General features: G+C 35.7%; 2 long non-coding RNA genes across 2 annotated transcripts; one reads left to right on the forward strand and one right to left on the reverse strand.

Annotated features, from left to right (window-relative positions):
- The first annotated feature begins 6,434 nt into the window (after positions 1 to 6,434).
- LOC116216817 lies at positions 6,435 to 118,807 on the forward strand. The gene is made up of 5 exons (XR_004160325.1): positions 6,435 to 6,582; positions 9,457 to 9,628; positions 12,709 to 12,814; positions 78,921 to 78,973; positions 117,244 to 118,807. It is a non-coding gene; the product is annotated as an uncharacterized LOC116216817 (long non-coding RNA).
- On the reverse strand, positions 19,697 to 77,537 carry LOC104911713. The gene is made up of 3 exons (XR_794131.3): positions 77,373 to 77,537; positions 28,345 to 28,449; positions 19,697 to 26,051 (listed from the first exon to the last, which is right to left on the reverse strand). It is a non-coding gene; the product is annotated as an uncharacterized LOC104911713 (long non-coding RNA).
- Positions 118,808 to 144,179: the final 25,372 nt, after the last annotated feature.

The raw sequence follows: 144,179 nt of genomic DNA on the forward strand, positions 1-144,179 counted from the left end.
GGCATTTCAATAGAAGCAAAATTGAGCTTTTCAGAGCAGACTATGCAATCACCCCACATAGCAAGCAAATCACTCTGCTGAATGATTTTATAATGTGGAATGGTTTTGGAGTGCTATTGCAAACTTCGTGTCATCCTCAAGTACAAACTATCATACATTTACTATAGAAATGACCCTATTAGGGACAGCTGTACAGGCGACAAATCTGCACATAGATTGCCAAATAAAGCAGTACAAATTAAATGCAGTAGCTATGCTTTCTAAACCTTTCAATTTCATGAAATACACTTCTCTAATGATGCTCATGTTGTTATTCCAATAATAGATTACATCCGATCACTTGAGGATTTTAAAGCTAGTCTGGAAAAACATCGGGAAATATAATTTATTGTGGATTTGCAGTCTATTGTACTAAGTGAGTTGATAAGCTTTCCTTCCCTCTACAGTCTTTTGTGTCACTTTTGCCATTTAGCCATGAATTTGGGAAAAGTGATGCCCGGCCATTTTGTGCTCTTCTCACAAATGTGTAAGTGATGACTGCTGTAACTACCACCCTCCAATTCAGGGCCACACAGGTTTGTAGGGTAGGGAGAAGGGAGGCTTATGGGTATGTAGTTAACTGAAGGTTGAAGAGCTTGGAGAGTTAAGGGAGATTTATTGGGTATTTGCTTGGTGTTCCTCAGTCAGACCTGGACTTCCTTTGCTCCCTCCTCAAGGGCAACAACAGCCATGTGGCTCCAGCCCAGAATGGGTGAGGGGAAAGCTTTCGACTGCCAACAACATCCACTTCTGCCTTAACCAGCTGATGTTAACGTCCCAGTTATTGCACCCTGACTATGAGGAAAATGGAGTTAAATTCTTCCAGCATTATCTAAAGCACCTCAAATGTTTGTTTCCCATTATTTTTGGAGACTTACTTAGCAGCTCTTTATAATTTTCACAAACATGGTTTAATAAAAAGCATAGGGAAGAGATCAAAGTAATCTAAATCTCCTTGTGGCTTTGCACTGGTATACAGTATAAAGGACAAATCCCCCAAAGCTGTGGATCCCCAATTATGGGGCTTGCCCATGCACGCTGAAGCAGCAGGAGCTCTCATTCCCAATGCTGTCCTGTGTCACTGCCTGTGGCTCACAGAGCAGAAACAACTGTGGCTTTGGGCTCTTCCTAAGGGCTGGCTTCCAAGGGATCTCTGGCCTGTGCTGACAGAGTTGGGAAGGTAAGCATCTCCATCCCTTCTCCCTGGCCACATCCCTGCTCAAACAGCTCTGGCTGAACAGGTGTCCATGTGGGGAAGGGAAAGGGATGCTTTCTGTCAGTGGTTGCTTCATATTTCCCATCACTGAAGCCTGACAGAGACTTCATTATTTGTAATTATGGTAATTTTGTGTTGCCAAATCGTGCTGCAAAATGCCTATGCAGATCTATTTATGTGTGTGCTGTGTTTCTGAACTGCTGGAGGCTTTCTCAAGACAGAATGTGCAAATTTGGGCTGGTCTTATGCAACTGGTGTGTCCTGAGTGCTGATATGGATATGATGCTCGATGTACTGCCAAGCAGCCTTGTGTGTTTCTCAGGGCAGGACTGAGGGCTGGGCGAGGAAGGGACAAAATGGCCGCGCCTGTTGTACACCCTGCAGAGCAGGGATGGTGGCATTTGCTTCACACCAGTGCATGCAGCATGGGCAACAAACAGAGTACCAAGAAGCCATTGTGCAACAGGAAAACTATGGCTTAGTTGCCAGCACTGAAGTGTAATGGGATCACTCACATGACTGGAGTGCTGTGGTGGAGGACTATAGGATCTTTAGAAAGGATAGGCAAAGAAGATTTGGTGGGGTGGCTCTCTGTGTTAGGGAGTGTTCTGATGTGGATAATAGGACAAAATTCTTCTCAAAAAGAGTGCATGGACTGAAAGCAGCTGGCAGCCTGCTGTGGCTGTTGGAAGTGGTGTGGCACGCTGCAGCTTCTGTTGCACCAGCACAAGCCCCTGTCCCACTGCCCTTTGTGCTTGGCTGAAGCAGTTTTAAAATTATTTTTATGGCAAATGGACATGAGGGGTAACTGTCTATGAGCAGGTCTCACTCCTGGAGCTGCTGAAGGGGAAGTGAGAATGTGAAAATTTAACCCTAAAGATTCTCTGAAGAGTTTGAAGCAGTTTTATCCTTTTCCTGGAGTTAGAGCAAGCCTAATTTTCTCTCATTGGTTAGTATACTAGCATTTGCTTTGAAATGCTGCTTTATTGGTTCATTAAATAGCATGCTTCTATGTGTTTGCTCTCCATAAAAAGTGTTTCCAAAAAGGTCCTAAAATTTCCTTTTACATCACCTGATTTAAAATAAACAGCAGAACCATAATGTGCTGTAACTATCCTCTAACCTAAAGCATAGCAGTAGGGTAGTTTATTATTATATTTCATTAACTTGATAGTTTGGAGGACCAAATGGAAATGTTTACAAATGAAATATAGTAAAGCAAAACTCAGTTACAAGCAATGTATTTTTCCTGGTCCTTTCAATAAATTTATCCTTATGCTCTAATGTAACAGGATCAGCCTTCCAACTTCAGAATGTTTTCATGGTATCATAAGTGGTGAAAGCAGTGTTCTATATACATAGCATAATTGATGTTATACTTGACTTGTTCTCATGCTGCCTTGTTTCACTGAAGTCAATAAGGTTACATGGTTAAGTGAGAGCAAGATGTACTCCTTCCATTTAGACAAAAATGGCAAATTACAGCTCTCATTGCTTTTGGGAACACAGTGAAAGTCACAATAAAATTAAATTATAATTTATGCCTTGACCTGAGACAGGAAACTTAAGAGTGCTTGGGAATTTTACAGAAAAATGCAGCTAGCAGTGTTGAAATTTTGGGCCTGTTTCTTCATTGCATCTTCATCATCTCATACAGCTTGTTACTGAACTTGAGATCTGACCCCCTGTGGGTCTCAGGCAAAGGGAAAGCAGATTTTTTGTCAAATGACCTTGACCTAAGTAAAAGTGTGCCAGACTTTTTTCCCAAAGAGAGTTAAAAAATGTAGTTGAAGAGTAAAATTATTTTTGTAAGATTTTATCTTTTTCTAACTGGAACTAACAACATTTCATAATAACGTACCAGAATGATGACATTATCACCATAACCATTGTTATCTTAACACTGAATGATGTTTGCAAGTCGGTATGTCACACACAAGTCACCTGAATAAGAGACTAGTTTCTTAACACCAACAGACCTGTATGTCCTTGGTCAGAGTTGGATCCCAAATTACCCCTGAAGTTTTAATTTAATTGGGTAAATGCTGCACCCTGCACCAGGACAGTGGGATATCATCCACATGATAAAGAGAAGCATCCAGTCTCTAAGAAGTGGTGCTTGGCAATAGTATAGATCTGTGCAGCCTCCAAGGGACAGGCGATACTCTGGGCATGTGTGGGGTGTAGGGAATGGGGGATGTGTTGAGAGGAATTTGTGCAGATATCAGAAACTCAGAGAAACTTAGGGTAAGGAGACTGTGAGAAGAAGATGGACTGGTGTTGTGTGGAAAGTCACTGGCATAAACGTTGATTTTCAGTAGAGATTATCTCCATATGTTCAGGTTTATATAGTAAAAAAATAATTGAGTTTCTAGTATCAGTGTAATATTTCTGCAGAAATAGATATTATGCATAGAAAAATCTTGGAAAGATAATCTGCACTGACTCACCCTTCCATGATCAGCTATTGCTAATATCACACTGATGGACATGGTAGCAAGTAGGAAGGCGTATGGCATTGCCCAAGTTTTGCAATCACAAAAAAAGGAGCATGATACCTTTTGGCTCTGATCACTTTCTACTGTGCGCACAAGCTGTATGAGCCTTTCTGAGTGTATGCTAATGTATGCACATTCTTATACTGGTAACTTATTTGCTTTCAGAGATTTATAGAACAATCAAATTTCCCAGCTACTTCTCTGCTTCCCACCTTGCAGGGAACAAATGTAGCCTGGTTAAATGGATTAAAGAAAAAATGGAACTTGGCCACAAAAAAAATAAGTTCTATAATTGATTGGGTCAAGAGGAGCTCAGGGACATCTCTTGGATGAAAACAAAATGACATTCATAGCAGAGACAGGAAATTTGATCTAACATTGCTAAAACAACTCAGGAACCTAAGAGATACAAGTAGAAGGTAAGGTTAGAGGCAAGTGAAGCTGAAGCTGTGAAGGGCCTTGTGTATTTAAAGCTATGTTTGTTCACAACCAGGTAGATGGGCTGCATCACTACAGTTACATTAACCTGTAAAACACACTTGATACAACCAAGATCTGTCTTCCCCTTACTGGCTTTCTCAGGTGACCCCTTCACCCATCTGGAAGACTCATACATCAGATCAGGCTCCTGGGCTGATCTGTTGGCTAGTTGAAATACATACGAATTTGCATGAATATGTAAAGCAACAACAATAAAACCAGCCTAATCTTTCAGAACATTAGAAATGCAAGAAATCATGGCTTAAAGTTACAATTTTCAGGAATACTCTTACACTCAACCAGCTGCATCTGCAAGGGTAACTGAATAATATATTTCTTACACAGTAAGAGCAACTCAGAGTGCTACTGATGCTATAAGGAAAAAATCTAAAACTGGTTGCCATGTCTCTAATAACAAGTATGCCCTTTACATCCCTATTCCCCATAATAACAGTTATGTCTTTTAGTACAAGTGCTCAGATTCAAGCCCCCAGTAGGATTCTCCTGACAAACAGAAATTGATGCAGCTGCCTCTTGCAGCTGGGAAACAAGTTATAATGGTCATGGGACACTGGCAGGTGAGCAGAGGAGCTGTGTGAATTCTGAGTTCTATTCTCTATTTACTAACTCTTAGGAGGATGACAGCCACATGGAAAAAATCAGAGCAAATGGCTTTAATAAGGTCACGAGATGGAGCAGAAAGTCAGTGCCCACCATATACTAGCATAGCTCCTGCAAAACCTCAGGGATGCCAGTTCCCAAGGTGCCAATCTAACAGATAGCTGCTTTGCATAGCAGTAAGTTAGTAGTGCAGGGGAGGGGAGAACCAACCATACCAATCCCAGCTTGCAAATTGTGTAGGTATAAGAGAGAGTAAAGGATTAGCCCATGCCTGTTAATTAGTCATACACATGTGGGAAAGAAACGTGACTCACTGAACCTACGGCAAATAATTTGTGTAACATATTTTTGTGTGAAAGTTTATGTATGTCCCCATATAAAGAACTATATATAAATGCATATATAAATATATGTGATTGGTGTTCAATGTTACACTTCATTTTGAATTTTGAAACTGATTTTTTTGTTGTTGTTCTAACGAAAATTTTAGTGAGCAAGCAGAAAATGCTCCCTTGTGTGAGATTATACAACCAATCCTGACCTCATTTTTCAGACTGGTCAAAATGAAACTAAAGCAATTGACAGCTACAACTTTGCACAATAATTCCTTATTATGAATTTTACCTAATTGGCTATGACTATCCATGTACTTTCAGGTTGCTTGTGTTCTTCTGTTATCTGCACTTTCCATTTAAGTAGTATAACAAGTAGTAGTTTTATACATTGCTTTCGTCATACAAAATTTGTAGTTTGTTTTCGTGAAAGTGTTAATTCTCTTTCTGTCTGGGTTTTCAGTGGGCCTGAAGAAAGGAATGGCTCAGGTTTTGATTTATTTCAAAATGAGCTTGCTGAGGGCTGGATTCAATAATACAATCCATTTGTCTTAAGCACTGCAAAGCTCATGCCAAAGCCCCGAAAATCAATTTTTGAGAGACAGAGAGAAGTTGCATAGCTGTGCAGAGGTTTGAGCTGTTCAGAACAGCTTTTTTAAAAAAGCTTATTTTTTCCTTGAACCATTCTCTAAATGGTTATAGATTTTGTTTGCTTGTCTTAATGGGATGCTATCGAGTATTTAAGGCTTTAATATGAATCCTGTAGGCAGAAAAAGTGGAAAATGTTTATAAGCACAAATAGGAATGTATTTCAGAATTTAAAGTAAAATCTGATCAAAGCAGATTGATTGGAATTTAAGATCTCTTGGACAGACATGGAAATTAAACTAGAACTGGGATGTGACATTACCTAGAAATAGTTCAATGCCGTGCTTCTGTGTTGACTGAATGCAAAATACGAGCGGTGTTGCTGTCAAAAAGCAAGTCTGGAACTAACTTTAGGGATGATCTGAGAGGCTGATAGCACAGCAGGCACACAAAGATGAATAAAACGACAAAGATATTTTTGTCTGTCAGCACTGCCCTGACCTCCGCCAGCACCAGCTCCTGCCCAGCAGAGCGGCCCCTGATGGCTGAGGCCTCGCCACCCAGTGGGAGCTGTGCGCCTACCTGCCAGTTGGATGGATGGCCAATCAGAGTGCAGCAATTGCCTCTCTATAGGTCCGCGTGCACCTGTTGGCCAGCGAGGAGGAATGCGCGCTCTGAGGGCTGCTGGCAGTGGCAGCCATTTTGTGACTCCAGTGTGGCTTTGGTGCCATGAAGTGTTTAGCTGAGGTAGCTTGGTCACCACCGCGGCCATCTTGCAGGATTTAGTCAAATTACAGAAGTTTTAAAGGTATTCATGTGTGAAATTGTTTCAGATTTGTGATGAAGTTTAAGAATGAAAATGAGAGTTGGGGTCCTTTGAGTTATTCAGCCCTTTCTTCAGCCAGGGAAACTGGTGTCCCGTGAGACAGGATGATCCTATATTTGGGTAAAGCCTGACTGTGATAATCATGAAAAGTAAACACGAAGTCTTACAGATATTATGCAAAGTACAATGAAAAGGAACTAAAGTACATTTCTAATTTGCAATACAACAGGAAATTTCTCAAAGGTTCCTGTTTCCTTTTGCTTCTGTGGAGCAAAGTCTGGACATTAAATATGTGTATAGTTTATCTGCTCAATAAGTCCTTAAAATGTTAACATTCGAGTGGGTTTGTTTGAACAGAACAGAGACACATTCTGTTCATTGGAAGATTTCACAGTACCTGGTGTTAATAAAACCGAAAAATAATTTAAATAGACTTTCATTAAGTGTGAGAGAACTAATCCGTGTTTCAAGAAATATTTGCATGGGAAGCTTTTGTGTCTGCAAGGTGAAAAAGGAGCTTAAAAGTAAAGAATTATACAGCAGTGAGACTGTAGAAAGCCAATAGGAATTTAGTTCTATAAATTCTGTAGGAGTTAGGGGGCAAGATTTCAGGTGATAGAAAGTTTTTGTTGACCACTGAAGTCAAACCCCTGAATTCACAATGGAAGTCTGAAGAGTTGCATTTTCCTTTTGCATTCCTATATCAAAAAATCTCCGAATGGAAGTCTTGGTTTGCATGAATGCAGATTAGATTATGCTGCTGACTTCCCCACAACCTGCCAAGCTGCCTAGCGTAATGCTCAAGGTCTGTACAGTGACACCGCTTGAGAGCAGGTGAGATAATGAGACCCCAAGGCCTAATTTTAAGGCAATGAATGCTCAAACTATTCAGAAGAAATAGTGCAACATTTTCAAATCATGAATTTATATGAATTTATTTTCACCACCTAGCACAGCAAATCTGTCATAAGGAAAGAGAGCATATGGACATGTGCAGAGTGGCACAGCTCATTTACAAGGTTTGCCTGATACGTAGAAAGTCTTTTGTTGCCCTGCATGCGCAATGATTATACATTAATACACATTAATACATACGCATGTTGCATGCATTTGCCAAATGCCTCCAAAAATCTATGACAACCCTTACATTGTTGAAAAAAATTAATATTGCTGTGTACTGTTATTTGAAATGGATCTGTGTTTGTTTCTTCTATGATCCTGCAGGCTGGTAGGTATGAAACTAATGAATCTTTTTTAGATCAAAACTAAACCAATGTTTGTACAGGCTAAGACTCTCTCACTACAAGGATTTTACATCTAAAGTGAGACACCTTTTCATCCCATGTCCCTTGCAGAAGGGAGATGTATACCATGTTAAATGTGAAATTTATCAAATTCCTGGTCTTTTTGTTCCCTGTTCTCTTCATAATTTCTCAGTGATAACTGGTAATACACACACATTTTTAGTAGCAGTGGCTGTACTTGTAAAGTTTTAAGGGGCGTGATTTGTAGCACTGGAATTACATATAAATAATGAAAGTTGACATAATAGTTTTCCTAAAAAGCAGCTAAATGGGGAACTCATCAATGTACATCATCCTAGTTATGCCTACAACTTGTGAAATGAATAATTTATCATTAATGATTAATGAATAATTTGTCATGAATGTAGTCTCTTTCTGTTTGTTCAATATCAATAATTAGGTCTTGATTTCTCAACAGTGTTTGTGTTTATTTGACAAAATTTCTTCTGTGCTTTTATCTCAAAGAAGAACCACAGATTTTCAAATACTAGGCTATGCTACTTAGCTGAGCCTGATTATAGAAGCAAAATCATAGTACTTTATTGTTTCTAGAACAGATTTGTGTATATAAATTTACCATTCTATTTCTGTGAATACTCATACATTGTTTTGAAATTTGTCTTCTATTTGTGCCAACAAAACTTGGGTATGTGAATATTCTAAGGATATGCTAAAGAGTCTGAAGAAAGTCAAGTAGGCGATTTAAAATCTGAAACAAAAGCTGGTACTTCTTTGTGAAATTAATAAGAAAATGGTGGACTAAGCATTTGGTTAGTCATTTCCTAATTAGTAATTGAAAAAATACTGGAGATATAATACAGAAAACATTTGAAAAAGGATGAATTACTGTAAGCTTTCTGAATTATACAGAGGGTACTGAATACATATTTGGAATAGATTATACATTCTCTGTTGAGTACAAGTGTGATTCTGCTGCTCTATCTCCCTTGTGTAAGTAATTTTCCTTCTTTTTAGAAGAGGCTGTTTCTGTATTATTTTCCTCTTCTTCTCTGTGATTTAGCAGCTGTATCTCTGACACAACCTTGATAAACTTGAACAACTTTGTAATATGGTACCAATAATAGAATATTTAACAGTTGCAGAAGTAGAATAAGTTGTTTGTTGTTGTTTGATTGTTTTAAAAGTAGGAATTCTTAACTAAATTATAGATTAATGGGAAAATAAGCTGATTATAACCCAGATCTGGCAACATCTGTTTTTACAGATAATAAGTTTTATTATTTTGCAGAGGGTCCACTTTACAGTGCATCTTGACAGCAATGAGCTTTGACAACAGCTCAAAAATTAACCTGCTGGGATGTTTTTGTTCTTGAAATGTGCTGAAATCACTGCAGTGAACTGATTTATGTAGACTTACAGGTGGCTTTATTTTTGGGATTTAACCCTATGGCAAAATTGATTTTTTAAACCAAAATTCTTCTATTGATTTCAGAACATTTTTGATGCTTCTTGAATAAATATTTCATTAAATTGATGTGTGAAATGGAGATATTCAAGTTGGCTAATATTTTATTTTTCATAATTCACTCAGGTGTTATACGTACCAACAATTCTACACATGAAGTCATGAGACACAATGATCACTGTCTTCCTACTTTTCCTGTGAACCTCATCTAAAGGACACAATGAGAAGTGTAGCTCACAGCCAGGATGCCTTTGACTTCCTCAGCCACCACTTCATATCAGAAAATCTTAAGAATCAGGTTGGTTTGATTTACTATTACGTATCAGAGAAATATATCACAATTAGGAAGCCCAGAAACAAATGCAACTGTTTCCTGGTCAATGAAGCATGAGATTAAAAGGCTGATGCCCGAATGTGAGAATTTAATTAACAAGATGATTTATGTCTATGGTACAAAAGTATAATACTGCTATTTATGTAACGTATTCTAGCACAGCATGGTTCCCATACATGTAAATTATAAAATAGTTTCTTATGAGTAATTAAATACTTATCTAGAATAACAATGCACAGTGCTATAAAGAAGTGGCAAATGAGAAATGCAGTGCAGAAGTGCTGCTTATTCTTCAATTTCTGTCGTTTTCCACTCTGAACAATATATATCACGAACTCTAGTGATGTAAGATACTCTGGGTATTACAGTTTCATAATTTGGAATAGTTTGGGGATAAGCTGACTCAGGAGTTATATGGCAATTATATCAGCAGTTATAAGGGCAGAGAAAAAATCTAATGTATGTAATGAATATAAGGTAGGAAGAGCCTTGTCTTATGTAGATGTTTGCAGCTGCATTGTGCGTGGGACATTACTACCATCTATCTCCTAGAATTAAAACAAATAAAGAGCAAATTTATTTTCTTTGTGATATATTCCTAATAGAAACATGGGACATATATTGATTGGTAGGCATATGTGTAAAAAGAGAGGAAAGTTGAAGATATATCCTGGCCTTTCAAATAGGGTAGGGAATGTGCATTTATATGTACTTACATGTAAATTTGTGTAGTTGGCCTAGACACAAAAAATACCAGATGTGACCCAGAAGCTCTTAGTTCATGGTAAGCTCTATTGAGTAGCTGTTCAATTGAATTTGAACACAAGATATTAAATACGATTAAATACCTTATAAAAGTGATTACAGAGATTGTGAAACTGTATTGGTTCAGGATAATGAGGTAAAAAAAGTATGTTTAGAGCAGCAAGTAAATACATTTCATGTTAGCAGACTATCTTATTTAAGCCTGGCCTTGTGATTTCTTTTTCTGTTTCCTCATCTTACAGTCATATAATTAAGTGTTCCTAGTTATCAGCTTATAAGGAGGGGCTTTGAATGAAGCTGTTTGGAAATGTGGATGAGGAAATAGCATAATTGTGTGCTTTCATTGTTCTTTGTTCTCACCAGTGCTTGTTTCATCCTCACAATATATCACTGCCTGGTCACTTTCTTTCTTTGCAAGATGCTGTTCTCCTCTTGACATGACATCTGCTTACAGTCTTTGTTATGGATTTCACTGCAGTGTCATTCTTTCAGATGCTGCCAAAGGCTGTTATTTTTGGGGAAAAGTCTATTTTAAAAAAATCCAATTCAGAAGGTGTATACATGAAAGTGAGCATTAGTAATCATAATCAGTTTTGAGTTCTGCTAGAATCTCTGATTTTATGGCATGAGACAAAACATCCTTATAGAGCGTGTGATTATTGTGACATCTCCTGACACTTTGCTATTTTCCAGTATTATGACAGAATTTTGCAAGAACAAGAATCTGGAAGTATCTGTAGCATCAGTACCAGTTGCTGCAGTACTGCTTTTTCTACAATGTTGACAGAAACTTAAGCCCATTTTTTTTCTCTTCTGTTACTTTCCTACTTACAGAAAAAAAAATGCAGTGAAAAATTTAGATTCTGTGATAAGTTTTTATACCTCTTCAACTCTTCCTGTCATAATTTAGGAATGTGTGTTTCTACTCGTGGGAAACAATGCTCCAAGCAAGGAGTCACATGGGAAACAATGATTTGCACATTGAGCAGTCTCTACCCTACAGAAGGCCTCTTTTCAGTTGCTGGTACTACTTGTACTATTCACTATGGCTTATAAAGAAAAGCACAATAAAGAAAATGACCTGTTTCTTTTCTAATTCTATCTTTCTTTTGCTTCTTTACCCCTGGTTCTTCATGATTTCAAAAACCTCCTACTTACACTTCATCTTTTAAAATTCCTTCTAGAAAATTTATTCCATTTATTAATTAACCAAAAGCAGGTTATTCTATGTCTGTATATAATCTACATGGCTATATAGACAATTTTGTAAACTCCTATTTAAGGTGAAGACAAATAAAAAGATATTTGTGAGGGAGAATAAAACCACAGAGGACACTAAGAACAGACTTTCTTGTTTTAACCAGCTAAAATGTAAAAGTCTTTGTGATAGATAGATAGATAGATAGATAGATAGATAGATAGATAGATAGATAGTCTTTGCAATATATATTTCCCCAGAGATTCCTTTAGTTCTTATAAAATATTGCATGAGGTAATAACTATTTTGGATTCTATAATATAATTTTCAAGGATCTTTGCTATTTCTTAAGTTGCAGAACAAATCAGCATTTTAAAATTTATATTCTTTTTCTTTTTTTTTATTGAATAAATGATTCTGACAGGTGAGGAAATAGATATTTCCCTGCTGTGGATATAAAAAATGCATCCATCTTTGTACTGAACCTGTAGATTTCATGCATGTTCTCATACTAGACTTCTGCAACTGAAAGACAGAATAAAGATTTCAGTAAAGGTTTATTTTAAATGCATTGGTTTTTGAAACCTAAAGTGAGTGTTAAGCTAACAAAATGTTTTATATTCAGCTTTAACACTGGGCATTAATGATGAAAAGGAAATATTGCTGCATTTGTCAAGGTATTTCAGATAGAGTATTATTTATGCTAGATAGGAAGAATAAGAGCTTAAGAGGTTGCTCAGAAATATTTATGATTTTACTAGGTTGTTTATAGAATTTAATCTGACTAAGGTCTTGGTGTTTTTTTTTTTTTTTTTTTTAGGAAATATTTTACAGAGCAATGATAATTTGCAGTATTAATTGTGAAATTCCAAATTGTTCCAGCACCACTATAACTTCAATGCCAGACCCCAAACTCTGTAAAGTGTGCATCCTTCTATAAGACCACGTGGTCTTTGAAAAGTGTTTAACATCTCAAAATATTTTCTGTAAATAGCAGCATGAGTAGTTTGAGCTGCTATTTCCTGGAACTTCACAGTAGTTTTTATTTATTGAGCTGTTTTACCACTTTTCTTTCCTCCAGGAAAAGTTTGCTCACTACTCAGTCTGCTTGACATCTAAAGGATGTGATATGGGACAGTTACAAATGAACCTTTGGCTTAAGCAGAGACATCAGGCAGAGTGAGAAGGTCAGTACCACTGGGTCTGGAGGGATTGGTACCCAGTAAAGGTTGCAGATGCAAAACATCCATTGTTTGTGTAACTTAGATTTTATTAAAATTCACAGACATTTTGCCACTCATATCCAATGCACTAACATTCACTGCATGGTAAAAGACGTAAGGCAGGTACAGAACACTTCTGAAAGTCTCACCCTAAATCATAATTTTTTATGACTCTGTGAGAGAACACTTTCAGAATTTCAGACATCCATAGCAAACCAAAATTTTATCAGATTAGTTGTCAACTGAATATGCAATGCTGCACAAAGCATGCATTTTAGATCCCAGATTGTTAGATTATTTAGGTTTACATGGACTAATATGAAACTAAGCTCTTTCACATCTGTCCAGAAACAACCGTCATTTTAAACTGACATTTTGGCATTCCTGTACACTTTTTCCCTAAGAACACGTGCTAGCAATGCCTTTCCTTCTGTTGCAGATATTCATAATGCATTGCTTAGATGACTTAGTAGCCACTGATTACTGGAAAATATCGTGAGTTAGAAAACAAATGTGTAAAATAAATTGAAATGTTCAGCTATAGTGAAAAACAGCACAGGTTAGAATATTAGAAATGTTGAATATAAGAAAATACAAGTTTGAAATATCACATGCCCTTTTTGCTAAAATGTTGCATTGTAGTCATCAATTTCAAAGAATAAAAGGTCAAAAGTCCATAAGAAAGCTGAGGAAGAATCCTACATCCTTCTTTGAGAGGCAAGTTGATTTTTTTATGTCGTGGACTACTCCAAAATATATTTTAAAATTCTTTCATAAACTTTGCTTTTATAAGAAGCATGGCTGCATCTTCAGTCTTAGCTTGTAGCCCTTGCACTGAGTAACAGGTAGATTCTATAAAAGGCTGGAGGCAGCTACAAGTGAAGAACATCACTATCCATCACTGGACAGTGTGGCACTCCAAATTGCCATAACTTTCAGGCACAACTGAAATTACACAATTAATGCTTCACAGTGGTGGATGGGAGTTTGTCTCAAGCTGGTAAAGTGGGACATAATACACAAAAGGAAGATTGCAAATCTTCCAGAAGGAGTTAATCTGATCCTCACTATACTCAATACACACAAAAAACAAAAAAGTTAAAAAGGAAAGAAACAGTCTTGGAAGTAAAAGCTAATGCTTTCCATTCTCAGATGAGAGAGCAATAAAGACTACGAAATTCTTTCTGGCCACTTCCAGATCCACAAATTTCTCTGAAGAGTGCAAGTGCTTTAACTGGCCAGATAGAGGCCACACAGGATGCAGAGTACTGGATTTAGGGTCTCTCAAACATATTTCAATTTGGAAAAGCACCCCTCCTGACAAAGATCAGTTCCCAGATTAATGGACCGGACTGAATGCTGGGGCCAGGGCAGAGTACTGATTGAGGAGGGCAGGTCCAGCAGCATGTTTACTGAGCTCAATGTGAAATTCTGCATTATGTGATAAAATGAGCTCTGAAACCAGAGTTGCCAGTGTCTGAAGAAATGAGGCTCACTTAAATTATTTGAAAAAAAAAGAGGTAGTTGGTACTCCAATAAATACTCTCCTCCTGTGAAACATTTCCCAGAAGTTAAAACAGCAGTATTTTTAAGATCTATTAATTGTGCTGGAGGATTTTTTGCTGATTTGGTCTATGGCCTCCACAGTTTTCTATCTACAAAACTTAGGCTGTCTTTCAATACTCAGTGATTCAGGGATGCTTAGGTCATTCATTAATCCCAGATGCTCTTCTGGGAAGTTAGATGGTAGGATGTATCTTGAATGTGTACAGTTTGTCAATAGTAGAGAATTTCAGGCTGTTTTTTAAAAGTATTTCTCTATTAAATCGTAGATTTAATCCATGCTGTGTTAAGAATACTGATTTTATGATGATGGATGCTGAATGAAAGGTCTTAGAAGAGACAAAGAAGTGTATAAGTTCAGGTTTATTACCAGTTTTCTCTTGATTTTTTCCTCCTAATAATTTGTGGATGAGTATCTTAATTTGGCAAGTTCCCAGAACAGCAAGTAACCATAGCAGGCTTTTGGACATATGCTATTAAAACTGATTGTCTGTGGCAGCGTTCAGACAATTTATATGTTCTTTTAAACTTATTTTTGTTCCTTCTCTGTCTTGAAAGCCGGTTTTAACAAGCAAAACTGAGAGGTTTTGATTTACTGTTATGAGTAATGGTTTTAAATGGGCTGGCACTTTCACAGGAAAATGAAAAACACATTCATGTCATGTTTTCTCAACACTGCCTGGGATTTCAGGTACAGAAAGCAGGTTGTCCTTTTGCTGTTCAAAGCTTCCTCTGATGTTCTTCAATGACATTTAGACATGGCTTACTATTTTGTTGATAATTTTTAGGCTAAGCTACTAAATACAAAGTCTGCGTATGTGGCAAATCTCTTAATAAGACTGAATAATTCTCTGAACATTTATAAAAAGATCTGTTGTTCAGTGATTTCACCACAGTCAAACAATTAGGAATTATATACTTTACTGGGAATATAAAATACTAAGAACCTGTGAGTTTCTGTTAGTAGTGGTTTCACTAAGATTTTGAGGATGCTGTCCACCTGTTGTCCTACAGAAAAAAAAACAAAACAGAGATGATAAATCTGGAGAATGCCAAAGCAGTGCTGAAATAATTGCCCAAGGATCACATCAGACTAATTTGATGGACATTTTGTATTTAAGACTGGGGAGATGCGGGTATGTGTTAGTAATGGGTATGTAGAAAGATAATACCATCAACCTATCGCCTACGGAAAACTATTCTTTCTTCCTTCAATTCAGAAAGGAGTGTGTAACAATCACAAATTTAATCACTTGTATCTCACTGAAAAAATACTATAATCTGAAATAGACTTTTTTTTTTTTACTAGGTAAAGAATTCATTTAAAGAATTTCTGTTTTATTCGTACGTGCAACACACATTTTTCTTAGAATGAATTGGTTTTGATCTAAGAATCTTCACACGTGATTTCCATATCCAAAATAGGAGCTTTTCACTTGAAAATGAGCTTTTTTGTTAACGTTTAAAATTCATTCCTTAGCATGATAAGTCCTCAAACTAAGCATCTGGACTAATTTTAACTTTGACATTATTGTTGGTAGAAATATTCTAAGCTGACTTTTATTTGGAGCAGTATTTTTTCAATTGCTCAAAAATAAGCAATAGTTTTCAGCCCAGCTCTACAGATACCCTATTTTACACAGAACTGCTCCCAGCTATACACAAGCACTAATGAAGGAGAGTTTTAGAAATTCAAGTCTGTCTTTTGAATGATCTAAAACGTGAAAAACTTCAGAACAGCTTAATTGTAGACACTGTGATTGCTACTGTCTACTCTAGACATGTAAAAATGAGACCTCCAATTTTACTTTTTATTAACATCAGTGGCTTTTTAAAATCTTGGTTTAATTGTGCAATGAGCTCTCTGGTTGCACTAAAACTGGGATGTTTCAGAGGACATTTTTTCTGGTTCAGCGATCTCAATGTTCTTTACCTCTTCTTTTATGCAACTTGAAGTGAAGTGAAACGACCCTGGAGGTGTTCAAGGAAAGTTTGGATTTTGTGTTGAGGGATATGGTTTAGTGAGTACTATTCGATGGTTGGACTAGATGATCTTGTAGGTCTTTTCCAACCTTGGTGTTTCTGTGTGATTCTTTGAAAGATGCATTTCTTTTGGGTTAAACCTTAATAATGCTCTCATGTTTAAACACATTGTGACCCTGTAGTTCTGGTTACAGAAATATCTGCTTACCAAATTCTACTTTGTGTGTAGTTCATGCAAGTTTGACTGACATAAGCTGCCTTTCCTTCCATTCTTCTACATACATATGATTGTCACAGCAGAATTTCCCCATTCTCCTTTAACAATATAGTGATTATTTCAGATTACTGTCATAGGTAGGTAGTGAGGTTTGAGGTCTTATAGGGCGAATTCTCTTTGGGAAGTAAAAGTATTTTTTCATATGTTTTCCAAAGTTTTTTTATCTTTAGCAAGATTAAATGAATGTTAGCTTTTGAGTTTTGTGATTAAAAAGAGGGTCACAATTACTTAAAAGTAAAACAACAATTCACTTGGAACTACTCCAGTATCTATCAGAGCTATTTATTAGAAGTTTTTCTGAGGTAATCTGCAAAATCTCACAGCTCACATACATAATGGTGATGTCCAGAAAACACCGTGTTTATCACTTCAGAATGAATATTTAACATCCAGGGCATCTCTTATGTGAGCATGCATAATTCTGTATGGTGTGCTCTTCAGGCCAGTGAGAAAAATCATTGCAGATAGAAGAGTACGATTCTACAAAAGTCATTTTATTCCATGCATGTTGTTAAAATTGTCACTTCTTCTGTGTGAAAATTAAAGTTTATATTTACAAGGACCAGAGAAAAGTCTAGCCATGCATTGGAAGTAGCAGAAAATATGTCGTTTTTACTATTTTTTAATTCCAAGTAAATAAACAATTGAGTTTCCATTGATAGCAATAATAATGCTGTTAGTATGTTAAGAATTGTGTCATAAACACCAATTTAAATGCTTTTATTACCCTTTTGAATATGGCTTTAATTAAATAAAAAGCTAGAAGAGGAACAGTAAAGGTAAATACACATCTCACAGTGGACTTTAAAATGCTACAAAACTGCAGAAAGAATGTGGCCAGAACTGGATCCCACTGAAATCAGAATGAATGGTAGTTTTTGTAGATTACTTCTTGAAGGATGTTAGAACAGAGTGTTACTTCACGTTTCAATCAGTCCTTTTGCATTGAGGTGAACAGTTTTGACTAGTTATCATGTAACTTCACTACATTTTTACCCTGTTTGCTAAGTCAACTCAGAAAGTCTTTTTCAAATGCTTTTTGCATTCTTTGACAGTGAAGCAAATGGCTATGTGGTGTGCTATATATGCAATAAAAGGAAGAACATTTCTCTAACAACATGTACAGAGACTTTTATGGATATTTAGGTTTTTTTTCTGTGAAGTAAATGAAGGCTTGCCATCAAAAGTAATGGCAAATGTGTTTAAGTAACTTATGGATTCCATTGCTAGTTAGTTTATGTTCCTTTAGATTTACAAGAATTTTTCCCTCATCTCCTTTCCTCATCTTTGTGTAAAATACATTGAAAACATATCTAAATATAAAAAAAAAACAAACAAAAACACAAGCAGACCATGTATGTGCCAGAAACTACTTGCCCCAAGGTGGGATTCATAAATTATGTTCGAGCACAATGGTATCAAACCATTTTTAACCAATACTTTTATTTGGAGTCACTTTTCCATTACTGACCAGTGCAATACTAACCCAACTGTTTGGGTCAAGGAGCCTGTGTAGCCATAGGGCTCAAATACCCTTCTGGAAAATAAATGTGTGTAAGAAATTAATATTGGCTTTATGGAGATATATGAAGCAGCACTGCAAGTTTGAAGTTACTAGAAAATACTAAGTAAAATCATAATCATAATCATATCATAATGAAGAAATTAGGCAGCTTGTAGTCAATTCTTGCTGAAGTACTACATTAAGATATTTTTAATTCTTCCACTTACATTCTAGTTCCAGTCATCTTCTATGGGCTGGTGATTACTTTTTCTGTATGAAAGCCCATACTGAGCTTAGTTTATATCTGGACTGCCAATTGTGAATAAATTACAACAAAACACATAAAACAAAATTTAAAATTTCCTTTTCAACAGAAATTTGGCACCTTTAACAACACCCCATCATATGTGCAGTGTGCTCTCCCTTTCAATGACTGGCTTATTCTGGGGAACAAAGGGGAGACTTGTCATGCCTCCTCTCCATAGCTGCTGTCCTCACAGAGGGCAGTATCTCAGAAGCACCCTCAGAAATGTTCAGCCACTGCTGTGAGAAACGTTACCCTTTCTTGCCTGTCATGTTTTGATCAGGAATGTTTCTGTGCTGGTAGCCAAAAACCAAAAAATCTGCCATAGAATTATTACTTTTCAGCATCAGTAATTCCAACAAAATGGAACAGTACCGTTGAACAGCTTATACATGAATAGAAAGGAATAATCATGGATGACATATTGCTAGACTATGTTTTTTTTAATTTCTAATTTCATCTGCTTCCTTAAAAATGTCTAAATGTCTAAAAATTCCTTAAAAATGTCCAAATGTGGAACTTTTTGAAAGCCACACATGAGCAGCATATACACTAATCCTATTATTCACTGACAGGATTAATGAGCGTGCCTCCTGTATAAAGTTGAAAATGTACCCTCGAGGTCCCAAACTTCCCTTTTCTTGTGAGTTGAGTGTCAAGATAACCCACACATATGCAATAGCATTCTATCATGAATTATATATCATTTTATGGTCCTGAATTTTGCTCCGCATTTATCACTGCTAAGCTTTGCTTCCATACTTGACGTTGTCCTAGCAATCAACTGATAGTGAGTGATGCTATTCCATTTGGAAAAGACATTCTGGATAAAAGACTTGAAGTTTTCTTTCTTAAAAAATCATGTATTTACCCACCTACAATTTCAAAAACAAATGGACCAAATATTGTTACAAAACTAAATAGGTATTAACTATATTATAAATGTTCGAACATTACTAAAACTGCATTAAAATGTTCTTAGTTCATAACGTCCTGGCTGAAGAAAGTCCTTAAATTCATTCTCATTCATCTTTTATTATATCAGAGGAAAGAAGTTTTTGGTAAAAAAAAATTTGTCATACAGTTTTAGTTTCTATAAATATATATATATATTTTTCCCTATAGAGAGAATGTAGTAAATTTGAATTCATCATAGTAGAATTGATCACAGTAGAATTCTATTCAAGGTGAAAATGGAAATATAGATGGCACAAATATTGTCATTCCTGAGATCTTCTCCAGGCTTTGCTACCCTTGGATGCTAAAGCCTAAATTTGTTTGTATTGCTTAGAGCTGGAGCTGCAAACTTTTTGCTCAGGAGCACAATGCTCTAAGTTTTTCTTCATGAAAACTCATCAAATTCCTTGGGCTCTGGGTAGCTCAGTCCTAGGCCTTTGTTCAGACTAGCGTTTGGAACAGAGAGCAAATTCGTATGCCACAAAAGACCTTTATTATGTTTTATTTTGTGTCTTCTAGCTCTCATAAGAGTATGCTTTAGCTTGCTATTTCTGAAACTAAGATCGGTGTAATCAGTGTTCTTCAGTAGAGTTTCCAAATGGAGAAAGCAGTAAAATGTGTGTTTGAAGATACGAGACAGGATTCAAGGTACTGTGATTATTCCACAGCCTCTGGAATCTATGCTTAAATATGATTAAGGGCAAGATCCCAAAATAACCTCTTCTATTTCTGGTTGATATGTAGAATGCTATGCTAGCCATATCCTGCAGCGCCCCGTGTTGTCATTTAGTTGTGTACAAGTCCAAAGCATTTCTCAGAGAAGTCTCTGATGAAGAAAGTGGAGCTTTCAAGGGGAGATTTAAAATCTAGAAGCTTATCACCACTTGTCTTGTTAAGAAGAATATATTAATTAGATTTTTAAAAAAAAAGAGCCATTAAAAGTGGTGGCAAAATTTATTTTATTTTATTCATTGTACTTATCAGCATGATATGGAAGTAAAAGGTTAACATTTCAGTTACTGGCTGCTGCTTTTTGAAGTACTTTGTGGAAAAAGAATTATGCTTATCTGACTAAAGATTATAGGTTAAGATAATGGCTATTCAATGGCTGAAAATATTTAGAATTTAGTATTAATTGCCATGTCAGGTAATAACAAGGTAACTAAAGGTTAACAAGATTTGGAAGGATTTATTGGTTTATAAACAAAGTTAAGTTCAGAATATCATGTTGAAGCAAATGATGAGGTTATGAATGTGTATTAGCAGAAGAAAAATATGGTGAAAGAAAGATTACTGGTATGATAAATCCCATTTTGAAGTTTACAAATCTTTAAACTGTTATTAGGGAAAGTGGCAATTTGTGTGTACATCCATATCTCCTCATGTCATTGTTACCAAATTAAATTCATGTTGCAAAACCCCCTACTGCTTGCAATGTAGAACCTGCTGAAAGAGAAACTCCGGATGTGTCTTCACATCTGGAGCAAGGCCAGAGGAGGGCCATGAAGATGATCTGAGGGCTGGAGCACCTCCCCTGTAAGGACAGGCTGAGAGCTCGGGTTTGAACCAGATGATCTTAGAGGTCCCTTCCAACCCAAACCATTCTATGATTCTGTGATCTTGATGGCAATCCCTGGAGTTTCCCAGAAAAAGATAAGAGGAGCATGAAAGAATGGTCATTTGGCCCATAATGTTATCTGTGTAAGAATGTCCATGTAACTTGTCTTTTAAATCTGTATGAGTGCCAGAAAAAAAAAAAAAAAAGTTGAACACAGGCTTATACATAGTGCACACATTTATTTCCTAGATCAATTCTGAAGGAGGATCAAGTGCTGTTTTTGGTTGATTAATTGGGATTAACGTTTGAGAGGCACTAGTATCAAGTGGAAAGTTCTATTTTTTTCCTGTGACAGTGAAATAGTTTCAAAATGCAATTTTCTCTTACTCCCTACCCTCCCCTTGACAACCTCACTCTGATATTGTGCGGGGTGTCTTGCCTAGTCATTTATCTCCTTTGACTCAGTCTGATACTATTTTACCTGGAACATAGGGGAGATAATTTTTAGTAGCATATTTTAGTATTCAAAGCTTGAAATTCCTTTTTGTTCCTGGAGGAACAATAAATTCACAAAATACAAAGTATTTGCTACCTCTTTCTCAACTTCTTTTCATGTCAATATTTTAATAACTTGTCAAATAATTTTTCTCTGCAAAATTATGTCATTATTGCAGATAGCTGGACGATTTGAAGACACATTCCAAAGGTCTTACATGGGCTTAATGAAAATTTCAGAGGCAGAGATGCCTGTTACTTATTTTTTATTTACTTTGAAAACAATAACAAATTACTGATCTTTCCCTGAGCTTAACTTCTGACAGCTAGTAAGACCTATGCTTACATCTTTAATGCATTTCTATCAGAACACTGGTTTTCAACCTACCTGAATGTTTATTATTCACTACCATAGCGGTTATTATTAATGGAGTATATGCAAGTACAGAACATATTTATTTTTGTGCATACTATCCTGATGTTCTAGAACAGTCTTTTAAACAGCAAAGTACAGCTAGGGAATAGGTAAATGTTTTTGCATGGTATTTTATTTCATGTAGATTTGTACTCTCAAATGGAAGACAGTAGGAGTTTGATCTCATTAGGCATATGCAATTTTAACCATTGTATTTCTGTGTCGAGCTATGTAATATAATTTATTTTTTGATTTGGCTTTTGGCTGGATATGAAGAATTATTTTAGAGGATTTTTATTGTATATATGAATCTAAATCAATCTTTCTTTATCAGTGTAGTGGATTAGCTTATGTCTCTTAGGATGGGATTTGAAAAGTCATCTGCTCTTGTGAATGCCTTTTTATTTTGTTAGTCACAGATAAAACAAATGACTAATATTCCTGGCTACATTTTCAATTACCTTGTAAACAAAAAATTAATAAGCTGAAGGGGTCTGTAGGAGTGAAGTAGAAGCAGAAGTGTGAATGAAATATTAATAAAATTAGGCAGATGATGCAGTTCAGACCACTTGTATTCAGGGTACTTTTTCTCTACACTAAGTTGACAGATTTAGAGACAAATATTTTGTGATCTTGTAAGCCTGACATTTGTATTCTTTCTTTAGTAGCTAGTAGTAGTTAATGCATTCAGATTTCTAGTAATAACTGGGAAAAAAAAGAGAGGTGAAAGAGGAAAATAAAGATATAAATTGCTATTTTTGCTACTAATCAAAATAACTGGGTATTTTAAATATTGGCTGTGGGTTAACCCCAGAAGACAGACATTTAGCCATATCCAGGAAAGCTTACCATAATGTTTTCTGTTTGTTTGGGAAGGCAAGGACTGCAACTCCAAATGTTTTACCTTTCATCCTTTTCCTGAGATTTTCATTGCTGATCCTGATGTCATAAGTTATGGGACATCCCCATGGCCAGTTTGGGTCAGTGTCCTGGCTGTGTCCCCTCCCAGCTCCTTGTGCACCCAAGGCCTAGCTGCTGGGAGGGATAGCATGCAAGAGAGAAGGCCTTGGTACTGTGTAAGCACTGCAATAGCAGTAGCTACAATATGAAGTACTGGTTTGGACACAGATCCAAAACAGCACCGTGCAAGCAACAGCGTAGAAAACAGACTGAGCCCAAACCAGTAGGAAGGGACAGAGTGAACAGGTAAATGTTTAATGCAAGAAATAGACATTAGATGGCTTTGATAGCCTGGCTAGAAAAGCTCCTGACTGTGTGATTCTCGGTCCAACACGACCACTTGGGTACTCCTAGAAATTTTTAGAATTCTTCCTTACTGTCTTGAATTAATTAGGTCTTTTAATTTATTTCCTTTTAAAAAAGTTGTCATGTTGCGTCTAAAAATACTTTTCAGAGTGAAGTTCATTAACATCACTGATTGAAAAGAGTGTGTTTTGTTCAATATACCTCCCCATAGTTTTTCAGTCACATTTTTTGTTTTACATTTTGAAAGAGGTTGTGTGGGTTTTGTATGTGGTTTTTGTATTTTTCCTCCCTTAAAATGGCTGAGTTGTCTCTGAAGAGCTGACTGCTATTAGGATGAGATAGATGCTAATCTGTGCACATCATTTGATTGTTTGTTTTCTGTCCTGCAAAGAACTTCAGAAGAATAGCACAGTGTTTTCTCAGCATTTGTGTACAGACATTTCTGCTGAGTGAGGAGAAACGTTGTTTTGGCCTATGTTTATTTACTCTTTCCCCTTCAAACAGTCTGCAGCAGAAAGAGTACAAGGAGGAGGATGAGCTTCTCTATAAATGCTTTGGCACAATAAAGCAAGCAATAGGTTGACTACTATAATGGTATGTTTTGGGGTGCCTTCAGTGACACATCACAGAGTTATGTAACCTTCACTGGGGACTGGGCCTACACACAGTTCCTTTTCACCCTTTTCATATGGTGTTCTGTTGGAGAATAAAACAGAACTGCATTCAATGCTTCTTTTGTATAGAAATCAGTCTCCTCTACACTTGTATAAATAAAACAAGCAAATGCTATTTCTTTAAACAAGATGTGATGTTTGAGTAAAGGGGAATTTCACCTCCCTGCTTCGCAATGTCATCGTTATGGAAAGCCAAACATCAGTGCAGTTTACTGTTGCTGCCTATCAAACTGAAGAAATACTTCATGCCAAGACTGGGATTCTCTACAGAGGCCTAAATCCAGTATATAGATGCATCATTAACCATTGCCATCAAGAATACTCTACTGCCACAACTGTCAGTGAGTTTATTCTTGCTATCACCCATTTTTGAGGTTGCAGGAATCACACCGAACCAAATTTAAAAGGGAACTGTTGTACATCTCAAGATGCATCATTAAAATGTGAAATCTTCCACTACACTGATTACAATATTTTATTCAGCAGCAGGGAGAACCAGGCATAGCTGAGCACTTATGTCATGTTCATGGCATCAGGACTGTTACTCATAACTTTATTTGAGAAGGATAAAAATATTCTACTGACAATGCTTAACTTGATGCTTATATTGAGAGAGGTGGAAAGAGGCATATTCCTACACTGATTGATAATCCCTATTTCATCCTTCCAGTTTATTTTCATCTCTTTGAAAATGCTATATGGACACTTTGCATTTTTACTTTTTTCTTTAAATTACTGTTGATAGCTGCTCTCTATTTCCTGCCTTTAGTGTTCTCTTCTTCTGCTGTTCCAGACTCCACCAGTCATTGTTCCCACCACTGGCTTTACATAATCCCCATTCCTTTCTCACCTCCAAGACCATATTCAACTTGAATTTGTACAGGAAGTTTTGCTTGGAGGGAAGCAGACCAAAGTTGTTTTGTGCATTTATTTCTTGCTACCCTCTCTCTCCAAAGTCTGTAGGTTTTTAAACTCAGTCTTCTGGAAGGATGTGAGACACCACAGGCAATCATAATTTTATTTTAATAAAGTTATTTGTCAGTGAATTAAAATTCAGAACTGTAAGTTTTCAGTTAATTAAATAAGAAAAATGACCAAAAAGTGCAACAGGCCATGTTTTTCATTATTAAGTTCAATTTATTTCACACTGCATTTTCAGCTTTCAGTATTAAGCAGATTTTCTTCACTAACAATAAAATCTAAAAACGAGTGAAAGCAAATGTGATCAATTAACCATGGAAAGCTAAAATCTTGCAGTTTGGTTCTCTATAAACCAAACGTTATTGAATTTTCAAGTAATGGTTTCATAGTCTCAAGTAGCTGGAAATTAAACAATTGGTGCTTTAAGAGTTTAAGCACATTACTTGTGATCTAATTGCTTTTACTATAAATGATTATACCTATTCCTTATTTAGCATGCCCAATGCATCCATTTAGACGTGCATGATTCATTTTGTTCTTACTTCAGGATAGATGAAAACACTGTACTGAAGCAGGAAGTTAGGACTAAGAATGTGTAATTTATTTGAACTTGTGTAAATGCTACTTAGACTAATGTCCATCTGGTTCAAAACAATCTGTGAAAGCAGAGTGTAGAAGCAGACTAAACTACAAGTGCTGCCTCCTGCTGCCACTGAGTATGCCTTATAATTGTGCAGATATTCTGCACTTCAGGATAGCAGCAAACAGCAAGCCTGTGCACTGAGCTGTGTATTCCAACCCAGAGCATGCTTTCTTGCATGCTGATGCATGCCCAATTGCTTTGGCTTATTTTCTTTACAGAAAATGCATATGCCACTATTGAACTGATAGAAAATAGTCTCTTTTTTAAAGTAAAGGGTGGGGGAAAGGAATAATACTTAATGGCTGCAATTGGGCAGCAAAACATTGTATGTAAATTTACACATTTTGACTTTTTGTGTAGACAGATGGTTGGTTAAGTCAAACCTAGATATTTCCTCCCATGACGATTTTGTAAAGCAGTGTAGCAGATTGTCAGAAAGTACACTGTTCTAATGGGACAGATTTATTGACCTCTGGGTTGTTGTAGTGGTGCTAAAACTGCGAATCGTAGCTCAGTGCTGGATCCTGGTAGATGAACGTACGCAAGTAGCTGCAGTCACACAGATTGGATTCCTGGGTGACTCTGCCTGTGAAGAATAGTAATTTCTGGCTTCTTAATCTCCCTTGTCTTAGACCAGATGTCTGAAAATAATGAAGATAAACCCACGGCTGTATTTAGTTCTCTGAATTATAGGGTGCAACTTTTAAAGTCCTATGTACTCACTGGCTCCATCCAGCTGCCTCCTCCCCTTCTTCCCCAGGAAGATAACTTTTCTGCACTTGGTTCCATTTCTGTCTCACTAATAGTGCTCATCAGCTCTGTGGCCAAACTACCTTCTATTTCTTCTTTGGCAGCCTCCTTTCTCCAATATATAATCAGGTTGCTATTTGCTCTAAGAAACAAGTTGATATGCAATTCTGCAGTGAGGCTGGGAAAACAGTGCTTTCCAAAGTCTGTCAGTCAGATAACAGAAGCAAAGGTACTTTTTGAAACTGAGAAGCTGTAACATCTACCTTGACAAGACTGACTCAGTGTATTGAAATTTCAATCTCACTCCGGACCAGTGTCAGCTTCAGGCTTTGAAATTCAGCTTCGGAACATACTTGTTTCTGAACCTACATTTAAACTAAAGTTATTTTAAAAGAAAGCTTAGACTAAATTCCTAGGAAGGAACAGGTTATGTTCCTAAGCACTCTCCAAGCCATTGGTATTTTAGTAAGAAAGCAGCGTGAACAAAAGCTGACTTACTGATCTCTGTCTTTACTTAAAAGTCAGTGCTCAGGCATTCATTTAGAAGACTGAATACATTTTTCACTAAAACTGTACAGGTTTTGACATTCACAGTTAATAGTGATGCTCTATGGGCCAGAAAATATAACTAGCGAAAGTGTCAGGTCCTGATCCTGCTTTCAATGAAGCTAGAGGAATTTTAACCATCACTTTTTTATAGAAGACTAGAAGCAAAAACAATTGATGTTCAAATGCATTTAGTGGTTGTATATTTGCATGGTGCAGATTTACTCATAATATTTTGAATATATTTTAAAAAGTCTCTCATTTTCTAGGGCATTGTTGTATTTTAGGCTCTCCATAATTAATTTCTATTTATATAGCAGATCAAAAAAACTAGCTTGCAGGTATCAAAAAGATGCACGTTTTCTCACATACAAGAGTTTTCTCACTTTAGTTTTATGCAAATAGTTTATTATTAATGCTTTTTAAAAGACCACAGGAAGTACATAGACTTTTTTTCTTTTATTCTTTCTTTTTTTTTCTCTATGGTTAATAGACTTTTTTTTTTCTGTATGGTTAATTTCAGACATTCTTTTTTTTTTTTTTTTTTTTTTGCTTTCATTTGTAAATACTTTAAACTCACTCTACAGAATGGAGAAAAGGACTGTAATTACTTAAATGTACACATGAAGATAATAAGAATTGGGATCCTCATTTTTAGTCACCTACATCACTCTAATGGATCTCTAACATGAAAATTCTATTTTCCAAAATAACACTACCAGCACTTGTTGCCATTTGTCTTCTTGGAAAAACATTTAACTTCTAACTTCTCACTTCATATTTTTAAATTACTTTATCTTTAAAAAGGCTCCTTCTATGTTTCAGCAGATTTAGGTAATGTAATGCTTTTGACTCAATCATATTCTTATAGGCAGTTATACTACTGATGTTTTGGTAAAATCACATATGGGATTCTAAAAAAAATGACGAGTTGAGTTAGTATCACCCTGGGCACAAAGTTGTGCCGAAATGCATGTTTCTGTGAAATGTATTCTGTGGTAATGTTTTTGCATTCTGCATAAATTCAGTGCTAGTCAAACGTCTTTTGTAGTTGAAAATAAACCATGACTACACTCTTTTAATATGATGGTGATGATAATCAAAATTGAAATGCACTAAACAAAGTACTTAGGACACTGAGATACTCCAGAAAATAAAGGCATGATGAACAGAGAGCCTTATATTTGAAGTGTGAGATTATTTATTAAAAAAAAAGAAAAAGCCTGACCTTTGAACGATGTCATCACACTGCCATAATGATATAAGAATGGAAGTGTCTTTTGTTTACAGTATTCAGTAGAAAAGATGGTTTTACCAGCGACTTTTGTGTTGGTGAAATACGCTGTGCAAAATTCCCCCTGAAATTAGCCTTTATGTTATATCTTCCATCTTAGATTGCAATAGGGGGACTTTCTTTTGTTTTCTTTTTCTTTTAAACACATTTAGTTTAAAGAGACAAAAATCTTTAATTACCGTCAGGCCAAGAATGGTTAAACTTAATTGAAGAATAAGTTTAATAAAGTTTAATAAAAGCTATACTACCCAATCAAATAATTTAGTATTGTGCATTTGTACTGTTGTACTAGCTATAAAAATCTGAAACAGCTTATAACATCATATGGTTATATAGGTACTTACCATTTTAAAAGTAGCATTGAGTGGAATCTGTAGAATGTCCCCACGGTGTAATCAATAACTGATTAAAGTGATGAGCCTTTATGGTATTATTCTGAAGTGCACAATCTGAAATTAGAGGAAATTTACTGACAGTGATATATTTTGTTGAAAGAGGGATTGCTCAGACATATTAACAACAAAATCGATGCCTGTTGCCTTCTACAGAGTACAAGGACAATGATTTATCCTGAAAACATCCTTCAGCTGAGTAACTAGGTAACTTACACTGCCCTGCATGTACATGTTAGGCTCCATTTCATGAAACAGGATTCCACTGCAATGAGTGAAGGAAACAGATGGAGTAAGAGGAGGACAGATGGATACAAAAAATTACTGCCACTTTTTTTTGGTACCTGTGCATTAACTGCAATAAATTGATTTATTTTCATTTAGTGAAATAGGAAAATTATAGATTATGAAGCCAAAGCACTACAGAGCCCAAAACCATTCAATTTTGAAAGCATGTGTTTGTAGTGATTAGTAAGAGATCCAGATAGGTTTCATCGGAGAGTCAAATTTTCTGCAGACAAGATTCTTACTGCTTACTCCAGTCCTTTTTTTTCTGTTAGGAAGATATTAACATCTTTCTTATTCAATAGGGGAAAGATTAATTGATTATTCTGCCATACTGGAAAGCTGTGAAGTATTTTTTGTAAACCAGAAACAGGCTGCTGAAGTGAGTTTGCAAACGCAAGGGAGATGCATTGCACCATGCGGCTTTGTATAGCCTGGGATGGAACTGAACCTAGAGAGACAAAAGTGAAAGGCTAAGAGTCAAGGAAGCCCCTTTTCTTCCTGCAGCAGCTCTAGATTTCACAATTAGAAAATCAAAACAGATTTACTATATATATACTAGGAGTCCTTATCTGCTGTGTGGCACAGCTGCTCTGTCTCATACTTGACCTTGACTTAATTTGATCTTCCCTGTGGTTAAATGGGAAGTTCAGCTGTGAGCCAAATCATTTCTCAACACCTCTCATTCTACCAGTAACTGCCAGCTTGTTGCTGATACTGTTGGATTTTTATATGAGCATCAGTCCATTAGAAATTGGATGGTGACCATCCAGGCAATTTGCATTTGTTTCAGAATGTCTTGCAATTAGTACACTTTCAAAATTGTAGAATGCAAGTAGAAATCACCCCTGAATTCACAATGGTTGAGGTGTGTTTCTTCACAATGAAGAAATATAGTCAGAGAACATAATTATTCTCATGCTTGTAAAAATTTTTATCAGGTTTTCTTGCATAAAAGCAATCCAAGTGTAGCTTAGTAGCTATATAGTATTATTTATATATGTAGTATATATTTATATATGTAGTAGTATTTTAAGCAGATAGGAGATAAACTACATATCTTTCTTAAATCATCTATCTAAAAGAGATAATTTAAAATCTAAACTGGGGTTAAAAGTGATGAATTCTTTCTCTTTTTTTCATAGTTTAGAGATGGAAAGGAATAATAGCTTAATCATTTTGAAAGCATAGAATTACTTTGGAAATTAAATTTGGACTAGAATTTAGTATTAACTCCAGCAATACTTATGAAAACAAACTTGCAACAGACGAACAGACACTCTCTTAAATCCTTCCTATCAGTAATGGCCTTAATATATAACCCTTCAGCTTACTGAGACCTGCTAGAGCATTCTCATACTAGTGCAGAACTGTAATTATTTTGAAGATGACCAAGGAAAGGGAAAAGGCCATACATACTGCTGTCAGCAGAAGTGTAAGTGATGTGCAGCTTGGTTTATATATTTGATTTGTATTCAGCCTAGACTTACACTGCCCTTTCTCAAACAGCTTGATCACTTCTAATTCTACAGAGGAAAGGAAGTGCAATCTTGTACAAGGTTCTCAACAATCATGCTTCTTGCCCTGATGTGGAGAGAGAAAGGCTATGTATCTACTGCAGAAAAGAGGGCTTTGTTAAAATCTCCTGGCAGTCCTCAGCTATTATGTGCTAAAGGCTGTTACCCAAGTGCTAAAACTTGTCTGAGCTACAAGAAAGAACAAATCTCTAAAAAGTGGTCAAAACTCAAGTGCTTGATCTTATTTCTACCCAAAACAAACAACGGCACGCTAGTTTAAATGCTTTCTTGAGCTATCCTCCCTGTATATTTGGTTCCACTGTTCTGCTCTGAGATAGAGTCCATACACATTAACTCATTAATGTAATATGAGATCATTGTGAAACAGCTGTGGGACATGCTTGTCAAAAGAAAGGTCAGCATCTTCTGTACAAATGGGAATAAATGTTCAGTATATTCACTGCTTTTGGAGCATCTGTCAGGAGCTGAGCATCCAGCAATCTTCCTCTTTATGAAATTACTCTTGCCAAGGAATTGTTTCTTTTTGTATTTTTGTCAGCCAGCTGATAGTTTACAAATGAGCTGAGCATCATTATCTGAGCTGCAAGTTAAAACAGATACATTCTCCATATATATGTAATACGTATGAATTATTCCAGCGTGTTAGTTCGGGCACAAAGATCAACTAAACAGCAGTCTCTACTCTGTATATGAACATAGAATATTAAGCTTAAGCTATAGGTATTATTTTGGATAATAAAAATAACTTTAAAAATAGTTACTTCAGTTTGTTTTCATCTCAACAGTATAACAGCTACAAACGATACAGCAGATTATGAAGGCAATATAATAATTTATACAATTGGTAAGAGAATACACCAGGAACAGTTTTGTGGGCTTGGGAGTTCAGAATCCCCACCTCAACTTTGTGTGCCTTTGCCCAGGTGTGGCTGGCTGCAGACAAGGTGCTCTGTGTGTTGCAGCCATCCTTCCTTCTGGAGCCATGCTGTCAGCACAGTCAGAAATCCCTAATACTTTTAGTTGGAGAAAATAATTATATAATAAAGATATTGTAGGTGATGTGTTTTCTTTTTTGAAGTTATTCTCCTTCCCGACCCAGATGAATGTAAGTAATATCTTCTTTTCTCCTCATGTGTCTGTTCTTGTAGAAAAGTGCTACTGAATTGTTCTGAATAGATCTTTGCTTAATTTCAAAGCTTAAATTATTGCTTAATAAGAAAGTTGGGCTCGACTTTACTGATGCACTGCTAAATAGTAGATTAAAAAAGAGAAGCACAATGCTCAGTTTTACTGGTGATTGTTAGTGCCACTTCTGCTCATATCTTTGAGATTCTCATCTTCTTTTCTCAGTTACTTATTCCAAAATCTTTCAAAAAAATAAAATGGAAAGTCAGGCAAGAACTTTTTCACCTGACATTAATTGTACTTATTGAAATGGTATGCTTTTTTGGGAGGGTGTGGGGGGGCAAAAAGGAACTGGAAAGGCCTGAGGCAGGTTTTAACATTTTCAAGCCATGACTAAAACCAGTTTATATCAGTTGGCAAGTGCTGAATGAATGCAGAGACAAGCTAAAAGAGATGGCTAGGGTCATATGGTGGAACATAAGCATTCAAACATAGAAAATTATATATAGCAAGGTTTGTGATAAAGAGGAGAGTGAATGAATATATGAAGGAACTTAAAAGTTAACAAAACAAAGATTATTAGATATAAAACTTGAGGAAGTAGACTAACAACAAAAAAAAAAAGTAGAATTAACAAACTTTAAAATGCCATAAGAGATGCAGAAGATTTTGATCCATATATATGTGCAGGAAGAATGTAGCACATCTGTTGCTGCTAGCTAGGCCTGAACACTGTGGATATGAGGTGCTCCATACCAGCTGCAGTAGGAGTTGATGCCTGTCTCTTGCAGAGTCCAGAGGAACAGTATACATGTGGCTTTAGTTCATCTACCAATGAACTCATGTTATTGCAAGTGAGAAATCTTGTCTCCTCTATAGAAAATGGAAGCTTTCAGATTTTTTTTCTGCACTGGTGAATAAGTTTAAAAAAAAATAAAAAACATTGTTTAAAAATGTGTACAAAAATGCTGTGATTAATAAGTTATGTAATGTGAATTCTGGGGAGGGTTTAGGGTGGGAAGAGAAGGGGATAAGACAAAAAAAGGGCGGCAGGATCCAAATTGATTTTCAGAACAGTGAAAAGTAAATAGGATGGTAAGACTGCTGACATTCTTTGGAATATTTACCTCTAATAATTGAGTATTAATTTCCTGTAAGAGAAAGGAATCAAATAAGCTTGTTGTCTTTATATGGTTAGCATAGGTTCACTTGTTAATGAGATTGTATGGGGCTGCTGAATCACGGCCTGAACCTCTGATTTATCACCTGAGACAAGCAATGAGTCAGCCACGGGAGCACAGGTGAAGGCAATTCACCTGTGTTGCAGGAAGGGGTGGAGCCTGGCTCCACCTCTCCTAGACCCATTTAAGAGCTGACTGCCAGTGGGGAAGGATCTCTCTGGAGATCTGCTCCATTGGAGTTCATCTCATGAGCCTAGGACAGGGTGAGTGACTTTCTCTCATTTCTCCAATAGAAATTATATTAGCCAAGCTCCTGGATACGTACATATGTTCATATGTACATACATACCATCTGTATATCCATTGATTATACAGAGATCATTTTAAAAATACTCAATTCTGAATTTCTGATAATACTTCCTTCTGACTTGTAGCAGGCTTTTTACTATTAAAATAAATTATATTGTTTTCCCTTGGATACTTCTGAATTTGCTTAGAAATTACAAAATGTTGGGTACTTGCACAGATAAGAAGGGATTGAGCAGAAGCCATTTTGTAAGTAATCAGATTTTGTGATAATGTTCTGCAGAATGACTAATGATATATTCACCGACTTAGCAGTAGGGGTGGTATGTATAACTAAAGAACTTATTAGAATGATGAAGATCATGTTCAAGGCATGTTAATTTCCCTCAGTCCTTTTTTGTTACCCCCAGGCATTCAGCTTGCTAAAGAACTTATCTCTGCAGATGATGATGATGATGTCTGCTGTAGGATTTATTTCATGTCAGCTATCTCTCACATACATCTGTGCTATCCCTTTGCCTCCATCCAAAAGGACAAGCGTAGGATCACATCTCATTGCATGTCCTTGCATATGATGACAGGCATTTTGATGTGTTCAGCTTCTGCCAAACATTTAATCAGGCCAGAGCAGTTCAGTAACATTCACTACCTAGGTTTTTAAACAAACCAAAATCAGTTATGGCCATTATAATTCTCACTGTACTTCAAACTAAAGACTGGTAAGCTGTTGTTTAAGAACAATAAATCACTGAATATGCTTAAACCTTTCCATTTTTAGAACAAAATGCTTTGTGGTTATTTTCTTTATCTGTTGCCATAAATTTACAACTGAATCTTAAGCACTGATTGTCCTTATGATACTTTCATTTGGAGATGTCAGGTATTTCAGGAGGTTTTACTGATAGAAAATCTTCAATTGCACCTCTATTGTGCAAATATTTATCCTTGCAAAGCTGAATGGACTTTACCTGATTTTAAACCTTAAACCCTTTGCAAAATGCCTCTGATATATAATGCCTCAGCGTTAGGAACAAATAAATACAAGAATCAGATATTCTTTAGAACATTTTGTGTGCCTGCATGTATGAAAACACAAGGATGACAATGACCTGTAGCAGAAATGCTCAGTCATGGCTTGAAACAGTGATTGAGCACCTGGTGGGAAGGCAGGGCCAACCCAGGGGGGCTCAGGTGCATGCAGTGTACCTGAGTGACTAGAAGGGGTCACTCTTCTCAGACCTCATTTAAGGGTTGGCAGTGGAAGTAAGGCTGTTTTGCTGGAGATTCCTGCCTACCTGAGACCTTCCAAAGGTAAGCAGACTTTTTCCTTTGTTTCTGTATCTATGGTTGCTGCACTTGGGCTTGTCCATGTTTGCTGTAGCCAAGGAATTTGCCACTGAGCTGTTATTGCTGTACTTTCCATTGTGTAATGGCATTACATGATTGCTATAAGTAGTAAGTAAGATACCTGAGATTAAGTGGTTGCTTCTTTAGTCAGTAGCAGACTTTTGATCTCTGTTAAATAGCAGTTCATCACAAAGTTCACACTGTCCTTACTAAAATGAAGCTCTATTTTGTTTCAATAAAATATTGACCAAGGTCCAGTCCTACAGCTCACAATTCCCTGAGTTATTCTTTGCTTGTTTTAAAATCAGCAGAACTTCTCGTCACCAGCAAAAGGCTGGGAACTGGGCTCCTTGTGCTCACTGAGTGCTGTAAGAAATTCTATTCCAGACTCTGTTCCCCCATTTCTCACTGTGTTTTTGTCTGTTTCACGCTACAGTGATAAAGGCTGGTTATATTTTAAACAGAGGCTTATCATAATATTTTACATTCTTAAACTTCTGGTCAGTCTAGTCTACAGTTTCATTTCTTAAAATGTATTTCTATTTTCTCTGTATTGCTTGCGCATACTGAATATAGAAGAAACTTTGGTTCACAAAGTGCCTGCTTTAGTTTGTCATTTTACACTGATTTCATCATCACTGTGTGAGATTTGCATTGAGTATGTAACTTAGCTTGGTGCTTGTTCCATGTTCAACCAGAACATGGATTCTATAATAGCACTTTCATTAAAAGGCAAAAAGAAAGTATTTAAGTGTAAGAAAAAAGATAAGTAAAAATAAATCCTTATCATTTAGGAAAATGCATTTTCTTCTTATTCTTTGCTGAAATCGTTCACATTAGAAATATCCTTAAGTTATCTGTTTTCCAGAAAGCTCTTATTCTCCCAGATATCCTACCTAAAAAAGCATTTTCTTTTGTGAAACTGAATCAAAGACTATCAAAATTCAAAATCGTTTACAGTTGTAAACAACATCTCTGCTCCTAGCAAGTGCTAAGCAATAAATTGTTGCTATTTCACAATGCTGGAGATTAAAAAAAAAAATGCTTTTCTCTTTGTTATGAGAAAAGAAGTCTTTATTTTTAGAAATCAAGAAAAATAATAAAAAAATATGGTGAGTTTTTGATGAGTCAGTTTATACTAATATGATACATCTCAAACTTATGAGAAGAAATCACTGTTACTGTTCCTGCAGTACTAGTACCAGAAATAAAATCTGCAAGTTGTTTACACAACTGAAAAATATTTCATATAAAAGGTGGAAACATGGTATTTTTATCTCTAATGAGCTGTGGAGGTTCATTAACTTCAAAGCATTGCTATAATGGATTATCCCATGTGTGTGGAAACTTGCACATACAGTACAACAAATAGGTCTCTTATCTGTGCGCAAGTCTTGTGTGCATTTTATGGAAAAGAAAGGTAAACAAGTAATAGTGCTGTAATTAACTTTGCATAAGTTAATCTCGTTTTTATGTGCACAGAACTTGCTTCATTTCTCTTAAGAAATTGATGTGTTAACATCATGTGCTTGTATTTTTGGGTCAGAATGTGGGAAAATTGTGTGAGCTCAGCTTCTTAACATGTGCTTAAGCCTCATGTTGTTTTTTTAACCAAAATTTTATCTGTTTATTGCTAATTCTTGTCAGAGCACCCTATGTACAATGAGCCTGCTCTTATCCCCTTCCCCCCGCCCCCCTTTCCCCACCCAGTTCCAGGCCTTGTTAGCAGGATAATTAACATTTCTTCAGAAGGATTCTTTCTGTGCTTATTGAAGTGACCAGAGGATGAAAGTTTCCCTTTTTTCACTATTTTTTTTGCATCCTAATATTCTCCCTGTACCAATTCTGATTCAATTCAATTTTTATATGATGAAGCACTGTACACAATTGTGCAAGTCTATAAATAAAAAGCAATAAACTGACACCTTTCACCTGTATGAAATGTATTTCATGCTCTCTTTTTTCTGTTACATTTGCCATTAAACTTCTGTCTCTACTGCCTTTCTCTATTTTCCCATGTCCCTTTTCACCTTTTCTGGCAATTGACACATTCTCTGCTGCAGATGAGGAATAAAACACCATTACTCTCTTCACTATGTCTACTTGTGTGCTGATGGCTTGACACAGGCATTGCATATAGACATTCTTCCTGCTCTGGCATTTAAAATAAGCTGTCTGCAGCCACATGCTTTCAAATATAAAGTATTGCTTATTTCGAGCAATGTATCTATGTATGTAGAGAACCTTGTGGATCTCAGAATAAAATCTGGCTCTGAAATGAAGGCAAGGCTAAAAAGCAGAAAGCAAGAATGGGCAATGAGATCATTGGCAACTCAGAGCATTCAATGATCTTACCAGTTTGCTCACTACATGCTGCCTGTAGCAATAGCTAATATATTTTAAGCGATCATGTTATGATTGTGCATGTAGATTGCCCTACATTAGTAAAATTCAGCTAGACATTTGTGTTAATGGCTTCTTTCAAGATTCAACTATACCCAGTCTGTGGCCGTAATTGGTCTGCTAGGATTGAAGACTGGCCTCAGCCCTGACAAGTAGCTGCCACTCCATCTGGTGTATATGTGGATCCCACTCATTGCTCTAGCACTGGTGAGACCTCACCTGGAGCACTGAGTTCAGGTGTGGAATCCACAGAACAGGAGAGATGTGGGCCTATTAGAGCACCTCCAAGGAAGGCCACAAAAATGACCTAAGGGATGGAACGCCTGCCCTATAAGGAGAGGCAAAAAGAGCTGGGGCTTTTCAACCTGGAGAAGAGAAAGCTCTGGGGTCACCTGAGACTGGCTTTTCATCTAAAGGGAAGCTGTAAGAAAGAAGGGGACAGACTCTTTAGTAGAGTCTGTTGTGACAGGATAAAGGGAAATGGTTACAAACTAAGGGAGGGAAGATTTAGATTGGACGTAAGGATTAAGTTTTTTTTTAACAATAAAGTTAGTGAGATTCTGGAATAGGCTGCACAGAGAGATGGTGGAAGCCCCATCCCTGGAGGCATTCAAGGTCAGGCTGGATGAGGCTCTGAGCAACCTGATCTAGCTGTTAGGTGTTCCTGTTCATTGCAGGGGAGTTGACTAGATGACTGTTAAGGGTTCGTACCAACTCAAAAGATTGTATGATGTTCAGCTCACTCATCAATATGACACTCTATGACACTTGTTTTCACTCATACGAAGTATTTCTGTACCTCATCCTTGTCTTGTGACTTTCTCATCAGCCCTGTTCTTTAGGTCATAATTCTGTTTTTTCTCCCTGATCTACCACTTGCAGTACTGTCTCCGTCTGGATTTTGCTCACTTAGCCTCCTCACCAGCAATACCCATATGTCTCAAGCACTTGCATTCCATGATTTCTCTAGTTCTTGACTTACATTGTAACTGGACCTTGTAATCTTTTAAACAAAATGAGAAGTTGAGCAGACTTAAAACTCGTACTGAAATTTTTGTTGAACCATGCCACGTATCTTAAACTGTAGTGGTCACTTGGGAAAAGCTCTCTCAGTTTCCTCTGCCACTCCCTCTTACTGTTTCTCTGTGTAGTCATTTTTAAAATTTTGAGGTTTGGAGACTTTTTAAGAATAACGATTAAGTTCTGTAAAGCCTAAAAGTGCAGATCTAATTTATACCAAGAAGAGACTAAAAGCCCATTTGGTAGATGAATCTGAAATTATGAGACAAATCTTCATAAAATATCATGTGATTTTTCAACAGAATCATAAGTGCTCATGACAATATAATCAGTTACGGCAAAAAGCTATAGGATTGGCAAATCCAAGTAGAGTGATAAAGAAGTTAGGGAAGGGAATGGATACCTAGTGTCAGCAGAAGTAGATGATACACTTCAGTTTGAATTTTATTCCTTTCAAGCAAGATATACAAGTAAAGCTGGGTCTCTAGGTTGTTTTTAAATGTTATTTAATATATAAAAAAAAATGGTGCTGTATGAGGAAAAAACTATCAGATCTCCAACAGTGAGGTAAATGAGCATGTCTGTAAGTGATAAGTCATCTTTTAGGGTCACTGGATCACTTTTTACATATTCATCCTGGCGCTCTTTTTATTTTTGATTTCCTTTTCCAACATGTTAGGCAGAATCCTGCAGAATTTTCTTTTACAGATATTACAGTGCTGCTGTATACTGTAGTTATGGACTGTGCAAAGAATCAATGCAGTGAAGCAGGGATTGCAATTGAACTGAAGTTCTCACAGATTTTCATGTTATAAAATAACAAAATAGTCAGTGGATGACTAAATTAATATGAAAAATTCTGCAAGCAGCACTGATTAGGCAAATTCTCTAAGTAAAACAGCTCAATCTAATCGTGTATTCACTTGTAATGCACAGGATTGTAATCCTGTCTGTAAAAGAAGCTGTTTAGATAGGTGAAAATAAAAAGCCTTTATGTACATAAGCTAAATCAGCGTTTTTGTATTACTGAGCTGTGCTCAGTAATAGATACAGATTGTAGCATTAGTGTTGCACGTTAACAACTTTGCTTTTTGTTGTTTAAATCCATGAGCTAAACTGTTGTTTATTTTTATCTAACCTTCCCAACTTCTGCCACTATAGCTATTTTTCATGTTATTTCATAGATGCAGGAGTAACTTCCATTAAAAACTGAAATCTGTCTGGTATATATGCTTTCAGTACACAGCTGTTCGTACCCATGTGCATTTTTTCACTTACCTTTTTAAACTTGTTTTTGAAACTACCCCAGGTTATCAGCTGTTATTTTTAAAACTAGCCAATGCTGGTTGATAGAAGAGCCCTTGCCAATGAGTTTATTTCTGTGCCTTATGATTGTTTATAATACATTTTAACAACCTCCCAAATATAGCATCTTTCTATACCAAACCATTCCTTCCCACTTGGCAGTCTGTACCTCTGTCTCACTCTGCCATGATTACAGTTGTTGCTTACAAAGGCTATCCCAGGGTTTTTAATCAAATTAATTCCCAATGGTTATGCTCAACAGCAGCCCTCAGCTTTAACGTATCCTTTCAAAGAAATGACTCTTGTGCAGTTGCGTTGACTTAACTTCTAGCTGCTTGATTAAAAAATATTTAACCATGATTTTTGGCTGGTAAATTCAGTCAAATGATGGATTTCCTAAGGATTCCACATTTGTTTTGTGAAAATCATCAGCATGATAGAGGAGAGAGACCAGAAGCACTTTTTCTGGTAAGAGAATGAAAAGAACTCAGTGTCTATGCATTCTGTTTGCTAGTAGCTCATAAATTTCAATATACACTCTGAATGTGTAGTAGCACAGATGAGGAAGGTCTCTTGGGGCAATGGGACAACTAAGGGTGTTGCTTTTGAGGATATTTCTGTGAAATTCCTACACAATACAGGAGTGTTACCTAATATATCAGTATAACCTCTGGGAATCTTGGCCTTTCATTTTCGTAATCTTTATCACAATGTGGTTCAAATTACTATTATTTCACTTAAGAAAAATATCTCTCAAAGCTATTTATGAAATTTAACATATAGTATGATTTTAGATGTGAAGAAATTGAGCAGATTGGACTGTGCATTATTATCCATAGTAATTTAACTTTTCTACTGGTCTGTGTGTGGAGAAAAGTGTTTGGAGAAACTGGGGAGAAATAATCAAAACTTCGAAAAATAATCTATGTGTATGAAATTGGCTGGTAGAATAACTCAACTGCGACATTACTTTTAATCACAAACGTGACTGTTTTTTTCTTTTGATATCAGCTAAAACCATAATATTTTTCAGTTTTGACAGTGGAGCCAGTAACGCTACATAATCACGTTATATAATCTCAAAAACTGACAATGAGCAGAATAATGTATAGTAGTCAATAATATATGATGCCAGTATGGGTGCAGTGCTTAGAGTTGTCCTGAGAAACCTCTGTTTCTCAGATTCCTCAGCTTTATCTGTGACATGAAGGTCTCATGAGTGCCACCACACAAGCTTGTTTTATAGGACTCAATTGCGAGATCAGAATGTAAGAGAAGAGAAAACCACTGGTGAGGGAAAACCTTTATTTAGAGTCTTTTTTTTTTCCAAATTCATTACTTTTTTTTTAATGATTTGATTGTTTTTTTTTTCTCTTTTGCAATCTAGCATTTATTATGGGCTTGTTTTGTGACAGCATGCTGTACTGCCGATTGTTATTCATGTTAGGTTTTCTACTTCCTAGATTTTGGAAGCTGTTTGAATGCCAAATAGTAGCAATCATCTGTCAGAAAATAGATGGGGATCTGGGATTGTAATTAAATGTAGCTGTGGTCCATGTACTTAAATACTAATTAAATGGCACCAACTTTGAGATCATAATCCGGGTGATTACAACTAGACTCAATTATGAACAGATACTATGCAAATATGTTTTTGTCACACTCTTAATTCTTATCTTACATAAAAATAACCAAGAAACTCGCTCCTTTTAAAGAACATTTCTGTCTTAAAGATCTTACAATATAAAACAAAGCCTTTTGACAGATCTGATCTTTTAGCCCTGGAATGCTGTTTCAGTTGTTCCTGTATTAGTTTGCCAATTGTTCCATTAGTTTCATGGGGGCTGTGTGAATGTGAACATGCTAGATGTGACAACAAAACTATATTTAAGCTTCCCAGAGCTTCTCATTAGGAGAGTCTTCATTCTGTTGCTAAGAGCTTAGCCAGACAAAGTATTTGGGCAGAAATGTGAGTTTGCATTATGACACAGCCTTTAATTATGTGAATGCTCACTATTCTTCTACAGCTCATTCCCTGCCTGGGAATTATTCAGGTCAAAAGATGGATAGTACTCATTTAATGGGCAGTTTTCCAATATGTCATTTAAAGTTGTGATTCATTCCGTTTGTGCTGCAACATGGAGATCTTTCTCTCAATGCGATGCTATTGATTTCCTCATAAGAGCGATGGGCTCCACTGAAACTACAATATCTCAGAGTTCACAAACTTTGATGTATCCATTTTATAATGCTATTGTGAAATGACTGGATACTATTATCTCAGTTTTACAACATGGTGCTACAGCACTGCAGTATATCCTCAAAGCACAGAGTAGTTTGGGTGCCTAATGTGAAATGACGGTAAGATTATTTTTCAAGTACTTCATCTTGACTGTTTGTCCAGAATGTCCTCAATGCTCAGCTTATGCAGTGGCTGCTTGCGGAAGTTCTGACTGAAGTAGTTTGCCTGTTTTCATGCAGGAATCGATGACAGATCTAGGAGTAAAACTGTTTCCTGCTCTTTAGCATGAGACCTTTGCTTCATTTACATTTCTAAAACAAAGGAAAATGATTTTACGACTATCAAGGTCATTCTCTGTACAGCTGGTTTTCATCTTCAGAACATCATCTTTCCTGTGCGCTGAAGTGCTAAGATTTTTTTACTGCTGAAAAAAATGCTGATGCTTAATATTTCACAGATGAGTAGGAGTTAGCAAGACATATGTTGAATTATTTCATTTCCACACTCACTCTTAAAGAAGAAGCCTTGTTTAAGTAATATTTAGATCTATCACACAATCTTTGCTCTAGAGCTTAACTTAAAATTTCCATTGATGTTTTTTCTTCTGTCACTTGCAAAATGCACATGTATGAGAGCTACATGAGCATGCTCAGTTGCAGTTCAGGCCTTTTGTTTATTTTAAAATTTTGTCTGCATTGCAGGTTCAAAGTGACACTCATTGGATTGACCTAATAACACTCTACAGAATTCTTTGATAGTACTTTCATCTTATAGTCTTTAAGAAATACACCTCTACTGAGAGAGTGGTTCTCTGATAGAAGCTAGGAATTCCTGAATAAATTGAGTTCTTTTGTCCCATTCTTTTAAGGCTAGAGTTTCAACTTTTATGCCATTATATTAGAAGGTTTAAGAGATGACTGCCTGCATGCACTTCTGGGACAAATAGTGGGGATTGTGATTAGATCTGTTCTGGAAAATAACTGTGAAGCCTACTTTTGCAAGTTTGGAAATGAAAGCCACTTCTGAAGTGCATGTATGAGGTGGTAAGGTAAATGTGCATGCTCTGGTGCTAAAAGGCAGCATACAGTGGCTTTTGTGCTGAGGATGGTTTAGCCACTCCTGACCACTGGTCCTGCCCAGCTGTTTTGATTGAGCTTTATCATTATGGCATAAACCTACTCTGTTGATGAAAATATTTTCTGAAGAGTTATTTTTAACCCAAATTAGATCAGTGACATGATTTGGAACAGAATTTCACAAGCAGTTATGGTGGCAGAAAGTCAAGAACTTCTTAAGTCAGCTTTTTACTGAAGTCCATTGATTGTGGAATTAAGAGTTAAGCATTGCATTATGGCACCTAATTAATGTCCTAAATCCTGTCTACCTGTTTGGCTAATTTATAAATGCTGTCAGCTCAGGTCAGGATTAACATTTTGTCTAATCCAAATCCACTTAGACAGGATATGTGTTTATGATAGCACAACTGAGCTATCTTGCTTAGCTTTTATATATAGGGTGGGAGAGGCTGGAGATCAGGCACTGCCACTGTGAAGTAGACAGAATGCTGGTGTTTGGGTTTATTTTTTTTTTTACAGCCAAACATTGAATTAAGGACATGAGTATTTAGAGACATAAAACAACATACCTACAATATGACATTAAATTAAGAGTGTCAAAAAGTGAATGAAGAATTCTTTATGCACTTTCACTGGGACCATATGGCTTTGTGGTCAGTTGTGATCCAAGTGAAGAGAAATCTGACCTGTGAGATGTAAGTGAGGAAACTTTCTGTGTGTGCTTTCTTCTTTAGAAAGCCAGGTAGTGTACATCTAATTCATCTTTGAAAATGTTCCATGTTTCTAGAATGAGACTGCTTTCTACATTTACTTCATTATATGCCACAGTATCACAGGGAGTCGTGAACCACAGTCACAAACAGAAAGTTCTGGTAAGTTGAGCCAAATCTCCTTAAAATTTTCATTATTAATTGCTGGACAGAGGATGGATGGAAAGACTTTTGAATTATGTTTTTTAGGAAAAAAAAATAATAATGGGGAGCCTAAGCAACTAATTTACTTTGTTCATTTGTATTTTGTATGGCCTTTATGATCTTTTAGGCCAGATTCATTTATCTCCAGCTACTGTCAAGAGGGGCAAGAATGTACAGTGAGTAAATAGAACGCAGATTAAGTATCAGTAGAGATCAATGAATGGAAAAAAAACTGAAGTTTTAGGCAGAATAAACAGTTTTCTTTTTTTTTTCTTAAATGACAGAATTAAAACAGCTAAATGGAGACAGCAGTATAGGAAACGCATCAGAAAATATTACCAAACTGCACATTTAAGCAATTATTTTACTCCCAGTGAATCAAAATTTCTACTATTTTCCAGCTTTTTGTGCCTCCTGAGTTTTATGAGGGCTGCTCTGAACGACTGTTTATGAGTGTGGATTGTTACAGGACAAGAGGGAATCGTTTTAAAATAAGATGGGGAGGCTTAGGTAAGATATTAGGAGGAAGTTTTCCACACAGTGAGTGGTGACACACTGGAACAGGTTGCCCAAGGAGGTTGTGGATGCCCCATTCCTGGAGGCATTCAAGGCCAGGCTGGATGTGGCTTTGGGCAGCCTGGTCTAGTGGTTGACAACCCTGCACGGAGCAGGGGGGTTGAAACTAGATGATCGTTGCGATCCTTTTCAACCCAGGCCATTCTATGATTTTATTGCCCATGGCATCAGATGTGGTTGTTGGTGATACGATAGTAGAGATTTTGGCTTCCAACTGTTTGGGCAGGTGAAAGACGGACTGCATGAACAACATTTTTTCTGGTAAGGTTGCCAGCACAGGAGCTGTGAAACAGTGAATCACCTCTGCTGGTGCAGATTTTACTAGTACAGCATGCAGGCTCTTGTTCATCACTGGCAAAAAATACATACCTAATGGTGGTGACTATGTTGAAAAATACTGTTTTGTAGCTGAGAATTTGTTCTATTGAATAGTGTTATTGTGCTCTTTGTATCTGTTGTAGTTTCCACATAAATACATAGAAGGCATTACTTTTGGAACACCCAATGTATAAAACTTTACTTTCCTGATTTGTTCGTTCTTATTGAGCTTTTTTATGAGTACAGTCATACTCTTAATAAATATATATGTTAAAATAAAAAAAGGAGCCCTTGATGCACATTTGGATTCACCCATAAACTGGAGATGAAAAGGAGGGAGAACCTTAATGGCTTTTTCCTTAGCAGCAACCTTCATGAGGCTGCCTCAAGAATTGGATTTGATAAAGGGCTACTGTCCTGCTGAGCAACTGTCAGTAAGAAGGTTCCAGATTAATGCTGAATTTCTTTTAGCAAATGTCTGTATCTGAATAAGATATTTTACTTTGTGTGATATTTTAATAAGAAATATTTATGTAGGAGTAATCCTTCATCAGCAGTTTCTACTTATTCAGTAGACTGTGAAAAGAAAAAAAAATCATTTAGGCAATACAGTGTTGCAACGTGACATGCAATTACAGGCCTGCAGCAGTCCCAGCTAGTTAGATATTAAGTTTTGTTAAATTCATTGAAGCTTACTTTAATGCTGAGGAAAGAAGACTGCAAAATTGAACATGTATAACTAGTTGCTAACTTCTTTCTGTATTCTGAGAATCTAGGAGAAAATAGTTCTGTCTTGTAAGACTGCAAATTGCCTTTGAGATTAATAATAAACAGCATGTAATTCCTCCTTTTTCCACTGGAGCATGTGTCTGAATCCTGAGCATCTTTTTTGCCAGCAATTAGATGTAAGTGCAGTAAAATTCTATAATCAGTGTCACTTATCTACTTCTCTAAGGTAGCATTATTGCAGGTTTGCAAAAGACATTTGAAGGACTACTGACAAGCTTGGATTGACCTGATGAACCTATTCTGGCAACACTGAGAAAAACACACTTCAGGCATGTTCATTTCACTGGATATATAGAATTTCTTTCAAAGGTGTGTCAGTATTCATAGCTATACCTACATTTCTAAGGGGAACTGTAAGTGGAAGAAAGAGAAGAACTGCAGGGTCTGTATTTAGTTAAAATACCTCCACTGACTGCTGACATGAAGTGTTAGCAAATGCACCTAAAGAAATCTAAGCAAGTAGGCCATCAGATACTGGTAGTATATAACTTCTCTCTCAAAGAGATGGCATCCTGATTTTTTTTTTTTAATCAAATAACTACATTTCTGGAAGTCTTTTTTTTTTTTATTTTTAGTTTAAAGTTTAGTTACACATTACTTAGAAAAAATTTTCTTGGCTTCACATGATATATTTGAAGAGGCACATTACTGCTCAGAAATTTGTTACAGGGCTTAATAGCATCCATGCTGTCTTAAAATATGTGGCAGGAACACTAAAACTGATGAAGGCAGAATCTCGTGGTACTTTACTTACTTTACTATGGTCAGTTCTAGCTTTGGTACCTTGCTACAACTTGGGAAGTAACATTAAGGTAGAGCTAAAATTACTCACACGAGACAAATTAGCTTCCTTGATGATGCAATAAAATACTGAATTTTCTGAATGTGCAAGAACTAATATTTGGAATAGTTTGTAACACAGCTGGCAGCATACAATTTCTTAACTGTGGCTGGCCCTGTGACATGAAATCTATTACAATTCTCTATGGGAGTGCTGTGTCTGGTGTTGTCTGTGTATTCATCCACACCAGAACACTGTGTCATACGAGTGAAAATCTCAGCTTCTGACCTGGAAGGAGAAACATCTGCAATTTACATCTAATGAGGTAATCTGAAATGTAACCAGTGAACAGATTTCCAGCTAGAAAGAAATATCAACCTTTCAGAGACTTGTGAGAAGTGGCAATTCTAGAACAATTATCAATATTACTGGGGGCAATAAACTGGAGAGAGACAAGAGCTAGAGAATAAGTACAATTTGTGAATAGATTACAGCATTTGGTAACAGTAATGAAGTATTTGTAAAAATGCTTAGCTGACAAAAAAACATTTTATGTTGCTATTGTATGTTTTCTTAGTGCTTATATTAGGCCTAAAATTTTCAGAAGTAGAGAAAAAAATATTTGACAAAAAAAAAATCCTTAGCCACCACTGTAATTTTTCTGATTAAAGTTTATCCTATTTGCCATCTCTTCTTTTTTACTATTCAGAATCATTCTTGTTCTCAAAATTATTTTTCACTCTAAAGCTTTCTTCCCACTGTGCCATTTCTATTTTGTAAACAAAACCAGCACAAATATACAAGCACACCGATAACATAATGCGAGTAGCAATTCCATGTGTAAAATGTGAGATCCTTGAAGTAAAGATAAGTCTGGGTTGTTTCAGTACTCACTAGTGGAAATAGAGCAAAATGTTTACAAGTTGTTTTGCAGTTGTGCCATTTTCCTGAAGAGTCAAATTGTAGACAGTTTCATTACAGTCCAGTGGATCAGTTCGTTCTAGCAAGCACTGTGAGCTCAGTGAAATCACTGCTGCTATTAATAGTTTCTCTGAGTTTAAATGCAATTACTAACCACTAATGATGAGCACAAAATTCATCCCTCTGCTGAAGGGCCTCTGCGAGTTTGTGTGTTATTTAAATCCTATTTCAGTTCTAATTCTTAATGTTATTTTGTTGGGGAATGGCCTGATGAGAGTTACTGGGTAGCTGTGTGAAGCTGAACAAACATTTCACGTCTCTCAAATTTGTAAAGGCCTTCTGCAATGCTAGTGCCTTTCAACAATGCTGGGGCTGTCAGATTTATTATGTATGTCAGAATAGTTGGTCTTTTCTTTAAAGTCCCAGCTGCTAAATCTGAGTGTCAAAAAATGCAGAGTACTAAAGGTTACCAAAAGATCTGAAAAAATGAGTAAACAAATTCTAAGTTTCAAAAATCTGAAATCAAATAAAGCCAGAAAAACAAAGCAAAAATGCTTTAAGTTCTTGATGTGTGAATGGAATCTCTACCAGTAAGGAGGTGGTAATCTGTGCTGCAAGTACTTGGGGGTCAGTTGTGTCAATTTCCCAGTGCAATATGAAAGGTGTGTGAAGTGTACACTTGTGTGTATTTTCTTTTTCCCTTTTCCTTCTCAGTAAAACCTTAGCAATTTTGGCTTTCAACAATGTAGCACTTAGATGGCTGCAACACTGCTTTAAGCAATGCTTGGAATACTTGGAATAACTGATTTATGAAAAATATGCCAATGAAGAGACACTTCCTTTTGATGCTACAGTGTTCTGTGTTTTCACTCTTCAGATACCAGGGTACTTGGGTCATTTGAATAATCCAGCTCAAAAGCAGACTGTGCTGTCTTTTACAAGAAGAGTTACTTGGTCCTGAAGAAAATATATCCCCCAGTATTTGTACGGGTTTTAAAATTCAATTGCTCCATGGTGTTTGCTTTTTATGAACATTCTAGCAAATAAAATTTATACAGAGTGCTCGTAGAAGAATACAATTTAAGTTCATACTTGAGGAGAGATATTTAGTGAACACATACTGGTTTATAAGAACAATGTTCAGGCAAATACTGAACAAAATCTAATATATGGTTCTGGTAATTAGTTTCAGAGACTGAATTTTGAATAATCAATATTCATAAAGAGTAAGCTACAAAATAGGAACTGTTTGCAGAAATTATTCTGCAACTTGTTGCAATGAATAATAAATATGAGAAAATTGTGGCACGAGCATTTCATTAGTAAGTAAAAAAGACAAAAATTGTCAACTAAATTATGAATGGCAAGTAAATTATTAATCACTTCCACAAATTTGCTGTTTGAGTGATCATATGCTGACTTTGAAATGACTCAAAGTAGGTATGTGATTTCACTAGCTTTGTGTTATTTTGATATGACAAGTTCTGAAATCAAAATTTGTGTACAATTCATAAAAGCAGTAAACAGTAATAAATCAAAATCCAAAGCACGATATTGCTCTTCTAAACACAACCATATATAAAGGCATTTATCTTAGAATTGAAGTGAACATGCTTCCTTGCATGCAAGGCCCAACTGACTGTGCTGGATTATTAATGTATCTTAATATAAATACATGACCAAATGTTTGCTGGATCCTAGGTTAGACCCCAGGTATGTAGGTGGGGCAGTCTGGCTAGTCACAGCAGTGAGCTGTAAGGGCATGCCCTCTGTGCTCGTCTTGCAGGTTCAACATTGACATGCTAATTCCTGGTAATAGTAGCTACACAGCTGCATGCTTTGGTGTGAACTGACGATATGATCATCAGTTCATGCTATTTTCTTCAAATACAGTTGGACTTTCGTGCCAGTAAGTGCTGCTGATGAGTTACCACTCAGGTAACAGTGATCCTTGAAATGATGCTTGTAACCTACTTATGTGCTGCAGCGTAAACATAGTGATACTTTATGACTGGAGACAAATGCAGGGAAATCAGAACTTTGTCTTATAAGGACAAAATTACTTTAGGCCTTCTGGGCTTTTACTCATTTATCTATAAATGCAGTGAGTATACATCTGTGCTGTAAAGATTTCTCATTGTTTATTAAGTTTTTGTGAGAAATAATTCTGGAAATTAGGAAGACGTGTTAGTATTCATCACACAAAAACACATTTTTAAGCAGAATTGTTAAAAAAAAAAAATTCATTATTTGAGCTGTGTGTACTCAAAGTAAGCTCACTGAGGCAGAAATTGCATTTACCTTATCACAAATTTTCTAATATCTTACACAGCATTAGGGTGCCAGATCTGAAATGACACTCTGAAAACCACTTTACATAAATAACTAAAAATGCCACGTTTTCTGACACAGTTTATCAGTAAAAGCTATTTCCAAAATGTCTTCGTGGAATGAACAATCCAGTAATAGGAGCTTTACCAAAATGAACAAAGAGTAAAATAGGACTCCTTTGGAAACTTGCAGAATACTTAATTTGCGCAGGAGTCTATAAATTTGCCTGCACTCCTCAACAGCTGGCAGATTTTAGGGGTTTTCTCGCAGTTTTATATCCAATAAAGTGGAAATGCAGTTTTGAGAGGATATTCCTTCCCGCATATCGCAAGACCATATGCTGCTTTTACAAATGACTGTATTACTTTCAGATACCAGTTTGGACGCTACTGAAAATGAAATGTGAGCATTATTAAGCAGATGTGTATATCACATGCGTAGAGAGCGATAGATGACAGTTTACCATGTCCCTGTGAGCTATTTTTTTCACAGCTCACAGAAGCTTTTATTTCATTCCCATCTCCCAAAAGTTTTTTTGAAAGGTTTCTTTGCACATGTGTTTTTTTGGGCATCTTCCCACTTTTAAGATACAAATGCTTTTGATTCCTAGATGAACGTGTTCAATGTCTAGTGCCTAGAGTTTCATATCTCTATGCTGTTTAGGGAAGGAATAAAAGCTTCACTTGAGTTCATATCATATTTTCTTCCTGCTGTTATGCTGGGAATGTTAGGTTAGCGTTGGTTGAATTTGGTGTTAAATAGGAACTACAAATGTTGTTATTAGAAAGATAGATGATAGATTCCTGAAAAGTCATACAGTTATTTTTACCTGTTGCACTGGAAAATGATCACAATCCCTGTCTTCTAACAGTGAAGCTTATGCATGAAAATGCAGTATGTATAAAGCTTATTTCAGTATCTGGTTATTCAATATGCATAGAATGTACAAACAGGCAGCTGGAAACTCTTTGCTTTTACATACGTATGTCCAGGAAATAAAGAGCTTCGACTTAATGTATTTTTAACTAATTCCTGGAGCCACTGCAGTATTATTGATCATGAGAAGTAATCACCTTTATCTCATTCTGTCAAAAGCTCTGCCACCATGGGTAGCAGAACCTGATGTCTGGGATACATGATGAACTTTCACTTATCTGATAATTCCTGAATGCTCACCTTTCCTTTGCGCTGTGGAACCATAATATTCCTGCACTGAACAAAGAGAAGGTGGTTGAGTTTTACATCTTTTCTCCTCAGTCATCAGAAAAACATTAGATATAAAATTAAACATGCATGTGTTGGAGACTTATGAGAAAAATTTGAGTTAACAGCTTCAGTTTCTGGTGCTGATCTTGGCAGTTAGGCAGTTAGAAACTGTTATGTCTGTTCTTGCTTTGAAACAAGTAATCTTTGCTTCTGAGTAAATGATTTGTGGATAATAGTAAGGATCATTTTATATCTAGTAATATAATGTGGAAGACCATAATTCCAAATTACATTAATTTGTCATATGGAACTGTAAAGTTTTAGAAAACTGTATGATCTCTTTATTCTGGATAATGGTGATTTCACTCCCGAGACTAGCTCTGACTATTAGACATTGCATCCAATGAAACTGTAGGAATTTATGAAAATATCAGTTTCAGAAAGGAGTTTCCAGTAGCCTACCTCAACTTAAATCTAGGCTGATGAACAATCTGAGGAACTGAAAGAATATATTTCTTTTTGTAAATACTGTACTTTGTGTACAATACTCAGAAACTACATTTAGGGTAACACTTAATAAAATGTGTGAAGAGATGGAAAATGCAACATCATATTTCAGACCGTGCTAGTCTCATTTTAGTCCTCAACAACTTACCAGGTAATTGGATAAGTGTGCTGATAGAAATACAGGCATGCTTACTTCTGACAGGCCCATTGGTTTAGCTTCCCCTGCACATCCTAACATCTGAATTCTGCTATTGTTTCACTGAAATCATTGTTTTGCACATGATTAGATTTTTTTAAATTGGCAAATTGTCATTTAAAACAAAATATTAGCATTATTTATCTTTGCATGCTTTGATGGACTGTATAGGACAATTTGGCTATGGCATGCTGTAGTTCTGTGTCCTGTTGTTTCTACTCTATGTAGGAGTAAACAAGCTGTGGTTCTTGTTTTCATTAGTGCACACTCCTGACAAAGGTTTTTTTCCCGATAGCAGGTATCCAGAAATGGGCTATGGGTATTTCAAGGTTTGTAGTCTCTCCTTGAAAAGCACAAAATTGCTAGCTAGCTGAGGCAACAATGGGATTAATAAGATAGGGGGTTATAATCAAAACATTTTCAAAGTACCACTAAAAAGAAAATGCCGTGACTTGATCTCAAATGATATTTAATGCCATGTCTACATCCTTATAGAATTAATCTGATAACTTAATAACTTACTTTATGGAACATCTTTTTTTCTAATAGTCACTTTGCAGTCTTGTTCTTCATGTTCACTAGTGGCTGCATCATATTTCTTCTGTTCAAACTATGAGAACAGCCAGAGAAGGGATTATCAGTATCCAATTTAGCCTTTAATTCTCAATCATGTATGCAGGATTCACTGCAAACAATTGTGCGAAACAGACATGATCTCAAAAGTTAGAATTCTAAGATTTCACTGTTGCATCTTTCTGTTTTAATTTAAATCCATTCCACTGGGAATGAAGCAGTCTAGTTTTCTTTCTATTTCTATATTTACTTGATTTCCCTTGTGGTTTAAATCTGCTAACACGTCACTTTCCTCACCTCTTTAGAAACTTCAGTGATGGCTTTTCCCCTTCCATTAAAAATCCTTGTTTCTAAGATTTTTTTTCCTGAGTAAGTTGGCCAATTTCTAGTCAACTGAGTTTTGCTGCATCTTCACTCATTAGAATCTCCACAAGGTTTAAGTGGAAGACTGACTGTCACAGTTATTTGTGCTGAAAGTTGTCAGTGTTGGAACAATGGTCACTGTCAGCTCCCCGGTGTCTTTGTTAATGTGTATCTCTAGCATGTTAGATAAATGAGAGTTGTTACAGTGTTAGTGAATAATATGATAAAAGCAAAATAACTTAAAGGAAAGTCAAGCTCCATTATTACCCTTTCAGCTTGCTGGAAGACAGAATATTCTGATTCCTTATAAAACAGTTAAAAATAATGTTGTTGACCAACAGGAGCATTTTGAATACAGTACTTTGTTAAACAAAGCTGCATGGATTAGTTGTGTTCTAAAACTGGTTTTGTTCTTGCCTTCAGTGTTAGTGTACTGCAGTTGCAGGGTTGCTCAATATCTAAAAGTTGGCTTACAATCTTTAGTCTTTCTTTGCTTAAATTGTCTAACTTTCATTCTTTTGCTGGCTCACAGGGCATCAGACTCTCTCCTGTTCCATAATAAATGTTAGATACACAGGGTTTGGACAGAGCTGTATTCTAATTCCTCAGCCTTCTGGACTGGCTCTTTTCTCTCTGAAATGAATGATATTACAATCTTCTACACTCTACTGCTTCTTTTACTGCTAAGGAAAGGCAAGTGTCTTTTTATTGCAAACAAAACTAAGGTGGACATCCCCGTTCTGCCTTGCCATGCAGACTGAAGCCCTTTCCCCTCCTTTCACAGATGCAGTGAAAACTGTGCAGATGCATCCTTCTTTGCTCCTTGTTGAAGCAATTTCTTTACTGATCTGTCTGTCCAAACAGCTTTACTTATTAAAACAACTGTAAAAATAATTCATACCAATTCTCTTCCAGCTTCTCACCCTCAGTGTTTTTGCCTGCTGTACATCCAGTTGGTGCCTTATTTTTGGTACCAAAATACTTCATTTTAGCAAATTGCTACATGTTGTAGTGATAGATTGGCAAATAAACGTTTCCAATCATGTAACAATAATTAAAAAAAAAAAGGACATGACATGAATAGCTAGCGAAGTTAAAGGATTGTGCAGTCAAAGGTCAGAATAATTTTGGTACTTTGAGTACTTCTCAAAAGGTTAACTCATCCATTTTAACTTCAGTGGCATTTTGTGGCCTTTGAGAGAAGCAAGCAGGTCTGTACCAGTGGAAGATTAAAATACTCTCAACCTGGACTTTAGGATGCTTTGGGAGAAGATGCTGAGGGAATTTGCATATTCAGATTTCTGTGTAGCTTAACAGCTGTCGCTACTTATTCTGAAATTCAGTGGACCTTCTTGACAAGTTTTTACAGAAGAGGGAGAAATTAGTTTCCTTGTTTAGAGTTTGGAACAATTTTGTTTTTTTTTAATGTTCTAAAACTACGAAAAATAATTAACTGTTGCTCAGTTGGTGCTATGCAGTCCTTAAGGTAACTACTGAGATTTGTTTTTATAGTTACACATGTAACTGTAGGTCATTTCAAGCTGAATAATTTTAAATGATTGTAGATGCTTCTGTTTGAGTTTTTTAGAGGAAAAACATCAAATTACAAGAAATTACTAAACCATATGTAAATCCTAAGATCCTAAAAGCATACATGCATATCTGTTTATTAAAAAAAAAACAAACACGGGAAGTAGCAGGACCAAAAAAAGGTCAAAAAGTCCTTAAAAACTGTGTTATCCTTTTCAGCTGACCAGTAATGTTAGGCTTCTGCAGCCATGCAAGGTGTGGATCATAGGCAGGATTAAAGAATGTTATGGTTAAGATAAAGAGTTAGAGCAGTTGTGCTGACGCATATTTCTCCAGTATGGACATTTTGTTAAAGGGAATAAATACTGTACCCAGCTGCGAAGATCCCAATTAGGCCTGAAGGATACCAAGATAGAAATGAAGCAAGACTGTTGTGTTTTTTTTTTTTTTTGGGGGGGGGGGGGGGTTGGTCATAACATTTCTTGTAATCTCACCATTGTCTTTAATAATATTTAGAGGACCTTTCTAAACTCTCCTGCTGAGATGTATTCATTACTTATGTAATTCCAGTTGTGGTTTGTCTTAAATGTTGCTGATATTGCAAGGCTTGGAATGGATTAACACTGATCATCCATTAAATCCAGTATGCATGCCATAATATCTGGAGCAAATAAATTCCAGTGCTTGCCTGAGACTAAATTAAAATGTTGTTTATTGCTAAAAATGTCTTTACTCTTACTCCATTTTTTTTCTACGTTCAATGTTTTATCTGCCTGGTGTGTCCTGAAGGGCCCAAAATTTGAACCTCTTTCCTGGATAATATTTTCTAAGTTTTTGGGTTGCTTTTTGAAAGGCAGTTCATTTTCATTCATTGAATGAATGCTATAACTATACCTTCCTCCCCCCATACGGGAAACAAAAGTAATTTTTACTCGTAAGCCGACAGTTAGATTAAAAGCCTATACAAGCATCAGGGAGAAAGGGAGCAGGTAGTCTCTTGGTCAAGTACACCTTGGTCTTCCTATCTGTAAGGGATCTCTTTCAGGTGGTTGAAGCTTATCCACTTCGTTTCCATGCAATTGTGCTGCTGGTGCCCAAAGTAGCAGAGAGGCAGATCTGTCTGTCCTGGGCAGGAACAAACTATAAGAAATCTGGTATCTGAATTTCATCTGGTAATGGCAAAACCTCTATTCTGCTAGAAAGCATACCCTGGTTTGAATGTGAAACTTATTTGCTGTCTTTTCTGTCTTGTACTCTATATGAAGTTAATGTATTCCTAAATTTAACCAGTATGTTGAAAAGCAAATTTCATTTTACCTTCCTCGTGTATCTTCATGTATTCTTATGTCCAGCTCTGCTGCTGGCCATCCTGTTCATTATTCTGACCTGTCACGACAGGCTGATTTCTATACTGTTCACTCTTTTTCTCCTCATTTTTTCTCACCAATAGCCTCTCCAGCTTCTCGAAGACCAAGTTCTTTTCTAGCCCCCTTTTAAACCTCTTTCCCTCACCACATCAGACCTGTGTTTAAAACTTGAATAATTGCCTTCATTTTTGTCTGCTGCCCTGCTCACTGCTTGTCAATCTTCTTCCCGTGTCTTTTGATTTTTTCCTATTTTTTTTTCATTTTGACATCTTCATTAATGCTTTCATCTTGTCAGAATTAAATTTCCTGTCTCCTCACTGCATACACTATCTCCTGTATCATTTTTTTTCCTTTTATATCTATCCTAAAAGTAGTTCTGTGAGTTCTTTCTGTCTCTTTCCCGATATTGGTCCTCTTCACTTTGTTCTTTTTCCATTTCTTTATGCTGAAATTAGTTATCAAGTGTCTCTTGCATTTTTTTTTAACTTGTTAGTCAGCATTAACATATACTGGCATACAACTTCTACTTTTTAAATACTTATTTAGAAAACACTTGTTAAAAAGGTGGATATTTTTTCTTTATAAAAAGTACAATTTTAGAATACTTGCTATTACCATAATAACTATTTACATAAAATATGTGATATTTTGTTTATTCTGCAGCATTTTTGAATCCAAATGTGCATACTATGTTTTTTAATATTATTAAAATATTTTTGTCAGCTAAAATGTTTTGAAAGCATGGCCTCAAAAGAAATCAAGTACATACATGTATGCCTCTTCAAATATCCAAAGGGAAATTTAGATATGGCTGTGTGCTGTTCGCACTCCTTTTGTACATGCATTATAGAATACTGTGTGGTAAGCACTAACGTTACTCAGAGACACCTGTAATTATTCTCTCATGAAGTACAACAATGCATTATAACATCCCAGTCCAGTGTAACAAGACACGATGGAATACCAACAAAAGATGCTGGAGAAGATTGAACGCAGTGTCTTGTATGATCTGTTGGGCTAAGCCTTGTGCAAGCATGGCTATTTTATGCCATTACTTGTGCATTTACCCAAATATGGGCTGTGTTGGTATAACATCCACAAAACTTGGTGTTCCTGAATTTAGGACATAAAACCTCGGAAGTCCATTTATTCAAATTAAGGGCCTGTATTCTAACTGGTACAGTGAGGAATGCAAAGGGCAGAAAATTGACTAACTAGGCAAGGTGGACTTGTATCTAGCTAACTTTTGGTGCAGGCAGAAGAAGCCCAAGGCTGCCTGCAGGACACCAGGCAGCCTAATTCTGTTACTCTCTTCCTTTTATTGAATGCACCCAGATCATGAGAACAGCTCAGGTTGGATGTGATTAAGCAAAAGGTAGAAAAGGGTAAAAAGTTTCTTAACAGCTTTCCTGGATGCACTGTAATACGTCTGTGCTCTGAGGCACCTAATCCAGAATTACTTTCCATCTTTCTGCAATGTCACTATGGTGTATAAACACAACTGCATTCCATTCAGGATTCAAACCACTTTGGTACTTGGTGTCCAATGTTCAGCTTAAGGTAGTGACCAGCTGTGACATATCTGCTTAATACCTTTTTAGGGGTCATGAGTTATCATACTGGAACAAAATTTCACTTTGCAGCACGAATTAGTCTCTGTGATAGAAGCAGTACTGTCACTGCCCTTCCTTAGATGCCATTTTTGAAAATTTCTGTGTTATTTTACTACAAATCACTTTTTACATTTGCAGTCTTGGCTACCTCACAGTAGTACTTTTCTAGTTGATTTTTTTTTCCCCCCCTGAAGAATTTCTGGAAAATGTGGTTTTCCTTTTTTTGACAATGCCTTTCTTGACACCCTTTGAAGAGAGGAAAGGAAATGCTATTGTTTACTGTGGATGAAGATGTAATTACTGAATCTTAGTCTCATTTAGTACAAAAGACTTAAAGAATTTTGTGTTTGTCACACAATACTTGGATATACCTTAGTGCTCTGGCAATTGCTTCATTAAAGAAGCTGATATAAAAGAAACAATGGTTCTGGTTCTTTACCTGATAAACTCATGTATCATCCAGTGAGTTGGAAATTCAGATGACAAATAAATATACCCTCTTCTGTTGTAGTATAAAAAAAACACACAGTGAAGTATCTGAAAACTAAGACTATGTGAAAGACTGATTTTTCACAGCTGAGGTGGAGTTCCAAAGGAGAGAACAAATTTGTTTGGATTAAGTACTTTTATTCTCAAGAAAATGGAGAATAAGAACTTTTGATTTAATACAAGATCGTTATTTATTAGAAAACTGTAAATATGACAGCATGTTTTAAAAAGTATTTACCATAAGATTTTGGAAGATACAGAGCAGGAAAGATCATCACAACTTCTCATTTAGTATTTTACTTTGAAAGGCCTGCACAGTTATGGAGGGCAGGAGACAGAAGCTGAGTGTCAGATCTGAGACCTGGAATATGTGGAGTGGGCATGCAATGGCTGCTTCAAAGTGAACTAAGTATTAACAGACAAAAAAGAAAAATAGCCAGTAGTGTTGAGCCTAATGTCATGTCTGAGTGGGAAAGAGAGGGTCAGGTTAGGCTAATAGAGAGAACTGAACAGCTCTTTCCTACATTTTGGGTGACCATCTAACTCTGAATTGCCTGTAAGGCTTAATATGCAACACATCAGTATTTTTCATGGCTTGTCTGAATAGCTCCTTTCAAAATTTTCTTCTTTACCTTGACCTGATATTTTGACATTTTTTACAAATTTTCCATCAAATATATGCTATGTTTTCTGAATGGTTCCTCCCACGTTAATAATGTGCTTCAGCCTTGGCTGCCTGGCTCTGGCTAAATCTGTTGAAAGAGCGCTAGCATTAAATCTTATTAGAGTATATTCTTAATCTGGAGATTAGTGAAGTTAGATTGTGATTTGAGTGTGTTTCATCTTTTCAGAAATCCTTTATAGTTGGAATAACTGCAAATGTTGTGCTAGTGATTAAATGCAGGCATGGAACTGACACAATAGCTGCCAGTTAGAAGGTACTTCATGTTAAAAGATATCTTCTTTTAGGCACTTTAAAACTTTCTGTAAAGTAGTATGCTGAAAATTTTAATTTTCCATCTTTCAGCTCACAAGCAGATATTTATTTATTTATTTATTGGTGCTTAAGGCTTTTAAACTCCATTTCCTTCCCTCAGTTAACACAGGAGTAGGCAAAATTCATTTTCTCTTATTTGTTTCATTACATATTCTTCTAGATTTTTTTCATTGTTTTTTTGGATTGAAGAGATTTTATTGAGGAACAAGTATTACGTATCTGAAGAAATGTATTTTTAAATAAAACCTGGAAAACTCATCATGACACTGAGAGGTAGGTTAGACAAATTATTCAATGCATAGAAAAGAGTGCCAGTGTGAATTTTGTGACCGTTAGCTTTTTTACTTTAGATACGTGGAATATAATGTTACAAGAATGTATAATTGCTGCAGGCTGATTTAGGATGAGATGTAAGAAGTCACAGATCTCAAACTTAATGCAGGATTCCAGGAAATAAGCAAATGGAGATATCATATGGAGACAAATCACGTGTCCAGCTCCCAATTCCTAATTGGTCAGTTAAAAAGAAAAGCCAAGATACAACTTCAGTTGCATATTAAGAAAGGTTTATTCTTGAGAAATTCTGCAAGGCTAGCTTGTTCATTCTTCCCTCTGGAGGACCTAAAATGCACAGGAATCCCAAGATAGTTATTTTTAGCTAGCATAAGGTCTCATTTCCACTGTTGAAGACATAACGAAGGCCAGGATGTCATTAACTACAAACTTATTTACCATCTGCATAGTAGTCTCTGTAGGAACATGGCTGCATCTCTATAAAGTCTTACTGATTTAGGTCTCCTCAAATTCTACCAGAATCTTCCATTTGGCTGAGCAGCTTGACTTTTTAGCGTTGGCTTTATTAACTCTATTTCTGCAGAGAAAAAAATTAGTTTTCTTTTAAGGTACAGAATTGCTCTTACGATTTCCATTTTAGTACTGAAATACCTCATCTACATCTCTTGCCTCTCCTCTTCCCAGACAGAGTTTATCAGTCCTATGCAACTTACAGTTCACTGGTTCTTCAATTCCTCTACCCATTAAGCTTAAGAAACTCTTGCAAGTTTGAGAATTGCTTGTGCTTCATTTACACATATTACCTGCAGCAGTGTTAACTGGACACTATGGGCATTTAGGTGCTCAGCAGACTCAGCTGCTCTCAGCACATGCTTGCTGAGACTCTTGTTGGATGAAGGCCTGACTGCTGGGGGGGATATGATTCATGCTCAGGAGTGGTGGCAGTTTTTTGAGGTTAATTGTGTTTAATTGAATCTGACTCTATTTTCAGATAAATTGTGTAATATGTTCACTTGAATTTGCTATCTACCTTTCACTTCTTGGTTTTAAAAAGCCAAAGAAATTGCATAAAAAAGAATCATGCATTGTAATTATTGCTGGCATTTAAATAGAGTAAGGAATTAAAATCCTATCTCAAAGATAAGGTCTTGGTGGTGTTTTTGACAGAAACTTGGCTATAACATACAGAATATATATATATATTCTGTGTGCATGTATATATGTATGTATAGTAGCAGAAATAGAAGAGCTTGAAAACTTTATTACTGGTGTGTTTTTAGACAAAAAGAAAGCTTATGGGAAATATGAAGACATGATACAAAAATATATAGTAAGAATGTAGGCATATAAAATTAGGCAGAGGACAGAGGGCTTTTTTAAAAGCGCCTTGATGTTGGGGGAAAAAAGGAATACACTGAGCTATAATATCGGTATGTATATGTGTAAGTATTCATGTTCTCATACATATGAATTACTTCTGTCTTCCCCAGTAAATACATTTTTAAGAACTGCTACCGTGGAAGCTAGTGGTAAAATTCCCATCAATTTTAATGGCAGTGGAATCAGACCCTAGCTGTATTTTGTCATAAATATTTTCTAACTTACAGCATTAAGATTGGGGGTGTGTGTTTATAGTGAATTATTTCTACATAGCCTCAAAACTTTATTCAGCATTATCTTGAAGCATTAGATAACTGTTATCACTGTTACTTCACTTGAAGCCATAAGAAACATGTCTTCAAAAGAAAAGTCAGTGTGACTGTGAACACTTGCAGTTGCCTGCCTGCTCCACTCAAACAGATCCAACTGCATGTGACAAATAACTGCTTGCACGGCTGAAGGCTATTGAAAAGGAATTGCTTGCATCTTCCTTTGTGTGTGAGAAGAAAACATTTATCAGTGCTTATAGAAACAACAAACCTCTGGCAAGTTCTGATGGAAAGTTGTACTGCAATACTTTTTCAAAAGGAGTCTATTTTAATATCTGGGAAATACAACTACATGAAAGAAACCACCAATATAGCCCCAAATGTATGCCTCTTTCCGTTTCCATAAGTACTATATATTTGTCTGGCCTTCTGAAGTCTGTTTCCTTGTATTCTTCATATAGGAAAGTCTCATAATATATTCATCTTCAGTGAGTGAGGTTGGAGAGGGGGTAAAAAAGGTTTCCTTTCTGTAAGAAGTTGATAGTGCTCGGTGCACTTTATTTCACAGTGTTCCTGAAGAAACTTTTATTATTTTCTTTGTATTAAAAAAGAGAGAATTGTAATTAAAAATTTTAATTGTAAATGTAAATTGTAAATGTAAAATTTAGATGGGCAGTTGACCAAGTGTAGGAACTGTTTTTCCTGCATAATATTTTTTCTTAAGCCTCCCTTCCCTGTAGATGGACATTGCCTCAGTCTGCTTGAGGATTAGTATTTATATATGTTACCATGGTATTATCATCACTTCAACATGTTTGCAGTGGTCGTGTTTTATCTCTGACAATCCAAGGAAGAAAGGTTGTAAGCAAAGAGGGTACTTTGCTAAAACCTGCTGATACAACTGAAATAGATGTGTATTTGTGAAGAGAAAGTTTTCCAGGTTTCTTTCTCCAGATTGATTTGATAAAGTGCATTCTCTCTGCTACGAACTTTGTTTGCCTTGTAACAATTACGTCTGTCACAACTCAATGCTTGGTAAGACAAACTCTCAGTGGTGTATGTTAATTTACAGCAAAGGGCAGTGTTTTGACTTGCTGAGCGTGTCTTGTGTCACGTTATTAGATTGATAATAAGAAGAATGTATTAAAAGTCAGTGTGCTACTTATCAGGAGGAAAGTTTTCTAGGGATTAGAATTTAAATAAAACTGACAAGCTAGCACAGACTTTGTAAGGGAAAAAAGTCAGGCCCTTAATATCCATTAATATAATTCAACTACAATGAGGAGAGAATGGATTACTTCAAGTTGTTTATCGATAATTATGTTTTACTGAATAGAAGAATAATGCAAGGCCACTCAGAGTAACTACAGTTATCTTCTTATTAGGATCTGTAACTTCACTTAAACCTGTGTGTGCCGGAACCATGTGATATTGGTTTATTTTGGATGGTGTGTTTTTTCTGAATTTTTACATCACCTACCTCAAAGGACCCATTCTTTATCTGTTAACACAAATTACCAAAAAAAAAAAAAGTTAACTTTGCAGGTGGGTGCATGATAGAGATAGAATTTCTTGTTTTTTATCTATAGGTAATTATCATTTCCTTCAGAAACTGCACTGTTGGGAGATACACACCAAGAAAACTTTATTAGTCTCTCTGTTGATAGTTGAAGTTAATCAACACTGTGCTTATGCATTCTTTCAAATTAAACGATTTGTTACATTAATTTCCTTTTGGAGGAAGAAAAATGATAAATTTTATTTTCCAGTTTTGCAAATGATTCTGAAATATTGTTGCAGAAAACCACTGATAGTCACAGTGGAAGAATAAAGAAAGGAAAACAGAATGTAACAAAGGATTGAATTTGGAGAGTTTTGCTGTAGTTCTGGAATGTCATCAATGAACCAGTCTTGGACAGCTAAAAGCCAAAATAGAAGCTAAACTTATTATTGCAAAACACAAAGATTGCAGGGAAATTTCCTAGGAGTTTATGTAGAGCTTGAATCAAGTCTTAAATTCTCACTTCAATTGAATACTTGCTCAATACATGTTCAAAAATCAAAATATTTTTCTGCCCTCGTTTAAAGGCCATAGCAGCAACAGTCCACAAACTGAAGCCCTTCAGTGAGAGTGGCAACATTTCTCAAAAAAAAAAAAAAAAAAAAAAAGTTAGCTATCTGGAATAGAGTGAAATATATTACTGCAAGACACCAAACTACTAATTATTGTTTTCTGCATTAAAATGATAAACGTGCCTTTTCTGGGTAGAGATTCTGGTGTAAATCTTAGACAAAGGCTGATGGTAACATATACAAGCAGTAGCTAATCCTTAATGTCCTGTTCTCCTGGGGAGAGAGGTTTGTGATGTAAAGGGCTGCTTAGAGCATTTGTTTACTTTTTCTGATTTCTAATGTAATCACTGAAAGAGCAACATTCCCAGGGGGGAGGGAGGGTTGGGGAGGAAAACAACACACAAAACCCCAAACTGCTTTTCATTTGTAGCTGATATGCTTGTAAAAATAGTTTTCCAGTGTGCACATGTGGTTAGAAAATGATGCAGAAATACAGCCAAAACCAACCTGGCACTCTCTTCAGCAGAGAAGGAAAACTGTCTATTCTCTTGGAATGGCAAGGGGCAGATTTGCAGTGCTGGCCAAGCAGGGTTCAGTCGGTGTGGAGAGAGCTTGGAAGGGGAGGGAAGATGTGGGGCATTGGTTGGAGAGGTCAGTGTCTGTCAGGAAGCGCTCTCCCTTTCCCTGTACGCACACTGTTGTAGCCTATTTCTGAGGACCTCTACATTTTCCTCTCGTTCATGAGCACGTGAGCTTCAGTTAGCTCTCTGCTGTGGCAGGAGACAAAATGGCATGAACCAATCCCTACAGACTCCATTCTAAATGCCCAAGCTGTTACCAAGGGTACAAGGGTGAGAAGAACACGGAGCAGGTGAGGGGGGACCAGAAAGTGAGGCTTTCTAGTTTTCCCATCAGCCCACAGAAAAGAGGAAGGAAGGACAGAACCTGCGTGGACCAGCTCAAGCAGCTCTAGCTCCTTGCTGGTTGGAGACGATGAGGGCACATGCCATCAGCAGAAGGTTGTACAAGCAGGGAGCGAGCATTCAAAGTCAACGTCCATCTCACCCGGCGCACGCAGGGCAGCAAACTTGTGTGAGTAGCTAACTGCTCTGTGCCAATACAGCCTGACAGCTCTGGCCCTATGGCTTCTTTACATTTGGATAAGTTTGCCAGTATATATTCATCTTGTCATTAAAATACAAGTGTTAACTGCGTGTTTGCTTCTTAAAGAAATTGGAGTTGTGCAAAAGGAATTCTGGAGGTATTTAGCTGCAGTTCTCTGTGCGGAAAAACCTGACTCTTTCTGTTAACATAAACGTATCCCAAAGAAATAGAAATGAAAACAGATGAACTGGCTTGAGCTCTGGAATATTTATCTTCCCTCTCCTTTGTCCTTAAAACTACAACAATTAAAAGGAAAACTTTGTAGTTTAAGTTTTGTTTTTTTCCACTTTCTATTGGTTGGTAGATTTTGCTGATCATGGATTCCTAGCATTTTATCTGCTTCTGCCACAATGTAAACACTTTCTCTTCTTCTGTATTAGGCCTCAATGCTTTATAGAGGTATTACATGAAAAGATGTATAAAATTCGGTTTTGGTGTGAAGTCCTTGCCAGTGGCATCTTCAAAGCACTGTATTTTCTAAATATTCTAAATATTTTTTAGAAGAATATCTGCAGCGTTCATTCCTGTACAAGCATTTTCTACAAAAAAAACAACAAAAACAGCCAACAAAAAAACACCACCACCACCAAAAAACAAAATCGCATACATTTTCTAACTTTGTACCAAAAATAACTATGAGTGTTAGAGAAGGGTGAAAATCATAGCCCAATGATTCATTCATTTATCCATCCCATAGAGCAGTTTGTGGCATACCCTGGAGTTGGAGCAGCTGGATTCATTTTTTTTTTTTTTTCAATCTGTGTGAAGGCACACAGTGTTTTTACCACCTATAAATCCTTACAGAAATATGACTTTCATAGTATAGAGTAATTATGACTTAGCAGCTTTTTTCCTTGTCATTTGAAAAGTTGACAAGATTAAGCTTTAATTTTTGCTTTTTGTTACTTGATATCCCTATACCTTCTATTTTAAAGAGACGAGAAAAATGACAAAATAGCTATTGCTGAGCGGAGTACAGCCATGTATGCTAACATCTCTCCAAGGAGCATGAACCTGACTTGGTTTACCCTGTCTTACCCTGGCAGGCAAGATGCCATCCTTTAATCCTTGTGACTTTCACAGAGATTTTTACCTACAGCAAACAGGCTGCTCTTCAGTGCTTGGATATTTGATTTGAAGCATCTGTCCTACCTAAACAAAAGACCAGATGTTCCAAGATACTGTGGACTTCTATTTCATAATAGAGTGAAATAAATTGCTGTACAAGCTTGGGCCTGTTTTGAAAGTAAAGCCATTTGCTTCATACTTACCTGAAAATATAAAAACGTTGTTCTGGAAAGCTGAAATAAGCAGTTGTACTGGTGCTTATGTGCCTGCCTTGTAACTTGTAACTTTCAGAGGTAGAAGTTGAGCATTTTTATCACTGCACAGTAGGACTTCCTGAAGATGTCTCTAAAGTGGGCATTCATATGTTGTCCCTGGCTGCTTCATGGAGATTCTACCTCAAACCCTGAAGCTAGTTGTTTTAGATTCACTCCAAGCTATACAAAACTTCCAGGTTTGGAGCCAGACAAGCAGTTAGCTGAGATTTCTCTGCTTATAACCTATGACAAGGAGTGTGTTTGCTTGTTACTCTGGCAAGAGTCTTGAACTGATTCCAAAAGTTTTTAACTCACTTTTGCCTGAAGACTATGCTGCATTTACTCCAGTGGCTCACTCTGTAAAAGTTTTGTTGAATGGCAATCTTTTGATAAAATCGTGAAGAAATATAAACCACTGAATTAATGTACGCAAATGTAAAGCATCATAAAGAAATGAGAGAGATCAACATACAAATACTTTATTATTTTGAACTCTGGTTCTTATTTAATCTGTTAGCACTGTTACAGTTGCAAAAGAACTAATGGCAGTCTATTCCTCTTTCTATAGTCAAAGGCATCAGTAATTGCAAAATGAACAATTTTATATATTTTGGTGCACCTTATTTAATTGACGTGAGCAGTTAGACATATCAGCTTGTGAGAATGCCTTCTTTTAGAATAATTTCTTAGGAGGGAACACTGTTGCATAAATCCTCAGCATTGAGGCAGCCATGGATGAAATGGCCTTTTATTAAATGTCACAAGATTTAATGTCATAGTATAACTGGGATGGAAGGATAATTGAGCTAAGCTCAACATGGCTTTTGCTGCTAACACATTATTAATCTGCAGGAGTGTTAAAATATGTTTTATAAAGGCCCTATTCACTTGAAAACTGTTGGCTCAGACGAAAAAAAATGTTTTATTGTAAAGTAGTATGAACAACAATTTTGGATTTCCTTCACAGAGTCTTTTAACCAAAAGATATACCAGAATGGAGCACAATAAGGACTTAGGCGTGCATTTTTGAAATACAGCTTAAAGGTATTTCTTTAAAATAGCAGAACTTACAGGTAGCACCCAAACACTGTAATACAGGCAGTAAGTCAGCACTGATTTCAGTTTGAATTCCCAGTTTTTAGCCCTCATTTGAGAGTTTTCTTTAAGTAATTTGACTTGATTTAAAAACAAAATGGATAAAATAGTTTCTTGCAGAGTTAATACTTTAATATAACTAATTTAGTGGCTGAAGAAGTCCTTTCATAAAACCACAGTATATGGCATTGAATACACTATTGTGTCTTGAAATTTTTTTCCATTAAGTAAAATACAATAGCAGTAGAGAAGGCTTTTGCAGACATTATTAAGTTTATGATGCTTTCCTTTTGAAATGTAATTGTATTTTCTTATGGTAAGAGTGATGTATTTATGCCATTTTTGGTAAGGAATTAATTCACGTGAGGAAAGTGACTAAATGAATCTATTTTGAAATAGATTCATTATTAGTTGATTTTTTTCCCTGACATAATTATTACCTGTTTTCCATCTGGTAGATCTAAGACCAAGAAACAAGACTATAATACATAAGTGCAAAATATACAAGTGTTCAGCTTTGCTTTTTTTTTTTTTTTTCCAGGAAGGCATTCTGTCTTTCATCTCACAGACTGTCTATCAGTTTTTACTGTCAAGAAACAATTAGAAATAAATCTGGAAAAAAAAATTTCCCGTATGTCTGTTAACGTTTCTCATTTGAAAAAGTGTTAGGAACAATTATAGCATGTTCCTCTTGCTTTTTTCTGTCAGTTCATTTCCAAATGGAAAATGGTTATTATATTTGCCACCTTTTAAATGAAGATGTTTTTTGCTTCAGGAAGCATTCGTCCCAAAGATGGAAAAATCTTCCAACAGAAACGCTGCAACTTGTATGCTTAAAAGTCAGGAGAGTTCCTAACCTTAAATATTTTCCAATGAAATTATATTCTCTATACGAAAGACTACTTGCACTGAAAATTCACTACATTTCACAGAGAATTTGAAATGAGTGTCACTCTACTGTGATTCAGAGAGCTACAGAGTCTGCATGATATGGGGTCTAGAGTTGTGGTTTGTTGCTTTGCCAGTATAGATTTATGAAGTTATATAGTGCCAATAATTTGAAGTACTTAGGAAGCTAAATCTTTATAAATATTCTGGAAAATGAAATCTTATGATTTAAGAGTGCTAACTCTAATTTTGAAATATAAGAGAAGTCAGCTCTTTTATTATCTTTGGTCAAAAAAATTCCTTTAAAATTTTAGAACGTGTCTGTTCCTCTCAAATACATTCCCCATTCTTAACTGGGGAAAAACAAAACAAAACAAAAACAAATAAAAAAAAGAACAAAAAAACCACCCACCTTTGGTTTGTTTGAGAATTGCTCTTTGCTTGCTACTTTTATAAGGGAAGTAAGTTTTGGGCCAGCTTGGCTCCTTGTGAATTCAAGAGAAAGAGCCATCATCAAAGTCAAAATGAATTATAAACAAGGTTTTTTGTGTTGTTTGTTTTTTCTTTTTTTAACCTCAGAACAATATGAATATTTCATACAAATTACTTATACTGAGGAGAGAGAAAGGAAGGAAGTCAAGATGCATTCGTCCAATAGACAGGAAGAAGTTCTCAGCAGAAGCTATTCCATGAAATAACAGGGACCAAGTGAGAGCTGCTTTCAGGATTAAGTTAATGTAAATTAAGCTCTGTCTAGCATGGGGGGAAAAAGCTTTTTATATTGCTATTTTTTTAATCACTATTGGTAGTCATACTGATCATGAGATAAAGCTTATTCTTTATAGAAACATTTTGTAATTAGTGTAGAAATATCAAGTAAACTTACCAAAGCAGACAAAGTAGTCTCTGGCAAAAATTAGTTGTTGTAAGTTGCATTTTGGTGTTGATGTTTATTTTTGTGGTTTTGTTTTGTTTTATGCTGATATAACTGCATTTGCCTGAGAACTTTCCTTTGTGGGAAGCTAATACTAAATTAATATTAGGCATTAATATAAAGGTTTTCAGTTTGAGTTCCCAAATTCGAAGTACCACTTCCAGCTTATTCTCTAACTTATCTTGGGAATGAGGTATGAAAACAAAAAATAATATACCTTAAAAATCTTATTAAAGGATTTTGTATTTTCAATAATTTAGCTCAAGTTGTTTCAGAACATTTTATTTAAATTTCTCAGAAACTAAAGATTCTGAGAAATTTCTTGCTCTCTTGAAACAACTTATCAAGAGTCACAGAATCATAGAATTGCAGGGGCTGGAAGGAACCTCTTCCCTGTAAGAGCAGATACCCTACCGTAGGTTGCACATGAAAGCATTGAGGCAGGTTTTGAATATCTCCAGAGAATGAAAATCCACAAGTGTTGATCTATCACCCTCAGAGTAAAGAGATTTTTCTTCATGTTCATATGGAACATCCTGTGTTCCAGTTTGTGTCCATTGCCCCTTGTACTGTCTCTGAGCACCACTTGAAAAACTCTGCCCCCCATCCACAGTCCAGACAAGGTCTTCTATGAATCTGACTTCCACTGAATGAAAATTCTTCAAATTCATAATGCTGAAGGGAAATACTTCAAGTTTATGCAAATCTTCATAATCTTTTGTAATGTTTTCCTAGGTATCTGAGCATAAAACAAAGCACATAGGGATAAGCTTAAGTATTTCTAGCAAAAATATTTCTATCACAACTGTTCTCTTCAGTCTACGCAGCTGAATGCTAGCAAATCAGCTGAGGCTGGGCAAAGGATGACAAAGCAGTCTCTAAGTTTCCAGAATGAATGAAGGCAAGTTTTAGTTTCCCTTAGTTCCTATTTTCCTGACAGTGCTCCAAGCTGCTTAGTCCTCTCCTGCTAAGACTGTAAGTTTCAAATGTAAGCAAAATGAGGGGTAAGACAGAATAAGTAATTTCCTGAATTACTAAATCATTTTCTTACAGAGGTACGCAGTCTCTTGCAGTAGAGGAGTGGATAAGTAGTCGTTCATTGAAAGAAAGGGCATACTTATCAGTGTTAGGTGCAAAGAAATAGTTCTAGCCATTGAGTCAGTCAGTGAACATCAAATCAAAGTGCCACCTGGAATAAGTCGGGCCTGAAACTCCCTGTCCCACGTGTGAAGGTACTGCTTATATTCAGGAAAACTTGAAGTGTGTGTGTGTTTTGAGTCTGTATTCGCTTAGGCTAAAAGCACAAAATTTAATTTCGCTCCTCAGGAGACTGAATTGCAAGAGTAGAAAGTAATTAACCATTACCAACTGATGTATGTTATAGTGCTGGAGAGGAAACTGCAGAGAGTAAGGAACAATTATCTCCTGGTAGTAAAGCTCTGAGGAGCTTTTCCCTGCTTATTAAACGTAAGTTATAAAAGGTAAGAGGGACAAGGCAGAGAAGGCAAATGCCTGAAATCCATGCACCTGATAAGCATAGCAATGATGTGAATATAGATGCTTAGGCATATGAAACTGAATTTTCAATTTGAAACTTTCACTCATAATGAAAAGTACCCTTCCAATGCATCAAGTTTCAGTAATAACACCTCTTTTAAACAGACCTCACTAAACAAGTATAACACGACCATAGAGGCATCTTCTGTAGTACTGAGTACCAGTTAGGGTACTGTCTCAGATGCTGAAAGCAAATAGGTTGCTTTCTTTCTATGTATTTTTGAAGGTTACCTCAAAAATCGATTAACTGAATCAATTTATTGATTTGTCATTGAATTGATGTAAGAAACTATAAATGCTTCATACACTCATAATGGTAATGTCATTTTTTAGGATCTTAAATTTAAGAGAGCTTTGGTAGCAGAGTCTGACTAATATCTCATCTTAAATGCTAAGCAACTACTGCTCTGACTAACTTCAAGCGACATTACCTTTACATACCCTTACAAAAGGTAATCTATTGTTAACTTTGTGGTTTATTGTTTAATTTTGCTGTATTGTAGCTGAATGGAATTGAATGTAGAGTGCAAGTAAAAAGGTCCCTCTTTTAGGACAGTCTGAACGTCACTGTAGTTTCAAGATATTGAGCATCACAATGGACTTTACCATAGCTGATAAAAAATTACCTGGAATGTCAAAGAAAGAATGAGAAGTGTGGATTTTGGGGAAAAGGAGTAAAAGTTCAGTGTTTAAATATTCACAAAATAAAGAAGAAAAATCTACATTTTCCTCTTGCAAAATAAATTATTTAGTCATAGAATGAGCAGCCTTCAGCCAAGAAATTCAGTTTTGGGGATGGGTTTTTGTTTGTGATATCAAATCTGAGAATTATCAGGGATAAAAGTGATTTGTCTGAGTAAGAGATTAGGGTTGGATTAAGAGGGCTGTGTTGCCTGAGTTTGTGTCCTTCAATAGAAAGATTAAAGTTTTATTAGATTAGATCAAAGAGCATGAGAATGGAATTGCATTTGTTCAAGTCTGTTGTTCTTTTATATCAGATTCCTTACATACATTTTATATACTTTTATCTCTTTAATCATATTTTAAATATCTTAATTGTGAATTTATTGAAGGTATATTCTGAAAATAAAGCAACAACAAAAATGACATTTGTAATTAGAAAGAACCTAAAAAACCTAATTTGCACTTAGCCCAAATTTACCTTGGGAATTGCAAAGATAGCTATTTCTTATATTTAGTCCCAGATTATTTTGCATTTAATTTCAGCATAGTCTGCACAACGCCAGAGTAGAACAAATGCTAATTAGAGCCTTTAGGTGCTAGCATAAAACATCTAACTATATAACTAATAACAGAATCATGAAACTGTAAGAAAAATATTCTTGAACAGATGGTCTAAAGACCAGGTTTAAAATAATTCAAGAAGGTTTATGTATCTCGGATAATCATCCAAACTTTTGGATTATGATTTTTCCAATGAAATGAACTAGCATATCCTCTATTACCAGCAGTAATTTTCTACTTTTGCAAACTTGCACAAACTAAAACAAAAATAAGAAAGGTCTTGCTCCTGTTCTCATTGACTTCAGTCAGAGTCTGGCATTGAAAAGATCATTACAGAATGGAGAATGAATTCATGGTCTGTGCAATGAGCTGCAGTTTTGACCTGCAATTTCCTTAGAATTATCACAGCCATTTTTGTTGTTGACTTTTTGATGAGCCTAACCACTAAAACAATTCAGTGCTTCATGTGATAGATTCTTACTTTACCTTGTTCTACACCAGTGTAATTTAATTTTCTGGAAGTAGGCTGGAATTTTCTGTATTTGGGAGACTCATTAAATAATAGATATACTTAAGGTTGAATTAGAAAAATATTACAGATTATTAAATTTAAAAATCATATTCAAATAAAAGACAAGGCAGAACAAATGATTATTTGGAGAGTCCTTGTCATGCAGAGTCCTAGGCAAAAGCATTTATGCAAGTGAAATAAGCATATGCTATGCAATTTTAGAAGTTAGCTTTTTAAAGCTCCGCATTCTTCGTTGAACTGTATTATGTGATCCATGACTCAAACCCTAACAGTATAGATGTCAATGATAGATGCATGATGTTTTCCTGAGGGCCAGAATTTTTATTAGTATACATATATTCTCAAGTTTTGTCTTATGGGTATGTTAAATTTCAGAGCTCCCTACCATCTCAATGAAAATACCTGAATTCGCTTTATTAAGCTTAATGCCAGAGGAAACAATTGTTGTCTCTCCAGTCTCTCTCACTTCAGATTCTCCTCACTGTTTAGTCCCGATTCAGTTTGGATTATGTGTTATCAGTGGCCTTTATCATAGTTTATCTTATACCTCACTTTTCTCTTTCCCTTGTGTGCTAGTGCATGCCATTCTTTGACTCTCTCCCTTTCTGTCGTTGTGTATTGTTTGTTTGTCTGTTTTGTTTGTTTGTTTTTGTCTGTTTTCCTACTTTCTACTGAAAGTTATTTACTGGGGAAATGGGCAAAATTGAAGACAGATCTCAGTGAGTCTCCAAAATCAATATTTTCTCTTTATTGAAGAATTCCCCTTGTCTCTTCCCATAATTCTGGAAGTGATCAGATGAGACAGTTACTGTCTTATACTTACAGTCCAGCCCAGCTGTAAGCAGAAGACTTGTAACTGGGTGGCCATGCCGCTTGCCATACCAGTTGGTGCCTGATACTGAGGAAGTGAAACCTTTGCATCCCTTAACAGTAGCATCCTGCCCTTCAAAAACTGGAACAAAGTTATGCAATCAGTGTTCAAAATAATCTTTACAAGTAAATACCAACAATCTCTGTACTTTTAAAGAAATGATAACAAGTAATTGACTGTTTCTTATATAATGACTCTAAAAATTGCAATTCTCCAGATAAACCACATGTAATTAGAGTGATTACCATACTACAATAAAACACCACTATTATAAAACCATAAACTGTTATTCAATGTAATAAAAAATCTGAAATCTAATTGAAAGTGCTAGCTTAGCATAATTCCCACAAGTCATCATTCTTTAATACTGTGAAATGAATGAGGCTTTTGTGGGAGCTATTAATTGTTACTGACAAGCAATAACCACTGGAATGAAGCTCCAATTATCAGCAGCAATTAATCACACTTGCTGTCATCTGTGATGTCAAAAAAAAAATAAATAAAAAAAAATCGATAATATTCCAAATAGCAAAAAGGAATATATACCTCATTTTAACTCATTTCATAGAAATCAGATAATCCTTTTGTGGGTAAAGCAAGAAATTACAGCAGCACTATTTTCATTCTAAACACAGTGTTCAGTCTTGTTACATTTTTCAATTTAAAAAAGCTCTCACACTTTATTCTGTTTTGTGAAGACTTAGATACCTTGTGGGTTTATTTCTACACAGTTAAGTGAAATTTATAACATCACTTGTTACTAGCATGATGTTATTGCAGACACATGGCTTTAAAAATAAGAAATTATAATCATCATCTGAGCATGTAGTTCACTAGCCTGTTCCAGGAAGCCACTTAATATTACTTCTAGCAAGCAAGCTTGAGCAGGAGCTGAAGGGTTCTTGGAGTTGAGGGTGTAAATAATTTTGGTAGAGCCTTTATTGTGGTACTGAGCATTCGGATAAAAGAAACTCACTCAGAAAGAACACGTCATTAAATACTTTTAATCTCGTTCTCTTTTCAGATGCTGTTGTTTGCTTCAAATATTTTTCTATTTTTAAGAATCTACACTGTACATTACAAACATACACAAGCATCTTTGGGAATAAAAGGATAGCAAACAGTTAAGTACCTTTGCTAGTAATTTGCTTGGCCAAATATGTAATTTAGGCAACACAATTAGAAAGCCATGCTTGCAAAACTGATCTGCTAAGTACAGCACTGAAAATTCCTGATTTTGTAAATAATATTGTTGGATCACCAAGGGCATGCCATGGTCTTTACTCTCAAATAATGTTGTGTGTGGTTTTGTTCTGGAATTTACTACACTAAATCTGGTTCTTGTTGACAGCTCAGTACATGAGACTTAGCCAGCTGTTACCGTAAGACACTTATCAGCTACTGACGGCATAAAAAGACTCAGATTTAGTGTAGTGTGAAAACACCAGTCTAGATTCTAGAATAACTTTATTTTGAAAAAGCAGTGAAATCCTAAATAATTTATTGTGCTGTGTTCACTCATGGTTTCATCCACTCCTCATAAACCTTCAAAGATACAAGTCCTTTAACATGAATAAACAGAACAGGAATAACATCTGTTCATAATGTACTGCAAATATTCAGCAGAGCGTCTTTATGGAAGAAACATATGAGAATTGACACTTGGATACAAATGAAAAGAACTCTAAAAATAGATACAGGAATTGTATTTAGCTAGATCTTAGACACCTCCAGAACACAGGGCAGTTGCATTTTTTCAAGTTTCAAGTGTATTTGTGAAATTGAGTATACTCGTGCCTTTAGAAGTGAGAGGTTGGCCATATTACCAATTTTATTGTTTCATTTTATATAACCAGTGTTGCAATTTTTAAATACTAAAATAAAAATATTTTACTCATGGTTTTCCTGCTGACTGTAATTGAACATTCTTTTTCTAAAGCACAGCACATTTCTTGCATGCCTGTATTTTCTTAACTAAGTGAAGAGTTTGAAAGTGTACATATTTAATAATAATAGTTATTAATAAAATTAATAATAAACAGCATTATCTCATAATACTGTCATAAATGCTGAAATGAACTGCCTAAGTGAATTGAGCCAGGAGAAAAAAGTTTGTATGTGATGAGAATACTTTGGAATGTAATTCTTTCCTTGATTTGAACACTTCCATTCACTAAAGGAAAACTCTTCCTTTCAGTAGTTTTTGATGAATTCCTAAGTTTTTAATGTGAAATTTAACAGTGAGTTGGTTTATTAAACTCAATAGTAGTAATAGTTACCCTGCTGTGGTAAGATCTTGAATTCATATTTACTTTAAATGTCTGACATTTAATTAAACTTTTTAAGGTTTTCTTTTCAGAAGAAATTACTAATTATTTCTAAGAAAATTTCCATTACTAGCTTAAAACTCCTACACAAAAATGTATCATGAAATAACACATTCATTTATGCTTGTTGTTAAGGTAACAGTTTTATCAGAATAGCAGAAATAAAAGTATTTAAAATTCTTAGTTTATTAAGCTAAGGTAAACACAAATTCTGCTAAAACACTAATTATCTTGCATTAGCATGGGATTTAATACATTCCTATAGGAAAAAATACACAAACATTACTCTCCTCCTGTAATGCAGCATAGCTCTCCTTTAAAGAATATACAAATATTTGCAAATTCAGCAAGTATGTTTACAAGGTATAGTCTTCCAACCTGAGCTGTCAGTTAACATATACTCAAGATTAGTGTTAACAGGGACAAACGCCCTTGAACAGTGATAACTGATTTTTGCTTCCCTCTCTCTCTCCCTCTCTGCCTCCTTCTCTCCCTTTCTTCCATCCATCCATCCTTTCATCCATCCCCATCTTATTTCTTCAGTTCCTGATGTCAGTCATTTTTACGTCAACCTATTCTGGTGGCTGAAACAGCGTACGTATGGAGTAAGCATGAGTGGTACTCAGGTCAAAATGAGTGAAAATTTCAAAGGTTTTAATAACACAGTGGAAAAAGTATCTTTAGTTGGTATTAGCATTAGCTGAGGAGTGAAAATGTATGCATTAATTTGCACAGTGATTGCAGTGCAAACTCTCCTGCCAGCACCAGGCTGCTCGTGGTTACAGCATAACGTCAACCTTACAGAGCAAACAGTACAGAAACCTCAAGACTGGTTTTTCTGTGGGTTTTGCTAAGTAGTACAGAGAGAGAGAAGCTTACAAGAGCCATATAATCCTGGTCCCCTATTTATTTAACGGGAAGGTTGTGTTACCTTTAAATGACGTTGAGTCTTTCAGATGACTGATTAAAAAAGTTATCTTTCTAATAGCTGGTAAAACTTGCAGGAAATCAAAATAAATAATAAGAAATACTGGGAGTTATTAGAATTTGTCCAATTTATTCTTACTAAAGATCTAGCTAAAAGGAACTATTCTGTATTTTGGCTGCTTATTCTAAACATTTGAATAGATGATGGCTTTGAAGATGCCATATGAAGTATTGCACAGTTAGCATAAACAATTTAAAAATATTCTGCTCCCATAACAGATCTTGAAATGCTTCATCTAATGATGTATGGTGTTTAGAGCCAAACTATTCAAAAAAACCCAGAAGCCTGTATATTTTCATTATTTGGTAACATAAAATTTGTCTTTTAATAATGACTGAAAAATAACTCGCAGAGAATAATATGACCTTGGTTGGAATTTGCTTCAGTCTACACCTCCAAAGATGGCCCTGGAGGGTGGAAGGGGTAAAGCTCAAATTACTGGCTTGGGAAGAATTGAATTTACAAGCAAATGTTGCCACTTAACTTTTTATTGCACCTACTTTTCTGAAATCTTGTATACGTTTTGGATACATTGATAACAATTTTCTTCTAACTTCTAAAATATTTTTTGCCTTTCTAAATGTGGGGTCTGGAGATTTTGTTCAGGAACCTTCTAGGCCCTGAGAGCAGCTCACTTACCCTGATATCAAGTTGTCACAGTTATGTAGTTTAGGATTCTTTTGACTGTTTTCAGCAAATACTGCCCCCCAATCAATGTACTGTTCTAATCATTCACTTGATGATTTTATTATAGCTTTTTATATGCATATGGAATGTCATTTTTAAAGACTAGTGATCTAATGTTTTATTCAGCCTACCTCAGGAAATCTGATGTAAAAATGTATTAAGGTAATGTAGATACCACTGCACATGGCATTTACTGACTTCTGAGTCAACATTCTGAGGCTGTCTATAGACTTGTATATATGGTAGCTGGAATTTTTTTTCCTGTTTAAACCTTCCTAATAGGAGTTTATTACTTTTCAGTAGCTGGAGAGCAGTACAGCACACATTCAGTTCTCGTACTTAGTTCCATTTCCATTTCAGTTGCAGACCCTATTGCTTTAATTAACTTTGTATTCTATATACCTTGGGGGTGTTCTGTTTTCTTCTCCCTTCTAGCACATTCCCCAAGGTAACACAAAATAATAACATGCCATATGGCAAATGGAATCAGTTGAAATACCAGACAGTGTCTTTTATCATGTACATTTTACAATATGACATTCCCAAGTTTGTAACTGATGAATATTGCATCACCTGAAAACTCCAACTGTACGAAGCTGCTTCTCCCATTAGTGGCATCCTTGCCGATACTCTCAACCTTTTTATTTTTTTTAACAAAAGTGCAGCAGCTGTCATTTTCTGGGAATCTACAGCTTACAAAGGAAGTGGCAGAATGTCTTAATGTGTGATAATCTTATCAACCTGCAAAAAGTGTGGTATGTTAGCATCAACAAAATATTTGCAAAATCATGAAGTGTGCCATATGTAATTGCTGTGATGCCACAGTAATAATACAGAGTTCCTGAGAATCACAGGATGTGTTATTTAGGTAGCACTATTTAAATAGTGCTGTCTGAAGGCATTAGGTATAGTTCTACAAAAGTGAAACATAAGCATTGTCATAGTCATTTTGTAGGTGGGCTAAAGCAATTCCCTAAAGGGCCAAACTCAACAAGGACTTGTATTTAGTGGATATACTAAACACATGCGATAAGCGGATGTCACTTGGGAATGTGAAGCCCTGTAAGTAAACCATGTCTTAATAGCTGACGTGTTGGTAGACCAGTATCTCACATTGGCTTTAGTTTTGAAAGCAGAAGGGAGAGGTGCAGATAAAATAGATAGGCAGATGATAGATGTGTAGCTCTTAGTGTGAGTATATCATTTCATTTTACACTTGTGGCAAATGTAATTTCAGTTCATTCTGGAAATAAGCAATATCGAAAAAGTTAAGAGAGTGTTTCTGTCACAAGCAGCTGAAAGGCCTTGTATAACTACGGTTCCAATAGTTTCCTTCCTGGCTTGTAAAGACAATGTACTTTCTCCATCACATTACTTCTACCATTGTGTCACGACAAGTGGCAAAACAACTTTTTCCCACAGTAAGGGAGTAGAAGAGCAAAGGATGAATTATTGTTCACTGTTCATGCAGCTTTGCTCCTTGGTAAATATATTTTTTTACTTTCTTTCAGTCATGCTTGAGAACTAAGCAAAAGCTCTAAATGAACACTTTATGTGCCATCAGTGTAAGAAGGCAGAGATAGGCTGTAATGTGGTTGCTTTGTTTCAGCGTATTATGTAATGCCCAAAGAGCTCTGTACTAGGATAGTGTAAGTTAAGGTTTTAGAACTTCGAGCTGCGTGGTTGAGAAAGAATTGTGACACACAGCACAACTCTCTTTTTCTCTTGTGTACAAATATTACTTGTTTGTCTTTCTGTATCAAATTGTAACGTTTTATTTAAACAAAGTAAAATGGAATATGGTAAAAGGATTTTATTAAAAAATGTCAAATACCAGGATAGTAAGTATTTGCATGGAGAGTAATGGCAATTTGTCTCGAAAAGGAATTAATTGTTTGAGTGGGTGTAAGAAGGGTATGCGTGTGTGTTTATATATATATCCATGGATACATATAGCAGTAATTCTCAGAAATACTAGAAAGGAAAATAAGCAAAAACTATTTCAAGTGATTTTGTACAATTTATATTTTATAGAAAATCACCTGAGTTCCTTACCTGAATTTTCAGAAACTGCTCTGTCTTTTCATCCTTAATTTCTCTTTCTTGCTTATCTGCATCTTATCCACTGCCATTCTCAATGGATTGCTTGTCTCGTCACATATTAAACCAGTGCAGACTGCATACTGAGAAACCTGCATTGACAAATATCCATGAGTTATGTACTGGTAAATGAAAGACTTATTTTTACTGCTCTTCTGTCTTCTGTAAAAACAGAGATAAAGCAAAGAGAAACTTGGGTCACGTTGTGAAGTAATAACATGTCTGTACATGTGAATACTGCCAAATTTCTGCATTGCTTATAACTTAAATTCAGGCACAGAATCTGATCATATTTCTTTTTTTTGAACACGTGGCAACAAGAACATAGATATATTATAATAAATATCTGGCAAATTGTTCTTTGGAAGTCCAAGAAACACCTTCAGAGCATTTATGGGTTTACTTTTAAGCCTAGTCTGGAAGTTTAAAACAAGGCGTCCTATCCAAGGCACCTCTTAATTCTGGTCACAATTACAGGAATTATCCTTACTCTGTTTACCTTCTTTTACCATTATTTTCTTTTTTTCCTAGAACTCATTTCCTGACTTTTCCCTAATTCCTAACAATTGCTCCATCTTTTGTATCTCTTTTCCCCACCTTTGCTTCTGAATGGAGAATCAGGCCATTAAGAGTTTATAAATTAAGATTGCATTGTTCTATTTTATGAATTTTGCTATTCCCAGCATTCACTGATTTCTAATTCTCTGAATTCCTTAATTAAATCCAAGATAGTTATAAACATCATTATGGGGAATTTGATCACAAATACTTGAAATGAAATTTTTGTCATAAAAATATGAAAAATAATTAACTCCCCTAGGATGTTTAATAAAAACTGAAATGTGAGCATATACAAGGGTGCCACAGATTTTAATTGAATTTAAGTGCAGACTCTTAGGACATATCTTCTAAAATGAAAAGCTTATCTTTAAAATAATTTCTATATTCACAGGGAACCTATTTTCTTGAAGAGGACAACAGAAGTTGTCTACACAAAGACAGAAAGTACAGAAATACCTAAGATAGCTTCCTTTAAATGATAAAAACAGTTGTCTGAAAGACTGCATGAGCCTCTGTGTAAGCCTGCCTGCCACAGGGCGTGGACTGGCAGCCTTCTGAGGCTTGAAGACACAGAGATAAAGTAAAGTGGGCAGAGCCCAGCATCAAAGATGACCTTACATAGGTTGATAAGAGCAATTTGGTCCCACAATTCCCACTGTTATTACCAAAAGGCTTTACATGTAACAAACATCAACATCAGAATTCTCTTATGCTATGTAATCATTAGCATAATGATTAAAGATCATTCGTATCATTTATTGCAGAGTTCTGATTACACATCCTAACTTTAACATGTTTAACATACATTTTCATAGAGCACAACAAATTTTATTAAGGTACCCTGCTTTTCACAGAGAAGATATTAAATGCTAATTGTTCATTATTTGCCAGGAAATATCTGCAATACACAAAATACAATGTTTTCTGTGATTTTTTTTGCAGGACCATCTGTCATGTCCCCACTCTCACTGTACTGAAGAAGGCAGTCGCTGAAGGTAAGCAGCACATTTACTTTTGACAATGGCTAGAGCCTCTAGCCATTACATTTAGCTAGCTTTAGAGCAAATGTGCTGGAGAAGTGGCTACCTATTGTGATTCTAGTGCACTGGGACCAACTATGACTACTTGTGACAGCAAATCTCCTAAAGTCCTGAGGAAATTTGTTTTATAGATCTTGTCAGGAGAGCATATACAAACACAGTTCCAGCTGGGAACTGGAACAAAGAAGTGGAAACTTCAGGCTAGAAAAGTATCACGATGAGTTCAAGTATGAATTTGCCCCTTCTCCTTCCTTCATTCCAGAAGAAAATTATACTGAAAACTGTTTTTCTCTAATGATTATAGAAGACTTTGAAATTACGCACAGCAGGTAGAAACATCCGGCACAGTTTTCAAAAGATACTGCATATTCATGCATTTTCCAGTGCTAACAGCTAACTACTGCAAGAGCAAAGGCTGTATGCTCTGCTGCTGTTCATTCTCTGCCCGTTTTACTTCTTAAAACTCTGGCATCAAATTCTGGAGGCTGTATACTCTACTCTCTGTTATTCTTACCTTCACTCTTAGGATGAAGAAAAATATTTAACATGCCAAATCATTTTGACTTTGAATCTGATTGCAACGAATTGGTACGCTTCCAAAATTTTTGAGAAAGTGAGAAGGGATATTTCTTCACTAAAACACATTAATCCCTTGTTATCTCCTTTCATATTGCACAAAGAGAGCGCTGTGCAATATGAATGTACCTAGAGCATATTTCAGGAGCAAATATAAACACTGGCAGCAAAGGGCACTTTATGCAAATGTGTTTTCTGAGTGATGGCTTTGCCTCCCTGATGATTCTGGCAAGACATAATAATTTGGAAAAATAACTGGAGTGCCCTGCCCTTTGGTTCTTTTCTCCAGGGTGCTTACATCCCCTTGCAAATAGAATTATGACAAAACAAAATGTTCATTTGGGTGGGAATTTCTTTGAAAATACAGTAAATATATAACTGTAGAAAACAGTAGAGAGAAAGCAGATCTATAAAAGACACCATTAGGAAGAGGAAACAGACCATCATGCCTAACTTTATATTGCACTCATTTTCCTTTTACAGCCCACCTGTCATTCTTGTTATCTTTGTCTAGAAAAGAATTTACAGTCTTAGAATTTAAGTCTCTGCTTCAATTGGTTTCCATGGTAACTTGGTTCTGTTTTTGTTAGAGGTTCTCTCTATATAAAATTGAATTGGTTAAAATGTTAATGCCGGAATGGTTGCCCATACCTCAATTACACCTTTTTCCCTATCAACAACAATCAGTTAGGGGTGTCCCTCCATCTGCTCTAGTTCCTTTACCTCCTACAACACTGCCTCACTAAACAAATCAATCAGTTTTTATCGCGCACACAGAATCACAGAATTTGGGTACTGACTAGTGGTAACACATTGCATTCTGTGAAGTACAGAATGAGGCATGTTAGGCTCTGGTGACTTGAGCTCACTAGGGAAGGGTCCTTGTGTGTACAGCAACCACACTCAGGCTGAAAGCCCCAAGGACAGTAGTATCTCTTAAAAGATAGCAGAAGAACCAGAAGTACAGGATCTCCCTTCTAGAAAATGCTTTTCATTAAGGTAGAAGAATTTCCCCCTTCAGTACAAATCAAGGCGAAATAAAAGTTTAGAAAAGCAAATGAGAGTTTTAATTGGTTTTAAGAATTTTGTGATAATTTTCCATCACTGTGGTTATGAACATTTTATCCAACCTTTTGTTATTCCTTATCTTAGTTTCAAGCTTTTCTCATGCACTCGTTATTTCTGATTCTCTGGACTAGTTTGATGATAATTCTAGTTACTGGTCTCAAATCTCAGCTAGGAAAAAAATCAATATTTTTTATCTAACTTAAATACTTCAGGGATAATACAAGTTACAGTTGCAAGGAAATCTTTAAAGAATTTCTAACATGGAGGTGTTATACCTCTTCAACAATTACTCTGAAAACTTAATGATTTCATAGGGGATGATGCCTTACCTGTATAATTAAAAGCTCTTAAAATTCTATACTAGATTTGCTTTTCTGAGTTGTATTGGGTACCTACCTATTTGTATAGAAAATTTTTGTTCCATAAGAGGCACAAATAGAATTAATGAAAAATAATTTTTCACTGAGTATGTGAAACGTCGACATGCCAAAAGCTACTGAATATATACACCCGTTAATTTACAACTGAGATTGTCTAAACACTTGGTAAAGATCTCAGGCTTTGCGATGTGACAAAAAGATTATTTTCTCGTGTCTTTTCCTCCTTTCTCAGTAGCATTACTATGCAAGTAATATGCATGCTATATTTTTTGTATGGGTTTACTTTTGTATAGACTAAACTTTGATTGTCAAATACTTGTTCATCTAGATAATAGGAACACCTTGAAATTCAATTACAATTCCAGAGGAGAAAGTCAATGTCTTTGTCCTATACCAAACAATGTAAGTTTCCTGGAAACTGGATTTAGGCCTCCATCATTCCTCCCAAAATAATTGAAAAAACAAACATTTTTTCCACCTCTTTGTAGCACATTTTTAACAGGTAGCCTCATTTACTCCACATAACAACACTGTTCTATGGATATTAATTTCTGAGAACAGGGCATTGTCAAATTAGGGTATCATAAATTCACTGCATTCCTCTCACCGATCTTGGCATTAGGATCTTTATAGTACTCCTGCATGTCAGTAAAGTATGACCTTCTCTCACTGATTTGTGTGGACAATGCTTAATTGAACTCTGCTTTTTGACTGGGCGTTTTTACTTTCACAGTGTGATTTTTTTCAATAGCTGACACACAACCAACATGTCTCCAGTTTCCATATCAAATAATAAATAACATCAGGTGTTTAACTGAATGAAAAAATAAATAGAAGTTCCTTATTTTTTTATTCTTTCAGCCTTTTCAAATTCAATTGAAAAATTAAATATGCTTACACTTTCCACATTGTTTTCTTTTAATTTCTATTCACAATCCTTATTATGAAAAGTGGACCCATCCTGATATCACTGTATCATAAATGATTTCATTCGGATGTTAATTGGTGCTCCATAATACAGTGGTTTGATGTGAAACTGATTATGCTATGTATTTTGCAGGTTGAGATAGGAAATTACTTGTCAGGAATGGTCTTTAATATGGTTTTCATTATATTGAACTAACCTGCTAATTATGTGTGTTGCAACAGGCAAAATTTTCTTTTGCCCTGAATACTGTTCATATGTACAGCAGAGTAATTGTTAGCTGCAAAATCATCACAAATACATCATTTGATGTTTCTGCCTTTTTAGGTAGTTTATGAAATACTGCTCAGTTACAAGGTGGGAAGTTATTTCTTAATCTTTGTCTCATTATTTTGGCTTATTCTTTGTTAAAAACTCTTTTTTATTCCTTTTTATTTTGAAATGTCTTCTATCATCTTACATTAATTATTACTGTGCATTTGAGAAATATCAGTATCAATTACTAATTTAGTTTCTTGCTGGTAGGAATTCCAAATACCTCACTTCCGTGCCTTAAATAATTATGTGCTTTTTTCCGGTATAACTATGACTGCCCTCACACATTTTTCTATGTGAGATTTTTTTTTTCTTCATTCTACATTCAATTAGGATGATCTAATTAAGTATCTGTTTTCCACTTTTACTGTGCTTCCAGAAGACACGTATCATAATTTGAAAGCCAATTACATTGTGATTAAAGTAGAACAAACACGTTAGGATATAATAATGAATAGCTCCACACCTGTGAACTTTCAGAACTACAAATCTCAGACACGGCTGAGGGTCAAAGGGTTTTATACAAACCAGTACTTAAAAAGACAGTCAATAGCTTGGTAAGAAGTTTACATTCCAGCTTTAAACTGCTTAATACTTTATAGATTAATTTGCTTTTAAAGCTCAGTGGAAAGTGAGCTTGTTAATTTTTTCTAAGATTTTATTTAGTAAATATGAACACTTCTTAGAAAAACAGTATATTCTATAGATAGGCGCGAAAGGATATGGATTCAAACCAGTCTTTCAAGACAAGTCTCACTTGTCATTCAAATACATATCACATTTAGCCGGAACAAATAGCCATAAATGTCTAACAGAGAAATACAGAATATTAGAGCATGATTTACATGTGGCCTGTGGGCAAGGAAAAAATGAAAACTGATGGACACAATCCAGATCAGAAATACAATGATGGAACCTATCTAGAACAACTTAGCAGAGTCTGCAAAAGATTGCAGGGAGAGGCTTGCAAGGGTTATGCATAATGTTCAGTGTAACCACTGACAAGAGATTTTGGAATTTGAACAAGAATCATTTGGGGATTTTTGGACAATGTTTATAAATTCCATGTTTGCTATCACTTAAAAATAAAAAAGAGAGACCTAGGTCATTTGGTGCTCCTGCCATAAAATGTGTTGACTCTGTAAGATGTCCTGATCCTAAGTGATAACAAAGCAACATGTAGGGTCCACGGCAGAATAAATGCCAGTGCTTTACTTCTCCACATTATGAAGTCTTAATTGTTGTGATGGTTCAGATTCAGGAATTTGCTTTTCCCTGTTCTGCCTTAATATCTTTACCTACACGAACATATCAAAGAGTGTTTCCCTCATTAGAGAATGTTTTAAAAAGTGAGAGTTTGTTTATATATTATAAGGAATGACAATTCATACAGATGACTAATTTTACTGTCAATTTAGCTCTGTTCATTTCTCTGGCCTGCAGACAGCCTTGGAAGATAATATGCTGAAGAATCAGCATTCCCTGAAGAATCAGCTCCACTCCCATTTCATAAATTTGGATTCTCTTTTCCTGGACTAGGGTACAACAAGGAGAAAAAAAAAAATAGAAAGGAATGTATTCTCAGAACACCTCCAATTGCAAAAAAATCTAGTTCTTTTGGTCCAGCATCAAGTTATTATGCAGGCAGCATTGGATTATGCAGCCTTTGCCTATATTGCATAGTTTAGCTGACTTTAGAAAAGTGCAAATGGTAGTTTGTCTATACATACACACCCTACTATTTTACAGCATGATTAAACTGAAATTTCGAAAAGGTAAAGTTTATTTCCTTATGGTCCAAATCCTTATTTAATAGAAAAGAGAGAACTATGTTCTGTTAAGCTCTTTTTTTGAAATTCAAATTATGTTTATACCTTAAGGAAAAGACTAACTAGAGGCTAACATGGCTTGCATGAGCTTCAGATGATTAACCTAGTTTATATTGCTTTCACCATACTGCATTGATTAATCACTATCTTTTAACACTGTCTTTAACAATTAGGAAAACAGCCTTTATCTGTTTTCTGTATTTAGAAGAACTTATACAAACTAATCATATTTTTTGTTTGTTTTCCATTATACTTGCCATATGGACTGTGTACAGCAGAATTAATGTCAGAAAAAAATTAATCTCAATCCTTGAGTAGATTCTAATGAGCTAATTCTTTCCAATCTTCACCTCTTCTCTAGGCCCAGTGTCCATTAGTCTTCAATGAGCCACTATTGAGTTTTTAATTGGTAATGAAAAGAGGTTGTTAAAATTCAGAGTGCCATTTTCCTACTAAGAATCTGTTGTATCAGTTGCTGTTTCCCAGAAGCATTAGACGACTGATTGGGCAGTCCAGTCCAATAAGAAGACATCAATGAATATTCTGTTCAGAATGAAACAGAGCTACTATATAGAAGTGAGGCATATGAGAAAATCCTAAAAGTTTACTGATTCTAATCTTTTAGAGTAACTGTTGATATGTGACTCATCTGACTACTGTTAAACTTCAGAAAATGTACTTCAGATGGGGAGGTTCCAGCTCTACCTTCATCAAAATCAATAGGGGTGATTACAGTTGTATGGAAGTATGATGGATGTAAAGACAGAAGCTAGAGAATTAACTGACTAAATAAAATATACTGCATACACACATATAAAGAAAAAATAAACACTACAACTAAATATATAAAATATATGGCACATATAATATCCTGGAGTCTGTGTGCAACTGCAAGGCGAAACAAGACAACATTTTTTCACAAGAACATATTGACAGTAAACTCAAGTTATTAATTCTGTAGTAGACTGTAATATCATTGTACTCCTTGTGCAGCCATGCTTTGAATGAGTACTTGAAAAAAAGAGCAGAACTAACAAAATGAGTAAGAACTCCATAAACTTCTTATTAGAAGCTACAGATTGTAGATCTGGCATCTGTTTTACTTACAAATCTGCTTTATTTACACTACATTTAGATGTCCAATATATTGATAGAAGATGACAGAAGAAGTAGAAATATAAAGTGAATAACAAAGACAAAAATATATTTGTGATGGAAAATATTGGCTAATTCTGGAGCTTTCTGCTCCAGAGAATACCACCACATCTAAGGAAAGAACTGTATCTTGGGAGCATTTAGTAACAAAAAATTCCCACATGCAGAATACATAAGTAATATTCCTTATTAATATTGCTCCCTCTAATGCAAAGAATTCAGTGCCACCCTTCTTAGCATTTCCCAAGGCCATACATTTCAGAAACTTTGTATTTAAATAGCTCTTTTCCAGAACTGTAATAACAGAAGATTTCATTAGCAACATTTAGGAGTTTTAAATTATCGCTACAGAAACAGATATATTATAGTGCACAAAGGAGAAGAGAGAATAGTTTTACCCAAAAGCAGATTCTCTTTGTATATGATTCATATGGAGAATGACCATGTAAATCAACTGTTTTTCCTTCTGAGTAGGTTTAAAGCTAGATTTATTTTCAAATTATGAAAACATTGCACAGTAGCCCCCCCAAAAAATTCTCACCAGCAAAATACCTACTTGAATACTAAGCATTCACTGTATATTATGCATGTAAGCATCTCCATTTAGAAAGATAAAGAGATTATTTTTTTATTGACAAATTGTGAAGAGTTGCTGTGAACTTCTGAACATTTAAGAGTGGTATCAATGGTATTCAAATGTGACATAAAAAATATCTTCTTTTGCAAAAGAAGTGTCTGAACATCACTTGATAATGGAAAGTAGAGAATAATTTTTCCTCCATTTGCTTCCACAAGGCCTTTGCTTTCTCCCCTTCACTTAAACTGCTTCTTAACTCCCATGAGCTTTTCTTTTTCCATCACATTTTCTTCCCCTGTCCTTCAGAGGAGGGGAGTTAGAGAGAAGTGTGGTGATGCTGAGCTGCCCTCTGGTTGATAAACTTGCACAAAAACATAAACAATTTGAACAAACAAAATCATTATTGGTCTGATTCTGACATGGTTTAGAATTGAGAAATTTAAACAGACATTTTTACTATCTATTACCAAATTGTAAAGTAGTGAAAATGTGATGTACCATCATTCTTAACATACTGCATAGCAAGTGGAAGGAGTAATTGGCACTAGCTGTGACTTAAGTTCATTGCTAACTTCAGCCATTACTGTCCAAAGTAGCATTTTAGACTGAATGCTGAGTCTTCTCTGTGGAAAAACTTTCCTTTCACTCTAATTAAACTGGATAATGCAATTCATGAACTGTTTCTGGATCACTGCTCTTCTTACTTTAATGGAAATCGATGAAAAATAAGTAGGCTTCCACGGGAGGAAATAAAAGTGTAAACTCAATCTCAGAAAAACAGTCCATGAAGATTTGTCAGAAGTAGAACACATTGCTGACCTCCAGCCTTTCCCTGGCTTGCCTTGGAAATGCTAATGACCAGATGGTACTACTTCATGCCACTTCAAAATGAGCTATCAAATCCTCTCACTAGTGCAAAGTCAAATAAGCCAGAGTCTTAAAGTAAGTTATCAAATCCTGGCACGGGTGCACTGCCAACCAACCAGAGATTTTTACAACAGAGTGCTGAGGAAAAACCAAAACAAATCTTATAGAAAAGGAAACCAGAACTGTTCTGTCACTACAGGCACAACTAAAAAGGGCTGCAGTTTGCCCAGTGAAGCAAATCCACCGTCTCTAACAATGACTTCTGATTTGCTTTCTGATTTAGCCTTCCACTGCAAACTAGAAGATATACAGTGTCTAACGAGAAACCAGAATGCTGCATCAACTCCCAGTTCTCCTAGCCATTCTCCAGTTTCTTTCCCTTCACCTGTACACAGGGAGCTTTACATGATCTGTGTTACTTCCATTGCCTAAAGCATTCTTCCTCCCTGTATTAATATGGAGAGGCAACATTTGGGAAGTAGTACACAATATGTTGCTACTAGAGGAGATCAAGCAGAATTTTGGACAGTAAAGCAGAAGTTGAGTTGCTTTTGCAGTTTTTCTGATGCTCCTGTTCAGGCATAAAATCATCTTTTACTTGCTGGCAGGAGGTGTGGAGGACTTTTTCAACTGTTGTCATATGATACAGCAAAGATGGTTTCCATTCTCCGATAAGATGTAATTTAAAGCAAAATATTAATTCCTTTTGTCATGAACCAACATTCCCATACGCCTGTAGTTACTATGTTAAGGTAAATATTTGTTGTCTGAAGCCTGAAAACCTGGGACTCTGTTCCAAATCTGTGCAGAAAAAATATTTGTCCAAACTGAAATTTTAGATTTCGAAAAGAATACTTCATAAGCAAACTGAATATTTCTATCTCTGTGGCTCATACAAAATGTAAGCTTTGTAATAGTTTAGGATGTTTAATGATAATGCTTTAAGTTCACATGGAACTTTTAGAAAAATGTAAACTTGCACCCTTTCTGTAATACATGAGCAGTAAGATGGATGATGACAACAACTGTGTAACCTGCAAAAGAACATGCATTGTTGTAAGGGGCTGGCAGGAAAGAAGACCTGGCCACAAAGCCCAGGCAGATGTCTTAAAAAAACTACTAATTATCAGGTCTCAGATTCTCAGTTCCAATGCTATTACTAACTTTTTCAGTTCCAACAGTTTCTTCAAACTGTTTCTCCTCTGTGGCAGTAAAATCACTTTTTTCTGTCTCCTAAGCCTCAACCAAATTAAAATGTTTCAAGATATTAATTCTAAAGGTGTAATCAGTTATTCAATACGCAACGCGAAATGAATTCCACTGAAACATATAGTAACATTTAGAGGACATAAAGCACTGAAGTATGCCTAAAGGAAATATCTATAATTCTGTATCTGCCTTAGGTTGCCATCAGTTCACTTGAAATAAGATGCTTCCTGGTGTTTCTCGTAGCGTGTGTTTAATAATTTCGTCAGAGTTTAATCTCAACAGTCGTTATCTACCATAGTTGTACCACCACTAAATGATCCTTTAAATACTTATAGCAGAAAATGTTTTAACTTGACAAATACAAGGAAAATTTGTGAAATTAAAAAAAAAAAAAAAAAAAGGAACATTAGATTATTAGAAAGGACTGCAGATTCCTTAACAGTGTGTAATTGATTTTCCCAAGATGAAGTGAGGGAATACGCAGTATAATAAAACCTTAGATTCAAAATCAAGTTCCATCAAGTCACTCATTTTCAAGTGGAAAAAAATTAGGCATTTGAATTCTGAAATTAGCTGCTACTTAAAAATTTGACTTTACCCCATTGCAGCAGATTCCAGAAGCTCCACAGTATGTAGATGCATGAACTCTTACTCACCTCTGCTTTTATGTATGTTAACCTCCTTCCAGAAATGACTAGCACCATCTCAAATTCTGTATCTTAATCTGACTCATTAATTTCCAAATAGGTTTTACTTCGTGGAAGTCTATTTCTGACTTCAAAAATACTTAAACTTGTCTTAGAGCATCTCATATCTTTGATCACATTGTTTCAAAACATGCTGTATCATACTATTAAAAGGAAATTAGTATTTAGAGAACATCTTCAGATAATTCAGAATCTCAAAACAAAATAAACATAATGACTTGGAGAACACAAATCATAACAGGGAGTCAGTGATCCTTTTCTAGCAAGGGACAGTTTTGCAAAGGAGAGAGCCCTTGGTGACATTTCAGTTGTGGCACTTAACCAAGTGTCATCTTTGCGTACTGGCACAGAGGTTTTAGACTATGGAGAACCAGAACCAAATCACATTCTCGTAGAGATCCTGAGCTACATCTAATTGCCTGCACATTTGTACTTCTCTTTTTATTCTGTCTCTACGTCTGAACAAAATTTCTATTTCAATACTGTATGCTATTCCAATTGTACTCTCTGCCCTCTGTCCTTTGTTCCATTAATCTTTAGTGTATTATAGCCCATGAGATCATTTCTATCTACGATACTACTGTTTCATTCCAAGAAAGAGACACAGAATGGTTGTGCTGGCAGCCCACTTTCTAATAGCGATTAGATGTTTCCTTCTTTTACAAAGCACAGATCTGTGGTGTCCACATGGAAAAAGAGAAATGAAATACGAAGTGCTGGGATTCACTGTAGCCACATCAGCAGTCTATAGTGATAAAGTAACCCAAGTATTGATTGATTCATTGCAAATACAAAAAAACCCACAACAGACTACTCCTTCAAAGCCTAAAATAAAACAGAATGAAAGTATGTAACAAGTTGCTGCTTTGGTCTTGTATTTTTATAAGAAAGCTGTTGTCCAGCTGCCTGACATTCAGTGTGAAGTATAAATTCATAGAATCATAGAATTACAAAGTTGGAAAGGACCTACAAAATTATCTAGTCCAACTGTTCTCCTATCACCACTACTATCCACTAAGCTACTAAACTATATGCTGTAGCACAACACATAACAATTATCCAATACCATTAAGCTGTGAAGGAAAGACATATTATTTGAGATCTTTCACTGACCGTTCATGCTAAGTTCTTAAAGCAAGCCATTTTGTTTATCATCTTTCACTGTTTTTTCAATCTACTGTATATCAGACCAATCATTAGGAAGTTTTAATGCACTCATGGTTTGGTGCCATTAATAGCTGCGCAAGCAAGATAAACTGTAGACCTCTGGTTTCTAAAATTCAGTTTTATTTTCAAGTCCCAGAGTATCTTCAGTTTGGTCTGTAAGTCATACTGACAAAAGTTATTCCTTCTCTTTGGAATATCTGTAGCTCATTTCTGTGCTAACTCTGAACATTAAAAATATGAGGCTCTTCTCAAATATTTTCAAATTTGATGCCTAAGGGATTCATATAATTTTTCTGATTTAGACAAGTACTAAAAAAGCTCAGGTTTTAAGTGTTGATTCTTGGAGATGCTAGTAAGTCCCAGATTTCTCAGAACTCAGTTAATGAAAATATACTACTCATAAAGGTATTTAGCTAGGAATGGGAGGAACGATGACCTCCTATTTCTTTTACTGCTGTACAGTACTGAAATGAATTCCAGATTAATGATTGCAAAAACAAAATCTTTTATAAATCAACTTTATTCCCCTCTAACTTAACATCTGAACCAGCAAAATTTTGTATCAGCCATTCATTTTGTTTCTATGACATACTGAAAACAGAGACTCCATTTAACCATTAACAGTTTTTTGTGAACAAAACCCAAATGCTACAACCATTATTACAAAATGTAGTGATAAGAAAATGAAAGGGAAAAAGTGGGAAGTGTTTCAGATAAGGTTCTAAATTGAAATTACTCCTCGTTGAATGAATATTCATATATAAATAATGAGTACTCACACAATGCTTTGCAGGACTTCAAAAATCTTTTGTGCTTTCTTGTAAGTAAGCAATAATTCAAAGAAAACAGTCTGATTTGTTGTTGCTGTTGTTCCCAACAGTCAAATATTTTGTTTTATTGTGCACATTTTTTTGAATGAGGACTTCTACGGATGACACTTTTTGAAATACTATATACATATGCCATTTTAAAGCGCTGCTTTCTGTGGTTTTATGTATCCTATAAGACAAAGTGATTTAACCTGTCTCTTACTTTGTCAAATATGCTATTTGTCTCACAGAAATACCACAGAACTGTCTTTCATTTTGGGGTGTATCAAGTATCCTTGATCAAATGGGGAATAGTATTTAGCACATTCCCTCTTAACATGAATTAAAACCAAATGGGATTATTTCATCACCAGCAAACCTCCATCGCTTCCTGAAAAAGATTATCACTTTGTCACAGTACATTCGTAATAGGTCTACACACCTCAACTTGAAAATACGGTAATATGCATCACAGGATATCAGTACCATCAAATATTTACTGGAAAGAGAACTATGATGCTAGAATTAGGATTGTTTCTTTGCTAACAACAAAGTTACATGTAAAAGTAATGGAAAATTTTTAAGAAGGAGAAATCCTTTTATCATGGTGCTATGACAGGAATAAGAGATTTATTTTAGAAAGTAAGAATCAAATGAGAATACGTAAACATTAAGTCTGCACACAAACACTGCTAGAAAAATATTTCTAGCAATTTACTCCACCTCCTTCGTCCAATTAATTTGATTTTTTTTTTTTGTCAGTCATTTTGATCAATGTACAAATAATCTCCTAACATCTTGATTGCATACAAAAAAACCGTCTTACGTCACCATTCCTGCATCTGCAGGAAAAGTTTCTACTGAATGTTTAAAATTATCTATGTAAAGTTAGGCCATTCTACTGCCAAAACTATTTTGGGAATGCCTTAGGAATGGCGGCTTCTCTATTCAGGATGTTAATCAACAAATTTAAGCATTAATGCAGTCTCTATATGCAGCAGATGCTGCTTCTGGGAGTCTCCAGGACAGCCTAAAATTCCCATCTGTCCAGCTCTTGGAAGAATTAGTCAAATACTTTGCTGTGTAGCCAGCCAGTTGGTCATCACTGCCCTCATCTCTAGCTAGGCTCATCTCTGCAGAGATCAGCTTTGGAAATTCCTAGACGAGTCTGCTGACTGTGTGCTGGGCAGGCACACAGACAGTTATGGTCCTCATGCACAGCTACACAATTGTAAACTTAGTACGAACTTGAATTTCATTCTTATATCACAATTACAAATTAAACTCCATATATATTGACCTACAAGATAGTAGGGAAAACTCCTTCAGAAAAGAGATTTGACAAAAACACAGTGAAAAAAGTGTGTGACAGATGGACCATCAGTCAGACTTCTTACTTGGGTGTCTGATTTGGATATACTAAACATCAGGGATTATACGGTTGCTGTACAAGAGTCTCATTAATGTTAGTACAAGGGCCACAATGTTTGCTATCCCTGTAGGAAACAAAGAAAAACTGAGAATTGACATGAAATCAAGCAAGAATTTAAGCCTGTAGTAGGCGTTTCAGGTCACATTCCTCTGGAAGTACAGTTTAAAACCCTTCTGAAGCCTTATCTCTGTATTTTTTTGGGAGCAGGCAGTACAGTGTGCAGTTAGTAAGTATAGATAAGGATGCTATTAGAGGAGTCTGCAAGATCACAAAACTGACAGTAAAGCATGAAAGAGAGTGAATCTTCCTCTCCAGATTGTTTCTCCCCCAACATATATGGTTACTTAAATACCATGGAATGTGTATAGACAATATTTTAATTAAATATTTTAATTCCTTTTTTTTTTTTCTGTTTACCTGCGATATTTAGAATAATAATTGCCTTTTCTTCAGAATGGACTCGTGGAAAGGTAATTTCATTTAGTCTTTCTACATAGGAGTTGTCTTCATGCTTTCAACAAGTGAATATTTTTGACATTTTTATTGTCAGTACTGCTTTCAAAAGATGAAATTATGTTGATCGACAGGTTGTGTTTCCTGTAGTGCAATTTAAATTTCAGGCCTATTAGTAGCACAGTGTGCTGGGCACTCTTCTCATGGACTCCCCTTACCAATTTTCTCCCCTGCTTCAATGTTGCATTATTGTGGAAGTAGGTAAGAAATACAGCTGTCTCTACCCAATTTTATTTTAATGCACACCAGTGTTTTAGGGGCTTCAGGTCTATAATAATACCAACTTGAACCAGTGCCAAAGTGAAAAGATGACAAAAAAAATATCTTTTAAATGTCTTCCTGATAGTGAGAGTTAAAGGCATTATCTTTTAACCTAGCAAGGAGAATCAGCTATTTCTGGGAACAAACCATAATGTTCTGTACTGCAGTGAGTCTATTTTCACAGGCCTTGGCAGAGTATTATGTTTTCCAAAATCTCTTGCATCTCAGCATGTTTTGCTGTTAGGGAAAAAACAACAACATCTCTGAAGTAACTAAATTCCAAATACTAATATTTGAGCAAAGAGCCTTTTTAATGTTTTGAGTGCCAGCTTGGACAGCAAGGTGAATGACTAGATGCTAATTGCATCCTTCCATTTTGACTCCCATCCCTGTTGTTTTCTTAGCTTGTAAACAAGTTCAGTAGCAGAGAGGTGGAGAAATCCTATGAAAATAAAATGAAAAGGCTGAAAGTGGGAAAAAAAAAAAAAGAAGAAGAGAAAAAAGAAAGAACATCAACTATAGGAAAATAGCTGGTATTGCTCTTTTCTAGAGTCTTGTATGAAACGTCACAGATTGAGCATGAGACTCTCCCTTTTCCCTGCCAAATCACACCTCCTGCAGCAAGTTACGAAAGCCATACATTCGTAGCACAGCTTTACTCTTGCTCCTGGATCCCACACAGCAATTACCTACTAGTTTTATCCATCAAGGCAAGTGCAGTTGTGTGGCGAGACACTTCTTTAAGCTCATTCAATAGCAGGCTCACTCCTAATGGTGCTAGATAGCTCTTCTTCCTCACATGGACAGGAATATGTACAGTTCCTGAATCACATCATCAAATGCCTATATCCAACATATGGTGAAAGCTAACAGATACTGCTGTGAAAGTAAGTGATGAAGTCCAATGAGTTGAAGAAAGCTGAAAATTTTTGTTACTTTACTGAAAGGTTACAATTACCCCAGGCAGGGCCTACACCTCATTGTGTGTTTGGGGCAGGAGTGCTGTTGGTTCATTATCATTGCCAACTCTTGCTGCTTTTATTTGCAGAGAACAAGCCTGATTCTGATCACATTCTGATATATGAAACGAAATGCAGGCAGCGTTGCATGCTTTTAAAGGTATCTACGTTGGCTGAACTACACAGCATTTTGTCTCGTGATAATTAGCCTCTGAATGCATTCACAAGAGAACAGCTAGAGGCTAAAACATTTTTTGGACTATGCTGCTTATCTTCGCCACATTCCTGACTGGAGAGATGGCAGCCATGTTGTCAGTCTCACAGATTCAACAAGGACTTCAGTATTCAGGGACATGGAATGCCCTCACCTGCAGTGCAACTGATTCCTCCAGCTGAAGGTTTAGAGCCTGCTAGTAGTGTGTATGGGCACAACCAGCATACAAACAGCACAGCACTGTCAGGTTGATGCCTCCCAGTGAACAGGAAATTCACAAGAGAGAAAAATAACACAAGGGTGGCTTTAAGTTTCCACAAAACTCATAATTCACATAGATATGGGGGATTTTTAAGTTTAGCAAATTCAGTACTATGTGTTCTATAAATGGCTAGGGAAAATGTACTGCAGAATGCTTGGAACTTCTTTAAATATGAACAAACACAGTTTTTCCTTCTATTGTTAAGAAGTCAAACCTATTGCCACTTTACAGTATTTTGAATCCTCCTGCAGACTCTCTGCATAATTTGATTTTCACTGTTATGCTGGTATGACACATGGCTTTCTGTTCTCTTTCAGTTGTACATGCACCTCAGTGTGCTGCCTCTCTTTTCTTTGCTCTTTCATATTTATTCTCTCTCTTGTGATTTATGTTGCACAGTACTCTGATAAAGGCATGAATTTCCTTTTGTTCTGTCAGGTGAAGACTGACTATACTATTGTTCTTTGTTCAGTCCTCCTACTGATTCCCCTCAAACTGGAGAAACAGTGGGTTTCATATGTATTCAGTTATCTTCTTGTCTAAAGTATCAATACAAATGCATTGTATTTAGCTTATAAACCCAGTAATTAATTCTAGCTTGAGCTGCAACATAACTACACTTAATGCTCAGCTAAATTTTAAATAAAGAAGAATCAGATTTACTGTTTCATTAGAAATCCTCTTATTTCAGTTTTCCAGGTTCGAAATGGAAAAACATTTGGAAATTGGGGAAATTTGGGAAAAGCATTTGGAAACTCAGGATGGATGGGGCTTTGAGCAAACTGATCTAGTGGGAGCTGTCCCTGCCTATAGCATGTGGGTTGGAACTAGATAATCCAAAAGGTCCCTTCCAACCAAAACCATTCAGTGATTCTACATTCTTAATGAAATGAACGTTTATCCCTGTTATTATAAAATCAGCTGGGTTTAATCAAAGCATTTTCTATTTAAAAAATCAAAATAGTTTTAAAACTCTTTATTACATAAGGTATTTTGTTCACCCAATATCGAACTAGAATATATTCCTAGCTGAAGAAGTTAAATACTGAATTAAAGATTCAAGAAGCATCACTCTGCTTTTGCAAACAATATTTGCAAGTGTTCATTTTTTGCCAGATTTTGATTATGATGAATATATAATTTCTTCATGGGAAAAAAAACAACAAAGAGAAAGAGAGAGAGAGAGAGAGAGAGAGAGAAAACCCTTACCCACCTCCCCAGTTCTGTTAAGAACCCAAATAATTAAGATGTTGCTTAACACACAGCTGACTTACTAAGTAGCACTTACAGAGTCATGGTCGACACACATAGAGGACAGATAACATCCTTAATGAGACTAGTACAATTTCTTTAGCATTCTCATTTATTCTAGCATTCAAACTGTGCAAGTAACTGTGCAAAAAGAAACTTCAGAAATATTTTTTGGGAATTAGTCTGTACAAGAGATGGAAATCATGTTGTTCGATAGCTGATAGAAGTAGTTTTTCTCCTGTTTCCTCCAGGGAAGTAAAATCAGAACAAAGTATTTTTCTTTCAAATCAATAAAATCTACAAAAAATGAAGGCTTCTGAATTACATCTAAATCTATATAAAGTTATTTCTTGGCAGTTTTCCTTTCATGATGCCTGTTTCAATTTTATGCTGTAAATAACAGGACCTCTCTTTATCATGATTCATTAAATTACATTCACTAAATTAGTGTTTGGGTAATTTGGAGACAAGTTATAGGTTGTGTAAGGGCTGCATAAACTTTTGATATTTTTTTCTAGCACTGACATGGTGGAAGGGTTATGTTTCACCATTGTACTTATAATTTTCAGAAGACTTTATCATGTTGGGAGAACTCTTAAGTGTTTATTTTAGGATATTGTGAACTCTGTAACGGAACAGCCTATGTATGCGTTTTTACAGTGCTGAGTCTTGGCTTCACCAAGACAGAGCAGCATGATGCTGTATTGTCAGCCACCACTTCAAAAGCTGACATTACTTTTAAAAGAGTTTAGCTTAGGTAAGGGGGAAAGCGGCTCCTCCATGGTGATGATTCCAGCAGAGATACACTTACCTGTATCTGACCAGATATTTTCCATCCATACAGTGATAATTTGAATTTACTTTGAATGAAATCACTATAGCATGGTACTGAGACTAGTGGCTTTGAAATTATTTTGATATGAAAATAGAATAAGCCACTTATTAGAATTGACCGTTTCTTTAAAAAGTAGAAAGAATTTTTATTTATGGACATCTTGAGGTCCCAACCCTCTACTGCCTCCTGTTGCAAAATCATAGGAAAAACCAAAAACAATTGTGTTCCAAGTACAAGCATGAGGTATTTTAAACTCTGCACAGCATGCCTTCAAGTTTTCTCTTTCATCCAGTTCTCTAGGTTTTAATACATTATTTATTGAGAAAATTTTCATTTCACTAATGTTGGGATTCAGACTGCATTTTCTGCCTTATTCTTGCTGCTGCAGCATCATAATAGATGGACTCAAGCTTTCAAGGAAGCTGAGCTGAAGTTGAAGAGTTAATAGACGTAGACTCTGCTGTGGGACTACTCTATCAAGCTGCACTTGATAGAGCACTCTGTGGGACTACTCTATCAAGCTGCATAGGCTGTGTTCACAAGAATCTTTCCTTAGAAAAGCTGAAGGGTACCAAAGGAATGCACAAAAGCTCAACACCTTTGAAAATCTGATTGGATATCTGCTGTACATATGAAATCAATTACTTATAATTACATTTCAACACTTCCATTAAATGAAATGTGAAAGAAGCTAGTTAATGCATTAATGCTGAGAAATATATACAATTTAATAAAGTTACTTCTTGGTATCTAAGTATCCCACTGTTTGAGGTAGTAGCTTTATTCAGATGTGACCTAATATGTATTTTTTTTGATTCAACATTTAATTTAATTTTCTTGGGAGAGTATATTTGAATTGCTGTAAGTACATTTTTTCTTCAACTCAGCGCTCAGTATACATACACAAAATAGTCAAACTTATGCTACTTACTTTTAAAATACAATTTACTCAAGTATTTTTAGATGTTCTGAATATTTATAAGGCTTTTTTGAGATAGATGAAACAGTCCTCGTGTGGGTTTAAAACATAGATACTTGCAAAAAGTAAGTCATAAGTTAAAAAATACATTGACAAATGTTGTTCCTATCTTTTTTTTTTTTTCTCAATGGCTGCCACAGAAGCATTTTTAATGTGCTCTGTATGTTCTTTTAGCTTTTGGTAGTGATGTTACTCTCTATAACTATATATATATACATACACTCTCTTCAACGTATGTAATTTACAGTAAAGATTAAATGACAACAAGATGCATTATGGATTTACCTTACTATTATTCCCCAAGTAATTACTTTCCCATGCCTGACTGCACTCTTTTTCTCATTTTGCTAATCTTTTCCACCATTCCTTCTGATTTCTGGACTCCTTTTGATGCTTTTCTGTGCATTTGAAAAGTTCATAGGAAGACAGATTATAGGAAAGAACTCTATTACCTGCAGTTTACTAGAAATCCTGACCTGAAATACTGAGTATCTGTTAACAGGGTAGTTGTAATGCCTAGAGGATATGTTAGGAGTCTTGCTTGAGTAAAACTGTTTTCATCTGATCTGTATGCTCAAATTCATTTGGAAGTTATTTATAGAAATGCTGAGCTGTTTCAGTTTTCTACTCCTATTAGAGTATATATTTCAGTATTAGAATTGCTTTCTGACTCTTCATACTCAATGCAAACATTTCAATCTTTGTAAAACTTGTTATTCTGATCCATTACTGTTCTACCTCCTTTATTTAATAAAAGTCATTAATTGAAGTTCACATCTTTTAGCAAAAGGGAACAACATATCACAAATGGATTCAGTTGCTGTCATATTAGAAAGAGGACAAGTACAGTATTATAGTTCTACCGCAGTTAGTTGTGCATTTTCAACATGCATGGTGAAATTATGGCACATTTTCATGGTCAGTTAACATCATAATATCACATCTTCCCTTCTTTTTCTTTGTCGAGACAAGAAGCTGTGATTCAGCTGTAGCTGTATTGTCACTTTCATCTGCTTTGAGTGCAGCCTGATGGTGATGATTCCCGTTGCTCCTACCCACAGCCAAATCTGCAACATCAGGGAAGTATTTGTAGAGCCAGGCAATGAATCAGATCATGGGGCTGATCTGGCTGAAAACTAATATAGCAAAAAAGATCAGTTTTCAGTTGGCTCAGGTAAGCCCTGCCATGCAAATCTGGAAAGAAAAGGTCCAGTCACCTTTTTCAGCATCATCCCATACACATCTTGCATTAAAGCAAGTCATGGAGTTGTAGCATCAATCAGGCCCAGTCTGGAAGCAAAGGGGTGGAAAAAGAAAACCTGCTGAGTCTTTGAAATACAGGATAAGAGCTCTCCTTTCATGAGTTAACTCAGGGTGACTTCAAGAAATATCTGATGTGCATAAAAGAGTTATTTGGATTAGAGCAATTAATAAACAATTTCTAACATAATTCTGAAAACTATTTCTTTTCCACTTGGACAAGAGGAATCCGCACCCCTTACTCAGGCCAACAGAGAATACCATGTAAGATCAAGTGAAAACAGCACTAAGTTCATCTTAGGTTGAAATAATACAGTTTCAGCAAAACTACATGGTAGAAAAAAATGGACTTTAAATTCTTGAACCAGTGGATGGAGAAATGAGCTGCTGGATGTTTAAATGAATTGGTTTCTGGAGATCTCATGCCATCCTTTTGAGCAGCAAGCTGTGCATTGCTTTTGATATGGTCTAGTCTGTCTTTAAAGTGCACATATTTAAAGAAAAAGACAACAAAACATGGGTGAGAATAGACTACCTGATCCCTCCTTCTTCTTGTTTATTTTCTAATAAAAAATCCTCGCAAGAGTCTAGATTTTCCAGAGTGTATGAAAGTGATGAAAATTAATCAAATAATCATAACATTTTATGATTTGTACATCTGTGCTTTCAAAAAAGCTGCACAAAACTTTTCCAAGCCACTTGAGCTTAGCTCAGAATGGACTCTTGGCATGGAAACTTTGAGAGTTCCAGTATATGTGGTATCATTCATGTCTGTTGACTTACAGAACATATACTATAGGCACTTCTCAGCAAAGATTCTGTGTTGTCTTAGCTCTCCTGGAATACTGATGTTAAATTACCTACACTATAAGAATTCATCTATGAATTGCACAGTGTATGATGCACTTCCTTTGGTGGAAGGAAAAGACAATACTAAATCTGGTAAAGCAGCATAACCTTGGAAAAGCAGTATCAGACTAATTCAGTTCTGTGCAACCAAAAGCCAATGGCCAATCAATACAAAAGTGTACTATCTAGATCACTAGAGGGGTGAAAGGACCAGGAGAAATAAGGAATTTTAAGGAATGATAACACAATGTTACCCCTGGGAAAAGGATATCAGAATGTGATCCTAAGGAATACTTCTGGTTATCATTCTAATTAGTAGGAACAGAAACAAGCAAATTTCTTTGTGAAATATTAGTTCATTTTAGAATTTCAGTTAATTCTTTGCATTATTTTCTGTTTAAAAGTGTAAGGCAGCCCAATATCATAAGCCTGAAAAACTTCTATTCATATTTTATTTTTAATGATATTCTTTAAATTAACATATTTATTGAAATGCTCCATTATGTTAACATTTACAGAAGCATAAATGTCAGGTTCTGCTACCAGTCAAGCTGGAATCACACTGTTCACTTGATGGAGTTACTCCAGCTGCAACAGGGTCACTAAAAATAGAGCTGCATCTTGACATCTTACTATATTCAGTTAAAAAATAATTCAGACATTGCATAGACAGAGTGAATTCTTTTTCAGCATAACAAAAATTAAGATTTCATAGAAATTCTGGTTCCAATGGGACAAAAACTTTCAAAATCACATACATTATTTATTAAGAACAAAATTAAATAAACATACCCTACCACAAGTTACTTTTCCCCACTATTTATGCATTATTCATCCATAACATACCCATGCAAGAACTTCTACAGTTAAAGAACATCCCAGATTTGCTCATACATGTTTTGTAAAAATTAATTACTAATCCTACACATTTTACCACCTGCTGTCAACATTATTTACAAAAGCAATGCATTAACAAAATCTACATATTGAAATTAAGAGGAAATGACTAAAGGATTTCCCATACTAATGTCTTAAGCATAGTATTAGCACATTATTTATCAATAGGATTTTTCTATTTTAAATGTGGTGTGTGTGCAGTTTGTATCAATCAGAATTAATGCCTCTGAATTAACCACGGTGGCCTTTTTCAAGATGTCATGTTCTTCATGAACATGGCTGGATTCATAAGCTGTTTTGCCCTACAAGTCCTCAAAGGACATTTTCATGGATTTCCTGACCCAATGGAAATCAATGGTTGTTGTTGTTTTGGGGTGTTCTTGTTACGGGCAGCACAGGGGAAAAAAGCCTTAATAGCATGGAAATCACAGGGAGTACTGAAGTAGAAAGTTTACCACCTGATTGCTTACCAACCACAGTGAAAACAGGAAGAGACAAATAAAGGAAGTCAGAGTATAAACTGATATGAATGTTCTAAGTTGTTACATACTGATAAGCTTTTTACACAAGAAGACCTATACCTGCCAGCTATACACAGTTTAATTTGCATAATCTAACTAAAGCATGTAGAGGAGAAGGAAAACAGGATAATTCTGAACCTAAACAAGTCAAAGGTTAGGGCAGTGACAAGAACATGGCAAGGAAATAATAATTCACATCTTAATTAGTCCATGTGGCTACTCAGTGTGTAGGTGAATTTTTACAGTCTTCAGACTGCTATGATTCTTCGTATTCAGAATGTGGTTTCATGTAGTTTCCATTATTGAAAGAATTTTGTATGATTTAATTTTCAAATTACAAGCATATAGCATTATGTGTTACTTTAACAACATGACTGGAAGATCATAGAAATGTAGAGGGCTATTTCAGTACGACAGAGAATGAGTACACTTTTTCAGTTAGTGTTTATAAGGTGTTCTTTCCTTGCCAATACATTACTGCACATATCTATATTAAAATAAAAAAAAAAAACAACTGTATTTCATTTTGACATAATTTAGTCTATAAATAAGTTGCTTAGAAGAAAACAGTGCATCGTGTTTTCAACATGTTGATAGCATGTCTATGATTGTTCTTATTGTTTTCCTAAATTATTACATTCTGGTCATTTTAATAATGATTTAAGAGGAGCTCTCAGTGAAATTCACAGAGTGAAAATATTTTGAGAGTAGGCAATATTCTCTCTTCCTATGTGAAGAGGTTTGGGATACCTTGTCTTAGCATTTGTCTTTGAAACCTAAAATATTAGTTTTCACTGGCTAAGAATTGTTTCCTCAGCTTTGTCAATAATATCCTACTGAAAAAGAAACAATTTTACCTCTGTTGCATCCTACTCAATCAAGGAGAAAACTATTCCCTAACTTTATACAATGCACACTGATTACAGTCATTTCCAGCAGCATGCATAGTATCAAAGTTGTCTTTATGTGGCACAAAACCACATTTCTGAAAAAAAAAACCACCAGAGAAGTAGTAGCATTTATCCCTAACTTTACCTCCTCCGGTATTTCTGCCTTGCTTCTGTAAAGGTGATTTACTGATCTCTTTTCTGCTGCCAGTGGTTGGAGATGTCTAGCAAAAGGAGCAAAAAGAGAAAAGAAAACTCCGACAGACAATGAAGCTAGAACTAAACCCCAATAATCTATGACTGTGACTTCAGACAGAGGATGTTTACATATCCAGCCCTCATAGAAAAGCTAAATGGTTGCAGCATTTTTTTTGCTTTGTAAGTCCTCCTGCATACTGTTAGTGTTCTTGTATTTGTATTTGAAAATGTAGTGCAATACCTTGCTGCAGCGTTCCATCTGTAAATGTCTTCCACATAATGCTACCATTCATAGTATCTCATATATGTATGAAATTGCCATAAGCTTATTGAGAAAGAATTTAAATGAAACTTTAACATTTGTCTTGAAAAATATTGGAACGCCTGTTCATTTAAAATATTCCCCTGTGAACTCATCATCCTTCTTTTCTTTTTTTCTTCTTATCTCTAAAATCTTCTTATTCAAACTGAAAGCAGAGCATTTATCATGATCAGAGGCATGAATGAGTTTCAAGAAGCATTTTTTCATATACCTTATACTTGTAAGCTGTCCTATATCTGAGAGATCATCATAATAGGCGAGTACAGGTGGTCCAGAGAGTATCCTTATCGCTTTTCATTTTAGGTCTGCCTGGAATGGCTTTAGCCCCAAATTTACTCAGATTTCACATAAAATTTGCTTTATAGTAACACACTGTTTTTAAGGTCACAGAAATATTATAATTGTTGTTTTAATGTTCTTTCGCTTTAAGTTAACTTTTAAAAAATCTAAAGAATTCAAGGTACAATTATGTTAGTCATTTCCCTAAGAGAGTTTAGCATTGTCATTTTTTTTTCTGAAATGTGTACCTTATGTGTTCATAAACAACTATAAGAAAATAAATGTTTTAGCTCTAAATACAGACTTATTTATGGCATACTTTTTTTTTTCCGCTTCTATTTTTCTTTATTTTAATATAAAACTATCATGCAAACATCATTAAATTTATCCTTGCACCACCCTTCAGAGCCTATGTGCTGCATCACGTCTTTGCTATGCGAGATGTTTCTGACAGAAAACAAAACCTGAAACCCATCCACAGTTTTTCTGTATACTCAGGTTCTTTCAGTAATAAGTGAGCAAATACAGACCAAAGTTTGCAGGTGCATAAGCTGCTGGGTATGCTTTAGCTATTGTAGATGACATCTGGTATACAATTTTCCTCTTGACAATATTTTATTTCCCATTCCACATTTTCTATCACCATTTAAACTAGAAAAGCAGTAGTGGTTAAAGATCTTTCTACCAAAATGATTTCTACCATATAGAACCTTGGTTCTTCATCTGAGCATAAGTATCCTATGCCAGTTTCTATTTCCATGTAAAGATATAAAAGTCTGGAAAACCATAATGCTTGAGGTTTCCCTTACAATTTTTACACCTTTATGAACAGGGGAGCAGATTCTGGAATCCACTCTAAATACAACATCTTAAAGAACAATTACAGTCGCAGTTAAGTACCTTTTATCTCCTCTTTTCCATACAACTGGTTAGTGAGGAAGTTGTGCCCTCTTCAGAGAGCATTCTGGCTTTATCTGCCTAACTGTGATGATATGGCTGTCTTTAAAAATGTGTCATCAAAACTGATTTCCAACTCCAAGGCAGGTTTATCTAAAGAAAATTATTCTCTTGCTGGATTCCTCACATATTCCGATCGAACCTTTGGCCTTTACTGAGTCCTGCAGTGTCATAAAGGAGAAGAGAGGACCCCAAGTCAACACGAAGCTTATGAGACCTCTTACAGCAAGGCATGCTATAGATGCGACATCTTCTAGACAGCTCATACTTAAATATCTGCATGATATTTTTTCTTCTTTTGGAATGTCATATGCCTGAAGCAATGCAACAGACCTCCTTGCTATATGTGACATCATGCTGCTCCTTGGTTGCCAGTTCCTGCTGGCCCTGCACCCTGTCTCCTGAAGCAAGGCAGGACCCAAATGTTTCTTCTCTGGAGACCTGGTCTTAGGTCCTTCCCTTCAAGAGTTATTTGGAATGATGTTTCTGTTAGTATTCATCTCCTAATTCAAACTTGTCTGTGCTGGGGTCAATGCGAGGCTGCTGCTGCCTCTTTTCCATCTTCTTTTCACTCGTGGGTCCCAACTATGGATGTTTGCCTGAGAAAAATTTCTTCTGAGGTAATCACATAGATGATTGCACAGTGCAATTTGAGACAACTATCCCTGGTCAAAGAATTGAGAAAACAGAATGGCAAGTGGAGTATCTATATGAAATGAGTCTCTTTCCCAATCTGAATGAGTACTTAAAATAACTTTGTTTACAGGATAGGCATGAATCAAGTCTGAACTGTTCTACGTTATCTGTGGCAGTAAGAACAAACTAACTGCTTTATCAGTTTCACTCTTTTACTCCAGCTCATTTGGTAAGAAGTAATAGCATTGGATAAGTTTTAATTATCAGCAAGAGTTGACAAGCATTCAGTGAAGTTGTGAATTACATACTATTGGGTTCTGTCAAATTCTTCTGTAGTGATAGAGAATGTTTTTAGGATATTCTGACCTTGTATTCATGAAAGCCATGAACAACTTCATTTCCAGACTGACGTGTGGCTTTGGAGTTAATTTTATTTGGTATTAGTTGTACTCTGGGTATAAGAAACAAAAACAAAACAAGCACAAGTGTATGTACAAATATCTCAGCTCTTGTATTTTAGGTATTGTAATTGCTAAGCCCTCTTCTGATTCTAGCCAATCAACCACGATAATCTCTGATTTTATTCTCAGCCAGCAGGCATATAGGAAAAACATGCTTCTAAAAATCATAGATCCTTGGATTGTCATATAACTAGTTTACATTCTATTTCTCAGTCCTCAAAATTACTTTGGCCAAAATAAATATACATCTAGACATGTTATGTTTTGAGCTGCATTGTTTTGATAACTCAGTTTTATGCAACTGATATTCTAATATTTTACTGTCATGTTTCAAATACAAACTTTGAATCTGACATGCAGCAGCTGCAAACATTTTCATCTTTTATTTCATTGCTTTAGCACTCTAGTAATTTTTAGATTTAGAACTTGTCTGCCAAAGTTATGTCATACTGCAGTGTTTGGCACAGGTCAAAACTGTGGTTTATGTCACTTTTGAAAATTTCTTCCTCACAATCATAGCTATCTAGTAAGTGGGCAAGAAAGTAAAAAGGATTAAAATGAGAGAGATCATTATGCAGGACACTGTAAATACTACAACATGGACCTTCCTTTAATTCCCATCCTCTGCTGAGTTGTCATTATGTTGACATTGCTGATCCCTTGTGCAAGACTGCACTCTTCCTGGATCTTCGAAGGAACCCCAGCAATGTGGTGAAAATCTCTCAGCTGAGGAGTAGCAAACAAATAGATGGGAGAGCTTGAGCCTCTTCCCAAAACAAGCCTTGCACCTCTGGACTTGGTCCTGCCACCTGACTTAATGGGAGGGCACAGGTAACTATTACCTCCATGCCTGCTACCTTTGGTAAATAAAGCCCTTTGTCCTGATGTATGACAGGCAATGTAGGCGTACTGACCTTCACCTTGCTTCTCTTTAGAGCAAATTTTGCCTAATACAGTAGTGGTTAAGTAAAAACCTTCAATTTGAGAGCACATAAAGTTAAATGCATGCCAGTGATGACCAGGCTCTTTTTTTTGTCAGCTTTCTCTATCAGGGTCCCAGGAATTTTGTAGCAGTCTAGGCTCCATTACATTACACAGTACTAACGGACTGAAATTTGTACTAATAATCTGAAGATAGTAGTATGCTAGGCCAGCAACTTAATTCTATACTGTAAAGGCTTCACTGTTCCAAAACACTGAAGTCATTCACTGGATATGGAATTAATCAAGTTCTCTTAGTAGACTGGAGTTTACATTATATTAAATATATTCCAACACCACACTGATAAAGATTAAAAGAAAAGTGTGTGCAGAACTTTGCTGACTGCATCTATCTTCATAGTACTAGGGGAAGGTTTTGTCTTTCCCCACCAAAACCTTGAATTTGAATACACTCTCAAAAATGAAAGTAGAAAGACAGGAGTTCAAATCTACTAGTTGGTAATTATTACTATTATTGAGTCCTGATGTCATCAATCATAAAAAATGGATTGGGTGTTATGCATCATCAGTTATGACTTTGAGCAGATTATATAAAAGAAACAGCCAGTAAATTAGCAGTTGAATTAATATTAATTAACAGACGTCACATTTTCATTTTTTTGGCAGAGTAGATCTCCACACTCCTTCACACTCCATAATCTTGGTTCATTAATAAGAATAAAATATAATGCAATGATCCCAAGAAGGTAACCCAGGTTTAGCCAAGTGGCTTTGCAAACAACACAGACGTCAGGCACTAGTGCAAGTAACACTGCCAAACCTCTGGGTTTCTTTTATCTTTGACTGTGTTTTGACCAAGGGCTGTTATTGCACAGGCCAAGGACAGATAGCTGTCATTTGTGCTTCTTCCCAGCAAACTTCAGTTTCCTGGGCTGGAAAACTGCTTACTGGATGACACAGCCCAGGGCTGTGCAAGAATGGCCAGAAACCAGACAAGGCAATCATTAATTGGTTCCCACACTGCTTAGGCAGCTATCAGACTTGCTCATGACCTGTCTATGGCATTGAACAGGCAGAATTTCTGATAGAGGCTCAGTGTTGCTCCCTCACAGATCTGAATATTCTGGCAAGGCTTATGCCAAGCACTCAACCATAAATAAAAAGCAAATAAAGAAACCTGAGTAGAAATGAATATATGAACACGCGCACACAAACACACACAAAAACAAACATTGGCAGAAGTCATCATTGAAACTTCATAGGTTTGTTTCCTTGCTCAAGCTTTTATATATCCTGTATGTGAACACTTACACTGTGTATACTGGCAACAATACAAAAGTTTTTTTTATATATTGCTGTTCCTGCATAACAGCAATAGAAATACTGAGCTTTGCTCTGAAGTCTTTGGGGCTAACAAAGGAAGCAGGTGCCCCAGATAGTGTGTTCTCAGCCCTTCTGTTAAGACAACTTCTGTGTTTCTTTGTGGCACCGCAAATAAGGAGTAGATCAAGGGATTTAGGCCAAGTGAAAAGGCACAGTCAAGTGAAACTTCATGATTTCTTTTGAGACCGAAGTGCTCTCAACTTGTACTGAAGTTTGCACTATATTCCTAAATATGAACTAGTGTGCACTACTATGCTGAACTTGAGCAATACAATAAGGGGATGATAAAGCAAAAATATGGAGGTTCTGGCACTTTGGGATCAAAGAAATTATGTGTACAGGAAGAAGTTGCAATTCCTGTTGTTGGGTAGAATATTTTAAAATCACTTTTCACAAAATGAAGCATACAAAGGGAAACTCAGGTTTTCATTTACTTTTTTATTTCTTGCATGTATTAAAGTAAGAAAAAGCTGTTGTTGTAATTAAGGATCTCTGGAGACATTTGCTCTCAATAAACCTCTTCCTTTAGGAAACAGTTCAACCGATCTTTTAAAATATTAATGATTACTTATGGTCCTTGATCACTATTTTTGAATAAAACAGCTCAACCTTTGCTTCCTTCCTCCTCTGTGACCTGGCCCCTGGCTTCCAGTAATATATTCTTTATGTAAATCCTTTATGTTGTTCAGGTTCATGGAGTTTTGTCTTCTAGTTATATTCTCCCAGGAAATTACATTACAGACTAAAAATGATTCAGTTGATTCAAATCTTGATAAGGCAGAATATGTAAAGGTGCAACCTAGCTGAATGCATCCTCCTGAACCTCCTTCTCCAACCCAAGCTGCGTGTTACAAACAAGCCAAAATGTTTGATTCTAAACACATTAGTTGTCACCTGCATGGATTCCCCCATAGTAAAGATGAAGCTTTTCCTGGAAAACACAGGCTAATTTAAAACCTGGACATGTTTGACCATTAAATAAATGCAAGTATCATTGGATCTGATTGCTAACAGTAGCATTTGGACAATATGATATAAACCAGAATAAGTAAATCCTGTATGGTATTCTATTAGAAGTACCTAGAAACCTGAGTTTGATGTGCATGAAAAGATGAACACCTCTAATTTTAAAAATTATTCCATTGCTTCATAATAAGTATTGCATTAAGTCACAGTTAAGACTTCTGAGGTAAATACCATGAAAGAAGATCTGTTTAAAAACAAACACAACCCAAAGCATTAATAAATCTGTATTAAAAAAATGCATTGCATACGCTATTTTGACAACGCTCTAGGGTAATTTCAGACTCTTCACACATGCAGGCCATTATGTGGAAAATATAATCAAACAACTACATATTCCTAATCACAGCAGAATGACACATCTTTACTAAACTCTTATTACAGATTTTAATTTTAAATTGCTTATTGAACAGACTTCAGCCAAAGATAAATTATCCATAAAAGCAAAGGGATAAGATCTTCAGGTACAGTAGCTACTCTAAGGTCAACACAGCTTTATGACTCCTGTCTACTCAAATTAATTCAAGACATCTGGTTGGCTTCTGGATACTCCACGAGATAATAGCATAAGTAAAGTAATAACTTTACTAATGTATATCATTTTTCAAGTCATAGAAGTTAATCCTAAGTTTTGTATTAACACTTTATCTATGAGCTTTAAATTTTGTCCATACAGTACACCAATGATAAGCTAAAACCTGTATTTATTTGTCATACATGGCTTCAATAAAACAAACATACTGCAATTAAAAATAAATAAATAAACAAATCGTATCACAGAATCCCTAAAATTGGAAGGGACTTTTAGAGGTCATCTAATCTAACTGCCTTGCAATGAACAGGAACATCCACAGCTAGATTATTCATCTAGAACTGCCAATAGGCTATCTTATTTTGAGATTTTTAATTGTTTGTTTAAAAAAATCACTCCCAGAAACTCAGATTTGTAAAGCTGGGGAGGGGGAGGTTTTGTTGTAATTCAGTAAATGCAGATAATAAAGGTAATAGAGCTAGGGAACTATAGATATTATTAGCCATGACAAGTCTGTTCTGTTGGTGATAACGTCTATTAGATGTGTACATTAATCCTTTGAGATTTAAAGCTGAGTTTTAGTACAGAAGAGAACTTGTTTTTCATGAAGTCAGCAAATTTAACAGCATGTAACATGCTAACACAAGAAGCATGCTGAGTCTCTTCTCAGCGTAAGTCCATTCAATTTGATTTACACTTGGTAGCCAGAAAAGATTTAAAATAGATTGTTGTCTTTATGCTTTAATTTTGCAGTGACTTTCAGTCTTTGTGATGATACCTGGTACCTCTGCTGACTATTTTTCTCTATTAATTCACAAAATAGGCACAAAATAGCCCACAGCAAAGCAGTTTTCTCTGAATGATCTAATGTTCATGTCTTATGTCTAGGATTAATATGATTCCACTCCCTAACTTCTAAACTCCCAGAGAAGGTCCAAGCTTATACAAATTCTGGTAATTCAAAATAGCAGCCCAACAGATGGTTATATTTTCTTAACTCTTACAGTTTACAATAAATGTTTTAGTAGACGATCCTACAGATTGTACCATTGGCTTTATCATTTTACATATACTGAAGAACAGCCTGCATGCTGCTGTTCATTTGTTCTTCAATGTAACGGTTCTTTGATTGTGTGTGTCTGCAGCACGTTTTACTGCAAAGACTTAAAGCCATGTTCCTATTATGGAATAACAAAATTAATTTCATTTTAAAATTTTCTAATAAAATGGTATTTTGTGTACAGAAAAAGAAAATGGCTACTTATAAACGCTTGTTGCTGCAGACAGGTAATCTGCTTAGTATCTAATCTTGATATACTTACTCCTATGAAGTACTTCTTCAATAAGAACCTAAGCTAATCAGTTTAAAAATGAGCAGCTCTGTTTCACTAGAGACCATAATGAATTTAACATCTATGCACCACTTATATATTTCAAGGAAAGGTGAAAATCCATAGGTATTCTTACCTGTACCAACTCCCATCTATATATAATGTCCCATCTATATATAATGATTTTCAGAATGGTATGACTTACATTCATTATGTTGTCATTACAAGCTCCATATTTTTTCTCTAGCTCCCAAGACTCTAAATTCCCCTAATGTTGCAGTCAGTATGTATTTATTATGCATTTAGATAAAAATTGTTCACATTCCTGTCATGTTTAACAAATAATAAAGCCCATAGGAGTTAAAGCCCTACTGTCTTTTGCCTCTCAGCTATAGTTGTCTATAATACTGGCAGTAGGCAGAGGCAGTCTGTTTGTTTATACTAGAAAAAACATCCCTAGATTTAGAAACAGTCAATGTCAAGAGAAATTTTGAAATGAGGATGCATCTTTATGCTGCATTAAAGCATCACCTTTGTCACCTAGGTAATATTCAAAGGCAAAATATCAGATTAGTTTGTAGTTCTAAACATAACTTCTGTCGTGGTTCAGAGACAAGCTGCAGTCACAATCTCTCTATCTTCCAAGTTTCCCTCTCCAGGAAAATTTGTACTCTGTGATCCAGCTGATATTCACCATCTATTCACCTATCCTTGCTGTATGGTTGTGCTAACAGACACTTCTTATTGCAAGCTCCTTTGATTGCCTACCAGTCTCATAAGAGTACTTTTTACCTTTCCTCTGCATTCCCAGATAAACTGTCCTGCCCCTGAGCTGGATCATCAGCGTTACCTGCTCTCTCAAGCAATACGTCTTGTAGGTTGTTCAAGGACATTTATTGTCTCTGCATTTGCTTGAATTACACATCACCGTGCAACCTCTGTAGGATTAGGATAGCTCTCTTCACATGTACTATTTTTTGCCCTGCCAGGTCAAATATCTGCAGACTATCTACTCTATGCTTAAGTATATGTTCACTAAAATGAACATTTCTTACAATTTCTTGAAATTTTACTTCTACTGGCCAGACGTTATTTTCCTGATATAAAGTCGCAAAACATTTTCCTAACTCTACCCACTGATTTGTTTCCAGTTTGCTCCTCCAAACACCTTTTTAATTTAGCTTTGCATAGTCAAGCTGAATAATGTCAAGCAGATAAATCAATGTAAACAAAACTTAGTTACATATTATACTATGCTGTTTAAACAGAAAAAAAAATGAATAAAAATGTACTTTGAGAAAAATAATATATTCCTAGACATTAGTGAGCAAAAAGATTAAATGATATTAAGTAAATTATTCACTTTTGTGAAGTATTTGCTCAGCCTTGCTAAATGTCTACAAGAAATATTTCTAGTTTTCTGCTTTGCAATTTCATATAATGGAACTTAGAAGGTGATGAGGAGACAAAAGAAAAATTTGTCAAACAAAATAACCTATGAAAAATACAAAGCAGTGAAACACAGAAGAGTTTTTCTGGTATTACTAAAACATAGACAAATTTGCAGAGAGCTTATATTCATTTGTCCCCTAGCAGAAATCACAGTCCTGAAATTGATTATGAAGTTTCTACTGTGGTATTATCAGGGCACTGCAAGATACTTCAAAATGACTGCTACAGTACTTAGCCTATAGGTAGCAACTTAGGTTCACAGGATGGAAATGGGCGCCTAAGTTCAACCTTTCCTAGACATGCTGATACCTAATTCTGAGTTGAAGAAAAGTACCTATTTTCACTCGAGGTTCAGAGTGCAGAACTTCCCATACAACTGGCATCAGACAGCCACTTTACTCTCTCAAAAAGCCTGACAAGTTTCATATCAATTAATCCACTGATTGGGGCCATTAAGAAGGATTTAGAAAATCAAGTTCCACATTTAGGATTTAGCTCTCTGCCTAACCTTGAGAAGGCTTGAAATGTGTATTTTTTATGTGCAGAATATCAGTGTACTGTAGCGTCAGCACCCTGAAATGGATCTGTGAAAAATGGCAGACTTTGTGTTAATATCTAAATATCAACTAACACAAGAATTAGAACCTGGCTGTTTTCATTTGAATCTCTCAAGCTTAATAGTATTTAGTATTCCCATCTTTCTTCAGAAGAATACTCAAGTGTGTAAGGGTTTTGTGAGTAGGCAGACAGCAGTGAAACATTTGAGATGCCAGCTAGCAAGGGCATTACTGAAACCAGCATCTTTCTAAGAGTAATGCAAGGCCCTGGTTTGCAGCCACTACATGGAGTTCAGTGAACTTCAACTAAATTCGGAACAGTTTGTTTGCATCTGAATAGCCTCTTCTGCCATCAGACAGCCACCTTGTCAAATTTCACTGGTAATGCACATTCAGGCAGCGTGCAACTGTGGATGACGTAACAGAAAGAGATTACTTATTTAAATCATATTTTCTAAAAGTGATCCACCATAAACTGCTACTTAGAACAGTGGCATGCCAAGTCTGACACACAGTTTACAAGCATTGATCCTGCAATGAATCTGGGGGCTAAACTGGTACCATGCTCAGTGCAAAATGTTTCTACACATGAAAATCCATTGAACTTGGATTTTTTTTAAAAAAGCATCAAAATTTAAGTTTAGATTTGGTGCTGCTCTGTAGTTAAAGTAACAGTTAAAACTCAGGGTAGCAGAAATTGAAGACTTTGGATAATTTCTCCTAAAAGTTAAAGGGACAGAAATGACTAGTAAAAAGAAGCAAAGGAAGGCATAGATTTATAAAGATAGAGCTTAACAGTTCTGTAGTCTTAGTGTTGGTTTTTCAGCTCGCATCATAGAGTGATTCTGCACAAGAAATACGTTGCAGTCTGTTTCTTTTTGATGAAAGACGTTGGAAGTAGAATAGTTGCAAAGCTGCCAGCCTTATTGCTGCAACTGTATATTGAGACTGCAGGTTTTCTGCAGTGACATTCGCTTTTTTTTCATTCCACAGACCAAGCATCCCTGTGCTAAACGAAATAAGGTGTAATTAAGCAAAAAATTAAAATGTTTCAAGACACTGTGTCATATAAATGGTCTAAAACGTATATATTATCAGAAAATTACCACTTAACCAAAGGAAACCTTTATGGATTATGAGCATGAGTCCTTATTTAATGGAAAAGATCCTTTTCTTGGCATTCTCACTGCTTTTCAATGTTATGTTCATTACAAAATGCCTAATCACCAGGTTAATATAAAGGATTACAGTAATCAATTATATTTAACTGGCATGCTACTGTTCTAAGTACCAGTTTATGGTGGATTACTTTTAGAAAATATGATTTAAATGAGTAATCTCTTTCTGTTATGTCAAAAACAAATTCGGAGAGATCCCATTTTTGCCTTGTATTGTTTTCTGAATTATTTTTGTGGAAAAACCCTCAGTCCCTACAACTCAGTCTCAAAATCTAGTACTTATTGTTTAGAACTTTCTGTACATTACCTACTAATTGAGGATCGGCAAAATGCCAAAAAATTAGTTGATTCTGCGTCCCATATCGATCCTGAGATGAACAAGACAGGTGAATATTTCAGACTTTAGATGGGCCAGTAAGAACTCACACTAATGTTCCCATGTAAGGCTTTCAGTATGAGGCATCACTGACTTTTTCTGTTCTAAATCACTCCAGTATATTTACTAACATTCTGTTACCCTGTTACTGTGTGAAATCATGACACCCTGATGCCAGTAATAGTTTTGCCAAAGCTTTAAGTCAAGACATCTGGGCAACAACTACTATGTTTTTTTTTCACTGGCTATGTTGAAACCAGTCTTGATCTTCCAATCAACTAAATTCTCCACAGAGCTTACCATGTAGCGTTCTTGCTGCAGAATAAATAATTTCCCAGATTTACCGAGCTGGTCATGTATGGTGCTGAATTATTTCCAGTCAGCCCATGCTATCTCCATTAAGAAGCAGAAAAAAAGCCTTAAGAGCTATTGGACCCTATCAGTTTTTACAGACACTTTAAACTATTCTTTTCACTGAGTAAATTTTTATCACATTCAGTGTTACATGAATCACTCTGCTTTTTAAACAATGTTTGACAAAATCAATGCTATGTGTATCATAAGGTTCCTCTTCCTCTAACCAACCTGCCAGTCAATTTTGAGTTTCTGCTGTCAGCTTCAACAACTTTATGAATCAGTGTAATGAAAAAGAAAGAAACTGCTGCTCATTTATGATCTTTGCTGGTCTCTTCCAACTGAACTATTCTATCCTATTTTCAGAATCCTGATGATGGTCTACATGGATAGGAAATTTTCATTTGTTGGCTCTGTTTTCAAATAAATAAGTAACACAAAAAATAGTTGATAACAGTGTAAAGGAGTACTCAAAAGCATCCACAAGAAGGTCTCTGAAGAGAGAGTTTGGATTATATGTAATGATGGGTAAGGCAGACAGGGTATTTGCATTACAAAATTCATTCTCACATGAAAACATAATTACAGGGCTCAATTTCCCAAAATACCAAATTCAACAAGGTTTAGAAATTCTTAAGAATGTTGGATATTATACAAAGATGCATTTTGAAATCTGTAACTGTTTTAAGACATAACAGTAGATGTAACCAGTGGATAGCTCCAGAAGCCTTCAACAAGAAGCAAAGCAAATTAGAATTAAGTTTCCTTCCGCCGGAGGCTGCTGTATATCAGCTTGAGGCTTCTCTATTGAGCTAATTCATCTACTTCTGTTTGTTTGGTGTTTTTATAATAACTTTTTCTAGAATTAACTCATTTTATACTGGTGGATCTATATATGAAGAAATTACACATGATTTGCCTCCTGTCTTCTGGTATTACATAATGTAGCAGCACCGGCCACATGGTAGGAGAAAATGTGAAATATGTGCCAATAGATGTTGTGCTGACACTAGTATTCTTGCCACTTCGTGCAAGACAAAGAAGGATACAGAAAACCAAACCTTGGTTTTAATGACACAATCTTTGCTGCTCTGTGCTTTCATATTGTTGCAGTATCAGTCATAGTAATGTTTTAATATTTGATTACCTAAATTAGGTAAATGAGAGATGCAATTAAAATGCTATTCTCGGCCTCTACAGTAATTAAGAAAATTAGAAGAGCAGTGGCTCAGCTCATATACTTTACAGGAAACACTGAAAAAAATAACATTACTGTCACCTACTCAAGTAATAAGTCAGCTGATTTCAACATGATTTAATCTTCCTATAAGCTATAACCCTGGGGTTATTGCAGGTTCATGTTTACTCTCCACAAGTCATAACTTCTCAAGCTAAAAGAAGATATATGTTCAATCAGTTTAAATGACATATAGTTAAAGTTCTCAAATTTGTTTTTACTGAGACATCTTTTTTTGGCTTGGGAAGCCTTGTCTCTCCAGTCAAGCGCAGAACTCCACTCCTCTTTGAATTATGGAAAGTATAAAGTCACTCTCATGCCCTGACACCAGTTTACCAGTCCACTGAGCATTATGAATCCTACGTCTAAAAGTCTTTGAGATATGATATATATATACATATATGTAATATATATATTTTATTTCCAGTTAGCCAGCTAGACTCCAGCGCAACTAAAATCAGAGTTGGTGTATGTCCAACAATTAGAGGGAGCTCTACCCTTTGGAAGGCCTTTGAGCCTGACTTAGAGCTATTTGAGAATTAGGTTTGCTGATTATTAGCTGGGATTATAAAATCCATGGTAAACAGAATTCTAAAACCTCCTGCCAAGCAGAGGACATTCACAGAAGTGCGTGTGATTTTTTTTCACTTCCCTCCTTGTTTACCTGAAGAAATAATTCTGATAACCAGGAGCTGGTAGTATTACAGTCAGTAGGCACTCCCATATCTACATGCTGACTTGTAAATGTGTGTACAAAAGTGACCTGTCTATCATACGAGTCCACATTAAACAACACAGACAATAGTACTTCTTTTAAATTGATATTATTTTCTATTCTTGCAGAAATTGTTTTCTCTTACATCTTTGTAGTATTAGAAATAGCTACTGTGAGACTATCTGAAGCACAATGAAAATAATGATTACATTAAATAAATAGTACTGAACATAATGACATAACAATGTTCAGAATTACATTATAATTATGACATAAAATAGTATGTAATTAGCATGTGAATTTCAGTAATTTGTTTTAGACGTATGTGTGCATTGTTTTCAGAAGAAACTTTATGAAGTGCAAACTTTTATCTGGCTCCTCATTCCCCTGAAGCTGCCAGCAACACATATGTAAACATTTCAAGTTGCTAACCCTTATTTGTTATTTAGATACTGTCTTTAAAAATAGATCCTGAAATAGGGCAACAGTCCCAGACAAAAAAACAGAATACTAAAACTGTAATAAGAATATGAGTTTATATATATATATGTAGATATATTTATGAAAAACAATAAAATGTATTATGTAGAAATAATTTACATATATATTCACATATAAATGTACACTATATATGCAAAAATACACTATTTAAAGATTCTTTTTAATAGAATACTTTTTAGTTTCTGGAGAAAAATCATCTCTGTCCTACTCACAGGAGAGGTAGACCAGCATATGAAGTGGCCTAAATGAGTAGAAAGAGCATGCTTTACTTGCAAGCTCTCTATTGCTTATTCTCGCTGCTTTTTTTAACTCTTTCGAACTTCTGTCTGCTTCTTCTCTTTCACTCAGTTTTCCTTAAAGGATTCAAAATGGTAGAACTGAACTTTAAACCACTGACATTCAAATAGTATCAGAATGATGTCAAAGGTGTTCACACCTTCCCACCAATATACGTTTATAGAAAACAACTTCTGGCTTCTCAAAATGTAAATGCTTGTTATAGAGAGAAAAATATGGCATAAAAAGCACATACTAAACAAAACAAGAGGCTTTACTCAGCCCCCTTAGCTTTCATGCAATTCAGAGAAGGTGCCACTTCCCATTTCACTCTAAAACCTGCTCAGGCTTTGATTTTAAAAGATCATGAATATAAGGTCTTGGGTGTCCTGCTCTCTTTCTCAAATCCAGGAGTGATCTGGGATTTTCACAGTTGCTGTATGTAGGATAATGAAGAAATACCAAGATTAAATTATTATTAGCATCAAAATAAAGACAAAGAACAGCAATAAAAGAGGAAAAAAAGCCCACCAAAATATTCTATCAAATAAAAAAATAATGTTTTTCTCCTTGGCAATGTATCTTAACAGCATTCATCATCTATTGCATATAGACTCCTCTGAAAAAAAACCCAAACTAAGCCCTTGAAAAGCAAACAGTAAAAACTGTCCATTTATAATCCTCTTATACATGAATGAAGGAGTAGAAAAGCCTGTTTATGTATGCAAAATGACTGTGAAGTTATCCAGCACACAGAAGTTTCATTCCTCTGTGATTTACATAATGTGACTTCTTTCTGACATTTTAACAGGCAGTACTTCAGCTATCAACCAACTCCCAGGCCTCTGAGCTCCTCATAAGAAACTCTGAACTGCTGGTGTGTTGAGGTAAGTTAGTATTACTCTCACAATCACATTCAGCTGCCATTGAAAACTGTATTTTCAGGTAAATCTGAGATTTTGAAAAATAAACAAGAAGTTAAACAAAAGTCTTCCTTCTTGCTGACATGTAAGAATGGACAAATTCCATTTCAGTTGCTCTCGGAAGGGTTTTGATTGCCTTTTGTATAGCTCACTTTGACTCACTTTTTTCTTTTTCTCACAAATCCATGTTTTCACATAGACAACACTATAAACCATAGTCATATTGGTAACATTACCCCAAAGACCCATTTATATTTACTTAATTTTAACAGAATATCTATGAATGAGATCACTCATTTCAGTGAATATTATTTATCCATTCACAAACAGAATCTTGTATTAATCATGCTTGTACCTGGTTTTACAGTTTTTTTGACTAATTTTTTTCAATTCTTAGAAGTTTCTTAAAGTTAAGATATATGTAATTGATATCTTTTAATTCTGCTAATTGAGACTAACAAACACAAAACTTTATTAATTATCTAATATCACATGGACTGCATCAGACCTTTTATGGTCTACTGTCATATACTCATCATTCAGCCAAAACTATTAAAATGAGGGATACCTTTTTAATGCTATTAACCTGAACATAATGCCAAGACCTTGTGGATGAAAATGACAACAAAAAAGCTTTAAACAAATAGAAGGAACCAAAAACACAAATTTTCTTGCTACTGACATAAAAGTCCACAAACTGTAGGTAATGAGATAGGAAGAATGAGTAGAAATACGATTACACAGGAGATGGGAGAACAAACGTGTGAAGGATTTCCCAGCCAGTTTCTTGTAAATCACACCTCAAAAGATCCAAGGATTTGTCAGCACTTACTTTATGTCAGTAGCAAACTTTGTGGAAATAACAGTGTTCTAATTCAGCACAGAAAAATCATCCATTTGTTATGTTGACATCCCTTGGATAACACAGCTGCTTGATTACCTATGCCATCTTTTCCCCAGCTTCTTAGTAGAAAACTATTAAAGCAATAACAGTCTCTGACATACACAGTTCTTGAGTGTGTTCGGTGTGTGAATCATAACGCATCTGAACAATACTCCCAGCTGGTGCAAATGTACGGACAAGCACTGTCCTGTAGTAGCTGACCTGTTCAGCTTTATGCTTTAGAAGACTGCTGCTGCTGCTTTTGTCTTCTCTATTTGCATTTCTCATGTTTCAAGGAAATATATTCACGTCTCAGAAATTCATTAATAACTTATGTTAGCATCTTAAACTGAGCTAACTGTTGACAATATACTCTATGCTAAAATTTCTCAAGCATCTCTTTATGTGCATTATTTCAGTAGGGTTTTTGTTGTTGCTGTTGTTTTGTTTTTTGTTTTTTTAAAACAAGTTTTACATTATAATCTGATCCTCTTCTTGGAAGACAAGATGTTTTTTAAAAAGAGCTTATTCAGCAGGTCAGCTATTCTAGAAGTTCATCCATTCTTCATTCATTTGTATAACTATTTTCTTTTGTACTTCTTCTCTCATTCCAATACATTTTTAAGAACTTTTGTTCCCATACCATAACTACTGAAAAATCTCACGAATCTCTGTAATTCCTCTGTGTAGTATTTACCCAATCATGTAGTGTCCAATCCAAAAGGCAGATCTTTACACTGAAAATTCAAGAGACGGAATGAACTGATGAAATGTTGAATGAGTTGAAAGCTGTAGAAGGAGGTTTCCTATTTTACATCAACCCCTGCTAGACAGTTATTTGTTTTATGGGTACAAGGACAGAACTACAGAAGTGTGACCTGGATCTCCGTTTCTAAATGTTCAGCTTTGCAGATGGATTTTACAAAATCCAGTACTACACACTAGCCTTGTCTGATGCTGTAGTTTTCACTCTGAGAAACAGAGTTAATACAGAGGATTTTAGATTATAAAAAATACAGAGATATTCTCCAAATGCTCCTAAGTAGGATACTGTAGATCAGTAACCTTGAAGAATTAGGACTGATGCTGCTGGTGTCTAGTGCAGGGTCTACCCTAAAACCTAGTACTGCAGCACAACAAGATCAATGTGAATGAAGCATTTTTTTGAAAGGGACATCCTGTACACAGGAACTCAGCATTTCTTCTTTGTAAGTGTAACAGTTTGTCATAACAGACTTTTGTCTGTTGCTTTGTTTCTCTTTCATGTGCCCTCCTCCATCACCAAATCTGCCTCCTGAAATAAGCTTAAATTAATTTAAAATGCAAAGTTATATAAAACATAAATTACATAAGGAGAACATTTCTCTGTTTCTTAAACCTATTGTTTCCTATAACTTTCAAGCAAAAAAAAACCCAACAAAACAAAACCAACAACACCCTCGATTTTCTAGTTCTTCCACTTTTCATGGAGAAATTCAGTAACTCAAACTCCAGCAGAGTGTTCTGATGGTACCTTTTTTAAACAAAATTCTCATCAGTCATCCTAAGAGCCATTCTACAATTATCTCATAAAGACACTAATTAAGATTGCTTTTTTTTTTCACTGGAAGACAGAGGAATGATCCCTGTGGATGACAGAATGCCAGTTGGTCACTGAAATCTTGTAAATCCTATTTTAAATATTATCAGCAGAGGAAAAATCAATCTAAAACTGATCACATTACAAATGAGGGTTGAACTTTTTTAAACATAATTTTTGTGTTGAGAATGAACACTAATTATGATCACAAAGCTGCTATGTACAGTTCATTTGCATTGAAATCTTCATAGTGTAATGGGCAAATAATGAGAGACTTTATTTGTTCTTTTTACGGAAAAATAAGTTTGTTGAAAATTTTTGAATGGTGTTTGCAATGAGAGGGAAATTATCAGTAGCTACAACTCATCAATTCTTCAGATCTCTAAATAAACAATAAAATGTGATGGGAAAGCATCCTTTTTTCCTTCTCATTTTGGGGCACTGGTTACACAAATACAGAAAAAGGGCATTTTTAATAATGAAAATAAAAAACATATTTTATCTAGTACGGTATGCTCTTTGCATTAAAAAAAACAAACCTCAATAATGTTAAGTAGGAATACAAATCTCATTATTGATTTTTAAATAATCTTATTAATAGCACTGCAAAATATGCAATAAAACTTATATTTGAAGCACAACCAGCCTGGTTTAAACTCACTTTTAGCTTCCTATGAAACATGGGACCAGTATTTCATTTATACTATAGTAGTTTTAAATAGAGGCAAAGAGGAATGCTTAGAGATTTAAGCTGAACGTTATTAAAATACATTAGTACTAGTGAATGACAACAGTTATGTTCTTTTTTAGAGATATGAGTCTAAAACTTTCAGGTCTGACCTAATTTAGTCGTGTTTCATAAAATGAATACTTAAAAAAAAGAAACCATTTCTGCAAATTTGCTGCTCATGCTAGAAATCTCAAGAGTTCTCATTAACAGAAAATTACATTCATGCGATCAAGAAAGCTTTTGTCATCTGCAGATGAAGTAAGTCTGTACAGAGTCATGAACTAATTTGAAACTATTTGAAAAAGTAGTTAAAGAAAGGGGGCTTTCTTCTGCTGAGTTCCTACTAATAAAATAAATGTCACTAAGGAAACTGATTATTCACATGACAAGATAGTTTCTACAAAAAAAATGCAGCTATCAAGAAATTCCAGACTTGGCACTGAATTTGGTCCAGAGGTGCCTGAAGCAGAACCAGTCTCCTTGCAGCATGGCATTTGTTTGACACACTTGCAACTAGTTCCTACTGCAGAGTCACTTGAATGCCTTAAGATGCACTGGAGTTCTCTCAATGTAAGCACATGAGTGGAAATCAGCAATTTCTTTTATTATTCAAAGCAGATTCAAATGGTCCAGAGTCAAGCTGATTTCCTGAACTGCTTAAAAATCAATGACTTCTAGTAATACATACAAATGCATATAATTGCATATGCATTTAATTTGTTGTGTGTGTGTATATATATATATATACATATGTATTTGGAACTCTCTATTTTCATGTGAGTATACACATTGTTTATATATATAAACAAAACGTAGGAAACAGATTTCTGCATGAGTGTCTCATTCTCCATATGTACTGATGGCACATACAGCCATAACTATATCTGCTCATTGATCGAGGTAGTGGAGAGAGTGGTTGTCAGACATAGCATCATAGAATCATAGAATTCTTGGAGTTGGAAGAGACCTTTAAAGGTCATCTAGTCCAGCTCCATCTGTTACTTCAAGTTAAATTTTGTGACTGGTTTTAATTTTGAGAGGTTTCTAAAAAGGAAATCCTTCCAACTCTATCACAAGCTTTTACTTCTCAGTGAAAAATAATTTTGAATGGTACATCAAAACTGAAATTGCTATTTTCTCAAACAAGACATAATTTTATACATTGAAGAAATAGCACCCAATTTACTTCCTATCACCTTATTTGTACAAAGAATGGATTAGTTATAGCCACCCTTGCAGACACTTGCTGCAAAAATATGCCCAGGAAATCCTAAATCAACAGTATTACTACTACATTCCTAGCAGGCTTTACACCTAATTTTTTTCCACCACCGAATGGTAAATGTTTGACATTTAGCATCTGTATTTTACCAATGTGGTTAAATCTGTGCTTCTTAAAAAAGATGCATACTTCCATCAGCCACTTCATTTTTTTACTCCTTCAGATCAGTCTCTGTCCCTTAGGTCTTCTAAGCTTTTCAAGATGAATCCTATGATCATTTCTATACAACTGATTATACAAGTATTTCATAACATTATTGCTTACCCTTACTTCTAATGCTCTTCCTGCAATGGATACCACTTTGTTTTAGGAACATAACCACATGTTGCTGGGATGACAGCAATGGCTTAGCAGCACTTTTCTCACTGGCTCCATCCTCTGCTCAGGTCTTTGCAAAGCATGGGATTCAGGTTTCTCACGGGTGCACCTCCTAAATATAAAGTCAGTCTCTTATCTACTTCATAAAAAATATGCAGCTGCTGTAACAGATGGTGATCTAGTAGAAAGGTTAGAAGAAAAATCCAAAATAATGATGTTGATTGAAAAAAAAATACTGCTCAAGTCAGGAGAAGGTGGAACTCCTTGAAAGGGCAGTTCTAAGTTTCTGAGTTTGTACTGGTGGTCAAAAAATAACCAGCAAATGACTGCTTAATGTTTCTGAATACGGTAAAATTAAAATATATGTATTAAAGAAGTGTATCTTTAGGAAAATAAAAACTACTATCAGTTTAGCTTAATCTAGACTGCTGTAGCCAGTTGACATTCATCTAAGAAGCTTGTCATTAAGCAAACCATTTTTCTATCCCTTCCTTTTCTCCAGTACAGGGCATCTGCTGATTCATTACAAGCAGATTAAGTCTCCATCACTGTGGTGACTGGAAGCAGCTGATTTGCCCAGGAAAATGGGTGTGAACTCTGAATATGTTCTCAGAAGGGAAATTAAGTGACAAAAGGAAAAAAAACATTTAGTTTTGCAAGGTGCAGAACACATATGAACACTATTCTTTTCTCGATTTTCATTTGTAATTATTTTCTCCTGTGTTGAATCCTTGGCAATATAGTTCAATTCATAGTGTAGCTTTTCATTCAGTGGTATTCCTAGCCAAAACTTTACCAAAATGCTTCTTTCCTTGGGAAGTGAGATCTGTACTCGTCTGGCCTTCATGCATCTCCCAAGGTGTGGCTGAAGCTGAAGGGCTCAAAAGGCAAGGTTGTCTGAAGACAATTCCTTGTTCTCTAACCACAGTTTTTAGTGACAGCACAACTCAAAGCATTCCAATATACAAAAAGAGACAGTATCATCGATGTGTGCATTGTAACACCGGCAAATAACTTGTGGTAAAAGATTCCTGCTACTAGCATGTGGCAAGGTTGTCCTGCAGTTACTTTCACGTGCTGCTTCTTCCCACAGTTTACCTTTCTATTTAGGTGGACTTTCTTGTTTTGGCATACTCCTCTATTTTGGCAAATACAGCTATTTCAGCAGAAGTAAATACTTACTTTAGACAGTATCCCTGAAGCCACTTGTTAAACTTCTGTACACATGTAATTGAGTGGGCAATATGTGTGGCCTGGTTTTGTTTGTACGCATTACCTTTTGACACAGAATGAAAACTGATGCAGACCAGGGCAGCTCAGGTCTTGCCAGCACTGGGGTGCAGCTGGCATGTAGTATCTGGAGAAGCCAAACAGGGACAGTATGTGTGGTAATTCACTGAAGCTGATCAGCACTCCTGAATATTATGGGGTCAGTTTTAGCACCTCTGTTGTGCACTTCTAGTTCCAAGACATTGAACTGGGTTGTTCAGCCCCAGCTGCAGCACCTGCCTTGGCTCCCTGTGTTTGGGTAGCATCCATACTGAGCAGGTCTGGGACAGCCAGTCACCAGGCCGCAGGAACAGAGGAATGAAGTGCTTCCTCGGCCTAGGAAAGATGGCTTCTTCCAGTCCGCTTTCATCCCAGGTAATGGAGAGCTGACTTGATGTAAAAGCTTCAAAATTATTCTTTTCCCCTTATTGGAAACTCCAATAATAATATATTGAACAATGTTTAATAACATGGATATGTAAATCTTGTCAGTTTCAAAATAAGATAACAAGCTCAGAATGAGCCTTAAGTTTAAGAACTTTCCCAGAAGTTTCCATAAAGTCAATTTAATAATATAGACCCTCTTTGTAAATACATTTATCTCTTCAAATGATACTATACTGCTTATTGTCTGTCTCTGCACAACTGAGAAGCACTTTAGACAAATGTTCTATTCTTTTTATAGATTGACAAGGGCTTCACAGAAACGTTTGTTTTTGTGAGACAGATGTGAAACTTAGAATTTTGCTCGTACTCCATTTAACAGCATACTGAATACTCACGTTCACTGCTTTTAACATCTTCTTTTCTTTCACCTGCATTAGAAATACTTTCCATTTGTGGTAGGCTTAAAGAAATCTTTGCCTATACCAAATTACTTGTTACTTGAAGACAAAGACTCTCAGTCTCTTTCTTCATGTCATTGTTTTTAGTTTGAGAAAAGACGCAGTTTAGCCTTAAAGAGGGATTGATTTCAAGTTACAAAAAGCTCCATAAGGGTTAAGGGTACTTCAGAAAAAAATCAGCTTTTTTTTTTTTTTGAATGCTCTATATGTATCGTTTGTGTTTAAATTCAGTTGTTCATCTTTTCACTGTCATTTCCTCTTGCTATGTTGCAGATCTGATGACATAATATTTTAACTCATTCCTTTTCTCCCAAGTAGTTTTTTAAAACCTTTTACAACTTCAGCATGTGACAGACCTGTATTTTTTATCCCGTGCCTTTATTTCAATTTTTTCAGCTTTTTACTTACTTACTCATGTTTTTGTCTTTAGAAAATGCCATCAATTATCACAAAAAGTAAAATTACATGAATTACACATTCTCTTTCTACAAATGTGCAGGTATCCCTAATTAACAGTTAGCTATTTTTGCTTGTTTTGGCGTGTTTTTTTTTGTTTTTTTTTCTTTTTTCCATATTATAAGATTCTGGATGCTACTGAAGTCAATGGGAAAACCCACATTAATGAACTGTTAACTTGTTCAAAAAGAGAAGTGCCAATTTAGCATTTTATTGATGATGGGCTACTGTTCTGTGAAGTGAGTAAAGATCAATATGCTAAGCCCTCTAGAAGAAAAAGTTGTAAATCCATCTGGAGCACTGCTGACACAAAGGTTTTTATAGAACAAAGAAGTTTTCCCTACACTCTCTCTCAAAAAAGAATTCAGTATTTATGAAGAATGAATTTTACTGGTTTGAAATGTCTGCAAGCTGTCCTGATAATTTTCAACAAATCCAAACTTATCATTTCGGCTTTACATGTAAAGCTGAAGATGGGACGAATCTAGACAAGAACCCTGTCACAAATAAGCTTAAAAGAAGTGCAGAGATCTCTAATAGGTTGCAAAGTTATTGCCTCACGGTAGAATCACTGAATCATAGAATTGTTATGGTTGGAAAAGACCTCTAAGGTCATCTAGTCCAACTGCTTACCTACCACCAATATTGCCCACTAAATCATGTCCCTAAGTGCTACCCTTCTACCCATCTAAGGGGGAAAAAATGCTTAACTGAACACAAATGAAAAAAAAAACAACAACAAACAACCTCATTCCTGTAATGCACAAAAAATACTTCTAGGTAGATATTGTACAGGCTTTTACAAACATGCAGAAGAATGGCTATCTATGCATAACCAAGCATTTACAAGAAAGCCTTCTAAAATACACCTTTTACTTAAAAATAAAAATATCACACAAATCAGCTGTGAGGAAACTCAGAAGGAGGTTCAGTGGATGAAATTGTAATGCTGTATTTTCAGACTAACATCTGTTATAAATTTAAGCACTCGATATCATACCAGCCAGATGTCAGAAATGAATAGTGAACCTGCTACGAGAGATGTTTTCCATTTCTTAACCAGCATCCTGGTCCATGACAGAATTGATTGGCTTTCTGACATATACTGCTACTACTGGCAGAGATAAAGCATTATCTCTCTTTAAAGAACTATCTTTACACCAAATCTGTTCTCTTCAATTGAGTTCAATATGATAAATATTTTGCCTTTAAAAATGATAAATGAATTAATGTAAATCCAAAGTACTGTTAAGTTCCTTTTATAGAATACTGACACACACTTTTGACAAAGGGCTTTATTTATAATTTAAATTTAATATAAGCAATAAATGCAGTGGATTTTTCTCCTGTCTTGGAGGTACCTGACCTCTACTTGAAGGGGTATCTTAATCTAATTTATGCTGTTCTGATGTGGAGAATTTAAGTTCCCAATCTGAATTTATTGCCTTAAACTACTATTGTAGTTTAAGATGTTAGTTCACTTCATAATTACCTTTTATTGTCAAAATTCTGATAGATAAAGATCTCATCAGTGACCAATGACTGTATGGTGTAGATTTTCCTGTGAACTGTGAATTATGAGATGAATTTGCATCAAAAAAGCATAACAATTACAGGAAAGCTTTGTTACCAAAACTGATTTTTTACTCCGCATTCTAAAAACTTTGCTGATCACATTTGCCTTCCTAGTTAGCTGAGGCATGGGACTGCATGATGTGGACATACTGTTTCCAGCTCCAAAGCTGGAAAACAAGCACACCTATAAAGTGTATAAGAAAATGTAAGCTATTGCAAAGGAAGGCAAAAGCTTTACTTCAAATCACATTCTGGTTGGTTTTATTACTTCTGTTGTGCTTATCCTTGCTTCCCAGACCTCGCTGATCCCAGAAAGTCTCATTTAAGGCTCAGCACTGCAAGGTGAGGATCTGCCATAGGGCAGAAGAAGATTTAACTGAATGATCATCCAGGTGGAAGGGAATCTTTTTTCATGATTTTAGTAGATTTTAGTGAAGGTTCTTACTTGGAAGTAGGCTGCTACAAAAGTTGGATTGCTCTCAGAAGCAAACTTGTTAAAATCTTTGTCAGACAGGTTTCTCAAATCTCTACTGACACTTATTCAGCATTTTAATTGGTATTCACAAATGTGTATGCATAATTTGGTCATATGTTGGCACTGAAAAGTTGTGATTTCCCTACTGTTCTGCTCTCTAACTAAAATAATAGTATCCAAAAAGCATATCACAGATCCCAAGTCATCCATCTCTACCTCTTTAGTAGCCTTGCAATAAACAGGCTATGTTGCAACCTTCACTGCAAAACAATGAATTTCAATCAGCCTCTGAAATCCTTCTGGACTCCTGTTCAATGAATGCATGTTCTTAACACCAAATGTTGCATTTGAACCAAGAAAAATTGAGTGAGTAATAGAGGAAAGCTCTGCTACTAGAATAGCCAAGTTCACTGTGGTTGTGTTTCCTTCTTTCGCAACTTCATTGTGGCCTTAAGTTAACAAATGCATGTGAATACAAGGGAAGTGTTACTCTGCTTGTATTAAAATTAAAATGACAAGTTAAAAAAGCATTTCTCTATATATCTTCACACAGATTTTAAAACAATAGCAGCAGAGGACTCCCAGTGATTTTTCACCCTTAACACATTTTCGCATCTTCCATTATGATGCTCTCCAGGGTGAGCTGGCAAAGTGAAGGTGCAATTACACAAACGAGTGAGAAGCTCCACTTTAAACAGCAGGTGATCTTCATAACAAACAGGATTCAAAATTGGATTTCAAAGCATACTGCTCCTGCGTAAAGTTGTATTTCCACAGTTAATCTCAACAGTTTCATCTCAGGATTATCAGCGTATAAAATTGTTAGTATTTGGAGTGTCTGTGACAGGCCATGTACGTATGTTGCACATTTTTTAATTATATAAACTAAAATCTCCAAGTTCTTCTGGTACATACAGAAATGCATGAATTCTGTACATCTTCAAAATCACGGATGAGGAACGTTTCTGGATTTAGCAATACAATTGTTTTGAAACAGATCTATTTTTATACACAGTGAGATCTTTATATTCTGTATATCTAAATTATACCTAGGGTTATAATTTGCACTGCTGCAACTAGAAGTTAGGAGCCAACTCTGGAACTGAAAGGGAAAGACCTTTGGGCAGCAGCACGGCCTGCTCAGCTCTGAACACGACAGCAGTGCAGCACTGAGCACTGTGCATGGGCAAAGACTCAGAGCCTGGCTCCTGGTGCAGAGCGGCCCTGGGCCCCTCACGCCGTCAGCACTGCACAGTGCCCTGCCTCTGCCTGTGAAACTGTTCTCAGGGCAGCCAGGAAACAGGAATAACACTCTGAGTTTTCAGAATGGGATTTGTCCAGTATCTTCTTCCACAACAAAAGGCAGTCTTCGGTGGTTTTGTTTTTTGATTTTTTTTGTTTGTTTGTCTGTTTTGTTTGTTTAAATTAAAGCAATAGTCTTCAAACAAAGTTAAAATTTGTATGCCGTATCTTCTGCTTTTGTAAATCAGAAGTGGTACTACGATCAGATAGCTTAGTAAAAATGCAGTGCACCAAGTAAAGGATGTAAGGGTGTCAGAGGAAGAGAGAGGCCTTCCACAAGAACAAACTATTTTTAGAACATCCACATTGTTCTTTCTCTTTTCTCTGCTGGTCTTGCCTCCTGCTACCTTGCTGATTCTTCCATTTCTTCATTTACAAATTAAAAAATAAAAAATAAAATTAAAAAAGCTTAAAGTTTGCTATTCCAACATATAACGCGCCTCTATAATAATACTTATAAAAGATTATAAGTATATTAATATTAAATTACACTCTCCCATAAGAAACAGCCAAACTGGATTTGAAGATTAACAATTTTGAGAAGGGCTAAGAAAAAACCCAAAGACCTTTTAAAACAGTGAAAATACTGGAAGTTTTTCAACCCTGTATAGGAAAAAGAAAACAATTTGAACATTTTTAATTAAAAGAAAGCATGCAATTTATACTGCATAAAAATACTGACTAGCAAATAGTCAAAACAAAAACTATTGCCTAATGATAAATAAAGAGAAACAAACCCGATAGCATATTAGTTCATTAGTATCATTCTTCGAAGATATTAAGTCAACTGGCAAATAACGCAAAAGGAGTATGATAACACATCCAAAATCAGCAAGACTGAAACCATTAACTGTGCAGATATGGCAGACACCAGAATGTAGCTTTGCCCAATGAAATGGTAAACTGCCTTTTCGTGTTGTGGTACAAGGAAAGCAACTGAAAGATGTCAGTGGCCATTTCAAATTACTTCTCTAGGAAACATGCTATACACTTCATTTTGGGTTACTGCTTACTATCTTAATGTAACAGGAAAGTTGAAACCTCATTGTCAGGTTCCTGAGAGCTTTAGGAGTATGTATATAGGTAAGTGGCAATACTGACTTAGCTTGCAGATCTGATTTTGGTCCTTTTCAGCAAAAATAGGCACAATCAAGGTTCATGACATTTGTAAGAAGTAAATGATGCTCCTCTGACCCAGATTCGCTTCCATCTCACCACTCTACTGAAAGTAACTACGGATAGAAAACATGTAAGTGTTTGTAAATGACAGTGAGGGTACTGTGCAAAAATGAGTTCTGTGCTAGCTGATGTAGATCTTTGTTGATAGCAGAGAAACAGGGAGACCCAAAGGTCTTCTTTTAAGGCTGTCCACTTTGTTTCTTCCTTGGTCTCACTGCTGTCTTCTCATCAGTCAACAGTTCTGCCTGCAGAATAGCAGCATTCTGCCTCAGGACAGCCCAGCACCTCCACTTGCCAGCACTGCAGTCTCACCTCTCCAGGCTTCCTTCTCAGGATCTTTGCTGAGTTATTCTTAATTCTACTTTCTAGGCATTGGCTTTCAATCAATCTTTTAATGATCTCTTGCCACCCTCTCCTATTTAATCTCTGTCCTCTCTTCAGAACTCATAAACACATATATTCATCTTCTTCATTTGGCAATGCCTGGCTCCAGCCTCCTTCAGCATTCAATCTCAGTGTCATTCTTATTGTTATTTATTTATAATTATTAAAGGGAATGTGCTGGTTCCCCACTAAGAATGAAAACAAAAAATATAAATTAAAACTTGAAAAGTGAAAGAATTAAATTTTCCTTTTGCACTTCTATTTCCCTGTATTTTCATTTTTATTTTGCAAAATTTAACTCTAATATGACACAACTTGCTTACCAATTCCTTTTCAAGCTATTTCAATTTATAAGAATTTGCCCCATTCTTCCTAGCAATCCCTATTTCAAAAGATTAGGAGTTTGAATATATGCCGTCTTTTCCACCAAAATTCAAAGCCTCATGGAAGTCAGTGAAATAACAAGAAACAATAACAATAAATAAAAGTAGAAGCAGAAAGTGAAATAGAAGGACAATGAAAACTGAAAGTGAATGCATTTTAATGCAGTACTGTAAGAGGTATGACACAGATAAAGGTTGAGTACCAAGAGAGTACACCGGAAATATCACTGAGCTTTGCTTTTGTTTCATTTTGCAATATACTATATAGCTATTATATTTTTTCTTTTTTTTTCTTTTCTTTCTTTTTTTTTGAACTAGGGGATGATTCCTTCCCTGGTATCTCCAACTTTTAGTCCTGAGATTTTATTCAAACTAGGCTTGAAAAAATAATCAGTGATGCTTTGACAAAAACTCAAAATCCTAGATAGTACACAAACTGAATATGTTCTAAACGTGTATGGTTGGGTTAGTTCCCATAAAATGAATGGATATGAAGTTATTTTTAAGCAAATATGTTAAATATATTCTTTTCTTACTCATACTCCTGAAAGCAATCTCTCTGTTGAAGCTCAATCTTTCACAATGTTATCATAAATAAGAAAAAGATTTTAGTAAAATAAGGTACAGTAAGAAGTTGCACCATCTCTCTGTATCCTCTGCATGCTCACTGGTGCTTCTAGGAGGAAAGAAAAAAGGCACTGAATTCAACTGCTGTAATGCTTTATTTTCAAGACTTAAATTGGAATTAGAAGGTAAAAAAATGCTCATCTCTTGTGAATACCAGAAGATAGATTTGGTAATAAAGGAGTTTTTAAAAAGTGCTGCTTTTACATTACTAATATGGAGAGTTGGGTTGTTACTTATCCAAAGAGGTTATGACATCTAGCTACAGAGCTGGAGTGGATCACCTTGAGTTTAAAATAGAGAGAGTTCAAAAATCAGTTCTTATTTCTTTACCTAGTCAATTCAGGGCTGAAAAGAAGCATCAAAACTTTACACTTCTATAAATAGAAATTTATATCAAGAAATCCATGAGCCTCGTTCATGGATTGTCTGAGAGGGATTATCCTTTGGGAGCACACAGAATAAGTCATCTTCCCCGCTATGTGTGACACAGCCTGAGTTTTCCCTGGGGATCAGTGACCTTCAGTACATCCTTGCACACCTTTATGCAGGCTACTGATGGAATGATTCAGGTATAGCACAAAGGTAAAACTATAAATAAATACTGGAGATTAAAGATGTCATGATACACATCTTTGATATCTTAATGTAGACCTTTTCTTGGCAAAATGGCTATGAACACAGTCAAGAACAGGGGATTATAGGACACTTACTGACTAAAATACCTTATGGAACAAACTTAGGAACTAGCTGTTTTGTTCTGATATTTAAATGTTTGTTTAGATAATGGAAGTTCACATTTCCTCCCTTTATCTACAACACCCAAGACACATGTATAGTTAGAATACAAGCTTCAAGGATAGAAAGGTCAGGTTTGTAACAGGGTAAAATGGCAGAAGCTGGTGTGAATGACAGGGCCACTTGCCTCGGGGTGAACCAGCAACATTTTTTGCAAGCGATGATGACTTGGTAAGAAACATCCTCTGTCTGACCTTATCTGCTAACTGCAAGTCATTCCCCCTGCAAACAAGGATTTGTCATGTCAGACTATCAATACCATCTCTATCATCATTATTACAGAGTCCCACTTTTTTCCCCACTGTTTGTGCTGGCTTTTGTCCAGACTCTCACATCTCATTTTAAGTATTTAGCCGAATGCTGAGCTCCACATTTCCATCTCTAAACCTCAGTGAGTCTCGCAGGTGATGATGAGGAAGAGGGCATAACAGGTGCTGACTGTCCCTGTTCCACCCATAAATGATGTTAGGAAGGTTGTTGTTGGAAAGTTTTCAGTCATGCATGGTTTCAAACTCAGCAAGGTGAGCCTTCTATTCACAAAGATTTTACATTTCCTAAAAATCAATGAGCCACATCATGGATCGACTCCCCCTCAGCTGGGGACATGAGGGGAGATCTTGTTAGAAAATGCTGATGGTTTCCAAATGGTAGAAGGCTCTTGATTTTTCTGCTGTCATTAACATTTAATTATTCCATTGTTATGGGAGTTACAATGGAAAAAAAAGCAAATGTAATGGGTGTTATACATGTGAAATACAGCTTTCCTTATTTTGGTGCTTTACACATTGCTATCATTTGGTGAAAAAAAGTATTTTTTTTTTTTTAATATTACAGTATTTATTTTACTGTCTGGGTGGTCAAGCAAAACAAGTTAGTTTCACTTTTTCCATAACCTTTAAAAATTGGTTCTCCAAGTAGCTCTTCCTTCTGCTAGTGTAGAGAAATGCAGTTTTTTTGTTTGCTTGTTTTAGAATGCTGAAGAGCAAGGGAATCTTTAGTATTTTCTTGTTCTTCTGAGCTTCTGAGGGATAAACTTGGCTCCTGAATTTACCCAAATGCACCACAGTGTTGCTTGGTCACTTTTCCAGAGGTGACAAAACTCTGTCCCTGATAGCAAGTTCTCTTCCCAGAAAAAATTAGCTGCGATCAAAAGTTAAACTTTGAAATGTCAAGACCAGCTTTGAAATGAAAACAGAATAGATGTTTTATATAAACAGTTGAACACAGACTGGTACTTTGTATGTATGCATGAGGACAGGAGTCACTTCTGCTGCTACGTAAGGCAGGAATGGTTTAAAAGGGGTCAGAGATGGGCCGGGCCCTCTTTTAGCACACTGAAACTGGTTGTCTGAATGGGATCACAAAAAAATCCAGTATTTTATCCCCACTCATATCCCCAACATAACCTCATCATTCATATAAAAAAATAAATCCTATTGCCAGACAAGAAAAAACAACTGGGGAAGAACTCTCAACTTTCAGGCTCTTCCTTATATTTCTGTATTTCCCTTCATGAAAATTATTTTTCTTTATGAAATAGAAAACAGAGCTGACAAAGCAAATCCCCAAGTAGCCTGTTTCACACAGTTGGCAGAATTCTGAAAATTTCTCTCCTTATTCATGCTACTTAGAAACAAAAGTGTCAATGTACTTCTAGTTATTGAGTAGAGAAGTACCAAATATGCTGAATACAGTGTCCTCCTTGTATTTTCTATGCTTACAGAAGAGCACTAATTATCAAAAATACGTAAATGTTATTCCAAATTTTTAAATTTAGTGAATGGGCTCATTTCTAACACAAAGTTCTGAGATTATTTCTGAGTCAAAACTGATGAGTTATTTCAGTTTCATCATTTTCTTTCAGATTCTTTTCATCTTATTTTTGATCAGTATATCAAAATAGGGAGTGATAATTATTTCCTATTGAGAACATGTTCCATGACCTACTAGTATTACTCTTATCCAGAAACATAAAAGCACCCCTGTTTCAAAAAGAACAAGAAAAGCAAGTTTCATCATATTTTTTATCTGCATAATCATGAACAAAATACAGTCCCCCCTTCCTATATTACACATTTTTTTTCAGCAGAAACGTGTTAGTGAACAAATTCTCCAGCACACCAATTTGTAGCAATTCCATACAGATATATTTCCAGTTTTGTAATGCTTCAAAGACATCTGAGATTCATCTTTAAGGTGTGGTAGTTCACCACTCAGATTCTAAGTCATAAATGAAGGTCCCAGAATTTTTTTAAAGGATATTTCTAAAATACAATTATCAGACTCAATTGATTCCATGCACAGCTGAATGTGTCATTTTGCACCAACAGCAAGCTGTAGGAACCTCTTTGAGGTAGAGAGCTCTAAAGGCCACTGGAAAAAATCAGAAAGATGGGGAATGCATCAAATGATTAATATTCTAAAAATTAACAGAAAGCTTCCTGACTGCTTCATTAATTTTGAGACTAAGTCACCAACTCTGCACACTACACATCACTAGCCAGTAATAGAGGGTATCACAAAGAATTCCAGAAGCATTAATTTTACACAACATACAATAGCAGGGAAGTTTATATAATTATTTGCAGCTTCGAACAGTGATTCACGTTAAATTTCTTAGATGAAAAAACAAGTGCTTCTCATTACAAAAGTTAGCTAGAATGTAATGATTTAAAAGAGAGCCCAAAGATTTGAAAAGTCTTCAAAAGTTTATACTGTCCAGAGACCAATTAAATTTCTCTCTGCTACAAGATAACAGAATTTGGCTTCAATTTGCTTCAGACAAATATTTGTGTAACTAAAGGGAGCCTAGTAAGAAAATAGTTACCAAGAGGAGCAGGTGCTGGGAGGAGGTAGAGAAGATGTGTCTGGCAGCTAAGGTGGACTTGATATTCCTTACACAAGCAGACCCTTTGCCTCCAAGACCACTCTGCTCAGATTCCTTCCCCGCCACCTCCTGGAGGAATTTGCTGCACAGTACTTAAAGAGAAAGATGTAAATATTAATGAAGATATACTTGGATTTTGGAAGTTCTTTACTGTTTGATATTCCAAACTAAATTGGATTAACTGGGCACTGACTGAAAGAATAAACATAATGCACCTTTGATGAAGTAGGAAAAAAACCCGACACAACAAAACACCACAGAACTAGGTCTTGTGATGCTCTGCTTTGGAACAGGAGATCCAGAAAAATGAATACAAGGTCTTACTGTAACTGTGCAAGACTGAAAATTGAATCATGGTTTTACTTTTTAAAGATTTCATGTAATACATCTTTGCGTCCACGAAGATTTTAGATTAATTTATTCATTAACTCCAATGCAGAAGGCAATTTAACGACTGCAAAAATTACAACCAGATTTACCATGTCTCATCTGAAATCCTCTGTAGCTTTTGTTCTTTCTTTAGGTTCAAGTTTTTAGATCTGTGATTTTAAGAAAAGGGAGGAAAAATGTTGCATTTAAAAACTTAGTGTTCATTAAAAATGTTTTAGCTGGAGGAGAAACTTTATTGATCTTTAGGGATGGACTTTGAGAACTGAATTTTTCTGAAGCATAACATTTATTTCTCAGTAGTTGATAAACTGCAGTGTCACCTGCTAGCTGGCTTCAGTTAAAGGACGCTGACTGATAGGCCAGGGCAAATGTATGGAGAAAAAAATTATGAAAATAGTACAAACTTTTTCTAAAATTAGGCAATGCATCTCTGTCTCAAACAGGATCACTCTTATTTGTCATCTGCATTATTCTACCTCCAATGATACTAATCATCATGAGGGCTACTGTCCACTAGGCTGTTAATGTTCTGTAGGAAGAGATGGTTTGGACATAGTATACAGTCTTTGAATGCTTATTATCATACGGAGTAATTCAGACATTATCCATGTGTCTACTGCAATATCCTCTCTATAAAGATGTGTGTGCTAAACAAAGTACACCAATGTTCAGGAATAAATTAAAATAATTACATTAATACAATTCACAAGTTAGATGCAGAGATAGAAAACAATGGCTTCTGTAAGGTGATTCTTGTCTAAAACAAGAAACAATCACCAAAAAAAACATCTCCAAAGGAATTGAGCTATTAATTCCATCAGCTCTCTTTCCAAAACAGTTACTTCTAGTTGAGGTTTCTAGTACAAAAATAGTAGCTGCATCAGTTTATTTATTTCTTCCTTTTTCTGCTTGTCTGAATCTTGCTTTAGCCTATTTCTTGCTGACCACAGCCTGCAAACAACCGCTTTCCACATCTGTTAACTCTGTTTCTTAACTTGTTGTTTGAAACAGTTTTTGAATGACACGTAACACCTCCCTGTCAGAGGGAGAGGCCCTTTTCAAAGGGTCAGAAGCACATATGCCCCCCATAAAGTTCTACGCTTCAACTGATAAAGGGCTGGAGGCAGGGCCAAGGACTCCTGTACAGTACTCATACATCACAGCTGTCTTTTCTGTCACCAGATGTGGAACAAAAACTGAATGGCAGAACAATAATGTTCATCGCATTAACAGTGTTTCAAAACATAAATTAGAAGTATCTGGAGGGTCATTGATTTTGATGAAAAAATGATGCAAAATTTAACTGCTGTTATCAGTCAGAAAAATGTATCTTTATTAGATACACATTTATTTATTTTTAAATTCAAGTAAGCTATGATTCTAAATACATTCTTGAAGATTATTATATTTGTATAGTCCTCTTCTTCAAAAATGACACGACTGGCTAATATCTGCTTGTTGGGTATGGCCAAAAAATATTCGGGCACTTAAATTATGTAGGAGGTTTGCAGCCAGATATGTGGACAAAAAAGCATGCTGAGTACACATGAAAAGTTTACAGCTTTAGAGACCTTTACTTTGCCCAAGAACTCTCACCATTTTAATCAATAAACTGTGCCAATCTTCCTGGAAGGTGAGGCAGAACTGTGTTGTTTACGTTTCTGGTTCTCTAATGTAGGCGTAGAAGGGATCCCCTCTACGAAGCTCCTGAAAGGTTCTTGTGCTGTACCACAGTCCATTTTCAAAAATAGTTGAAGAAAAAGCCCTTTGCTCTTCACTCAGGTCTTGGGATGAATAATTTTGGTGTTCTGCCCTGGCCCCATATCTTACAATACCAAACACAGCAGCAAAAGAATATAGAAGTACAAATGACCGTGCTGTTTTATGGATGCTATCATTCTTACTGTACCACACTTCAGCAGAGCAAAAAAAGAGCTCTGTCTTCTTTGTTTATCTGCTTCATTTATCATCAAGGATGTTGATCACGAGCATCCTTAAAATTAGTTTGCAGCTAAAGAACAACAACAAAACCAAGCCTATGCTAAACAAACATGCCCATATAGCGGATGTGATGCTTAGTCCTGTTCAGCATCTCCAGAATTTGCAGGGGTAAAAAATGATGTGGTTATGAAATGGACTTTCTTACTTTCCTTTTAAAAGCAAATGTTAAATCGAGAAGACAGTAACTGTTACTGATGAGGCATGCAACAAGCTGAAGGAAGGCCATCACCAGTCATCCTCTGTTCACACTTACTAAAAGCATCACTGCAAAGTTTCTTTTTTTTTCTGTTTCTAAAAAGAGTAGCCAATATGGGAGTAGAGAGGAGTAGGTGGTAACTGCCTGGGTAGGCTGGCACTACACAGCTTTTACACAACTCAGCTTAAATTCTTCAGTGCTTGTGTGTAACTTTGACCAAGTGCTCCTCTTCCTCCCACAGCTGGAAAGAACAAGTCACTGCTATGGCCCAGTGATCATTAGCCTAGCCAGGATAAACCAATCAAAGCAACCCTTTGCCAGCTACATGCAAAATTCCTGTGGTTCGTAACCAGGTCATGGGTGATTCCCAGTTTTCAGTGTACATCTCAAGATCCAACCTGTTAACCGTTGCAAATTCATAATACGAACAATTTGAAATTATGAGTTATAAAACAACTGTGGTAAGCACAGCAGTGGAAATTTATGATTTAATGGCAGAATTGGTGATTCACTTGTGTTCATTATTTCCAGATCACTTCTGTGCAGCAAGGCCATCCCTTTAATGCATCACTGAGCGCATACACTGTGTCCACTGCCCCAGAGGCACACTGCCTTGGGCCATGTTCCTGAGCAGCTCCAGTGCCACCTGTCTGAAGCAGCCCCCAGCTTTAGCCCCCTGCTGCTAAATAGAACAGAGGGAACCTCCTTCCCCAGACATCTCCTGGCCAGCCACAGTTCAGCTTTTGCAGATACGCAGATGCTACCCAAGTTCAGTGCACCCCAAGCTACTCCAGCAAGCAAGGGAAACAAATGTATGATTTGGAAAGAGAAAGCTTGTTTGAAGATTAAACTCTGATTTCATTGCAGTTCTTCCAATGAATATTGGTTTTATTACTCTCATTAATTAGGAGTCTGTTGGCATCAACATAACTCATAAATGAGCAACATTTCTTTTCAAATTAAATTTCCTTGTTACAATTTTTCTAACATGTATTTATCTTTCAAAGAGACTAAAGCTAGACAACCATTATGACTACAAAAATCCCCTCAATGTCCAATATTTTACTTCTTTTTATACTTCTCTTATGTCTTTAAACAGTTCAGGGTTTTTTGTTTGTTTGTTTGTTTTGTTTTTCTGAAGGTTCCTTCCCAAGATACTCTGGGATTCGCACAATTTCAAATTTCTAAAGACTTGAAATAAAAAAAGTCTGTTATGAATGTGATATGGCCAGAAGATTAAAAAAGGAATTTTATGTTCATGTTTCAGAGAAAGGCACTTGACCTGAGTTTATATTGAGACTTAGCACAAATTTTTGCTTTCATGTTAATTAAGCCTTTATTTCTTTTTCTTTAAATCCCAGAAATCCCTTTCTTGTTCTTCTACCTTCCTTAGCAGAGATTCTGGAAAAAAAAATGATTGTTGTATTGTGAAAACCTTTTTCTCAATAATTGACATTATCAGAATTCTTCAAATCCTGTTTCAATTGCAGTACTTGGTTTTGTTGATTTAGATATTTAAAGCAGACATAAGTGAGGAAGACTTTATCTTCTAACAAAAACACTTAAAACATACTGGAAGAAAGACGTTTGCAGTACAATGCTGAGAAAGTAAGTTGCTTTGTGTTTGTGATTAACCCATGAGAAAAGGAATTACATCTTGATTAGGAGCAAGTCACAAAAATGAAATGAGCAGTTGAATATCTATTTTATTTTAATCATCTTGATGCCCAACACAAATAATGAAAGGTACCATCAGCATGATCACCATTGTTTCTAAAATCATGCAGCTTTATCCCCCCGTAGCACAAACATACACACACATAGTTGTGTGAATTATTTTTTTTCTGAATACTGACCACCAGTACATTCATACCGACTTGTATGATTTTGTTTGCACTTTGGCTACTGTCTGCACCAGGAATATACTTTGCTAACTATTTAGGTTTATTGGGAATGGTCTAGCATTAGGAAAATACAATACATGCCATTAAAGACAAGGTGCCAGAATTTAGTCATGACATTACAGCTTTGAATTACGTACTCGCTACAAAGCTGCTCTCTCTGGACATCGAAGAATCATCCATACATGTTGTAAACTGTCCAAGCTAGTTGTGCAGCACTTCTTGCTCAGACACAGGAGTTGCACCACTGGCAGAGTCCCATTATGGCAACTCTTAACTGTTACTCCCTACAGGACTATTACCGTCAATTCAAGCTGTATCAACCCAACATTGTTCAATTCACCCTTGCAGCCAAGAAGCTTATGGAAGCAGAAGTAGTAACTGCAGTATTTTCACTATGCTGCACCTCAAAATTCCTGAGCATTTCCCTGGGAGAACCAGGGATCTGCATATGAGTGCATACACTTCAGGTGGCTGCTCCTCTGGAAACAGGTTTCACAGATGTTCATTTCAACTTTTGTAAATATCTGGGTTTTAACAGCTCAGTGCCAAAGCTCACTTGATTTTGTTCCCAACAAAAGTGTAGAAAATGATAAAATTAGAGTGCTGTTTATCTATTCCTACGTCCTTTTCCCTCAGTACAGCCTGAAAATCTGGGTATTGTCCAAATATAATTCTCTACGAAGTCTGTGCAGATCTCCACAAAATATACACTTCAGTAATGCACACAACCATCAGTTTGATAGTTAGGATATTAAAAAGGTTACCACTGTGTACTAATCTCTTACATCCTTTTGCACAAGCAATCTTTTAGAATATTTTTCCAGTAACCTACTTGAAGTAGAAATGGAAAAATTCTGGAAATGCGAATACAGTTTTCAGACTGTCTGCACAACATCAATAATCACACTGAGATTACAGTTTGTATCCGTGATGAAACACTGAACTCTCAGTTGACCTAAGAGATTTTCCAAGGTAGAGAGAAATCAGTAGATTGTCAACAAGCTCATCAAATTCGAACCTAAGATCTGGAAAACTACAGCTTAGTAAAAAATATTTATCCTCCATTAAACATGCTTTTTCTTGACTGCAAAAACTACAAATTCCAAACTAGCCTATAAATCATATATAACATGGATTGAATCATTAACAATGTAGTGCTTTTGTTTGCTGAGAAAGGGCTGTTGTTTTTAGCTGGATTTACACTGCATACTGCAAAGGGATCAAAGCTACATATATGTAACTATATATAAAATACTGTAATATCCTATAACTATATATGGCATACAATAATAGTAATACCACATATAATACTATCAATAATTAGAGAATGGCACTAAAATCCAATGTGATTCTGATGGATGTTCCATTTTGCAGTGGTATATGGCTATCTTGGAACTTACTTGGGACTTACACTATGTTGCTATTACAGACTTCTCTGAATTCAACCACAAGGACTACTAACTCTAGCACAGTATCAGTTGACTACAAGCTGATATAAAAGCCCCTTGTGAAGATATGTTTACCTGAACATCACAACTTTCCTTGCAGGCATTAAAAATATTTCATTTTTTAAGAAAGAGAAAAAATAGAGTATGATGTCTGGGAATATCTGACATCTTACCCTGCATTTGCAGATTGAAAACATTGTTTTTAGACAAGATGCAACTTTTTTTTTTTAATTGTTTCACACATAAAAATGCTAATAAATTAGTGCTGGACTTCAGGAAAAGGATCAACGGAAATTTGATTTAAATAATGAAGAGGCCCATCTCCTTTTGGAGTGACTAGTTTTGTAAGTTTCGTCTGTAACAACAAACCCAAATAACTAAATGAATCATAAACAACAATAATTAAAGCAGGTAAGTCAGAAAGAAATGAATTAAGAACAATGAGAATAAGAGAAAAAGGTAAATGTTCCAGAGATGGCTCCTGCATTTGATTAAATTTGGAACACTTCTTAAATTACGCAATTGTTTCTCTGTACAATGTGCCTGGAACAAATCTCTTCAAATGAAGGAATCACACAAAGTCTGAACAGTGAACAGAGCTCTTAGAATCAATTTAAGATGTTGCCTCAATATGAGAAGATCTATTTGGGAGAAAGAAAAGCACAACAATTGGACTTTTATGAAAAACTGCAGAATTTAGACTAGTGGAAGGAAGCTCTAAAGGAAGAGTCAAATACCCAAAGGTTGACTAGAGAAGAAAAAAACCTATTTGGAACAGTCAGAAGTTAATCTCCAAAAGAGAACTATAACAAAAACTAAACAAACTTTGGCTACTCTACACTGTCACAGCTTCAGCTGCATTGTGTTAGTATGCATTAGTCAATAATCTGCCCACAAAGTTTTGAGAAGGCTGGGCCTAGTGAGTTTCAAACTGCTGTTAGGAATAGCATCATGTTTTCAGACAGCTCACAGCAAGGTTGCTTATTGAAAGCATTCTTCAAGGTGAGGCAGCTGAGCCTAGAAAGATACAACTGATCAAGTACTACAAACATAGTTGTGTCAAGCAACTTTCTGAGATGCTGAAAACCTTTATGGCAGTTTAACTATGCAGCACAACTTGTGTCCTATCTGAATTTCTGCGCCTGTCTAAAAGTGCTAAGAAATACCTTTCATTTTCATTTGAATATCATACTGCTTGCCTGGTTCTTTAATCATCTCATTAAAGAGAGTTCCTAATGTTTTTGATTTTCTAATTCACTTTGAACAAATGCTGTAATTGCTGAGGAAAACACACTTGATCTCTGCATACAGCATAGGAGAAAAATGTTCATTGCTGCTCAAAGGAGCAAAGCAATTAATTTAAACTTCAAGACAGTATCATTGTCTTGATTCAATAAGGAATTTTTTTTTTGAAATTTTAAATATGATATTAAAATGGAAGTAGTTAATGATATTTGGATAATTTTTGGAAATGCTTTATATTAGGAAAAAAGGAAATAATATGGTTATATAATTTGTAGTTTTAAGAATACAAAACTGTTAAGGCAGCATTTTCAACAAAAATGAATTCCAATGACAGTATGCTTATCTCCCAAATAACATAGGTAGAATCATGCCCCTACCTACGAATCATTTAGGCATGCAATGCTCTTGACAGCCTACTGACACATGTACTGTACCTTGTATACCACAGTGGCTTTGTCACCTAACATTTCTAACATCATCCATCTCATCATCTTCACTAGTACAATGAGATGTGCTCTGTGAATATAATATGCAGTTCAAACCAGTTTGAGACAAATTATCAATGTAGTGCATTTCACACATGACTCGCATTATACCCCACAAATAGAGCATAAGCAGCTCCCTAGCAACTGCAGCAAAAATGTATCCCTTTAGTATTTTTCCAATCTCAAGAAACCAACTTTCTATTTTATGAACTTCATATATAAAACAATCCTGGCTATTGTCAGCTCAAATTACTCTGACTAATGGTCCTTAAGATGCATTTTTAGCCCTTTGCCTAGTTTGGGTTCTGATACTGAAGTTTTCCTCCTGCAAACTTGCCATCTCAATTATTTTAGCACCAAGGTTTTTTGTCCCACCAACACAAGAACAATTTTCCTCAACAAAAGCTAAGCATTTATACAAGAAATATAATCTTGTCATAAGCTAGAAATCCATTCTACATGTGAAATGAAATACTAGCATGCTGGAAAGAGTGACAGGATTTATTTTGTGGAACACCAGAAAGACTGCCTTTTGGTGGGACTCCATTTACAAACTGAATGGGACTGCATGTATTTCCAAAGGACTACCAGCTTTAAAGCGGACTGTTGCTTCCCATGTTACCTCAAGTTGTTTTAAATGAGCTTCCTGGGGAAAGCCAGAGATTACTACTCCTTGTTTAAAAACACTAGCCTCATACTTGCATCACATCTAGCAGATAGGAAGATGTGGCTATTGCAAGCTTTGCATTCATTTAACATACCAGAAAATACACTAATAGAAATAACTGAGTAATTGCAGCTAACTTTCAAACATGAAAAGAACCTCCCACTAAACTGCACCAAAGTTTAAGCAATCTGGGACTTCTGTCAAGGCAAAGGGAGTGGTAGCAGCCAAAAACCTCCCCACCCACAAGCAAGCCTCCAAGGTGGATGTTATTTGTGCTGGGGTCACCTAGTTCAGTATTCTTGTACTGCTAAATAGGGGACAAACAATGAACAAGAACTATTACCAAAAAAGTAATGAGGGAATTGCTGAGAAGGAAGACTGAGCCAGAGGATGCAGTTAGTTTCAAGCTGGACTATTTGGCTTCAAAATAGGCATTTCTGGACTATGGATCTAGCTTAATGGTTGGTTATAATTATATAATCATAGTATGGATTAGTTTAGAATAGGTACCATGACTTTATTACTCTCTTTATTAAACTGTTATACTTAATGTGGTGGTAGTCACTGCAGACAAGAATTGCTAGCACTAGTCATACGTTATTCAAAGCATATTTCCTAGTGGGGAATCCCACATTTCGAAAACCAAGGACGTGTGATAGAGAGACTGGTTCTCTGCAATGCCATGTCAAGTCATCCTTTTTTCCTTGACCTTCCATCCTCAGCTTTCTTACTGATGAAAAGTAGACCAAACATGCATATCTGCAGCAATTAACATTTTGTGTTTGTTTTGAGTAAGGCTTCAAATTTGCCTTAAGTGTGATAATAACACTGAAAATATATATAAAACATACAACATGCGTAACAATTTTTTGAGATAAGCCTCAAGCTTTAAAAGAAAATTATTTTCTTGCCAAGCAAAATTATACCAAGGTCATGCTACAGCAGAAATCTATTAAATAGTAGATGTTCAAGGATTAAAAGTTACAAACCCATTTTATATTTTTCTAAAACTGCACTAGTTTCCAACTTTTAAATAAAAGCTGCTTTCAGAGTGAAGAAAGAAGTCCCTAGCTGAAAGATGCTGTGTAAATATAAAGAGCTGTATATTATCAATTGTTGTGCTTATAGTACCAACTTTTGTGTGCTTACACGCGCATGGGACTTGAATGACATTAGTGAACACTAGAACAAATAATTTAATCTGAACTCCTCATGAAGATACCCTATCAAATCACAGTGTCGTCTTTTAATGATATGTAAAGTTTATTTCTGACTTTTCATCCAACAGAATATTCTAAAACCAACTGGAATTAATACAGGCAAATATTCTTTATTGCAGTTCCATTCAATTTTTTTTTCTTCTGAACCAGAAAATATTTTAAGGAATATTAAAAAAACCATTTTGTCCAAAATAATGCACTTTCTCTCTTGCTTTCTCTATGTAATATAGGCACACATGGAAGCTATGGACACTGAAGAAATTTTGATTAAGATTTTACAGGCAGTCAGGCTACCAGAA

This window comes from Meleagris gallopavo, chromosome 7 (assembly GCF_000146605.3).
Source record: "Meleagris gallopavo isolate NT-WF06-2002-E0010 breed Aviagen turkey brand Nicholas breeding stock chromosome 7, Turkey_5.1, whole genome shotgun sequence".
Lineage (NCBI taxonomy): Eukaryota > Metazoa > Chordata > Aves > Galliformes > Phasianidae > Meleagris > Meleagris gallopavo.